The following is a 144179-nucleotide window of genomic DNA, read 5'->3' as shown; positions in this document are numbered from 1 at the left end:
CTAGGTGGAGCCATGTGCCTTGTTCTCAGCAATGGAAGTGGGTATCTCACCTCCTGGAAGAGGCAGTTAAGGGTGAGAGGGCTTTCTCTCCTCCTCTCCTCCCCAGAGGCTGTATGTGGGGCTCCAGATGGAAGGAACCAGAACTCCTGAGTCAGCACTGAGAGGAGAACCACCTGAATAGGAGTATCCACAGAGGGACTGAACATGAACAAGAAATCAACTTTTATTTTGTTAATTCCTGAGATCTGGGGGAGTTTTATTGCAAGAGAAATCTACGCAAGATAACTATATGGAGGTCCAAGGCCTCTCACCCAAGATGTCTCTGTGCATGAGCTAATGTTCTCCTGGACTCCTCTGCCTGTGGAGTTCCTGCTTCTTTGTGGGCACTCTGCTCCACCCGGGGAACAGACCAGGATGTGAGATTTTGCCCCTTCCTCAATTTGCTTGTGTGTGTAAAATCCCACTCAGAACCATGTTACTGAAGACTGGCAGGGATCAGACGGGTTCCCACTGCAACAAGGCGAAAGACCCCAGTGAAGCAGCAGGCCCTACCCCAAGGGAAACCCACTGACCCTTGTCCTCACCTGGTCCCAGCTTCCTTCCATTTTTCTGGCTCCTCTCTCTCCACTTCCATTCTGTCTCGACTCCTATTTAGTGGGAAAATCATAAACGCCCCCCTCATCTCATCTGGGATGGCCACTCCTCTCATCTGATATTTGCACCTGCCCACATTCAGATCCCCCTTATGCAGACCAGACCCTTGCACCTACTAAATAATGCATACCTGTGGGATGCAGAGGACACAGGAGATCTGTCTCAGAGACTGGTCAGGCAAAGCCTTTTGCCTCTCAACTGGCTGCCCATTAGAATCCCCGGGGGAGCTGCAAATGTCCCAGAGATTCTTACTTAATAGGTGAGGGGCAGTCCATCTCATCAGATGGTTGTAATGTGGAGCCCAGCATGAGAACCCCCACAGCACCTCCACTTCAGGATGTGGGGGCTCAACCTTGTGCTCTCAGTTCTGAAGTTCAGAGGCAAGAGGAATCATCCCCAACCTTCTGTTCTACAGACCTATCATAGCACTTTCCAAATAAGGAACCCCCTCCCTTTAGAGGAGCTCCCGTGTCAACTGCTAAAGCTTCTTTGCTCGCCTCATTGGATCTGATTCCATGCCATTTTCCCTCCTGGACTGTGCACTTCCAGAAGCCAGGAGCCAGGTCTTATCCTTCTGGATGAAGCAGGTGCTCAGTGGCTGTTTAAAGAGTCATAGAGTGGGTGGGAGCAGGGCAGTGGGAAAGGGTGGAACTGCAGGGGAGGGAGCCCACCCCTGAGGATGGAGCAACGGCATCACTAGGCCACTTAGAGAGACACATCCCTTATCTAACCTGGTTAGACCAGCATTCTGCACCGCAGCTACAATGGAAGTCATGATGTCCCTGATGTTACTACCAGTCTGCTTCTTCTAGAGCAGGGTTTCTCAACAGCAGCACTATTGACATTTTAGGTCAAATAATTCATTGTCAGGGTGGGAAAGGTGTCTTGTACATTGTAAGATGTTTAGCAACATCCCTGGTCCCTACCCACTAGATAACCCAACTGTGACAATTAAAAATTCCTCTAGACATTGCAAATGTCTCCTAGGCAGCAAAATCACCCCATTTGACAACCACTGTCCTAGAGGTCTGCACCTTGTCAATACAGCCCCTGCCCCAGCCAAGTCCAAGCTCCCATGAGCCCCTCACAGCAGTTGCGAGAATAAAATGCATTTGACTGAGTAATGTACTTAGCACAGCACTGGCACAGAGGACACTCTTAATACATGCAAGTTACTAGTAGTAATAACTCTGAGAGACAAACACCACCCTCACGCATGGGGGAGGAAACTTAGGCTCAGAGAAGTGAAGTGACATGCCTAGGGTCACACAGCTAGGATCCAAATTTGGACCTGCCTGATTCTAAAACCTCTAGTCCCATTTATCCAAGACACTATACTCATTATCAGGTGATGGAGAGAGGCCACCCAGTCTGAAGCCTATGGGCTAAGCCCATCCTGCAATCCTCAGGAAGGTCTGCAGGCAGATGGCCCAGCTAATGGCTAAATCCATAAGTCCAGCAAGACCAAGTCCTGAGGTCAGCGTGGGAGTGACAAGTAAGGACTGCCATAGCCAGGAGCAGGACCAGGGCTCTTGCCATCTCTGGACCTCTCTGTCTCTGCATTTACACACTTGGGGTGTACCTTTCCTTCAGTCATGAGTCCCAGAGGGAAAGGACTGTGTCTATACATTGGTTTCCCAGAGCCAGGACAGGCAGGGAGGGTCCTGCATAAAAAGCGCTGGGAAATGTAGAATAAACGAATGAATGAATGGATGAATGAGTAAATGAACAGGACTTGAGTATAAGGTAGACACACAGTCTGAAAGAGAAGACAGACCCCGTTGTTAAGACACAAAATCAGAGGACACTGGAACAAGGACACGATTTCAGTATTATAAACTCGTGCTGCATAAATCCCATTAATCCAGGGGAGAGTTTGGCCCAGAAGCCTAGAGTGGACGTGAACCTCCAGGTCAAGGAGCTGCAGCTGTGCTGAAGGCAGGGGTGGGCAGGGAGCCAGGCAGGTCATGGCCACTCAAGTCTCCCCTCTGCCAGAGGCCAGGCTCCCGGATCTCTGATGTCTCCAGGGCACAGACAGAGTTGGTGGCTTTGGCCACCACCCAGACACTCCTGGAATGCCCCTGAATACTGTGGCAAAAGGTGACTCCTTTTTCCTTCCTTTTGGGCTCATGAAGCTAATAATAAAATACTCTGCTTCCGAGTCTGTAGGAGAAAATGCCTTCTAAATCCATTAAGTTGCTAATGCGTGCATTCACAGACCAGAAAGAAAGGTGCGGTACTGATGGATGTACTTGTCATATTTACGGTTTGTAGCCATGTGATTAATGGGCTTTGTGGTTTATAATGCAATGCTCATTCCACTCTCCTCTTTAAGCTCCGGGTGATTTATAAGACCCTGCATAGCTGTTGCATTTCAATGGGACAACAGTGATAACATTTTATCACCCTGGATTATCAATTAGTCTCCTTTGAGAAAAGGATGTCCCAGACTTAGTATGGAAACAGGGTGGGGAGAGGAGAGGCTCCTTGGGAACGTGGGTGCCTGGCCATCTGGAGTTCATGGCCTTTCTCCCTATTCTTCTCTCGGATGAAGGGGCTGCAGGTGTTCAGAGACAGGACAGGAGCTGGGCCCTTCCCCCCCAGCACCTTCTCTCACCCCTCACCAGGCTGTGCAGTGGGTGTCCTTACTCCCTCCCGAACCACTCTGATCCAGCCTCTGGAGGATTCCCTTTTCACACCACACCCTTTCCTAAAACTCCACGCCCTTCACTGCTTCCTCACTGTGTGCCCTGGGCCACACAAGTTAGCCTCTCTGAGCCTCAGTCTCCTCATCTGTAGAATGGAAATAATAAGAACTTCATTGCAGAGTGGCTGAGAGCATTAAATTGTTTAGCACAGCACCTGAGACACACTCCCTGTGCTGCAGCCACCAAAAAACACTACTTGCCGTTCAGCTACCTAGCTGCTATTCCCTGGGGCCAGAATGCCCTTCTCACCACATCCTCACCTGGTGAAATCATATCCTTCCTTCAAAGCCCAGCCCAAATGCCTCTCCTCTCTGAAACCCTTCAATTCTCCCACATGACATCAGTTCCCTGCCCCTTCTCTGCCCACATCCCCCTGAGTTTGTGCCTGTTTCCCTTTGCTCCCCAAGCCTCATTCCCCCCGTGAGACTGAGATCCTCGAGGGTGAGGCTGGGTCCAAGCCTCCTGCATACCTTGTGCAGAGCCTGGCACATAGCTCATGCTCAATATGAGTTCCCAGAAGGACCAAGGTTGATCAGGAACCCGGGGCATAGGTATGAGCCCAGGTGTATGCCCAGCACAGCCAATCAGGAAACCCCAGCATGGGCCTGACCTACTCACATGCCTGCTCCTCCACTTTGTTCTCACCCTCTCTCTTTGTTCCCAGCCTCTGTTCTGGCTCTGCCTTTGGTTGTTCATCCAACAGACATGAATTGATGCCCACAATGTGCCAGGTGGTGGACCAGAGAGGGCCCCTGCCCTCATGGGTGTACAGTCTGGTGGGGACTGTAATAAACATGGAAGCTCACAAGAACATAATTACAAAGTTGACAAGAGCTATGAAGCCCCAAATGAAAGTAAGATCTGGAATAGCAGGAAGACCTGCTCCAGATAAGGTTCTGGGAGGCCTCTCCAAGGAACTGGCATTCAAGCCGAAGAGCGAAAAGAAGTAGGGTTCATAGTCAGGATACCAGCTAGTCCACGCAGCACCTCTGTGTGAATCAGAAAAAAAGGCGCCACTCTCCAGGTCAACACAGCCCTAAGCAAGCACTCATGGGAGGAAGAACACAGGCCAGATTTCAGTCCCCACTTTCCCTCCATGGTGGGAGCGTCCTTGTGCAGTGCACAACCCTCACAACTGCACACAGTGTATGAGTGTCCCATTTCTGGGCTCACCCATTTCTGTACTTGATGACCTAACTGGATTTCCTAATTTTGGCCTTCTGTGCTTCTGAGGACCTAACTTCACATTCACCATTTGTCCCCTCCCACACTTGGCTGCCCCGGATTACACCCCACCCCACAGATCCAGACCTTGACTCTGGAAAGCACATCTTGATTTAAGCACCTGGCTGGTGTTTCTAGGAGCTCATTTCAGTCCCCAAACAAGATGACACAGATGTCAAAGTGGGAAACCAGTAGGCAAGTTAGAAGTTAGCACACAGAGAAAGCAAAGAACACTAACTGGAAGCCCCTGAAGGGCAGGGACCCCAAAGCCATCACCTCTGGACACCAGCAGCCACCCAGTGCCTGGCACAGAAGAGGCATGCAGCAACACTTGTGGGGTGGAGGGGGGTGTGGGGAAGAGAAGGAAAGAGGAGAGAGGAAAGAAGGGGGAGGCAGAACCTCAGGAGCAAGAACCCAGACAGGCGGTCTGAGAGGCAGATTATGGCAAGGGTGGAGAGAGGCGGCAATTAGGGCTCCCGGTGTCATCCGGTTGAGGGATGATAGCACGGTGGGCACAGAGAGAGGATGTAATTGAGGTGCATTTGCTGATGGACTGTACCAATGGGAGTGGTGAAAGAGCAGGAGAAATTAAGGATGACTTCTGAGTCTCGGACGTGAAAAAGTGGGTGGGTAGTAAAACCATTTACTGAGATGGGAGCAACAGAAAAAAACAGGTTGGGGCAGGGGTAAGAGGAAGTAAAACAAGAGTTATGCTTCCAAGTTGTGAATTTCAAATATGTGTGAAATATACCTGGGCAGAAGATATAAGCTGGAGGGGAGTCGGTACACAGGAGAGATCCAGGTCCACCTTTGGAAATTGGAGAGAAGAGGAAGAGCCAGACCAGGAGAGCAAGTGGATGTGATCAGCTGATCAGCAGGAAGAAAACAGGGAAGTGTGGTTTTGTGAAGCCAAGAGAGGGGAGAGTTTCTAGAAAGAAGGCATGGCCAGCAGGATGGAAAGCCACTGGGAGTTCAGTCAAGACAAGAACACAAATATCCACCGATGTGGCCATCAGGGGTTCATGTTTGAGAGACAGGTAGGAGCAAATGCCTGACTGGGGTGGACTCAGCAAATGGGAGGAGAGGACCTGGGGGCCTTGAGCATAGTAAACCCTTGCAGAGAGTTTTGCTGTGAAGGGGAGGAAAGAAAAGTGGGGGGAGCAGGAAGGAAATTGGGGATCAGTAAAAGGGTTTTTTAAATGGGGAATATTACAGAATACTACAAAATGTTCTGATTCCCACGAAGGCGTCACGTGGACTTGTGTGCTGATGGGAATAACCCAGAGCTTAGAGGAAAAATTGATGATGCTGGAGCAATAGGAGAGAGTGGCTGCAGTGCTGTCCTCAAGAAGGTAAGAGAGGGGGTGGCCGTGGATAGGAGCAGGGACAGCTCATCCATGGCACCAGGAAGGGAACAGAATAAATGGACAGAGGTAAAGCCTCACACACGTGAGATGCTCTGTAGATGTGAAAATTACACCGTGCCACCCACCTGGTCCCAGAGTGGCTCACTGCTTCTAACCTGTCCTCTTGGCCCAGCCCCACCAGCCTGAGGTCACCTGGCCTGATTCCTCAGCCCCTTCCCAGGCCTGCCCTTCCCCACCATCCCTCTCCTGGGCTTTCAACAGCCAGCCTGCATTTTCAGCGCTGCCTTCTCTGAGACGTCCAACAAGGTGCCAACGAGCAGTGCCCTGGACAGGCACTGTTGGGCAGGAGAATGTGGCCATGCCCTTGGCAGCCACAGTGGAGCTTCGAGAAGCTGGCAGCCCAGGAGTCAGGCCATCCACACAGCTGCACAGAGTCAGGGACCTCTTGCCACATGTTAACAAAGTGTCTGACTAGGAAATTAAAATGTCGCCCAGTCTCTGTTTTCTGCTTCCTCCATTGCCCTGTCTCCCAGAAATTAGCAAAGTGAGGCTGAGCCGGGCATGTCTGCCAAAGCCAGGGGCAGCCATGATTGAAAAGGAAGATTGGGGAGTACTGGACATCACAGAAGGGTTCGGGGAACCCTCAGGAGACAAGCAAGGCCAGTGTTCTCTGTGCAGCCTCTGGGTTGGCCACCCAAGCACTGGATAGTCTCTGGGTTGGGGTGTCCAAGTGTCCAGCACTGTACAATGGCAGAATGGCTGCCACAGAGGTTAGGCACTTTAGCTCCAGTCAATTCCAAATGGTTGGGGATAATGTCCTGTCTCAGCAGGGATTACCATAAACAATGCACAGCCAGCTGGGGAGCCTAGACCCAGGGACAGCTGCATCTCCCAGTCGGCCTCAGGCTGCTCAATGCTGCTGCTGCCCAAGGACCATCTCCCAGGTGGGACGGAGGGCTCTGTAGGGAGCTGGAGATCAGTGGTTAGTTGATCTGAAAATATTTCGAAATAGCGGGAGGTAGAGCTAAAGTCCCCGTCTTTAATGAGTCAGAAAGAGCGTGGCTCCTGACTTCCCATCGAAACCAGATGCACCTGCCTCCTTGTCGCTTTCTCTCCTCTTCTGCTCTCTCCATAGGCATCTTTCTCTGCGTCTTTCTCTTTTCTGTCTCACCAATCCCTCTTCCTTCACTATTTCTCTTTCTTCACTGCCGTGTTTGTTCTCTTTCTAAAATAATCAGCATAGGAGAGTATATTCATTAATATTTGCTAACTAGCTGCTATTCTGCAGCTGTTAGTATCAAGTATGGAACCAAAATTATTAGATGATACTATATATGTACATATGAGGGCACTTCAAAAAGTTCATGGGAAAATAGAATTAAAAGATAATATGAGTCTTTCCATAAACTTTTTGAAGCACCTTCATATATAATCTGCACAACCAGCCCAAAGAGTAAAATAAAATAATGAAAATATGCTATATATTTACTGTGTGCCAGATGCTTTTCAAAGCACTTTCACAAGTATTAACACATTTAACCCTCTCAATAATCCCAGAGCCAGATACTATTACTATCCCTATTTCACAAATGAAAAAAAAAAATCGAGTCAAAGAAACTTACCCAAAGTCACACCATGTTGTACCTTTAAGAGTCAGAATTCAAGTCCAAGTCATCTGGATTCAAAGCTCATGCCATTGAATCAAAGAGACTGAGTGACTTGTCTAAAGGCACAGAGCAAAGAATTTGTAGAGCCAGGTACAAGCTCGGGAATCCCAAAGCCCAATGCTTCCTTCCCATCAGAACAACAGCTAGGCTTTTTCTATCCTGATCCTTCAAATTCTTCCAGCCTCTCCTCAACACCCAGTTGCAAAGCCACTTCCACGTTTTCAAATTTCTGTTGTAGGCAACACCCTACTTCTCTGGTACCAATTTTCTGTATTAGTCCATTTCTGTTGCTTATAACAAAATACCTGGAACTGGATAACTTATTAAAAACAAACAAACAGACAAAAAATTTATTACTTACAGTTTCAGAGGCTGGGAAGTCCAAAGTCCAGGGAACACATCTGGTGAAGGCCTTGTTAGTAGTGAGAGTGACCTAGGAGCAGAGAGAGAGCTAGCCTTCTCAGCTGGCTCCTTTTAAAGTCATCAGACATACCCATGACCACCATTATTAATCCATTTATTAGGGCATGGTCCTCAGAATCTAATCACCTCTTCAAGTACCTACCTTTCAGTTACCATATTAGGATTTCCCACCCTCTTAACACTGTCACAGCAGGGACAGGAAGCAAAAACTTTGCTAGTGGGCCCCTATGGGTAATGGTGAGTGGTGTCACTTCCATTTCCACCCCTTGAATCCTGGACCTGTGAATCCTGGCTATAGGAGAAACAGCACCATATGTTGGGTGCTGATTTAGAGCACATACAGCCTTCTGGAGAACCTTGCCCCAGCCCTGCAGGGCATTGTCTCCCAGCTGGTGCTGCAATTGTGACTTCAAAAGGCCATTCCATCATTCTGTCAGACCAGCTGCTTCAGGTTGATGGGGAGACATGGTAAGACCAGTGAATTCCATGAGCACAAGCCCACTGCCACACTTCTTCGACTATGAAGTGAGTTCCTTGGTCAGAAGCAATACCATGTGGATACCATGACAGTGAATAAGGCATTCCATGAGTCCACGGATGGCAGTTCTGGCAGAAGCATTTTGTGCCAGGAGGGAAAATCCATATCCAGAGTAAGTGTCTGTTCCAGGAAGGACAAAATGCTGCCCCTTCCTCCTAATTTGGAATGCAAAAGAGATGGGCATTCTACACTTTATTCTCTAACTCCTTGACAAATTTTCTATGTTTCTTTTATAGATGACCCTTGATGAATTATTTTCTCCCTGTGGATCTCAGACTGTCACTAGAATTAATAATTCCCTACCTCTTAGCCTACCCGAATTATCTCTCTTCAAAGGACACATGCAATTATTAGCACACTTACAACTAACATTGTCATGAACAGGTACTAATCTTTTCTTTTTTTCTCTGAGGATTCATAAGTCCCAGTGGTTCACATGTATTAGGTCACTTAGGCTGCACACTTTGAGTGTCCACTGCATGTCAGAGATAAAGTGTTTCCCAGCACTCAAAAAGTTCACAATCTGGAAGGACAGATAAGGCAGGGCCATTAGCTCTCAGTCAAGGTAAGAAAGTGCTATGAGCCTTAATATTGGGATAGATAAATAGTACGATGGAAGCTTGGAGGCTGGAAGGGTCCTAGAATCCTTCCCAGGGAAGGAGGCACTAGAACTGTGATTTTTAAGGATACACTGGATTTGGGTGTTAACATCCTTGCAGTGTCTCAGCCCTACCATCGAAAGCTCTGCAGGTAATATGAAGACACAGAAGTTTGAGAAGCCTGGGCATACCCTGTGTCATGCTCTGAGAGTTGGAGTTTTATTACTTTTAAACCCTCTATCTCACCTGACCCATATTACTTTATATAGGACAACTGCTCTCTTTTTCCTAAAAACAGAAGCAAAAACATCTAGATATTTGGGGGTTGATTTCTGTTTTTAACTTTTCAGTTGTCTCAAAATCAGAAAAACAAAACTAGTCTTCTTAAAACACCATCTTTATCAAGCCTCTCCTCGGCTTAAAATCCTCAATGCCTCCCCACCCCACATGATGCAGGATCCTGTCCAAAAACATCAGCCCGGCATTGAGGTCTTCTATGATCTGGTTCTAAATTACTGTTCTGGCCTCATGTCCTACAGTTCCCACATATGCATTCCCTCTACGTTTACCATGGGAGTGACCCACTAGCTGAAAGATAATACAGAATGCTCTGAGTTTTGATTGAAGAAGAGAGTTAAAAAGTGCTCCTGGTAGGAAGGAGTGGCAGGAGATGAAGACCTAGGATCTTCCCCACTGAGCTTCCCCTTCCCCATTGGGTTTTCCCAACTGGCTCCTGCATAAATTATAAGTAGTAGGCTGAAAACATTGACCAAGCACTGAAACAGAAAGTGGACTCTTCACCCCAAGACACAAACCAGTGCAACAGTTGTTGACCCCATAGGTCAAAGAATTCAACTGTGTGGTTCAATCATTATGAAACATCTACTAAGTAATGGGTACAAATTAACATTACACAATAGATGAAAAGACTTGTGAGACTTGCTTAAAAATTGCACAGGCAAGAAGTGCTGGGAAGGTATAAAGTGAAGGGATATCCCAATAAAATAGTCACCATTGCAGATGGAATCACAGTCCAAAAACTCAGAGAAACATAAGAAATATAACATAAATAAAAATGATATTATTATAATAATAATATAAATATATATATGAAATATAACACTTTGCCATCATTAAATTTAATTTTTCTGTTAAGCTTCATTTTGCTTAGTGGCAGAAACTAACCCTTATTCAGTTCCTGGTCCACTTTCCTATTGGGGAGTACACGTATTCTCAAGAATTTAAATAATTTCAAGGCACAGAGTATAGAGAGCAGAATCCGATCCACAGACATTATTGTCTATCCATTTGGCATCTTCAGAGAGTCTTCACTGTTGTGTGTTCTTGTCCCAAGAGCAAAGCCCCAAAGCTCTCTCACAGCTAACTTCCACCCAGGACCTTCATTAAAATCTCTGGGGATGATTAAGGTTTTTCGTGATTTCTGTGAAACAGTTGGTTTTCAGAAAAGTCATTCTTCTCACCAGGAACTTTATGAGTCTCACCCCAAAATCTCTGCCTGGGCACCTGAAATCAATTCTACTCAATTCCTCAGGCCATAAGAAGCACAGGAGAATTATAAAGTCTTGCCATTTTCCCAAGCCTTATGCAAGAAAGGGGGCACATATTCCCTCTGCTATCAGGTACCAAAAGAAAAGGGGAGACTCTGTCACAGACACCCCTTTATTCTTCCTTAAAAGGAAAGTAAGGGCAGAGCTCTTTCTAGGGACTAGACATCTAAACCCCAATCTTCACTGACTATTCTCTCTCTCTTTCTCAATTCCAGAAGATTTCTATCTATGCCATGGTGGGAAATATTTAAAATCACAACACATTTTGCCAATATGTTGAGTAAAGTAGAGACTTTATGGAACAAGGGATGAGTTAATCAAAGCTCAGATTTTTTAAATCTTTGCTTTAAACTTCATCTCTACATGAAATTCAAAAGATTAATTTAGACCCACAAATCGAAAAGAATAGTAAACTCCAGGCAGGATAAATACAAATAAATCTACACTTGAGCACATAGTGGCTGTACAATTTACATTCCCACCAACAATGTATAAGAGTTCCCCTTCTCCACATCTCTGCCAGCATTTGTTATTTTCTGTCTTTTTGATAATAGCCATTCTAACTGGGGTAAGATGATATCTCATTGTGTTTTTGATTTGTATTTTTCTGATGATTAGTGATGTTGAGCATTTTTTCATATACCTCTTTGCCATTTGCACATCTTCTTGCCAAAAACATCTATTTAGTTCCTTTGCCCATTTTTAATCAAATTATTTGTTGTTTTACTATTGAGTTGTTTGAATTCTTTGTATATTCTGGATATTAATCCCTTGCCAGATGCATAGTTTGCAAATAATTTTTCCCATTCTGCAGGTTGTCTTTTTGCTCTGTTGATTGTTTCTTTTGCTGTGCAGAGGCTTTTTGGTTTGATGTAATCCCATTTGTTAATTTTTGCTTTTGTTCCCTGTGCTTCTGAACATTATTCATAAAATCTTTGCCCAGACCTATGTCCTGAAGTGTTTCCCCTATGTTTTCTTCTAGAAGTTTTATTGTTTGGGGGTCTTATATTTAAGTCTTTAATCCATTTTGAGTTGATTTTTGTGTGTTGTGATACCAAAACCAGGCAAGGACACAACAGAAAAAGAAAACTACAGGCCTTCCCTAACTCTTGAGCTCTAGAGTCTGGGAAGTCCAATTTCAAGGTGCCAGCATCTGGTGAGGGCCTTCTTGTGTGGTCCAGTTTTCTTATCACTTACTCCTTTTTGCTTAGCCAAAATGAAAATGGATACCAAGGAGATGCCATTAGGCATAAAGAATTTCTTAACAGACTCCTATACCCTTGTGGAGGAGAAAACAAAAGGAAATTCCTGAGGGCTTCTCTAAAGTGTTTTTTCCTTCTCTAAGAAAACTATGCTGATTAGATCATTATACAATATATACATATATTGAAACAACAAACTATACCCCATAAACAAGTTCAATGAAAACAATAAATTAAAATAAACATGTTAAAAAACACTTTACAACCTATTTTATAAGGCCAACAGAAGCTCAATTACAAAACCTGGAAAAGATATTACAAGAAAAGCAAATTTGTAGACCAATACTCCACATGAAAATAGATACAAAATTTCTTAATAAAATATTGGCAAATGGAATTTGCAACATAGTAAAAAGATAATACAAAATAACTGTCTTCATTCATTTTATGGTGCTATATAACAGAATACCACAGACCAGGTAATTTATAATAAACAGAAATTTATTTGGCTCTCGGTTCTGGAGGCTGGGAAGTTCAAGAGCATGGTGCCAGCATCTGACAAGGGCCTTCATGCTGCATCATCCCATGGAAGAAGGTGGAAGGGCAAGAGAGTGCATATGAGAGAGAAAGAGTGCATGAGAGGGCTGAGCTCACTTTATATCAAATCCACTTTCCCAATAACAAAGCCACTTCCCTGATTCCTAACCATTCCTCCAATTACAGCAGTAATTCCTTCCTGAAGGCAGAGTCTTCATGACCTACCTCTTAAAGGTCCCACCTCTCAACACTGTTGCATCGGGAATTATGTTTCCAGCACATAAACTTTAGGAGACACAGTCAAACCTTAGCAATGACCACATGGTTTTCATTTCAGATATTTGAGATTGTTTAATATTTTTTTTAAAGGCAATGCAATTCACCACACTAAAAGAGTAAAGGATACAAATCACATGTTCATCTCAATAGATGCATAAAAGGCCCTTGACAAGCTCAATGCTTATTCAGTTTTTTTAATTCTCAAAAAATAGAAATAGAAAGGAACTTCTTCAATCTGATAAGGGACATGTGTGAAAAATCTACTGCTAACGTCCTACTTAACGGTGAAACATTTAATGCTGCTATGACTTGAATGTTGTTTCCCCTCCAAAATTCCTATTGAAACTTAGTCCCTAATGCAACAGTATTAAGAGGCAGAACCTTTGGGGAAGTGATTAAGTTGTGATTAACTCATGAACACATTAGTGCCCTTATAAAAGGGATCAAGGGAACTAGCTAGACCATACTGTCCTTCCATCTCTCCTGCCATGTGAGGACACAGCATTTGTCCCCTCCAGGGGACACACTAATAGGCAGAATCTTGGAAGGAGAGAACAAGCTCTCAGCAGACACCAAGCCTGCTGGCACCTTGATCTCAAACTTCTCAGCCTCCAAAACTGTAAGAAAATAAACTTTTGTTCTTTATAAATTACTGGTATCAGGTATTTTGTTATAGCAACAGAAAAAGATGAAGACAAATGCTTTCTCCCTAAGATCAGGAACAAGTCAAGGATGTCTTCTCTTACTACTTCTATTTAGCATTTTACTAGAAGTTCTACTCAGTGTAATAAAATAAGAAAATGAAATAAAAGGCACAAAAATTGGAAAGGAAGAAATAAAGATTTTTGATTCACAAATGACACAATTCTTTATACAGAAAACTCTATGGAATCTACCAAAAAAGCTAACAACCAATAGGTGAATTTAGCAAGTTCACAGGCTACAATGCCAGTATATAAAAATTAATTGTACTTCTGTGTACTAGAAAGTAACAATTGGACGACTGCATTTTAAAAAGCAGTACCATTAAAAATAGCATCAAAAATTAATTACCAAAGAATTTATCTAACAAAAGATATGCATGACCTCTCTATTAAAACTTAAAGAAGATCTAAATAAATGGGGAAATACCATGTCCTGTCTCTTCAAATTGATTTTTTTATTCAATACAATCTTAATTAAAATACTAGCAGGCTTTTTTTGAAGAATTTGATAAGCTGATTCTAAACTATATGGAAATGAACAAGATCTAAGATGGCCAGAAAAGTATTTTAAAGGAAAATCAAAATTAAAGGACTTTCATTACATGATGCCAAGACTTACCACAAAGTTACAGTAATAAAGACAATGTGGTATTGGTGTAAGGCAAGAATAGAGGGGACTTAAAGTATGACAGAGAAATAAGGGACAAACAGGTTACCAAGCATATTTTTAAAAGTATTATTATAGACATAAAACTATAATTAAAATTTAAAACTCAGTGTATCAATTAAATTAGAACCAGCTAAAGAGACAATCAGCAAAACAGAAAATAGATTTGAAGAAATTATCCAAAATGCCAATGAGATAGAAGTGGGGCTAGAAAATAAATAAATAAATAAAAAGAAGAGTAATAGAGAATAGAGTGAAAAGGATGAACATGCCACCTAATTAGAATTTAAAATGAAAGAATGAAAAGTGATGAACAGGTTATATTTGAAGAGATAATAAGAACATGGCTCAGATTTACCAGTAGTGATGAAAGACATAAAACTAAAGATTTGAGAACCCCAATAAAGCCCCGGGATAAATTTAAAAGAAATCCATATCTTCATAACATCAGAGGCACATTTCAAGATGCCTAGGACTCTAGAATGCATGGGAGGGGCACCTAGCACATAATAACCATCAGTAAATACTTGTGCAATGAATGAGTTCAATAGGAAATCTTAAAAGAAGTCAGAGAAAAGAGATATATGAGTATTACCTACAAAAGAACAATTAGATTTACAACTGACTTTGTAGCATCAATAAAAGCCAAAAGAAAGTGGCTTCAAAGTGCTGAAAATAACTGTCAAACTAGAATTCTGTATCAAGAAACAAACTATATTTTAATAAATAATGGTGAAATAAAGGCATTTGGGAAAAGAGACAGAGAAGAACTATGAGCCAACAAACCTTCAGAGGGAACTTTTAAACGATGTGCTTCACAAGGAAAGAAAACGGTCTCGGAAGGTTTCAGATGTAAGAAAGAATAGAACAAATAAATGGTAAATATGTGAGTAAATTTAAACAAACATTGATTCTATAAAACATTCACAGTAATGTCCAATATGTGAAGTTTTTAAATATTAAGAAAGAATTAAAATACTGAAAAATGGCAAATAAGTCTAGAGACAGGTAATAATAAAATATTCCCAGGTCTTTGCTTTGTTCAGGAAAAAGGTAAAGAATGTTGAAATATATATATATATATATATATATATATATATATAATTTGTATATATTATATTCTTATAATGTAATGCATAATATTACATAATATATAACATTACATATTGTATTATATTTTATACAATTATAATATGTTACATGATATTACATATTACTATAAGATAGAGAAACCACAGAAGAATAGAAACATCAGTTTAGTATAACATTTATTTATTTTTTTATTTTTTTAACTTTTATTTTGTCGATATACATTGTGGTTGATTATTGTTGCCCCTTACCAAAACCTCCCTCCCTCCTCCCTCTCCTCCCTCCCCCCCAACAATGTCCTTTCTGTTTGCTTGTCGTATCAACTTCAAGTAATTGTGGTTGTTATATCTTCTTCCCCCCCACGGTTTTCTTTTTTTTTGTGTGTGTGTGTGTGTGTGAATTTATATATTAATTTTTAGCTCCCGCCAATAAGTGAGAACATGTGGTATTTCTCTTTCTGTGCCTGACTTGTTTCACTTAATACAATTCTCTCAAGGTCCATCCATGTTGTTGCAAATGGCAGTATTTCATTCGTTTTGATAGCTGAGTAGTATTCCATTATGTAGATGTACCACATTTTCCATATCCACTCATCCTAGTATAACATTTAAACAAGCAAAGAGAAAAAATAAAATAGGGAGAAAAATATCTCAATCAAGGCAAAAGAAAATAGAAATGAAATGATAAATTCTAGAAAATGTGAGAAGCAGAAAAGTTAAAATTACATGGCAGAAATGAATCTAAATAAATTAAAATCACAATCAATATAAATGAGCTAAACTTTCCAATTAAAAAATAGAGACTATAACACTAGATTAAAAACTCAATTACATGCTATTTATAAGAGGTATGGAAAGATTGAAAATAAAATAATGGAAAAAGATTGAAAACTACAACAAAGAGAAGGCTGTCAGATTAAATGAATTTTCAGGGAAAAACCACTATCAGGAAGATATAAAAATTCTAAACTTGTGTACACCTAATAACCCATATTCAAATACATAAAGCAAAAATTTTCTATGAGGAGAAATGACATTTACCAAGACACATCAGTTAATATACCAAAAATGGCAGCATGAAGTGCCAATTACCAAGCACTTATTGGTGAGATAATATACTTTCCAAACATTATTTTGCTTAATTTTCATATCAAGCAGGTATAATAATTATTTTCACTTTTGATGGAGTTCAGATGTATTGTCCCCTCCAAAACTCATGGGGAAATTTGATCCCCAATGTGGAAGTGTTGGAAACTGATTGAGTCATGGGGGCAGATCCCTCATGAATGGATTAATTCTCTCCCTGGGGGAGGGGGAGTAGTGAGTAAGTGCTCGTTCTATTAGTTCCCATGAGAGCTGGTTGTTTAAAAGACCCTGGCACCTTCTCTCTCTCTGTCTTGCTTCCTCTCACTATGTGATCTGCTTGCACCCACCAGCTGCCTGCCACTTTTCTGCCATGAGTAGAAACAGCCTGAGGCCCATGCCAGATGCAACTGTCCCAGAATAGTGAGCCAAATAAACCTCTTTTCCTTATAAATTACCCCATCTCAAGTATTTCTGTTATAGCGACACAAAATGGACTAAAACAATTTTACACATAAGAAAATCAAGTATCAGAGAGTTTAAGGAACTTTCTCAATATCACATATCCAGTAATGGTAGAACTGGTATCCTAACATTAATCTATCTAACTTCATAACTCAGAACCCTTAAGTGTACAGGACACCAAAATATAGAGTCAGGACAACAATGCTGAATAAGACTTTCAGATGGTATCATGAAATTTGTTCTAAGTAGCAGGATTCCAGCCAACAAATGAGATTCTGGCAAGATGTCCCCTCCATGTACATGAGACTGTTCAGAACAAGAAAGAGACCAGGCAGAAACAGAGCCCCAGGCAGAAAAATGGTTACCATGTCAGGGTATAGAGTGGGTTCACAAGGACTCGTAACCAAGATAAGGACCCAGAGCTGGACATCTCAGTAGAGCCGCATCAGCAGCCAGGGAATGTTGGCGCTGGACTCAAGACTGTGGGGCTAGGGCAAGACTGTGGGGCTTGGGCTGGAGAAGTCCTCCTTCTCTGGCCCAAGATGGGCACAGTAACTGGGGGACAAGACTGAGCCTGAAATGGGATTAAGTGGTCTCAGCTATGAGAAGGAGACAGCAGGCAGGGTTTTGTACCCAGGCTGATGTCAACAAAGCATAGAATGAAACGTCATCAGAAGTGAGTTAAATGCAAGAGAGACCCTGTCATCCTGTCAATGTCAGAATCTTTATGAATTTCCTCCCCAGGATGTGTGAGCCTCTGTGTCCACCTTGCTAAAGTTAAGACTCAGACCATAAAGTAAATAATTTCTATCAGAGCAGCCTCTCTGAAATGGTGTCATGATGCTGTTCCATGGATGGGCTTTTAAACGAAAAGCTGTAATTGCACACTAGACCAGCATGGGTGATCTCCAGTCATGGCACATTTCAGCCTTAACAGGTTCGTCAAAACTCTCCAGAGTCAGTGAAATCAAGTATGCATTGAGATTGTTTAGCTCAGAAAGACACTTAAAGAAAGGGTTTGGATGATCATGGGCCTAATTCCCTGCTTGGGAATGATACTTACAAGGAGTGTCTGAAATCACTCTCTGAAATTCATTTATCATCTAATAAATATGTCTCATCAACAAACTTATATGACCTGGCCTCCTACAATTTCTCTCACCCCATCTGCACCACCCCTCCATCTTCTCACTCCCCTCCAACTCACCAGGTGCCTTTCAGTTCCTTGACCCTGCCAAGAACTTACACACCTCAGGGCCTTTGCACTTGCTGTTTCTTCTCCCTGGAATGTTCTCCCAGATGTCCTCATGGCTCAATCCCTCCATCCCTTAACATCTCTGCACAATGTGACCCCATCAGGGGGGGCCTTCCCTAAAGCCCTAAATAAACTAGCAGCCCTACCAACACGATCTTCATCCTGACGTTTCCCATCCCTTTTTTCTGATTTATGTTTCTTCACAGCACCTGCTACCATCTACAGGGCTGCTATTTAGGAGGTGTGCACATTGGGCCTGGGGTGAGAGAAGGGAGGTAGGATTAAGCTTTTACACTCACCAAGTGCTCACCAAGCTGTGAACACAGTTATGTCTGCCCTGAAGCAGCATCTGTTTTTCATTTATGCAAAGGCAATCAATGAACTGGCAGACACCCTGACCATCCATATTATACATATACTTGTTTAGTTTTTTTGGTCTGTCTCCCTGTACAGAAAAAAAAATAACTAGCATAGCAGGCCTGACCGCTATCCTTAGAAAGGCCTGCTTGCAAAATTGGCCCTTGGCTGACAGTAGGGAAACTGAATTTCTGAAAACTTCCCACCACTCCCTGTTAAAAGTGGCTCACTGTGCCCAACTGTTTGTATAATATGGTTTTTGCTGAACACCTGCTTTCTTACCGGGTGTCTAGAGTTTTAGTGCTAAGCAGAGTGTCCTTATGTGACCAGCCTCCCCCAAAGACCTGGACACTGAGTCTCTATTGAGCTTCCCTGGTATACAACATTTCACATATGAAATGAGTTGTCACAACTCATTACTGGAGGAATTAAGCATGTCCCACATGATGCCACTGGCAGAGAACCCTTGGAAGCTTGCACCTGGTTTCCTCTGGACTTCACCCTCAGGTCTTTTCACTGTAACCAACAATAGCAATGAGTATGACTATCATGCTGAGTCCTGCAAGTTCTCCTAGTGAATCGTTGAACCTGGGGTGGTCTTGGGAACTCCTAGTACATTCCTCCAACGAGGGGTCTGTTTCATGAGGTCAGAGACATGCTCTGTTTTGCTCACTGTTGTGTCCCCATGTATTAGATGTCACTCATGCAGGTGGCCATTTGTTCTGCTCCAGCTGCTGATGCAGCAACCAGCTCTGTGGCTTCACATCGGCACAGCCCAGCAGTGTTCCTCTCACAGCCACACCCATGTAATGGAAAACTCTGTGGGACCCACTTGCTGCCCACACAGCCCAGAAGTGCAGCGAAGTCAACACTTGGGCAAGGCTTGGACCAATGAGAGGTGGGAACCAGCCATACGTTCTTCCTCTATTCTCTCCCTGAGTGGACTGCTCTCAGCCCATCATTTGGATGACTTTTCCAGTGACAGCCCCGTGAGACCAAGCAATTAGGTGCACTTGATAGCAAGCAGTGGCCATCCAGTGACCCTAGGTGGCAGTCCCTAATAAAGTCATAGCACATGAGCTTTTGCCTCAGACTCTGTTTTCTAGGTAAACCATGATAACCCCCAAACAACACCTGCCCCATCAGTGGGTTTCAAGGTGTAGTTGTTGAAAGAGTGAATAAATAAGTAAAATAAATTCCTGGATTGGGGAATGGGTTTTTCCTGGTATCCTCTAGTTGTTTTCCATTCTGATATAGTCATTGGAGTCGGGGTGAGGTGGGACCAGGAGATCAATGAAGATTTGTTCACTGACATGCTACTTCATACCAAATAAAGGAACTAGGGTGGCTTATAGAGATGTATATGGCAAAACTAAATTTTTTAATGAGGAAATCAAAGCAAAAGGAAAATAGGGTGAAAATATAAGATGAATTCAGATTAGCACACAAAATGCGCCCATAAAGCTTTGCTGGAGGTAGGTTGGAGAGTTGATTCTGAAACTCCTAGTAGCAAAACCAAAGAAGAAAACATGAATATAACATATTGTTATAACACTCTCAATGTTCAAAGAAATAAATATAAACCAGCCAGGAGAATGACAGCTTCCCTTGGTGCAGAGACCTGAGAAAAATTACTCCCCAATAAAGGTAAAAGTATGTAGAATGTATCAGTCTCTTTTTGTGTTGCTATAACAGAACACCTGAGAATGGGTAATTTATAAGTAAAAGAGGTTTATTTGGCTCATGATTCTGGGACAGCTGCATCTGCCACAGGCCTCAGGCTGCTTCTGCTCATGGCAGAAAATGGCAGGCAGCCAACAGATGCAAGATTGGATGGCAAGAGGAAGCCAGAGAGAGGAGGTGCCAGGCTCCTTTTGAGCAACGAACTCTCACGGGTACTAATAGAGCAAGAACTTACTGACTCCTCCGCCCCCCCCACACACACACAGGGAGTGCATTAATCTGTTCACAAGGGATCCACCCAATGACCAAAAGAGCTCCCAACACTGCCACATTGGGGATCAGATTTCAACATGAGCTTTGGGGGAACAAACATATCCAAACTATGTCACAGAGTAATGGACAATACTTTCAGTACATTCCAACAACAAAAACAAAGACTTGTTTTTTGCCCTAGTTTCTTACAATGTCCTTCAGCAAAGGCCAATATGAAAGCAATCTATGAGGAGTTAGTAAAGTCTCGATACAGAGCTCCCTCATGTCTGGCTTGATCCGAGGACAAAATTGATAAGCATTGGGATGATGGTTCTTGATTGGTTGGGGGTTGTGAGCCACTCTGAGAATCCAGTTAGAGCATACAGGTGTCAGGAACATTTTCTGAAAGAGGTGACACATGTGCTGAGTCCCAAGTCCAGTTCCCATGAGGTCCTGCTACATTGGTATGTTATCCTTGGGTTCCATTAGAGCTGACTAATAACAACAATAATCATAATAAGCCATAACAGCAGCAGCAGCAGCAACAAACACATATAGCACTAGGTATCAGGTACTTTTTTAAGCACTTGGACAAGATTTGTAAATACCTCCCCCATGAGCATGCACACACACACACACACACACACACACACACACACACACACACACACACTTTTCTTGAGCGAGATTGTGTGGATTTTCTTTCCTTAGACAAGGAGTAGGCATTAAAAAGTCAAGGTAGTTTCTTTTAAGAAATGGAATAAGGCACAGAAATCCCGGTTCAAGAGAATCTGTTTCTATGTGAAGCTAAGCAACCTGAGATGGAAGAGCCCAGAAGCAAGAAGACCAGTGCAGAGGGGTTTGCAGCAATCTTGGTATGAAGTGATGGAGAAAGGATTTTTAAAATGCATATTAACAGAAGATTCGAGAATATCCAACCAATGTGATGAAAGGGGCCTGGGGAGGGAAGTTAAATATAGGTGCCTTTGCACAAATTGATTTTTTCTTCTGGGCCTCAGTCCCCCCTTTGTAATATAAAGGAATCAGGCAGTTTCTGATTCTCTGATATAGCAAGCTGGCACTTGGGAACAGAGACAGTGCAGTGGTGGGTGATGTTATTATGTGTGTCGATTGATTTAAATTGCTGGCCTTGAGGAAAGATTAAATTACAGTTACTGTGGCTTTGTTGTTGAGTGTCTTTTCTTCATGCATCAAGAAGTTTTAGAAAAGCTACTAGGTACCTTATACTGATCTGGGAACCCTGAGACAGACACAGCTCCTGCCTGGAAGAGTATCCAGTCCATAGGCCCCACCCCTGGGGAAAAACAATGTCCTCCAGATGCTCAAAGCCTAGTCTGAGGGACAGATACATAAAGAACCCATGGAGACCTGATGTGGACGAGCTACCTGAGCTCGTACATGGACTCTGGGGGCTCGGAAGAGGACTTGAGGGATTCTGATGCCACCACTTAGAAACAGGTTGTTGTTGACTGGGAAGCAGGAAAACCCATGAACATGATTTTGTTCTCTCAAAAACAAGTTAAGTCTTGATACCTTATTACACGAGGAGAAATGTCAGAGGGATTTGAACACCATTAAAAAATAATCAGGGCTCTTAAGCACATTTGTCCATTGCCTATTTTTCAGCAAACACAAACTTGTGAAAGAAATAGCAAAATGCCATGTCAACCTTGAGAGGTAGCCTGGTGGGGCAGGAAGGACAATGGACAGGGACTTTGTCTGGTCTGTCCCAGGCAAGTCTAGACAGCTCCTTGGATTTTAATTTCCTCATGCATAAAACAGCTTCTCTTGTGAACTCCACAGCTATCATTTATTGAACACCTACGACGAGCCAGACTCTATACTAGGAAGTTTACGTGCGCTATCATCTCAACTCATCTTCACAATGACAGCGCAAGGGTGGGTAGTTAGGGCTGAGTGGGGAAGAGCTATGTTCTGAACCCAGAGCTGTCTTGCTCCAAAATCTGTGCAGCTGAAGCCATCTTTGGGAACCTGGAACTCCAAGAAATACACTTGGTAGATCCAACCTGATTATGAAGCACCTTGAACGCTGGTCTGAGGAGCAACTCAACTCCATCCATTCTTCTGAAACATGCCCTCTGCTGACCTAGGCAACTCTGCAGCTGATATTAAGGATCCGGGTGCCTAAGGAAAGACATAGGTTCTTAGCACTCGCAACTCAGTTGGCAGTTGCCTATAAAGAAATAGTCACAAGCGGGTAGAGTTGGATAAAACTTACCTCCCATCTCCCTTGCCCTCCCTCCTGCCTCAGCCCCCTCCGATGGGGATAGGGGGTGCTTACCACCCCAATCCTCACCTCCATGGAGCCAAGCACACATGCAGACCCACACAGGAATCCAGAATTAGCTCAACCTGCCTCTGAGCTGCTGGAAGAGCCTAATTAGACCAAATTAATAATTTATTCAAGCAAAATGAGACATGCCAAGAATCTCCGGGGAGGCTGTAAAATGATAATGGCTTCTTATTAGAGAAATGTGTCAACACCCCATGCAGACGCTTTGGGTCTGGGATGAAAGCGGGAGGACTGCAGGTTTGACACAATTCACCTTCTGAGCCAGCTCCTGGGTCCTCCCACCTGCACCTCCCCTTGTGTGGCATCCCCTGTCCCACGCCACACCAGCCACACCACGTTCCTCCTGTTCCCCCTTCCCTGCTTTCTCCCCTCTCCTCCCCCTCCTGCCCCTCCTCCTGCTCTTCCCTCTCCTTCTCTCCCTTCACCCTGACACATCATTAACCTAAACTTTCAAGATCATTCTCCCCCACCTGAAAGGAAAGCTGGATGACAAGCTAATATTTCCATGTCACACACTGAGTGATTCTTACATAAAAATTAACAGGCACTTGACAAAGTCATAATTACTAACTAATGATGCATTATGCAATTTCCATAATTAGTCATGTTATTGATATTTCCTTCCGACCACAGAGCTGGTGGGGCCACCTTTATTTATAGCGAGAGAAATGGCTAGTCTGTGTGCAGTTTGTTAAGAGAGAACCTTTGGAAAACAGTTTCCTTCTAACACACCTGCAGACCCAGCTCCTGCCCTCCTGTGGGCCAGCCTCTTCTGGAGCTGGTTTCTCTCTTCAGAGCAACAGGAACAAACTAATCAATTGAGCACAGTGTTCAATCGAGGACATTGAGACTTAGCACTGGGGCAAATTTCTCAACTGTCCTAGCTATCCGAGGCATGCCACAAAAGCAGATATGGAAACTGAAAACTTCCATGGAACTTTGCAAACAGCCTCCCTCACCCTTCATCTGCCAGCATTTCTCCTGGAGGTTGGATCTATTATTCTGTTTTGCAGGTGAGAGGACTGAGGCTTGAAGAGGTGACATGCTGTGCCCAAGTGCTCAGGGAGCAGGTGCAAGGCTGGGATGTGAATGCGCATCTTCTGACTAACAGCCCAGGAGGCTGTGTGGTAGAGTGAGCTCAGGCAGCAAGTTCAAACGCTGGCTCTGCTGCGCAGTAGCTGTGCTATCTTAGGCAAGTTACAAACTTCTCTCTGCCCTGGTTTCCTCATCTTTAAAATGAAAAAAAAAAAAATACCCATATTACAGTGTGTTGTGAAGATTAAATAAATTCCTACCTATTATATTAGAAGTTATACTATTATGTGTTACATTATAGTACCTTACATTACATTATATTATACTATGTATCTTTTTCTTTCACAGTTTGTTGCCTGTCTTCCTCACTAGAGTGTAACCCATGTAAGCAAGTACTTTGGTTGCTGTTACATCCACCCTGTCTAGAACAGTGCCTGACACATGTTAGGTACCCCAAGAATGACTGAATGAATGAACGAAAGGCTTAGTACATTGCCTGGGCCATCATTGACATTTAGTAAAAACAAGTCCCCTTCTCTCCCTGTTGCCACAAAGTCTTCTCTCCCAAAGCCAGAGACTTCACCAGACTGTGGTCACCCTGGAGAGCGCTTTGATTTCCTACCATAAACCAGCCTAACTTGAGATTAGAAACCTCACAGGGACAAGACCAATCCTCCATCAGCCACCAGTTGTTTGACAACCATAAGCACAGTAATCACACAGGGGCATGACACAGGCTCCTTTTCTTCAGCGCTCACCCACCACCAGGAGAGAGAACGCAGGTGAAGGTCACAAAGAGCAATAGTTGCAATGGATGTGCAAAGGGCTACATGGATAGTAGAGACAGCAGGTGAGCCTGGGACACTGGGGAGGGAGAGACACTACAGTTTGGTTGATCTGGAAAGGTTTTATGCTGCCCAGGGACAGTGCGTTGGAATTCCCAGAATGCACCGTGTTTTCCCACCTCCACACTTTTGCACGTGCGGCCCCTTCTACCTGGAATGCCCTTGCCCTCTTGTCCATCTGCTGAATGGCTGCTCATCCTTCAAGACTCAGCTCCAACGTGGCCTGCCCCAGGAAGACTTCCTTGAGCCCTCGGAGCACAGATGAGCACTTCCTGCCAATTCAAGCCCTCATTGCTCTGTAGGAAGACAAATTATCCCAATGCACATGTGCAAGCACTTAGTGCATGCAGCACACTCCGTGGCTTTGAGGAGAATATAGGGACTGCCCTCAGAGAACTCACCAGAATATTCTAGTTATGGAAGAAAAAACCTACTTTGAGGTGGAAAAAACATTAGGCTGATTCAGTAGATCAAAATGGCTCATACTGGTAATTGTGTATGGTGCAACCTAACAACTAACAATGCAAGCTTATCTACAGCAATCTCATTTCTCAATATCCACATGGCATTTTCAGTTTGCAGAATGCTTTCACACCTGGAATCTCTTGTGATCCTCACATTCTCTCTGTGCTTTAGACACTTTTATTGTCTCCATTGTACAGATGAGGAAACTGAAGCACAGAGAGTCAGTGATTTCCCCAAGGTTCTCACAGTTAGTAAAAGGCCAAGACAGGACTTGTCACCTGAATCCAATATGATGCTCCTGCATATCGGTCAATGTTAACAGACTGTTCATGCTGAAGAAGTCAGAGAAGGTACGGATGGAGGGAATCAGAAAGACACAGGAACTATCATAAAATTCAGAACTATGCAGGGATGGGAATTCATCAATCATTCATTCAGGCCATATTTATTGAGCCATTGAGAGGTGGCAGGCACTGAGCTAGACACTGGGGAAACAGAAGGGAACAAGGGAATCGGGGCCCCTGCCCTCCCAGAGTCTACATTCTGGTGGGGAAGGCAACCATCAGCAAGTAAATAAATTAACAAGACGCTCTCAGAAAATGATTAAGAGCTAGGAAGAAAATAAAACCAATGCATGAGATGAAGAGTAGGGGGTGGGTGGGTGAATGACATGTTCCCCGAGTGTTGAAAAGTAAGCAGAGTTCTGGAGAAGAGCATTTCAGGCAGAGGAGCTGGGAAATGCAAAGACCTTGAGGTTGGAATGAGTTTGGTGGGTCCAAAGCCAGAGACAAGGTCAATGTGGCTGGAGCAGGGGACAAAGAGGATGTGGCATGAGATGAGGTCTCTGCTTGCATGAATCAAGTCAGAGAACACTTCCTGGAGAAAGCAAGCTGTACCCCAGACTGTGAAAGATGGGCAGGACTTGGAGAGGAAACAGGCAAAGGCAGAGAGGACTCTACCATGAACATCACCTCTCCTTCTCTGGTGGCCCAATGAATAGCCAAGGTGGTAATCATCACCATCCGTGGCTTATTGATGAAGAAAATTCACAAGGTGAAGTGTGCAGGTTTACACTGCAAAAGAGACATTTCCAGGGGATACAAGCCTTGTCATATTCAAACAATTAATTGGCTGTACCTAGAAGAGGAATAAGACTTCCGGTCAAGATGGTGGAATAGACAGTCCCCAGCATCACTCTCTACCACAAATCAACCAATTTACAACTATAAAAGTGTAACAACAGCCAAGCTGGGGCTGCTGGAGCTCAGGGAAGAGGAGGAGAGACCTACAGAGTACACGAAGGCAGGAGAAGCCATAATGAGAGAAAGAAAAAAACTGCTCGGAGCATTTCAGGCAGCAGCCACTTTAAAGCTGGAGCTGCAGAACTCATGGAGCAGGAACCGGCAGAAGCCACAGCTGTGCCCTTTGGGCGGAGTTGCTTGGAGGTGGCAGGGGAGAAGAGGGCCTTGGTGGCACCCAGGACAGCAAGACCACTAATAGGGGTCCCGTGGACACACGCAGGAACACGGAGCCAGAACAGCTGAAAAAGGGGAGCCATGTGGAAGCCAGTGAGTCATTGCAAGGGACTGATGCACAGCCCATCCCATGGGAAGTGTTTAGAGCACGGGTAGTGGGGGAGACGGGCCCACCAGGAAAACACTGGGACACAGCAAGGACAGTCGATCCACCCCCCAGTCAGTGCAGGATCACTCAGAGGAGACTGGTCAGGAATGCAGAATTGCATGAGGTGCAGTTTGATGAAAAGATTCAGGCCCGGATCAGAGTTTCTACACAACTCAGGTGCACCCAGTCTCTGGAGAGCCGGAAGTACCCATAAGGTCAACCATTACACCCTGAGCTGCACAAAAAGCCTTCCCTAGGGAAACAGCAGCAAAGCAGCAACTTAGCTCAACCACACAGCTCAAGTACTGGTACCCACAGGAAGTTCCCCCATTTTAGAAGCAAGCAAAGGACAAAAAATTAGATCTGGCCCAGGCACACCACCAGCACCTTGGGGCCCACCAGGGGACCTGAGGCTTGGAGCCAGGGACTGGAAACCCCACCCACAACCAGGCATTCCACCAACACCAAGGAGCATGCCAAAAACATCACCTCCATGTGGGTGACCCACCACAGCCACCACAGTAACCACGGCTGCTACAAAAGTGGCTAGACGCCATACCACCAAGCAGATGGTCCGCCAGCCACTGGAGTGCATTGACATAAGGAGAATCACCAGCTGAGACCGAAGAAAAGAGTAGAATGTCTCTGTCCACAAAGCCCATTCCAGAGTGACAGAAGAAGCATCTGCTCTATGATAATATTGGGGGACCTGATCACACCTTTCGGCATTGGACAGATCATCTAGACAACAAATCAACAGAGTAACCGTTACTCTTTCAGAGGGAAAAAAGAAATCTGGGTTATCTGTGCTGGGAGAGGGGAGTGTGAGGGGGATGGGGAGAGATTGGACAAGGGGCATAAAAAATAAGTACAATTTGTAACAATATTCATACTAGTAATACTGATTTGATCAACATATGTCAACATTGAATCCCAAAAATATGTATCATCAATTATGATTCAATTTTTTAAAAAAGAAAAAAAAGAAGAGGAATAAAATTCGTGGCACCCCAAAGGGTTGACTCTGGAGCCTGGACCAATGGCTGGAAGCTCTGGAGAGGCACATTTGGGTGCAGCAGATGGAGAAACAAGCAGAGCTGAACTCAAAGAAAACTGGCAGTGCTGAAAATAATGAGTCCCGGCCCCGGCAGCATGCAAGCCAAGGCCTGGGCAGCACTCAGCAGGGTCAGGAGGGAGCTGAGTTTTGGAGGAGGTTCACAAGGGTCACTTTAAGGAGGCTGGCCCTGCATTGCAGTGTGTGCTGTCATGGCTGTTGTCCCATGTAATTGTTGCCGGTGTTCCTTTCCTTCCAGGAAGTGTCCCAAAGGGAGAGATAAATTGTATGGACTCCTAACTGCAAGACCCCTCGCAACCCGACCCTCTGTGATTGTTTTCCCTACCCTGTCATCTCTCCCCATCTTCTTCAGCTGTCATCCTGCAGGATTTGCTTAAATGTCACTTCTACCAGGGGCCCTGTCCTCTGTCTCCAAACATGGTCTGGTCCCTGCAGTGGACACGTGTTTGTTCCATCTGCCCTGCAGCCTTTCTGCAGTTATGCCAGCCTGGGTGTCCTTTGGAAAACATACTCTGCATTCTCTGGTGTGGGCACCTACCTCAGCCTGGCCAGTCGGAGCATCCCAACCATCCTCCTGACCATGGTAATCAGTGTGGGGACTGAGGGCACCCCCAAGAGAGCCGGCTGAGAACAAAGCCCACACAAGGACAAACTGAGCTGAGAGATGGGGCAGAGACATCATCCTCAAGCCACTATTTAAACACCAGGATGCAGCCATGCCTGAAGCCAACCCCACCCCCAACTTGTCACTTACCTGAGCCAGTAACTCAGGTTGAGTGGGGTTTCTGTCATTTGCAAAGGAAAATCACCCAACCAGCCTGTCCCCCTGATCTTTGTCCTCAGGGTGCCCTGCATTTTTCCTGTGACAACGTATGTCCCCCTGGATTATAGATCCAGGCTTCACGTCTGACTGTCTCACAAAAGCGGAAGCTCCAGGAGACCAGGGATGTCTGCCTAAAACCTCCCAATCCAGAGAGGAACATGACCCACTTCCTGCCGTCATTGGGGTCTCCACTCAAAGGTGACCTCCTTGGAGAGGCCATTCCTGAGCACCTGTCTAAAATAACTCCTTCCATGACATTCTACTTCCCAGGCCACCAGCTTCTCTTCAGATCATCCATTCTGTTACTTTTTAACATTTCACTTTTGATTACATTTTTTTAACTTATTGTCTGTCTCTCCAGAAAAATGTAACACTTGCTTGGGGCGGGAACCTTCTTTCTTGGGTTCTCCACCGTATGCATCACAGCTGGCACAATAAGAGCTTCCAATAGCCATGCAGATGAAGGAAGGAGTGAGTGAGGAAGGAATGAACGGTGTTGGCAGGAAAATTACGTGAGGTCACGGGTGGACCAAGCTTAACAAAGTGCGTCGGTAAGAGCGAGGGCTCAGTAGCTGTCAGCTGCTCTTTCTACCACTGCTATGCTCTAACTATTCTTCCTGGCATTAACCATACCCTGGCCCTGTACCAGGCATGGTGAGAGATACAGCTGACACATGCAGAGCTAGAACTAGGAGACTTACACATATTGTTTTACTTAAGCTTCATAACAACCCCAGGAGCAGGTATTATTATTTATTATTATCAGTATTATCAGTTTACAGATAAGGAAACTAAAGCACAGAGAGGCAAATTAACTTGGCCGGGGTCACATAGCTAAAAGACAGAGCCAGGGATGGAACCCAGGAAGGCTGTCACTGAGATAGGAGGTGCTCAGTTTCTCTGGGCTTGGGTTTCAGGACACACCTCTGGGTTTCGAGCCACTCCCCAAAGTTCAAGCCCCTCCCCTAGGTCCTCAGAGGAGAGTTACTGTAGCTTTTTGGACCTATTTTCAGCACCAACATGGGGAGATTGAAAGGACAAGAGGCTGACGAGTTACTCAAGTCCAGTAGCTGAGCATCTCAATAAAAGGAATTTATACAGGCTCGTATGACCCCATTGACAGATCGTGCTCAGTGGAAGGGTTTATCCCTTGAATGACCTTCCACTAGGGATGCTAAAGAGCACAGAATATTCTTGAATATGTTCAGTGCATGTGATAGGATTTATTCAATGAAACATGCTGCAAAGAGACCAACGAGGCATGTGCAAGACTGTTATATAACAGGGAACCACCCCCTTAGTTGAGTATTCATTAGATAGCATGAATATGTATTAGATGACAAAACTAGAAAAGCTGAATCCTGGCAGAAGGCGGGGCTGCTGCTCACTACCTCAGGGGCCAGCCCACACTCTGCCTGTGGAGCGAGTGTTGGGAAAAATAGGAAAATGTCAGGGCCCCTCGGATGTTCAGAATCTTGCCGAGCATTGGCTGTAAATATCCTCAGGAGTTCCTTGTTACTACTTAATGTAAGTTGTGTATGGGCACCCAGGTGTCCAGGGTTGTGGAGTATAAAAGACTAACAGCCCTGCTCCACAGTGCTTCTCAGAACTCTCAGAGAAGCCGCTGGGATAGTTGCTCCTAGATCTGAATAAAACCCATTCATTTTTCTATACCTACGGCTCCCAGAACTTTTTTTTTTTTTTTTTTTTTTTTTTTACCTAGCTCACAGACCTGCGTGTGGAGGGTCTGTAACTCAATCTGTGCAACGGACTCAAGGGGTCTGTAAGCCCTAGCTTTACAGTGTGTCTTTCTTTTTGTATGAAACTTACTTTTGGCAGGTGGCTGCTCACCCTCTTGATCAGCCTGCACTCTAGGGTCAAGTGTGTATTTCTTACTTTTGTATTAAACTTAGTGTGGGCCCTGCTCAGCCTCTAGAGCTAAGCCACACTCTCTCTGTGAAATCTGTAACTCTTATTCATGGTATTAAACCTGTTCTCACTTTCCACTGTGCCACTGTTCTTGAATTCTTTCCTGTGGCCGAGTTAACCTGGAAAGAGGACGGGGTGGGTTGAGGCTGGCCACCGGGCCCCCCAGACCCTCTGCTCCAGGTCAGCACCAGCATCTATCACTTAATCAGTAACAAACAGCCTCTGCTTGTGGAGAAACGTAAAGCAGAGTTGCTGCACTCAGGAAGTGGACCAGGTGCATGAAATAGAGCAGGTGCCCCACACATAATGTGTAATTAATTCATTTATAATTCATTGAATTGGGGGAGAGTAAAAGAGCCACTCTGGGCCACGTAAGTCAAACCTACTCTGTCTGCTCTTTCACTCAGGATGGATTTACCCTCATTTAAGCTAGGATGTCATGTTAGCCATAATTTCAGCTTCCTGCAACTCCAGAGGAATCAATAGAAGGGCAGCTTTACCTAAGGTCTTTTCCTCTGAAGACTGGTAGGGGTAGAGGTGGGAGTGCAGGGAACAGGCAGAAGGGGACTGCTGATTAGATTCAAGATTACATTTGAAATAACTTATAAAGTGTCACGTGGAAAATGGGCCTTTAAATAGAGCCCGATGCTCCCTCCCACTACCATTTCTCTCCCCTCATCCGTGAGCAGTGTTCCCACTGCACTCTAGTCCACCCCACCCCACATCCCAGCAGTGTACAGTCACATTTCAGAGAAGCCAAAATTAAATCAAAATTACACTTCTCTTGCTGTCTCTCTGGGTGAAATCATTGGCTCCTGGAGGCTCATGGGGCTGGGGAGGATTAACAATAATAATACTATGTATTCATAGACCACTTTTCAGCAAGGAGCACCTGCAAACATTACCTTGCAGCAGCCAGTGTTATTAACTGGTAACTGAGCTTTCAGCCCTAAGTCATAGGCCCCCAACTCAAGTGAGAACTGAAAGCTGCTTCTAAAAATGGCTAGGTCAAAAGGTTAGTGCTCTGTATGAGCGGCTAGCATTTCTTCAGCCCGCACTCCCCTGCACAGGCCCTCTTTCCTGTCCATAGGTCTCACCTGTAAGGTGGAGCTCAACCAGAGGAAAGGCAGAGGGATTAGGGATGCTTTCTGCTGCCAGTAACAGGACCTCTGACTAACACAAATAAACAAAGGGCTGACAGTGACAATTCAGTAGCTCAGTGATGTAAGGGTAGTGTCCCTCCAATTCTCTTGGCTTTCCCTCATAACTATAAGATGGCTGCTATAGCTCCAGGAATTGCACCCACATTCCAGGTAGAACGAAAGGGAGAGGAAAGACAACGCTACTATCCCTTTTACCAGTAAAGCAAAAGCCTTCTCAGAAGCCCTATCCTCACCCCTCAGCAGATTTCCTCTTATATCTCATTGGCCAAAATGAGACCACATTAACATACCCAGCTAACTCTAGATTAGTTATCAAGAGAGAAAGAGTTGGGAGAGGGTGCTGGGTTAGCAGGGTAACAACGCAGGGCAGTGAAAAGAGCACTGACCCAGGAATCAGACAATCGAATCAGCCTCTTTGACCATCAAGTTCTGTGTTACTTGTCTGAGTCCCAGTTTCCCTACCTGTAAAATGAGAAGCATTGAACCAGATGATCTATTGCTCTGCTACTGAGTCAGTTTATGATTTCTACAAAAAGTCTTGACTCGGGGGTCAAGACCCCTGGGTTCCCTTTCCTTATTCATACTGCTGACTTAGTAAGAGTTTGGGTATGGCCCGGACAGATTCTTTCAATAGAAAGTCATGTAATATAAAATAATAGTAATAACAATAATAATAATGCAAATATTGAATGAAACCTTACTATGCACCAGACACCATGCAAAAGCTTCACTTGCATCATCTTATCAAATCCTAACAATTCGATAATGTAAATGTTATTAATATGCCCATTTGATAGATGAGTAAACGGAGACTTGGAGTCTTGCCATTGCCTGACTTCGTGCATTTAAGAAGTGAAGGAGCTGGGATTCAAACGCTGAAAGTCTTACCGAGAGCCTAGATTCTTACCACAATTTAACATTTTATCCTCTACCTATCCCAGGAACTCTACCATCATCCTGCTTATCCTTATTCCCATGGGCATCCTAGGAGGTTGTCTTGTCTGCTGGGACTGCTATAACAAAATACCTTAAACTAGGTAATTTATAAACAACAGAAATTTATTGCTCACTATCTGGAGGCTAAGTCCAAGATCAAGGCACCAGCAGATGTAGGGTCTGGTGAGGTCCTGCTCCTCTCGGGTGATGCCTTCATGCAAAAGAAGCAAACGAACCGCTAAGGCCTCTTCAGTGCTCTAATCCCATTCACAAGTGCTCTGCCCTCAGGACCTACTCACTCTCGGAGACCCCTGCTGCTAACACAAATGCATTGAGGATTCAATTTCAACATATGAATTTTCAGAGAACACAAATATCCAGGCCAGGGCTTTGTGTTGTTCTCATCTTTTACAGAAAAGCTCATCTCTAAGACATTACATGACTAACCTAAAATGACCAGCCGGTAAGTGCTGGAGGCCAAATTTGAATGGAGCACTTGCTCAGAGCCACACTCTTGCCATAGAACCATGCTGTGCAGGATCCTACCATGGAAAGGGCCTCTGGGAGGCTTCCCACCTTCAGAGTCACCTGGCAAAAGCCCTGCCAGCATGGAAGTTTCCAGAAAGCCAATTGATGCTGATCCTGCTTGGTCTTTCCTGCTAACTGGAATTTGTGTTGTCAGAACCTGGGGAGGGGCATCCTGAGTGGGCTTTGCTCCCACGGGGACTCACAGGGGTGTCTCTATGCTTTGTGGGGTCTGCATTAATGAATGCCTGCCTGGGGGCCCACATGCTCACGTGCCCAAACAAATGAACGCCTCCAAGATCCACACATTTTGCACCACATCACACTGCCCCCAAGGCAAATGCTTCTTTGAAAACTTCCCCAAGAACTCTTCCCTAAACTTCCTTTCACTTCACTGCCCCCCTCACTGAGATGGCTGAACTGACTAAAAGTGATCACCTGACAGGAATCCCAGAGACCATTCTTGACAGTGGCATGAGATGAGCCCTGGAGACCTACAATCAAGACTTGCCTGGGTCTCTCCTCTCCCCACAACCCTACCCCTACTCTGGATGGAGCCCCATTCAAAGCATACATAGGAGACTGAGCCTCAGCAGGAAGGACTTAAGCACTTGAAACTCAAAGTGTGGTCCCCACACTGGCAGCATCAGCCATCACCAGGGAGCTTGCTAGAAATGCAGAATCCCAGACCCGCCCCTGGACTACTGAATTAGAATTTGCATTTTAACAAGATGCCCAGGAAACAACAGCCTCAGATCTTCTAGGATGCAGCCTCCCACCACCCATGCCCCTGACCTCACCCTTCCCTCCTGCCTGACTCCTTTAACTAGGGTTTTGTCTTGTTTCCAAGAGGAGTTTCTACCTGCATTCCACTTAGGATAATTTATCCCTACATTGTTCCCTGTGCCTAAATGATTTCGGGGGACCCCTTGCCCACCAGCCCAGGCTTTCTGGGGCTGGGAGCCACAGTCTAAAACCCTGCAGTCTCATCAGAAGAGAAAGGATACTGCTGTGTGTCTACAGATCATCAATAGACTTTGCAATTAGAAAGACCTTGGTTTGAATCCTCCATCCACTGTTTTACTTGCAGTAAATTGCAAACTCTCCAAATCCTACCTGTGAAACAGAGACCGTAAACCTCTGTTGCAGGATTTTATGAGTATTACCTGGATCACAGAAGAAAAAGCCATTGGACCAAGGTATGTGTTCAATAAATGTCAGTTCTGCTTCCCTGCCCCACCCATAGGTGCTGTGGAAAACCTTCAGAAAAACGTCAGTGGTCCTGGTCTCATGATCAGTGATTGCTCCCCAAATCAGTTAGGATGCTCTGAGCTACCAGTAATAGAAGACCTGACTAAAAGTCTTAGATTATAAGAAATTTATTATCTCATATAACAAGCAGTCCAAAGAAGTCCAGGGTTGGTTAATTCAGTGGTTCCATGCCACCTTCATATCTAGCAAAAATGAAGGAGTTTCCTACATATGTCTCTCTCTTTTATTTTTTATTAGCTTTCCAGAACCCTGCAGCAGACTTGCTCTCAGTTCCCTGGGCCAAAATTGGTTCATACACTCTTACCAATCATGGTCCCCTCCCGGGGGCAGAGAAAGGGCCCAGCATCTGCTAAAGCACATGGTTTCTAAAAACAGGAAAACAAGGTAAAAGAAGCTCTTGCATCCCCAACCAACAGTGTCTGCCCCACACCTGCTACCAGGGTGGGCTTTCCTGACACTACCTGCTACATTAAAGCACCACCTGGGGCTGGGGGCCACACCTTCCATATACCCATTCTGCCTATACCACTGGTTCTCAAACTTGCCTGCACCTTGGGACCTTTAGAATTTTTCTTGCAAATACTGATGCCTGGGTTCCCATCCCAGAGTTTCTGATATTAATTGGCCCAAAGTAAAGCCTGAGCATGGGGATTATCTAAATCTCCTCAGATGAGCTAAAGTTTGAGAACCACTTGTCTAGATCAGTGATTCCAGACAACTGGTCTAGATCAGGTCTGGGGTGGAGCCTGAGGGTTTGCATTTCTCACACATTCCCAGGTGATACTGATGGTGTTGGCCCAGGAACCACACTTTGAGAACTGCTGCTCTGGATTAATGCTTTATGAACTTCAGTGTGCATGTGAACCACTTGGAGAATGTTGTGAAAATGTGGATGCTGGTCCAGTAGGTCCAAATGGGGCCCAAGACTCTGCATTTCAGGCAAGCTTGTAGGTGATGCTTGCAGTCCAAACTGTGTAGTGGGGTCTAGAAAAGACAGGAGTCAACAAACTAGGGCCTGTGGGCCAAATCCAGCCCATTGCCTATTTTTGTAAATAAAGTTTTATGAGAACACAGCCTCATTCATTTATTTACACATTGTCTGTGGCTGTTTTCACAGTAATAGCAGAGCTGAGTGGTTGAACAGAGATCATGTGGCTGACAAAGCTAAAAATTGTTTACTATATGGCCCCTTACCAAAAAAGATTTGCAAACCCCTGGTCTGGAATCGTCACGTTTGACTGTACATTGGAATTGCCTGTGGAGTTTTAACGTCTGGATCCTACTGCTAGAGATGTCTGGTGTCTGATATCTGATGTCTAGATTCTACTCCTAGAGACTCTAATGCAAGTGGCATGGGGTTCAGCCAGGGCACTGGAATTTTTATAGATTTCCCAAAAGATCCTAATGTGCATTGGAGAATCACTGGTCTACTGGACATCCTCCCAGCCCCCGCAGCTGCACCTATCCCCATATCCAGGGAATACTTCACTTTATCAGAACTCTGCTTCCAGACATCCGCTTTCATCAGCTGCTCTAGATAAACTAGACAAGCTTAGCTGTGTCCTGAGATGTGCCCCTCTCCGAGGCAGCATTTCGGAGGCGGGAGTTAGTTTATTCAGTATCTTAGTCTATTTGGCAAACTACCATACACTGGGTGGTTTATAAACAACAGAAATTTATTGCTCACAGTTCTGGAGTCTGGGAAGTTCTGGATCAAAGCACCAGCAGATTCAGTGTCTGGTGAGGACCTGCATCTCAGTTCACAGATGCCTGTCTTCTCACTGTGTCTTCACATGGGGGGGAAGGGGTGAAAGAGCTCTCCAGCATCTCTTTTATAGGGCACTAATTCCAATTTGGGGGGGGAAGAGACACAAACATTCACTCTATAGCAAGGAATTTCTGCTCACTTGAATTTGTAAGGTTTGACATGCTCATTTATAGTAACTAAATGGAAATCCCCATCGCTTTTCAGCTAAACCTCATCTGGACTAAATTTGCTAAAAAATTCATTCTGCTCTCAATCCCACTGAGAAGTCACCATTCTCCAGACTGAACCATGGCATGAAGCTAAGCACCAGATGTCCTCTAGAAAAAAAATGTGAATTGTCCTTTCTGGAAAAGAGAAAAAGAAAGGAAGAATTATTGGCAATAGGAAGTGGGTTTTCAGGCTTCTGTTTCCAAACACAGGGTAGAGGTCCTTGGCAGCAGGTTCCAATCAAAGCCCCCAGGAGTCCCCTGGTTTAAAAAATTGCATAACCCTTTAGAAAACTTCAAACCTTGGCTTTAGAAGAAGAAAAAAAATTTTTTAAAGTCAAATTGGTGCTGCTGGTCAGTCAAAGAATAAAAACAGATTGCCACTTCTTGACACACTCCTAAGCTTGGGGCCTCGAGAGGTAGTGGGGGGTGTATGAGTATATGATTCTGTCTTGAGAGCCCCTTTTCCCTTATTCTGGAATCATGGCCACCTCTGCAGGATGCTTCCACACTTCCCAACCACGTAGCTGCCACCCTCCTCAGCCTCTGCTCCTGGCCGCAGGTGGTAGCTGAGGAAGAAGCCCTGGCTCGATCTGGCCAGTCGCAGGATCCCTCCTCCCCGGTCACTGGACTGGCCTAGAGTTTGGCTTCTGACTCACTCTGGGCCACTCAGACCCTTCCCTGGGATATGGGGGCAGAGAAAATGAATCCCAGTCCCTTTCTGGTAGTGAAATTGAGCTCTGTGAGGGACAGGAGTGCCATCAACAATGGTCCCCCCGCAGGTCTGGAGCCAGCCTGAGAGAATGAAGGCAACACATAAAGACAGTAGAAATAAGGTGGGGAGAGAGTCCTTGCAGCATCCAAGACCCCATTCCCACTCTTCCTGAAGCACGGCCGGGCCCCTATGCTCCTCATGGTCATTTGAGCCAGAACATCTCCTTTGTGCTCAAACTAGTTTCTTTTTTTTTTTAAGTTATTTATTTATTAATATTATTATTTTTTACATTCTAAGATGGTGTTGCAGAGCAGTTGAGGGGGAGGGGAAAGGGAGAAGGGGGAAGGAAATAGGGTAGGAGAAGGAGGAAGGTGGTGTGTGGCTGAGGCCCGTGGCATCCCCCTCATTCCTGCAGGGGAGACCAGGGGGTTTCCAGCAGTGGCTTGGTCATTGCTGGGCTGGATGCAGAGGTCAGGGCTCAAACTAGTTTTAATTGTGTTTCTGTCTCATGCAACTGGCTACTCCCTGCACTGGACCCAAGGTGCAGCACTCTTGGGTGGGGCTTCAGTGGGAAAAAAGTGAGTAGTTCAAGGTTTTCTGCTTTGATACTACAGAAAGGAAAGAAGAACATGAATTAGTCATACTTCTACAGCAGTAAAGCTGCATAATTAAGTCTAAAACTCAGAGGCTTAAAACAAGCAGTTATTTTCTGCACACGAGGTGTAATAGTATCATTCTACCGAGATGGACTGGATTATCGTTCCCCGTTCTTCAGTCCCTCCCTGTGATTCTGCGGTGCCTCCCCATAGAGTGTATTTCTCCACCCCACTGATGTTGGATTTGATCACATGACTTTCCGTGGTCAGTGCAATGAGAGCAAACATGAAGTGAGCGGAAACTTTCTGGACTTGCGTGGTTTGGCATGGCTTCTCCTGCTCTGTCATCACCTGAGAAGAGAGTGCCCTTGGTAGTCCCAGAAGAGAGACATGTGGAGCAGCCCTGAACCTGGGCCAAGTCCAGCCATGCCCAGAAGAACCCAGCAGAACCTTAGCTGGACCATGCAAGAGAAGTAACCACTTGTGCTGCATGCCAGCATTATTTCAGACACCTGACTGATACAGGAAGTACTCACTACACGTTAGGCACTGTGCTACATGCTTAGCATGTGGCTTCTTACTTCATCCTCAAATAACTTTATGAGGTAGATAGTATTTTCCCATTTTACAGATAAGGCAATTGAAGCTCATGGAGGTTATCTTCCCAATTTAACAATGCAGACAGTGACAGAACCAGATTTTGACATCTTCTGATTAATTATATTGTGGTGCACCGTCCTCTTATAATGCATGTGCATTTTATTTCATTTGAGTTGGGGGCACTGAGGCAAACATGTTCAAAAGGGTCCCAGCCCTGAGAATGGGATGTCTGTTATCATCAGGTGCATTATAAAACAATGCAGCAGTGACTATGGCTGTCAGCCAGAGGGAGAGAAAGTTCCTCCCAGCTCCTGCCAGGATACAGGAAGAGGCTTGAAGTGCAGGTTTAATGTGTGAAAAAGGTCATGAATAACCCCCCGTTGACATGCAGCATTGACCTGGCAAATACTGATGGTGGCCTCTCAAGTTGCCCTCCCTCCCTTCTTCCTCGTTAATAAAACATCAGTTTTATTCAGGTGGCAAAGGACCCAGCCACAGGACAGGAATTGGGATTGGTCAAAACTGGAAATGCAATTTTATCCCCCTTTGCCAGGTACAAAGTCCACATATGGACATTTGACCCAGTCCTGGAAAAAGATGCTCAGGGTGGTCTACGGGGTGCTTCTGGAGAAGCTGTATCTCCCTTAAAAGAAAGAGACAGCCTCTTCCGTACCGCTTGGTCATTGTGGTGGAAGCTGGGGCAACCATATCATACTTCAGCCATAAGAGGAGACATCATCTGACACACTGAGAATGATGGAGCAGAAAGATAAAGACATGGGTCCAGGACAACATCACTGAGTTGTTAAAACAGCCCTGTAACTACCTGATTTCCTGTTACACTAACAATAAATCTCACTCTCTAAGCCACTGCTAGTTGGGTTTTCTGTTACCTGCAGCCAAACACATCAGCATTAGTTATCTATCGTTGCATAAAATGACTACAAACAAAATGGTTTAAATCAGCACACGTTTATTGTCTCACACTTTCTGTAGGTCAGGAATCTGAGCATACATTAACTGGGTCCCCTGCTGCAGGGTTTCACAAGAGGCTGCAGTCAAGGTATCTGCCAGGCCTGGAGTCTCATCTGAAGTACTCTGGTTGTTGGCAGATTTGGGTCCTTGCAGGCTCTTGAACAGAGGCCTCCATCCCTTGCTGGCTGTTGGCTGGAAGATGCCCTCAGCTCCCTGCCACATGGGCCTCTCCATAGGAAAGCTCACAACACAGCAAGTGGCTTCATCAAAGCCAGTACAGGAGTGCATCTGCTAACACGATGGAAGTCAGAATCTTACAGGATCTATCTACAGAACCGACGTCCCTTCACCTTTGCTACATTCAGTTAGTTAGAAGCATGTCACAGGTCCAGCCCATTCAAGTGGAGAGAATTAGACAAGGGCATGGCCACCAGGAGGCAGGGTCATTGGGAGCCTCCCCAGAGCCTGCCCACCTGACATCCTCATCAATACATCTACCAGTCTACTTCAGATTAAAATATTCCCACCCAGAGTGTCTGGATTCTGAGTCACACACCCTGACTCCTAAAAAAATATTTGAGGCACTTGGGAAATTTTGATTATAAACTACATGTTACATGATACAAAGAAAATAGATTAATTTTGTTAGGTGTGCTAATAGCATTGTTATTATATTTAAAAATGACCTTTTCATTTTAGAGATATATAATAAAGTATGTTAGGTTAAAATGTTTGAGGTTTTTTAAAAAATATTACAGTCAGAATTATCCTGATTTGACCATCACATATTATACACAAGTATTGACAGTCAACTCTGTACCCTGCAAATAATCAGCTGTTTCAATAAAAATAAATTTTTAATAAATAAAATAAAATAAAATATTTCATCCAGGAAAAAGAAAGAAAAAGAATAGAGCAAATGTGGCCAAAGCACTATAGTCATTGAATCTGAGTGATGGGTATAGGAGAATTTATTGTATTATCTCTCAACTTTTGAGTATGTTCAAATTTTTTATCATGACTTTTTTTAACCTGGCTACCCCTTTCTGATTTACTTAAAGCCAAGAACACTGCATGAAACATACGAAATTAAGTGAAAGTGTGTCGAGAACACAGAGTGGCTCTGAGCTAATGACAGGGTGGACCTCTAAGGCCTGTCCTGCTTCTCTCGCCATCTGGATACACCCTGTCATCCAAATACACACCTAGATCCACAAACAGACTGGGTTCCTTCATGCTCCCCTCCCAGGCTTTTGCATTTTACCTTTACTGGGAATTTCCTCGAACACCTTCCTTGATGCCACCCACCTGATCCACCTTCAACATTCAGCTCAAGTGTCAATTCTTCAGTAAGGATTTCCCTGACCCCCTCTGCTAAGTAGATTGGACCCTTCCTCTCAGAATACCCACTGTGCCTGATGAAGATGATTATGATAGTATGCATCACACCGTATTGCAATTATTTATTATTTATTTATCTTCATGTCTGTTTCCCCCACTTGGCTAAAAATGAGAAAAAGTGTTTCTCATTCATCTCAGTATCACAGTGTTAACATAGGGTTTGGCACATGGTAAGTGCTAAATAAATGTTTGTTGAATAAGTAAATAAATGGTTGAATGAATAAAAATATCTAGCACTTAGCAACAGTGTTTACACACCCAGTTTCAATCTATGGATCGGATAGTGGTAAGCCCTGGAAGGTATTCAGCTTATTGAGTGATTTCTGCAACCCCACCATGCCCTCCCCAGCCATCTGGGTGTCCCCTTGTCTAAATATGGGATCACTACAAATCCCAATACAGAAAAGACTCCAGGACACTGAAATTAAGACAAAACACCAAGCTCAATTCCCTGCTATGGCTCAATTCCTTGAGAGGCACCAAAAACAATTCCTAAAGAGGAGCTTTAGAAATCATCTCAGATTCATCTTGTCCTAGAGAGGACAGCTTTGCTGGCGGCTGCCATTCTATGCAATTAGCACTCAGAACAATGGGGCTATGTTATAGGAAGGTAGATTTGGGCTCAACATCAACAATTTCCTTTAAAAGTTAGAGTTGTACAGTAGTGGAACAGGCTGAATCCTAGAATCAGAAGCTCCTCATTCACCCAAAAGTCAACACTTACTAACTGAGCAGCCAGTGTGTCAGGTGTTGGGGTTACAACAGTGAATAATATAGGAAAGGTCACTACCCTCTGCACATGATGTGCTGGACAAACCGTGGCAAAGCCTGGGTGATTCCAAAAACACTGCAGAGGAGGTCTTCTCAGTCTAGCCCCGCCAACACACTGGATCACATGACCTCTAATGTTCTTTCCAAATACAAAATATATTTTTCTTGTTCTGATGCTCCTTTCCAAGTTATCCATTTCATGTAGGACTAATGGCTTCTAGGGATCTTCCAGGGGAGGGTAAAGAAGATACTAGACGCCCACACCAAAGAATAAACTTGAGGAAGCAAGAACCATGTGTCTCTGGTCTGCCATTATATTCACAGATCTTGTCACATAGGACAGACACAATAAAAACTTGAATTAAGGGCCGAGCCCGTGGCGCACTCAAGAGAGTGCGGTGCTGGGAGCGCAGCAACGCTCCTGCCGCAGGTTCGGATCCTACATAGGAATGGCCGGTGCACTCACTGGCTGAGTGCAGGTCACGAAAAAGACAAAAAAAAAAAAAAAAAAAACTTGAATGAATAAAGCAATTTAATTACATGAGGGGAAGCAAGAGAGTAATGCCAGCTGGGAAGATGGAGTGGGGAACACTATGTATGGGAAAGATAATAAGAGTAAAAAAAAAAAAAAGACAAAGAAGTTTTAAGTTTTTCTGTGCCTTTTTATGTAAATTTCCTGCATCATTCTTAAAAAGACTGCAATAAAAAATTAAATTGCCCTTTCGACTACTTTTGGATTCTGTACTGATGTTTCTTTGCATGAGATTCATGTTGAGCCTGGACACAAGGTGGCCTGCAATTTATATGGGTTATAAAGGGTTTTTTTTAACATTGTTAAGAGATCGTAACATTAGTTAATTGGCAATGATATCTTCGAGACACCAGTCTTATGCAAGATGACTTCTGTATACATGTCCACTACCTGCTGCAAACCTGAGCTACTAAAGGTCATTCCTGAGGTTTATGGATCTACAATCAGCTTGTTGCCTGGTCTTGTTGGCTTGTCCAGTTTTCCTTTTATGTTTTATTCACACTATTCCTAAGGAAGGAGGCAGGGTGCACTGACTTGAGAAAAGGCTGATGAAAAGATTCATTGTGTCTGGTTTTGACTGGCTGGTGGCATATGCAGCATCTTGTGATGCAAAAGACCCTGATAGCTCTTGCAGCATGGGTTGTCCAAAGCAGCAGGAATGGAATCTTGGACAGACTCCCTATAGAAGTTAGAATTTCTGCACATACCTGAGCACTGACTTCTCCAGAGGCTCCGTGGGTCACTGGTTGGGCAACGTCTCCACTCATGGGCATCAAATTTTTTTCCTCTTGCCACTGTGAGCCATATCTTGCTCCATTATTTCACTAAGTAACCACAGACTTCAACACAAAAATATGCAGCCCCTTTGATTGTAGATCGTCACTCCAAAACAACATATCACCTGAGTTAATCCTTATGAAAGTCCCAAGAGTTAGCCATTATTGACCTAATTTTATAGATCCCGACATCACACATAGTGAGTAGGAAACATAAACTTAGATCAGCTTTGTGTCCCCCTGAAATTTGTATGTTGAAGCCCTAACCCCCAGTGTGACTATATTTGAAGATGGGGCCATTACAGAGGTAATTAAGGTTAAATGAGATCCAAAGGTTAGATGGGGTCATAAGGGTGGTAAACCAATACAACTGGTGTCCTTACAAGAAGAGGAAAAGACAACATAGATCTCACTCTCTCTCTGCACGTGCAGAGAAGAAAGACCATGCAAGGGGGTGGCCTTCTACAAGCCAGGAAGAGAGCCCTCACCAGAAACTGAGTTGCCTGGAACCTTCATCTTGGACTTCTAGCCTCCAGAACTGTAAGAAAATAAATGCTGTTGTTGAAGGCACCCGGACTGTGGTATTTTGTTATGGCAATCCGAGCAAGCTAACACAAACTCCAAAGCCCTTCTCAGTCTACCCCACTGCCTTCCCCTCGCTCTGAACCACTGCTCATCCTGCTTCCTGTGCACGTTAGTCCCTTTTCTGACTTAAATGCACCAGCATCCTTCACATCTCTGAAGACACGACCTCCCCATCAAAACATTCCTGACCCTTCTTACACTGAGCCTGGTGTGTACAGATGTCGGTAATAATGATAGCAACAGCTGATGTTTACTGAACATTGACTATATTCAGGCAGTCTGCTACACATTCTATACTCATGTGTCATTTAACCCTCATGTCCACTCTTAGGTAGACACTATTCTATCCTCATTTTACACGTGAAGAAACTGAGATTAAGCATCTTGCCCGAGCAATGGTTAGAGCATGGTGCTGATAACACCAAGGTCACAGGTTCGAATCCCCATACAGCCAGCCACCAAAACAAACAAACAAAAAGCTTCTTTTCCAAATAAATGGAAGAGCCCAGATTTGAACATTGGCAATCTGAATCCAGAGACTGTGACCTTGCCCATTCTCAGAGCATGTTAACACTTCATTGCCTGACCTGTTTGTCACTCTGTCTTCACTACCAGACTGTGAGCTCCATGGGGCAGGGAACTTGTCTGATTTGTCTCAGCACCTCTGTGCCTCCAATGCCTAACACAATGCTTGGTGCATCTTGGGCCTCACAAAGGTTTGGGGAATGTGTGAATGAATGAAGACCTCAACTTGTCACTGGTAGCCACCTGTCACAATGATCAGAAAATATGCTGCCCCTTCAACTGCGGATATTAACAAAGAATCTCAGTGTGGGAGAATGAAAGTTACAGCATGTGCCGTCTGTCCACACAGCCTCGTGGTCTCCATGCATGCACGTCTGAGTGAACAGATAACTCATGCTGAGATTTACTTAAAAGGCATTTAACTCAGCTCATACATCTGCCGGCCAAGGCTATTACTTGCAGAAATCTATTCCATGCATTACCATTTTGATTTCCATCACTGAGAGACGGTGGTGGGTTGGTAGCCTCTTTTTCTTTTTTTCCCTCCTCTCACCAGTTGAGTTACTGTCTGCTTTTGTGAAATAAATTGCTATAAATTGAGTTACCAGCACTCTAAAATGGGAAAATATATTCTCGATGCTATATGGGCAGCTGACAACATTATGGAAATACACAAAGTGTGTGTGGAAGTTTATGCCAGTGGTGATGAGTTGTGACAGATGTTGAAAGAATGGGGGACAGGTGTGGAGACAGTGGTGGCCTCAGGCAGAGAGACACTCTCCATATGCCTTTCCTCCTGCAACTGGCCTTAGACTTTCACAAGGAAGTTTTAGAGGTGGAATGCTACGATCAAGATAAACAGGAGGGACCGATCGCTAGAAAAACCACTTTGGACAATAAAATAAACAGCCTCCAGAGCCCAGTAAGGATGGTATTAGGGACACCCTCGGTGTTCTGCCCATATTCCTTTAATGGCTCTTATGAGTCCTGTGTGCCCATCCCCCAGCTTCTAGGTGCTTTGCTTCTAAGGGCTGCACCTGCAAAGACTCTTTGGAAGCCTGCCCTTGAGGAACTGGAGCTGCTTTGCAGTTTCACAGCCCCCTGGGGACAGCCCTTAGCCAATGACTACCATGTTTGGGAATATGAAAGCCAGCAACCTTGCTGAGAGGTCTAATGTACACTCCGGAGCTTCCCACAATAACAGACTGATGCTAGGGTTTCACCTAAAGTCACAGCCTTGCTTGGCTTCTCCTCTTGCCCTGTACTCCATTCCCAATTTGCTTACAGCTTTCTCCTAAGAGCACCTTCTTAATAAACCATTTGTGCATGCATTTTCTTTTCTTTCTTTTTTTTTTTAAGATGTCTGGTAAGGGGATCTTAACCCTTGTCTTGGTGTTGTCAGCACCACGCTCAGCCAGTGAGCGAACCGGCCATCCCTATATAGGATCCGAACCCGTGGCCTTGGTGTTATCAGCACCACACTCTCCCGAGTGAGCCACAGGCCGGCCCATGTGCATGCATTTTCATCTCAGGGTCTGCCCTGAACAAGGACAAGGGGGTTGCAGTCAGGAGACCTCTACCAACTAAGAGGGGCTATGTGAGTGAACTGTGGGAAATCCAGGAGCTGATGGGGCAGCAGCCGCCCAGGAAATAGGATGGGAATTGAGGTCAGCAAGGGAATCTCCAGAAAAATCCATCAAGTGCCTGGCAGAGAAAGAGTCCGTTCCAATCTCATGCCAAGCCAGAGATCATGAAGCCATGTAATGACATCAATGGGCACGTAAGAACTTTCCTGACCCCTTTCCCTAATGCCTTCCACACCCCCTACCCAATATTCCACAACCTCTAAAAGAGTCAGAAATAGAAGATCTTAGTTAAAAGGAGAAAGGGCTATCCCCCTTTCCAAAGCCAGCATCCCTGTCTGCAGTTGGTCCAGCTAGATGGGGAGAAAGGAGTCTGACCTGGGAAGAAGCAGCAGTGCTGACTAGTCCATTGGACTGCACGTTCTAATTTCTGAACCAAGGTTCTGTTTTGCACCTTACAGTGACCACAGGGTTTTCTCTTGCCTCAGATGACCAGCCGAGTCATGGGAACCCACAGTTTTCACCAAGGAGCAGAGAGGGGACAACTCTCTCACCCCAGCATTAGAGGGACAGTGAAAGACAATCATAAAATGGATTTTATGATTAGACCTCACATTCCTGAATGTTCAACATACACATTACACTCCTGATAAATATTTGCCATTGGTATTATTGTTACCATCTGCATTTTCATTGATTTGCTAGATAAAATGTTTTCTTATTGCCCCTCCACAGACATGTTGTCAACAGAATGCTCTGGTGAGAAGGGAGGCAAAAAGATCAGTCAGGAGGCTGCTGCGGGAGGAGGTGATGTCACCAACCCCAGGAATTGGCTACTTAAAGACATTTACCTCTCCCTTCCTCCCTCTACTGTAGAGGCTGGAAAGTTACTCATATACCCAGCATCGAGGGAGAGCAATGTGACATGGCTCTGGCCAATGAGATGCAGGTGGAAGACCCTGGAGAGAGGTTCCTGTTCCAAATAAAAAGACAAAGGCTCTCAATGAGAAGGAGATATGGCCTGGAATGTGGAAGCGATGCTTGGAGAAGCAGCAGCTATCTTGTGACCATGAGAGCCAACACTGACACTGAGGACAGTGGAATAGAAAAAGTAGGAGGAGCCACGTGGCTTATGACTTTCTCCGGCTCCTGTTCAAATTCTGAACTGCTTGCCCCAGACTTCTTTTTGCACATCATAAATGGACCCTTTAGCTTTTTAAGCCACTGTAACAGAGTTTTCCATTACTCAGTCCTAGCCAATGTGAATGGTGAGGGCCTGACCTAGAGAAGTTGTGGTGGGAGGGGAGGATGTGGCGATACTTACGAGGTGGGATTGGCAAGACTTGAGACCTGATTTGGCATGAGGGGAGGAGGGAATCGGGGAAGAAAGAGCAAGCGTCTTTCCCAACTTAAGGAAGACAGGAGTAGAAATGGATTTTAATAGGGTAAAATCAGAGGTCAATAATCATCACTTTAATAAGTTGCTGTGGACTGAATCGTGCCCCCTGCAATTTATACATTGAAGCCCTAACCCCCAATGTGAAGGTATTTGGAGATGGGGCCTTTGGGAGACAACTAGGTTTAGATGAGGTCATAAGGGTGGGGCCTTCGTGATGGGATTAGTGTCCTCATAAGAAGAGGAAGAGACACCAGAGTTCTATCTGTGCCGTGTGGGGACAGAGCCAGCAGGTGGCTGTCTGCAAGCCAGGAGAGGGGCCCTTGGCAGACCCCACCATGCTGGCACCCTGATCTTGGACTTCCAGCCTCCAGAACTGTGAGGAATAAATTTCCATTGTTTAAACTCCCCAGTGGAATTTTGTTATGGCAGCCTGAGCTGACTAATACACAAGTGCTTTATATTGTGCTATTAAATGAGGTCCCCTCATTTCTCCTATTGTTCCCAAACTGTGCATAAATCCCACACTGGGCATGGTGTGCACTAAATACTCTTACATTCTAAAGAGAGCTGTGGCACAGCCATGCAGGATGAGCTAGGAAAGGACAGGTGCACCTCTGGTCCCCAGTCATCACTCCCCACCCCCCACGCACACATCTCCTCTATACTATATCGGCAGAAGACCTAGAGGAATTCCAGAGGATTCATTAGAGAAGGGAGTCTTTGAACTAGGGGAGAGGCTGTAGTTTTTCCTTTCCTGTTGCACAGCCCCCACCCCACCTAAGCCAACTTTAAGAAAACCAGTTACAAAGATTAGGGCTATGTCATAGTTTGGGTTCCCCCAGACAGAGACCTCGAGACAAGGATTCAAGGACAAATGACTACTTGAGAAATAATCCCAGGAAAGTCCAGGAGGGGAATGAGAAAGAGAGATGGAGAAGGAAAGGCAGTAAAAAGCATATGGTTATGGAGCAAGTGACCACTGTGGGTGACAGGGTTTGTCCTACTGGGAACACAGGGAGCCAATAAAGAACACGAGTCTCCAAGTCACCTAGTGCAGGGGCCGGGGCACTGAGGTATTTATACACCCACACTCACCAGTCGTCATCAAGGGCTGCTGCTGGGGTGTTCATTCTCTGGTGCATCCAGCCTGCTATTCCTGCTTAGGGGTCCTGGCCACCACAGAAAGCCCTTGGGCAATGAGATGCAGGGGCTGCCCCAGAAGGCAGCCAGTGAGCACTTCAGTAGAGCCAAGGAATGGGGGCAGGACCCCCAGCATCTGCTAAGGGCTGAGTGAAAGAAAAGGACACTGGCTCTGCATTTATGCAGCAGACTTTCCAATCTGCCCTGTAAGTCTAACAGAACAGAATTGGAGAGACATCCGGGGCAGGCTTGGTGGGGCCGCAGCAGGCAGTCCCACAGTAGCCTGGCAAGGATATGTGGGTTCCCCACAGATGGAGGGACACCACAGAAGGGACCAGGCTTGAGCAGTTTCCAGGTCCCCACCCTGAGGGCTGACCATTGCCTAGGGTAACCTGAGCATCAAAAAGCTGTGGTCTTCTGCAGCACTGATTGGGGCTAAGGGAAAGTCAGGGCTCCCACTGGAGCCAAGCTCCCACGTCAGAGAGCAGGACAGTGGGAGATCTCCATGGGCACCTCTGAGGCACCCACACAGGGGCCCCTTGAGAGTGCCAGCATTTTGTCTTTTTCTCCCAACTTTCCCTATCCCCTTCTGGTGCATGTCCCTGGGACTGTGGTCAAGTCTGAGCTGGAGAGAGGGAGGGAGAAGAAGATCATTAAATGGAATAGGGATTTGGGCCGACCCCGTGGCGCACTCAGGAGAGTGCGGTGCTGGGAGCACAGCAGCGCTCCAGCCGCGGGTTCGGATCCTATATAGAGATGGCCGGTGTGCTCACTGGCTGAGCGCGGTGTGGCCGGTCACAAAAAAGACAAAAAAAAATGGAATAGGGATTTGAAGTTCTTAGCTGCATATGACCAGAGGCTCTGGGACCTGCCTGCAATATTGTTAGAGAAATAGTAGAGCATACTGTGCCCCCACCTGGTTCAGACTGTTCAGTACATCCGTGATGACAAGTAGCTATTGGGTACCAGACACGGAGCCCGGTGTTTCTCACAGGTGAGCTCATTTAATCCTCTCAACAACCTTAGGGGAGGGTGTTACCGAACTCTTGTACAGCTGAGACACGTGAGGCCTGGGCAAGCTACACAGTTTGCTCGGGATCCTACAGGCAATACACAGTGCGTCCAAATTCACACCCAGGCAAGTTCAACTTTGGAGCCCTTGTTCATCGGCTGATAAACAAATTATGGTAAATCTATACAGTAGGATACAGATACTCCTCAACTTACAACGGGGTCACATCCCAATAAACCCAACTTAAGTTGAAAATATTGTAAGTCAAAAATGTGTTTGACATACCTAACCTACCAAGCATCATAGCTTAGCCTAGCCTAGCTTAAATGTGCTCAGAACACCTACATTTGTCCACAGTTGGGCAAAATCACCTGACACTACAGCACGCTGTAGAGTATTGGGTGTTTATCCTCATGATCCCATGGCTGGCTGGGAGCCGCTGCTCACAGCCACTGCCTGGCATCACGACAGAATGGGTACCGCATATGGCAAGCCCAGGAAGAGATCAAAATTCAAATTTCGAAGTACGGCTTCTGATTGTGTATCATTGTTGCGCCAAGTTGGAAAATCCTAAGTTGAACCATCCTGAACTGGGAACCCAGTAATAAGAAGAAATGAACGACAGATGCATGACAGAATGTGGGTGAGTTGCAAAAATATCGTGTAAAGCAAAAGGAGGCCAGCAAAGGGTCGACATTCGGTAGGATTCCGTTTCTATAAAATTCTAGAAAAGGCAAATGCAGTGCCAGAAAGCAGGTTAATAGTTGCGAGGGGCCAGAGATAGGGGAGACAAGGGGGCGTGAGGGTGATGGAAATGTTCTGTACCAGGATAGTGGTGGTGGTTACACTGCTGTTTACATTTGTCAAAACTTCGAATTTCCTACATAAAATGGTCAATTTTACATAAGTTATACTTTCATGAAGCTGATTTAAAAACGTTGGATGCCTTGAATTGGAGGTTCCAGGGGAATGTGATGGGAGAGACGGGTGTGGAGCATGCACACTTTAAAGTTGGGAGACTGAGACCCAAAGCAGTGGCACTGAGGGTTGTGGACCTCCTTCACTTCATTCACTCAACAAACATTTACAGACAGCTTACTGTGCTCTACATAGTGGAGAGTCGAAGCCAAACAGTGCAAAGTCCCAGCTGTCCAGGTCAGGGTTAGGGGACAGCCTGAGCCCGTGGAAATCTGCACTCTGTGCTGCTCAGGATCCAGGTGTCCCAGGCTCGCTACCATGTCTCTAACGTATGCATGTAAGTAGTGTCCCAGGCTCCCTACCATGTCACTAACGTATGCATGTAAGTAGGGGTGAATACAGATGTGGGGAGCCTGAAGCTTATTCGGGAAGCCCTCTTATGGAAAAATAATTCAAAATTATAAACACAAAATGCGGTACAAAAGTAGAAAGGGTCTGTGCAGGTGAGAGCCCCTGAAGCTTAGTCTTTATTTTATAGCTGTTCCTCCTCTAACCACACCTAAATTCAAGAGCAAAAAGTACTTTGAACTGGACCAGCAGTACCCTCTAGTGGGCACGTGGAGGAAGGACTCTGGCTCACACCAGACATCGTAAGGCCAGGCAGGTAAATTTTACCATCAGCTTGCTAGAAACTTTCTCATTAACCTATAGCCCTGCCCCTCCCAACCCCCGAGCTGTATAATCACTATTAAAGGCTCAGAGCTCAGCGTCCCGATGTACAGTTACTCATAGCTCAGGCAAGTAACTTTACACTTCCAAGCTTCAGTTTCCTTTCCTATAAATAAGTTGTATCTTTATAGGTGTAAATAAGTACCTACTTCAGAGGATGGTTGTAAGGAGTAAATAAGATGACTCACATGTAAGCGCTTATACAAAGGCACTTGGATATGGATACGTAAGTTATTTTTTAAGGGAAATTTATTGACAATTGATACCTTTTTCTGCTACTGAATCAACTCTTCTGAAGAAATCACACTTTCTATGCACTCGCAAAGGACCACCCAAGACCCAGTCACACTGTGCAGGGGCGGGGAGGGGGGTCTATCTCATGCTCTACCCTACAAACCCCCAGAGAGTAAGGTAGGAGTTTATCCATCTCCACATTCCCCTCAGCATCTCCCTGGCTCATGGCCCATCACAGGATTTAGAAAAAGTCACTGCATAAATGAATGACTGCGTGAATGAATGATTATGTGAATGAATGACTTGCAGGGGAGCCCAACACAGATGTAAGGTGGATGGAGCTACATGAGCATTTTCTTTCTTTCCTTTTTTTTTTTCTTCTAACTTTATATTTTGACATACTTTCAGATTTAGAGAAAAGTCACAAAGATAATGCAAACAATTCTCAGGCACCCTTCACCCAAATTCCCCAAATGTACCCATGGCCACATGAGCTGCATCCCTCCCTCTGTCCTCCCCTCTCCATGTATGTGCATGTACAGGCGTCCTCTTCTGACCCATCTTGAAGTAGTTGCAGACATGATCCTCTGTTGCCCCAAATCTTCAGTGCGTGTTTCCTAAAAACAAAGGCATTCTCTTACATAACCACAGCTCAACTGTGAAAATCAGGAAATTAACATGAATACAATATTACTGTCTGCTCTATTTTTTTTAATAAATGCTTTATTTTAAAGTTCAACACTATACAATGTAATCGTTTTTCATATCCCTTTACCAGTTTCTCCTTAACTCCCCCTGTCCCACATCTGGTAACCTCAGTTCTGTTTTCTCCTTTGAAAATTCAATGTATTATTGTGATTGTTGTTTCTTTCTTTTTTTCTTTCATTTATTTGTTTATTTTTCAGATCCCACTTACAGGTGAAGACATGTGGTATTTTCCTTTCTGTGCCTGGCTTATTTCACTTAACATGATTTTCTCTAAGTTCATCCATGCTGCTGCAAATGGCAGGATTTCATATTTTTTATGGCTGAGTGGTATTCCGTTGTGTATATATGCCACATTTTCATTACCCAGCCATTCGACAATGGACATTTAGGTTGGTTCCAACTCTTGGCTATTGTAAATAGTTGCGATAAATACGGGGGTGCAGGTATCCCTTCAACGTGATGATTTCCATTCCTTTGGGTATATACCCAAGGGTGGAACTGACGGATCATAAGGCAGTTCTATCTGTAGTTGTTTGAGGAACATCCATACCGTTTTCCATAATGTCTACACCAATTTAGTCCCACCAACAGTGTAGGAGAGTTCCCCTTTTTTCCGCATCCTCACCAGCATTTATTATCCTCTGTCTTTTTGATAATGGCTAGCCTAACTGAGGTGAGATCATATCTCCTTGTGGTTTCGATTTGCATTTCCCTGATGCTGAGTGACGTTGAGCACTGTTCATGTACCTGTTGGCCATTTGTATATCTTTCTTTAGGAAAAGCCTATCCAGCCCCTTTGTCCATTTTTTAATCAGGTAATTTTTTTTTTTACTAAGTTGTTTGAGTTCCTTGTATATTCTGGATATTAATCCTTTGTCAGATGCACAGTTTGCAAGTATTTTCTTCCACTCTGTATGTTGTCTCTTTGCTCTGTTGTTTCTTTTGCTGTGCAGAAGCTTTTTAGTTTGATGTAATCCCATTTATTTTTCCTTTTGTTGCCTGTGCTTTTGGCGTTATGTTCATAAAGTCTTTGCCCAATTTTACTTCCTGAAGTGTTTCCCCTATGTTTTCCTTTAGGAATTTTATAGTTTCAGGTTTCATATTTAAGGCTTTAATCCATTTTGAGTAGATTTTGGTATATGGTGAGAGGTATTCTTCTATATACGGATGTCCAGTTTTACCAGCACCATTTATTGAAGAGGCAGTCTTTTCCCCAATGTATGTTCTTCATGCCTTTGTTGAAGATCAGCTGGTTGTAAGTTTGTAGGTTGATTTCTGGGTTCTCTATTCTATTCCACTAGTCTGAACATCTGTTTTGATGCCAGTACCGTGCTGTTTTGGTTAGGATAGCTTGTAGTATATTTCGAAGTCAGGTAGCATTATGCCTCAGCTTTATTTATTTATTTTTTATTTCTTTTCCTCAGGATTGCTTTGGCTATTCAGGGTCTTTTGTTTTTCCATATGAATGTTAGGATTGTTTTTTCTATTTCTGTGAAGAATGTCATTGGTATATTGATGGGGATTGCATTGAATCTGTAGATCACTTTTGGGTAGTATGGACATTTTCACAATGTTAATTCTTCCAATACAAAAGCATGGAATGCCTCTCCATCTTTTTGTGTCCTCTTTAATTTCTTTCAATGGTAATTTGTAGTTCTCGTTGTACAGATGTTTCATCTCCATGGTTAAATTTATTCCTAGGTATTTTATTTGGGGGTGACTATTGTAAATGGGCTAGCTTTCTTGATTTCTTTTTCTGCTGGTTCATTACTGGAATATAAAAATGCTACTAATTTTTGCATGTTGATTTTGTATCCTGTAGCTTTACTGAAATCATTTATCAACTCTAAGAGTTAAACCTAAGAGTTGATAAACTCTTTTGATAGACTCTTTTTGTAGAGTCTTTAGGCTTTTCTATATATGGAATCATGTCATGTGCAAACAAGGATAATTTGACTCCATCTTTTCCAATCTGGATGCCCTCTTGCCTAATTGCTCTGGCTAGTACTTCCAATACTATGTTAAACAGGAATAGTAAGAGTGGACATTCTTGTCTTGTTCCTGTTCTTGAGGGAGAAGCTGAAAAGATGATATTAGGCATAATATTGGTGGTAGGCTTGTCATACATGGCTTTTATTGTGTTGAGATACTTACTTTCTATACCTAATTTGCTGAGAATTTTTATCATGAAGGGATGTTGAATTTTGTCAAATGCTTTTTCTGCACCTATGGAGATAATCACATGGTTTTGTCCTTGATTTTGCTGATGCAATTTTTTGTATCTCATTTACTGACTTCCATCTGTTAAAGCATCCTTGCATCCCTGAGATGAATTCCACTTGATCGGGGTGTACAATTTGTTTGATGTGTTGCTGTATTCCATTTGCTAAAATTTTATTGAGGATTTTTGCATCTATGTTCATCAAAGATATTGGCCTATAGTTTTTTTTGTTGTATCTTTGTCTGATTTGTGTATCAAAGTGATGCTGGCCTCACAGAATGAATTTGGGAGAATTTTTTGGAATAGCATGAAGAGAATTGGTATTAATTCCTCTTTAAAGTTTTGGTAGAATTCAGCAGTAAAGCCATCCGGTCCTGGGCTTTTCTTTATTGGGATACTGCTGATTACAGCCTCAGTTTCATTGCTTGTTATCGGTCTGTTCAGGTTTTCTATTTCTTCTTGGTTCAAGCTTTGTATTTGTCCAGAGATTTTTCCATTTCCTCCAGGTTTTCAAATTTATAGGCATATAGTTGTTTATAATAGTATCTAATGATTCTTTTTATTTCTGTGGTATCAGTTGTAATGTCTCCTTTTTCATTTCTAATTTTTGTTATTTGGGTCTTCTCTCTTCTTTTTTTAGTTAGCCTAGCTAATGGTTTGTCTATTTTGTTTATCTTCTTGAAAAACCAACTTTTTGTGTCATTTGGGGGGTTTCTATTTCATTTAGTTCTTCTCTGATCTTAATCGTTTCTTTCCATCTACTAATCTTGGGATTGGATTGTTCTTGTTTTTCTAGTTCTTTGAGGTTTAGTGTTAGATTGTGTATTTGAAATCTTTCTGTTCTTTTGATGTGAGCATTTATTACAACAAACTTCCGTCTTAGTACTGCTTTTGCAGCATCCCACAGGTTTTGGTATGATGTGTCTTTATTTGCCTTAGTTTCACAAAATTTTTGATTTCCTGTTTAATTTCATCTTGGACCCATATGTCATTAAGGGGCATGTTGTTTAATTTCCATGTTTTTGTATAGTTTCACTTGTTATTGATTTCTAGCTTCAATCCGTTGTAGCCTGAGAAGACATTTGAAATGACTTCAATTTTTAAAAATTTGTTGAGGCTTGATTTGTGACCTAACATGTGGTCTATCCTGGAGAATGTTCCATGTGCTAATCAGAATGATGTATATTTTGTAGTTGTTGCATGAAATGTTCTGTAGACATCTGCCAAGTCCAATTGGTCTAAAATGTGGTTTACATCTTGTGTTTCTAGGTTGATTTGTTGCCTAGATGATCTGTCCAATGTTGAGAAAGGGGACGTTCAAGTCCCCAACTGTTATCATATGTAGGTCTATCTCCTTCCTTTAGTCCAGTTGTGTTTGCTTTATATATCTGGGTGCTGTGGTGTCGGGTGCATATATATTTATGACTGTTGTGTTTTCTTGCTGGATAGATCCCTTTATCATTACATAATAGCCTTGTCTCTTTTTATAGTTTTTGGTTTAAAGTCTATTTTATCCAATATAAAAATAGCTACTCCTGCTTGTTTTTAATTTCCATTTGCATGGTATATCTTTCCCCATCTATTCACTCTTAGTCTGTGTGTGTCTTTACAGGAAAGGGGAGTCTCTTGTAGACAGCATACAGTTGGGTCTAGCTTTTTAATCCAATCAGCCAGTTTGTGTCCTTTGATTGGGGAATTGAATCCATGTACATGTAGAGTTGTTACTGAAAGGTGTTGCCTTGCTCATGGCATTTTATCAATTTTCTTTTGGATGTTTTAAATATCTTTCATCTCTTTCCCTTTTATTGTTTGTTTTCAGTGTTTGGTGGGTTTTGGAGGTGTTAAGATACAGTTTTTTTCTCTTTCTTATTTGCATTTTTGTTCTACCAGTGGGTTTTGTTCTTTCTTTTGTATTCATGGCAGTGATTATTGTTTCTCAGATCCCAGATGCGGGACTCCCTTGAGGATTTCTTGCAGGGCTGGTCATGTGGTGGTGGATTCTCTGTAGTTTTTGTTTGCTTGGGAAATACACTATTTCTTCTTTCTGAAAGACAGTCTTGCTGGGTATAGAATTCTTGACTGGCTGTTTTTTTCCTGTAGTATTTTGAATATATCAAATATATTTGAATATATCAATATAAGGCACTCCCTTATGGGTGACTTGATGCTTTTCTCTTGCTGTTTTTAGGATTCTCTCTTTGTCTTTGAGTTTTGCCAGTTTGACTATAATGTGCCTCAGAGAAGAACTTTTTGGATTGAATTTGTTTGAGGATCTTTGAGCCTCCTGAATCTGAAGGTCTGTGTCTGTCTCTATACCTGAGAAGTTTTCCACTATTATTTCACTGAATATGTTCTCAATGCCTTTTCCTTTCTCCTCCCTTTCAGGAATACCCATGTTTTGAATGTTTGTGTGCTTAAGGTTGTCTACTATCTCTCTTAGATTTTCTTCATTTTTTTTAATTCTTTTTTCTTTTTCTTTTTGTCTGCCTGAGTTATTTCAAAGAGACTGTCTTCAAAGGGTTTCTTGCTATATGTGGTCTAGTACTTGAGAGTTATTGTATTCCATTGCTGGACTCATATTTTCTTCTTTTTTCATATTTCTAATATCTCTACATTCATGTCTGGTCATCTGGTAGAACAGTTGCTTCTTCTATTATTCTCCTTCCCTGGACTCCACTGGTGACCAGCCTAGTGTCAATCCACTCAAATGGTCAGTGGTCTGCCTGAACAGTGACAGTGGCTGCTGCAGCTGCTGCTGTGGTAGCAGGCCACTCTTACAGTGGCAATGGTTGTAGAGGTGGCTTTGGTGGGCTGCCTGCCTGGGTAGTGGTGGCTCCAGTGGCAGGGGACTGCTTGCACAACTTTGGTGGCTGCCTGACAGCCCCAGTGGTGGCAGTGACTGCAGCATCTGTGGATGCAGCAGCCACCCACTTAGCTGTGGTGTCCACAGTGTTGGCCTGCACAGCTGCAATGTCAGCTGCAGTAGCAGGGTTACCTTGCACTGGCAGCAGCAGTGTTGGCAGCTGTAACTGCCTCCCTGGCATCCCTGTATGCTTGGCAGCAGCGGGGTTACCTCCTGGCAGTGGCGGCAGTTGCCAGGGGCTGCAAGCACTTCATACGCATCTGCAGTATCCACAGTGGCAGTGGAATTACCTCATGGGGACAGCAGTGACACCAGCAGCTGCAACTGCCTCCCTCATGTCTGCAGTGTATGCAATGGCAATGGGGTTACCTAGTGGGAGTGGCAGCAGGGCTGGTGGCTGCAACTACCTCTCTCATATCTACGGTGTCCTTGGCAACAGTGGCATTAGCTCGCAGTGGTGGCAATGGCAGCAGTGGTTGTACCCACTTCCCTTGCATCTGCGGAGTTCACAGCTGCAGTGAGGCAACTCACTAAGTGACGCACAGTTGCAGGGCAACTCACAGGACTGCTGCTCTGCAAGGAGCTGTTCTGCTTTGGGCTACAGCTCTGGGACCGGACAATGGCTCTGGCAATGGCAGCGGTGGTGGCAGTGCGCCCCTTTCGATCTTCTTCTGTGGGAGAAACACACCCTGGTCAACTCTAGTCTGCCATCTTCCCAGAAGTCCCTACTAAACGCTCTATGAACCTTATTTAGATTTCACCAGTTGTCCCAATGTTATCTATACAAAAGAAAATCCAGGATCATGCACTGCATGCGATTGTGAGATCTGTTCAATCTTCATTGATCTGCAATAATTCCTCAGTTTTTTGTGTGTGTGTGCACGCGCATGCTCATGCATGCACACTTCATGACATGGACATTTTTTTAAGCATGCAGGCCCGTTACATTTTAGGACATCCTTAATTGTGGGTTTACCTGATGTTTCCTAATAATTAGATTCAGGTTATGCACTCTGGGCAAGAATACCACGGGAGTGATGTTGTTTTCTTCTCAGTGCATGATATTGGGAAGCACATGATGTCAATGTGTCTCATTACTAGTGATGTTAACTTTGATCACTTGGATAAAGTGACATCTTCCAGGTTACTCCATTGTTACATTACCATTTTCACATTACAATTTTTCCCTTTGTAATTAATAAGTATATTGTGGAGAGCTCATTTGAGACTGTAACTATCCTGTTACTCCTTATTAAACTTCCACACACTGGTGGTAACATCCTTGGGCCACTCCCACCTGAATCTGTTACTATAATCATGATTGCCAAACAGTGATTGTCTAATTCCATCATTTTTTCTCTATTTATCAGTTGGCTCTCCTCTGTAAGGAAGGGCTTTCCCTTCTAGCCCATTATTTGTTTACTTTCTTTCATCGGTGGACTCAAAGACTCCTACATTATTCAGTAGTTACAGTTTGTTACTAACCATCATTTGTCTTCAAGCTCAAATTGTCCCAGATGTGGCCAGTAAGAAAGACTGGGAGAAGAGTAGGCTTGAGGTGGGTGGAAACTAAGTAGTTTCTTTAATATCACAGTAAGTTCTAAGCAAGCACCTATAATTTAGAGACCTATGGAAAAGTACTGAGGTGTCAACCCTCCCTCATCAAACCGTTTGCTTTTATTTATTTACCTGTAGCCACAGTTTACATATGAGAAGTGCCTCCAGGGAGAAGAGGAAAGGAAACTCTGATCCTTTCCCTCTAAAATTTAAAGCCATTAAAATATGCCTCAGCTAGAGCCTGATTACTGGAAAGGACAGACCCTGGGAGGAAGTTTGCCCTGGGATGGGAAACTGGGAATTAAGGGGCATGATGATGGGGGCCTGGACTAGTTACCTGGACTCAGCTCTCAGAATTCTGTCCTCAGAGAACAGTGATGGTCCAGTCACTTGGCACTATGGTTGTGCCTTGGGGACAAGACATGGCTATCTATCCTCCTCAAGGAGCTCAACACTGAACAGCTCTTGGGACAGTGGGGACCAGGCTTTTTTGCCATATGACTTTCCTAACTAAGAATAAAATAGAGGTGGGGGAAGGTGATGCTGGGGTCACAGAGAATGGCAGCTCTGTTGGAGCCATATCACTGCACATTTTCTGAAGACCACAAGGTCATTAGAGAGGGGTGCCAGGGTTAAGGAGAGGCAGAATGAAAATTGAATCATTGGTATGCACAAGAACTTCTGGGCACCTGGGAAATTTTGGGAAACCCTAGGGAAAGCTGGACCCCCTTTGAATAAATTAAGTGAGGTCTCAGAGCTGTTGCCATTTGAATAGGTTTATATATGAAACTGTGCTTGGATCCATGAAATGGTGAACTTTGGAGTTACATTTCCTGAATCCCTAGTCATTGAACCAGAACTATCAGCCTTCAAACAGAAGGAAAGCGGGAAACTAAATTTGTCTTCCAAAATTCAATTTCCCAGACACCAGCCCAGGGCCAAACTTGCAAGTGGGCTTTTCTAAGGATAGAAGACTCCAGTCTATAATGTTAAGTCTTTTCTGCACATCACTGGTTTTAAGCAATTAGATTATCATGTTTCTTGGTGTAATTTTCTCTGTTTGTGGGTTTGGAAAATTTTGTACCATTATTTCTGTTAGTACTTTTTTTGAATCCACTCTCTCTTCTCTTTCAGGTACTCAAATTACACTTATATTAAACTTAAAGTTGTCCCACAGCTCACTGAAACTCTTCATCTCTGTGTGTTTCATTTTTGATAGTTTCTATTGCTATGTCTAAATAAATCTTTTATTCTTCAGTGTCTAATTGGCTAGTAATCCCATCTAGTGAATTTTTCATCTCAGGCATTGTGGTTTTCATCTCTAGAAATTTGATTTGTGTCTCTTTTTTTGACATTTTGACACCTTTATTGAAGTACAAATAACATATATTAAACTGCATATACTCAAAGTGTGATACTTGATGGAGTTTTTACATATGTAAACACCAATAAAACAATAACCACAATGAAAATAATGAACACATTTATCACCCCAAAAGTTTTTTCTTATCATTTTTGCATATTTATTTGCTTTGCTGTTCTCTCCTTTTTCTATACATATATATTCATTTTTTCTGAACAATTCAAGAGTAATATATATACATATATATATATCATGTCTCTTTACCCTAAAATACCTCAGTACTACTTTTCTGAAAAAAAGGACATTCTCTTATATAATCACAATAAGTTATCAAACTCAGGAAATATAATACAGATACTGCTACCTAATCTGTAGTTCATATGCCAATTTTGTCAGTTACACCATAATATCTCTTATAACAACAAATAGACTTTTTTATTAAACTTTTTATCCTGAGTGTATTTGTCCATTTTGTGTTGCAATAATAGAATACCTGAAACTGGGTGATTTATAAGAAAATGAAATTTATTGCTCACAGTCTCTGAGTCTCTGGGAAGTCCAAAGTTCATCTGGTGGTGGCGACAGTGACCCAGGAGTTTCACATTGTAAGATGGTGGAAGCAGAGAGAGAGCAAGAGAGACTCTTCTTTTAAAGCCCTGAGAACCACGCCCCTGGCCACCATTTTTATTCCATTCCCTACTGCACGGGCCTACAATCCAATCACCTCTTCAAGGCCCCACCCTTCAATTACCATAATAGGATTTCCCACCCTCTTAACAGTCACAGTGGGGGCTATGTTTCTAATACATAAAACTTGGGGGATACAATTCAAGCTTCAGGGAGTTTTGGGGGACATAATTCAATCCATTACACTGAGATCATTGCAGATTCACTTGTGGTTGTAAAAAATAATATAGACAGATCCATGTACTCTTTACCCAGTTTCCCCCACTGGTAACATCCTGCAAAATGAAAGTACAATAGCCTGGAGATTGACATTGATCCAGTCAAGATATACAGAATATTTTCATCTCCACAAAGACCCCTCAGGTTGTCCTTTTAAAGCCACACCCATTTCTCTCTGACCCAACTCCCTCTTTAATCCCTGGCAATCTCTCATCTGTTTTCTATTTCTATAATTTTGTCATTTCAAGAATGTTATCTAAATAGAATCATACAGTATGTCATCTTTGAGGTTTGGCTTTTCTCACTCAGCCTAACTCTTTAAAGAATCATCCTGGTTGTTGTATTAATAGTTTGTTCCTTTTCATTGCTGAGTAGTATTCCATGATGTATACACACAACACTTGTTTAAGCACTCCCAACTGAAGGATATCTAAGTAGTTTACAGTTTGGGCTATTACAAATAGAGCTTCTATAAATATTCATGTACAGGTTTTTGTGTAAATCTTCATTTTCATGGAATAAATGCCCAGGAGTGCAATTACTGTGTCATACAGTAGTTGTGTGTTTGCTTGGTTTTAAGAAGCTGCCAAACTTGTCCAGAGTGCCTGTATCATTTACATTCCCACCAGCAATGCATGAATGATCAAGTTTCTCCACATCTTCACCAGCACTTAGTGTTGTGACTATTTTTTATTATTATTATTATTTTAGCCATTCTGAGAGATGTGTAGTGATATCTTGTTACAGCTTTAATTTGTATTTCCCTAATGGCTAATGACGTTGAACATCTTTTCCTGTGCTTATTTTTCATCTGTATACCCTCTTCCCCAATATGCCCCTTCATGTGTTTTGCCCATTTGCTATTTGGACTATTTAGGAGGAGGGAGTTGGCTTATTTTTTAACATGGAAGTATTTATTTACTTATTTATTTATTATTGTATGTATTTAAGGTGTATAGCTTTATGTTTTGATACGCATAGTGAAATGCTATTAACATATCCATTCAAATTAATGTATCCGTCACCTCACCTAGGTAACTTTTTTTGTGGTAAGAGTACCCAAAATCTACTCTCCTAGCAAACTTTCAGTATATGATACAATATTATTAACTATAGTCCTGATGCTGTATATTAGATCTATAGATTTATTCATCCTACATAACTACAAGTGACCTACATCTCCCCATTTTCTCTCCCTCCCCACCCTGGTAACCACCATTCTACTCTGTTTCTGTGTATTTGACTTTTTTTTTAGATTCCACATATAAGAGAGATCATGTGGTATTTGTCTTTCCGGGCCTGGCTTATTTCACTTTGCATAATGTCCTCCAGATTCATCATGTTGTTGCAAATGGAAGTATTCCCTTTTTTTAAAAAGGCTAAATAACACATACATATGTATGTATATATAGATGTATATATGGACGTATATTTATATGTGGATGTATGTGTGTGTATATATGGATATATGTGTATATGTATATATATGTGTGCATATATATGTGTGTGTATATATGGATGTATATACATGGGTATATATATGGGTGTATATAAATGTATATATCCATTCATTTGCTAATGGACACATAAGTTGTTTCCATATCTTGGCTATTGTGAATAATGCAATAATAAACATGGGAGCACAGATATCTCTATGAGGTGCTGATTTCATTTCCTTTGAATATATATCTAGAAGAGAGATTGCTAGGTCATATGGTAGTTCTACTTTCATTTTTTTTAATTTTTTTTTTTTTTTTAAAAGATGACTGGTAAGGGGATCTTAACCCTTGACTTGGTGTTGTCAGCACCATGCTCACCCAGTGAGCTAACTGGCCATCCCTATATGGGATCCAAACCCGTGGCCTTGGTGTTATCAGCACCACACTCTCCCAAGTGAGGCCCAGTAGTTCTACTTTTAATTTTTTGAGAAACCTCCATATTGTTTTCCATTATAGCTGTACCAATTTACATTCACCAACAGTGTACAAGGGTTCCCTTTCCTCCACACCCTTACCAACACTTGTTGTTGCTTGTCTTTGTTTAATAGCCAGTCTAATAGGTGTGAGATGATAGCTCCTTGCGGTTTTAATTTGCATTTCCCCTGATGATTAGTGATGTTGTGAATCTTTTTCTATATCTGTTGGCCATTTTTATAACTTCTTTGGAGAAACATCTGTTCAGGTCCTTTGCCCATTTTTTAATTGGATTTTTGGGGGGTTGTTGTGTGTGTATATGTATTTTGCTATTGAGTTGTGTGAGTTCCTTATATATTTTGGATATTAACCCTTTATGTAATCTTAAGAAAAAGTTAAAGGCATCGGATTTCCTGATTTCAAATTATATTACAAACCTATAGTAATCAAAACAGTATGGTATGGACATAAAAACAAACACATAGAGCAATGGAAGAGAATAGAATGCACAGAAATAAACTCAAGAATACACAGTCAACTAATTTTTTTTCATTTTCTTTGCATCTGGCTGGTACAAGGATCGAACCCTGGATCTTGGTGTTATCAGCACCACAGTCTAACCAACTGAGCTAACTGGCCAGCCCTACAGTCAACTGACTTTTGACAAAGCCACTGAGAAGACATAATAGGGAAAGGATAGTGTCTTCAATAAATGATACTGGGAAAACTGAACAGTCACATACAAAAGAATGAAATTGGACCCTTGTATTACATCATACACACATAAAAATCAACTCAGAATAGATTAAAGACCTAAACATAAGACATGAAACTGTAAAACTTCTAAAATAAACATAGGGTGAAAGCTCCTTGATATTAGCCTTGGCAATGATTTTTTGGATATCACACAAAAAGCTCAGGCAACAAAAGCAAAAATGAACAATTGGGACTACATCATGCTAAAGAGCTTCTGCATGGCAAAGGAAACAACAAAATGAAAAGTCAGCCTACAGATTGAGAGAAAATATTTGCAAGCCATATATCGTTGAGTTTTAAAAGTTCTTTATATATTCTAAACACTAGTCATTTTTCAGATATGTGTTTTGCTAATATTTTCTCCCACTGTGTACATTCTTTCCAGCCTCCTAACAGAGTCTTTCACAAAGCCATGATTATTCATTTTGATTAAGTCCGATTAATCACTTTTTTCCTTTTATGGATCATGGTTTTTGTGTCAAGTCTGAGAACTCTTTGCCTAGCCCTAGGTCCTAAACATTTTCCCCTACATTTTTCCTAAAGTTTTGCAAAGTTGCATTTTACAATTAAGTCTGTGGTCCATTTTGAGTTCATTGTCGTACAAGTTGTGAGACTTAGTTCAGGGTTTTGTTGTAGTTGTTTTGTGTATTTACCCAATTTTTGCCTGTTTACTCCTATTTTGGCCAATTACTCATGCACAATTTGCTAAAAACGCTGTCTTTCCTTGATTGAATTCTTTTTTCCCCTTTGTCAAAAATCAGTAGGGCATATAGTATAAAATAATTTCTACATGCTGTTATCTGTTCAATGATCTATGTGTCTCTCCCTCTGCCAATACCACAGAGTCTTGATTATTGTCTATAATAAGTCTTGAAATAAGATAGACTAATTCCTTGCACCATATTCTTCTTTTTCAAAATTGTTTTACTATTCTAACTTATTGCCTTTCCATATAAATTTTAGAATAATATAGTCTATAACTACAAAAAAAGTTTGCTGAGATTTTGATAGGAATTGCATTTAAACCTACATAAGCAATTACCTTGGCTGGAATTATGTGCCCACTCCTGTAGCCTAGGCAGTGACATCACCTGCTACAGAAAATGAGAGATGGACTGGGCAGACCAATCCCTTTGTCAATACACCCTCTATGACTTTCCCAAACATTTCTCATTTCCTACTCCTCTGAGTCTCAAGAAAAATTTTGTCCCACTCTTCATTCAACAACATCCAATCAAAAGCATTCACTGAGTACCTACCATGCACGCAGAGGGACAGAGATGACGTAGATATAGACCCTGTCCTTGAGGATTAGGGGAACAAGGTATGAAAAAGGATTATCGCGACACAATGCAGGAAGTGCAGAAATACAAGCATGTTACCAGGTGTGGAGGAACATGAGAAGATGACTTGGAGAAGGGGACATTCAAGTTAGATTTTTGTTTTGTTTTGTCTAATCTTTTCTTAACAGCTTTGCTGAGGTGTAATAGATATACAAAAAAACCCCACACATATTCAATGTGCACAGTTTGGGAGCTTGTACATATGCAAACACCCTTGATACCATCATCACAATTAAGGTAATAGACATATCCAACACCTCCCAAAGTTTCCTTGTGTCCCTTTGTTTTTGTTTTTGGTGTTTTGTTTGGTTGTTTTCAGTGGTAACAAAACATAAGATTTACCGTCTTAACAAATTTTGAAGTACACAACATCATATTGCTAACTGTGGGCACTATGTTGTAGGCAGATCTCTAGAACTTATTCATCTTGCATAACTGAAACTTTATACCCATGGAACAACTTTCCATTTCCCCCACCCTCGAGCTGCTGCGACCACTATTGCATTCTCTGTTTCTATGAGCTTGACTATTCTAGATACCTCATGTAAGTGGAATCCTGCAGTATTTGTCCTTCTGTAATTGGCTTATTTCACTTAGCATGATGTCCTCCAGGTTCATCCATGTTGTCACAAATGGCAGGATTTCCTTTCTGTTAAGACTGAATAATGTAATATCCCATTGTATATATGAGGGGGTCTTCAAAAAGCTCATGGAAAGATCATGTTATCTTTTTTCTTTTTTGGCAGCTGGCCGGTATGGGGATCCCAACCCTTGACTTGGTGCTTCAACACCATGCTCTAACCAACTGAGCCAACCAGCCAGACTGTATTCTCTTTAAATTCTACTCTTCCGTGAACTTATTTGAAGTACCCCCATATATAGCACATTTTCTTTATCCATTTGTCTATCAATGTCAAGAGCTGGCAAAAGCGGTGCAGTGTGGGGCCCACACCAGACAAAGAAATGTGTGCACGATGGCATGTATGCATAACAGGGCACTGCATGCTGAGGGAACCGTGAGAAGATCAGGGTGGGTGGAGCCCGGAGTTAAGGGATGTGAAGGAGGGAGGCTGACAAGGAATTTGAGGCAGACTAAGAGAGTTCTTGACAGTAAAGGGTTTGCCCTTTGTCATGTGGGCGAAATGGAACTGATAAAATTTTATTAGCTATAGCATAACTTCATCTTAGCTGTGCTTTATCCTGAAGGCTATGACAGGATGGACTTGGAAGGGGAAGGGTGTCTGGGAGACAAGAATCAGTTAGGAAGCTGTTGTAAGAGCCCAATGGGGGAAGACACATCTATTGTGGCACATCTTTCTTTTTAATTTGTATCATGGTTATTATGAACTTGTTTTACATTTCCCACAAAACACACATGTGCACACATGCACTCACAGAGAAGATAATAAGTTTCTCAAAAGCAGGAGCAGAGTATCATTGCTTCACAATAGGGCATTCTTATTATTTGTTTCCCCACAATAGATCCCCATTTCTTTTCTGGAACTGTTCCTGCCCTATTCCAGCTTTGTGGTTCTGCCAAGAACAGTTCATCACAATACAGACTGATCACATGACCCCATGACAACCAATTGGAGTTCTTCCCTGTTTTTTTTTTTTTTCCCCCCGCATGGAGCTGGTGTGGGAAAGCTCTCTTTCCTCTCAGGTCAGGAGACTAAGGATGTAAGCCCAGGCTATCTGTGGCCATGACTTTAAACATATAGGAACTGCCAGCCTGAGAAAACAGAGCTAAGAGGGAAGGATTTGAATCTCTGGACCCCTTGTCCAGAGAGCCAACTTCTCTCTCAATGTGGGTTTTTTGTGTTGTTTTTTTTGTCTTGTTTTCACATGTGTCTATTTTTATTTCCTGTTCCCAAACCCAACTAGAATGTAAGCTCCAGGGGGTCAAGGACTCTGACTTTGTTCATTGTTCTATTCCCAACACCTAGGACAATGTCTGACACATGCTGTGTTTTCAATAAATATTTGTTAAAAGAACGAATGCATGTAGAGTGATCCAAGACTGGGAGCAAGTTAATAGCATTTTGTGGTCAAGAGAGTAGGCTGAGGAGCGATCCAACTTTAGGTCTATGGGAATTTAAGATAAGCAAGAACCTGATATGCCCCATCCTCAGATCTGATAAAAGAAATGGGACAAATGGGACTCATGAGGCATTCAGGTCCAAGCTAGTGGTACATTGTGTGGACAGCTACTGTTTTTGCCTACCTGACATCTATTCGCTTTCTGACAATAACCCCTGACTTTTCCTAGGTCTACCCCACCCTACTTTCGGGGGTGAGAACATGACCTAATTTAGCCAATCAGCCTATCCCACACCTTTGCTCACAGTGATTACTTTCCATTTGGACACATGACCCAATTCAGGCAATGAGTCGATCTCATGACTTGCCAAAGCAAAAGGGAAAAAGAAACTTTCTCCCCAGATGTACTGCCAGCAGTGAAGATAATAAAGCCTGGAGCTGTTGGAGTCACCACCTGAGTGTGAGAATAAAGCCAACTCAGAGGAAAGCACCACAGAGAGATGTCAGGGACTGGCTTGAGTTCCTCCCTGGATCCAGCCATGCCTGAAAGTACTGGACATTTCAATAACGTGAGCCAATAAATTCCCTTTTTCTTGTGAGCTATTTTGAATTGGGCTTCTGTCACTTACAGCTGAAAACATCTTGACCAATACACCCAGGGTACTGAAGAACAAAAAAGAAATACATTCTTCAGGCTCTTAAACACCACAGAGGGAAAGCTAACGTCAGGCAACGTGTCCCAGAAATGCAATCTAATAAATACCTTCTGGTGAAATTCATTGCCCATGTTTTTGGTGAGCAGGCTGGGGGCTTCTGAAAAGAAGGCCATGATGCTAGTTTTATTTATTACTTGCATTTACATTTTGGGAATAAATTCAGCAACTTTGTCTCAGGAGTTTTAACATCTCAGCATCTCACAGTTGTAAGGGCAGTGATTAAAGAGAATTCAATCTTCAACTCAGTACACAAGGGGAGAGAGCACGATATGGCAAAAATTGCACCAAACCAAGAGTCAACCATCTGGCTTTAACCCTTTCTGATCACTAATTAGCAGTGTGGTCTGAGACAAATCACCTCGATTCTCTTGGTCTCATGACTACATCGTCTTCAAGCACACTTCCAATCCGGGAAGGGATAGCCCACTAGGGCAGAGGTTCTTAATCTTTGGAAAATCACACAAATACATTATTTTGCACAGAGTTTCATGGGCTTCACAACTCTAGAAGCCAATCTGTATCTCTAACCCCACCGCTTTACACCAACTAAAACACCAGCTTCTGCTTGGACTCCTCTGGTGAGGGGGAACTCACCATTCACAAAGTAACCCATTATACTATTGAATGGTGCTGGAAAAATAAGTTCTTCGTATTAAGCCAGATTCTGTAACTTCTACCCTTGGGTCCACGTTCTTCACAACAAATCAGAAAAATCGGGCTCTCTTCTGTATATGACATCTCTTCATCTTTCTAAAGACTGTTTTTAACTTTTAAATGAAAGTAATTTATGAGGGAGAAATTAGACGATTCGCCATGCAAATTATTTTACAGTGCACTGTTACAAAAATATGTTCTTCCACCTCACCCCGGATATGCCAACATGCAAATATAGATACTAAATTGCAAATAAGCACCACTGCCAATAATCCACACGAATCTAGGCTTTGCAAAGACGAGGATTACTCTATAAAAACATCTTGAAAGAAAGAGCATAGTCTTTTGGGAAAGGCACTGCATTAAGAATCAGAAGACTTGTAGTATCCTGCCTCCCGTTCCAACCACCTGTGCATTGTAGGGCGAGTTACATACCCTCTCTGAGCCTGTTTCTCTTCTGAAAAAATGCTACAAAACCTCCCTCACAGGGATACAGTGAGTGATTAAATGATAATTAAATGATAAGTGTTCGTAAAGCTGCTAGCCCAAGCCTGGCACAGAGCAAATTCTCAATAAATACCAGCTCCCGAGCTCAGCCAGCTCAGAACTTCATTCGATGCGCTCGGCGTTCCCTCTCGGTGGGGATTCCCCCTCCGGCGCCGGAGTCTGCGCTCTGGGCTCGACTGAGGCTCCCTGGCCGCTCGCGCTTTTCTCTCCTTCTCCAAGATGGCGGCGGTCGGCGGCGCTGGGGCGGGATCCGGGCGAGCCGAGTGAAGGTAGCGGCGAGCGGAGCCCCCACGAGACCGGGCTAGGACCCCACTCCGAGGCGGCACTGGCCCCGCCCTGCCTCTACCCGCCGCGCTGGACCCGCGACACGGCCCCGGGGGCGCCCCAGGCCCGTTGCGGCCTAGTCCAGGGGCCGAGCCGGGGACTGGAGTAGCGGCCACAGCCGTCCCCGGGAAGGGGCTGGAGCGGGCCGAAGGAGGCGGGCGGGCGGGAGCTGTTCAAATGGGGAAGGCGGGAAAGCTGCGGGGCCGGGAGGGGGCGTGCGGCCGCCCCGGGGGCCTGCGGGCTGGGGCGCCCCTCCCTCTGTCCGGGCCGTCTCCGCCCTCGGGGGAGCCTTGAGGCCGCCGGCGACGCGGGAACCCGGGTCGGGGCCGAGCTCCGCCTCGGGACCCGGGATGCAGGGGTCCCTGGGGCTGTCAGGTGGAAAGGGCCGGGGCGACGGGGGGCTGGGTCCTCGGCTGGCAGGAGAGCATGCGAGGAGCTCTCTTCTTTTCCTCTTCACAGAGCTTTGTTGAACTAGCTGTTGCTGCAAAACTGCCGGGAGAATCCCGCTGGTTTGCCGTGGGAAGCACAGAAGTGGTGGGCCTAGGGGCTGTTTGTAGAAAGAACCTGGTATTGTGTGTGTTCTTTGCGTGCGACCCAGTTTGAACGTGCCTTCGTAGTGGGAGTCATATCCACAGAGGCCCATTTTCCCTCCCCAACTACTTGTAGCTTCACTTTATTTTATATTATGCAAAAGAACAGAAACATCTACCTCCCTTGTTTTCTGATGGCTAAACTGGTGGCTGATTATATTCCCTCCTAGCAGAATAAATACAAAACTGATCCAAAATAAAGCCTGTCGATTGGACAAGGCTTGTCAAAATTTGTGATGCTGGTCTTACGGAAATGTGTGTTGTCAGCCAATCTGTACGGTGGTCGTGCTTCCGCTTAATTGCACTGCAATGAGAGGATTCAATCCCCATCCCAGGCTGTTGGGATCTCTGCAGCTTCCAGAGCTGGCAGGGGCTGTGAGTGCTGCATAGGTAGGTCCTCAGAGAAGGGAGTGGCAAGAAATCGGAGTCGCTGTGTTCAGAGATTGGAGGAAACCTAGACGAAAATAAGAGGACGTCACCTGCTCATATCCTAGAAGCAACAAAATTTCAGGAACTGGCAACAGCTGGATGTGCATCTTCCTTTACCTGCACTGACTGGCAATTCGAGTTTCTAAATGGAATGTTGGAAGAAGACAACGTGGAATCTTGGACACGGCTCTCAACGTGGACTAGACCTGGATTTCAGGGGTTTCTCTCAATGCCCACCTTAAGGGGCTTACTTTGTTCCCTTTTTTCCAACACTCATTCACATCATGAAGAAACTTGTTAGTGATTGCTGGGACTCAGATTACCTGAAAAAATCACCTACTGAAAAACTTTTTTTTCCAGTATAATTTCAGTTTTCAAAGTAACTGTATCTGGTGATTTTAATTTTTTCCCTCACCACTTTGGTCCTGAAGACCTATGCCTGAACATAACTCAACATATTCATCTACAAGTGGAAGAACAATCCTGCCTCCCCCTTTTCATATCCTGAAGAAAAGTCCCAGGAGAGCCATTTAACAATTTGCACATTTCATAAATATACATTTTTATGATGGCATGTTTCTTATTTCCATAAACAGTATTAAATAATGAACTTTTACTTATGTTGTCATCTCTTAGCACACCGAGACAAACATAACTGTAAAATTATCCCTGCCTCTTGAAGTTGACAACATTGAATTTTATAAACTCCAAAATTATGGAATTCGGAGAATGGATTTTAACACCTGTTTTACATTTGCCAACATTTAATAATTATGACCTCTGTTTTCTAATGTGAAACTCAAACCTAAGATTTTTCATTTTTATTAATGCAATCTGCTCCCTACCCCTGAACTCTGAATTTATCATGGATGATATTCAAGATCTGGAAGGAATATCAGGGGTTCATCTGATCTTATGTAAATGTTGCCTAAACTCTGCCTTTCACACTGTTGCTTGAGACTTCTTTATCTGGTATCATCTTTCTTCCGTGAGTCAGTAACCAAAACTAACCCCTGAGCTGCAATGATATCCTGATTTTAAGGAACCTAGAAACTCAGGGCCCATCAGTTTGCCCAAGCTGTGAATGATATAGTCCATTGTATCTAATCTTAGTTTTTCAAACTCTTGGCTGTCCCAGTTCTTTAGTGAATTGGGCTTATTTTGAGACCCTATTCTTTTTTTTTTCTACAGGTTATTTAATCCTGTAATTTATAAAATGTTCTAAAGTGTTTTTAAGAAAATTTAAACAGTAGCAGTCCTGATTCTAATACATAGTCCTAACACCAGCACATGTTTTTTGTGTTGGCTGTAGCTCTGAGGAGCAGTTCCTAATTTTCTGTTCATTTTCACAGTTTTTTAAAATCCACAGCTTTAGTTTTGCAAAGCAGTTATGAGACCATGAGTGCTTTTTCACAGTCACAATTTTATTTCTGATACTGTCTTCAGAAGTACTTATTCCTGTTCTTACTGTTAGATTGCTCAACTGTCTTAACATTAGTTTTGATGTTATCAAAGGGAAGGCCTGCTTAATAAGTCTCAGGACCTGCCTTTGCTTACATTTAGAGTGCATTTTGTTGTTGATGATGACAGATTGATGACTGTATTTATGACATTGAATATTTAGGACGTTTTTTGCCATTACTTCTCAAACTTTCTTTGCCAAAATTAATTTGGCATGAAAAGCATTTAACTTGAGGTTTCAAGTTGTGGTAGTTCTTGGCATTGTCAGAATATGAAAACTAATGTGATCTGTATATTTTTCTAATAAACTCATTTTTGTGCCAATGAGAGGATAATTTCAAATGAATGGAGATAATTCCCTATGACATGCTCCCTCCTCCTTTCCCTTTTGGAGCCAGAACCACATGGGTGGAAAGGGGAGAACCATAGTTTCTATTTAAGAGAGTTTAATACTTAAGTGATGGCACATGAAAAACTGGCTGCATTATGTATTTTGCCTCCTGACATTTTTAGAGGAGGCCTGACTATATCCCCTTCATTTCCTATGAAAAAGCCCTTTGAGAAGGCAGTTCTCCAGGTTATCTTTAAAATAATCCAGTTAATTTAGTTTCTTTATTCTAGCTTCTCTTACCTTGAGCAAGTCCATTCTTCATTTCACTTCTCAGGGAAGTGGAGAAATGTTTTTTATATGTTTGTTTGTTTGTTTTCTTAATCTTACTTGTAAATCATTCTTGGTAATACTTCATTTTCTCTTTCCATTTTCAATTTAGGCCTACCTGTGCATTGTATTTTATCTGACTTGTGCAAATAAGTAATTTTTCCTTTTGTTTTCTTTTTAAGGGTAACTCTTATGAAAAAGTTTCCCTGATAAGTCACATTTATCTTTCTTTCACAAAAGTTACATACTTCAGTATTATCCATACCTACCTCAAGGGATTAGTAATGTGTCATTGAGGTGTCCATTATTTCTAAATCCCATTAAAATAAGGTAAAATAAAATTGAGATAAATGACAAATCAGATTAACTGTTAAGCATTTGACTAACTGGATGAGAGCATTTAAAAATATTTAATATATAATTTTTAAATTTTCTGCAGACTTCTTCTGCAGGACTTGTGACATTGCTTGTCCTTCAAGTATTTGAAGACTATTGTGCAGTTTATAGCATTGTCATCTCAAAGTCAAAATAGACATGTAAACTTGAATGCCAAAAAAAGTTTTTAAAATGTAATACAATATTTAAAACATTTAAATTATAATAATTCTTCTTAGTGAAGATCTTAATGATCATAAAAATTTCATCACCAGTGGACATGATAATTCTCACCATTTTCATTTAGCCTTTAAGAAAGGTTTGTTAGTGTTAAAACAAGCCTTATGACTGATGAATGTAAGCAGTATACCTACTTTTATGCTTCTATGAATTTGAGCATATTCATAAAGCTCAACAAAATGCATTTAAAAATATTACACAACAAAGATCTATAATATCCCTATACTGTTAATATTTCTGTTTTAGTTGCAATACAATAGATGTCACTGTTTGACCAATCCAGTTGGTAGGGTTTTATGGTCTTCCAAGTGTTTGGTGTAATCTGTCTTTCTCTGCATCTTGCTTTATCTGTGCATTTTTTAAACATGATTGAACCTATCCCTCTGACTTAATGTCAGGTATTATCAATCCTGTTGGCATTTCAGAAATTCTCATTAATTTTGGAAGTATTTTTCATATAGGAGTTTTTATAAGCTTCCCCAAAAGCAAACTTTAACTCGTGAATCCAATCTAATTAAGCCTAGTATACTTCCTGCAGTTTCAACCCCGTTATATTTGCAAACAGAATGAGGAGGTGAGAAGACACTCCTTTATTTCTTGCTGCCCTTCCAGTCGGCCCTTGGATCACTACGCATTTTCTTCTGGAAGGTTGCTTCTCCACAGTGATCTCGCGTTACAGGAGGGTTTTCCTTCTTTGTTTCTCAGACCTGGTCCTGTAGACGGGAAGGAGCCTGGACACAGTGGCATATTCCCAAAGGCCCTGCAGGACCGCCATGGCTTATGATGACTCCGTGAAGAAAGAAGGTATGGCCCCTTAATCTGAGAAGCATTCCAAAGGGGGTATCCTCTTCAATCCTTGCAGCCCATGGATGTAGAGTCCAGGACTGGGCACCACAGCCTGGACTCCCAAGTGATGGTCCAGAACACTGTTATGACACTCAGCCTCCACATCATCCCCAGACTGGGCCCATGGAAACGAAAACCAGATCAGGGGTTCTAATATGAGAGTCTGAAATATGAGTCTCTTAGTTTATTGGGGTGATCCACTGCAGCACTCTTGGTCCTTGCCAGCTCCAGTGTGCAGGAGTCGGGATAGGAATCACATATTGGACTCCAACAGAGCAGCGCAGCACATGAATCCTTATTCTTTTCAGCAAGTCTGTGTCCACCTGCCAAATCGCAACTAAGAAACCATGTCTGAGGATACACATTGGGCCTTTGTATAGCATGGAAGCGTTGTTTCTTCAGGTTTCATTCCTATATTTGCAGCCAGGTCATCAACAGATATTCTTGTCCCCCTGGGTCTAGCCCTGTACTTCGGTGGACTTATGGAAACATTTTAATTTGGAAATAGAGGGACTGTTGCATTACATGTGTGGTGATTTGGTCGTTACTTATTTGACTTTCTCATTTCCTTTCCCAAATGAACCTTTGCTTCTCAGATTGCTTTGATGGTGATCACCCCTTTGAGGACATAGGACTTGCAGCTGGCCGAAGTCAACGAGAAAAGAAACGTTCTTACAAAGATTTTTTAAGAGAAGAGGAAGAAATTGCTGCTCAGGTCAGGAATTCTTCCAAGAAGAAGTTAAAGGTAAATTCTAAACATTTGAATTAGGAAAGTTTTAATCTACTTATCATACTTCCTAATATTTGAAGAAGAAAGTATCTTTTAAAAACTTTAGAAAAGTAAAACATTGTTCTTATCTATTTTTATTACTTCATGTACTTTACTTTGTTTTCCAAAGTCAAAAATCATCAAAGGACAAGAGTAGTTCCAGACTGCTTTTGTTTCATCATCTTATTATTGGTCGATTTTTCTTACTCTTTAATTGCAGGATAGCGAACTTTATTTCTTGGGCACGGACACACACAAGAAGAAGAGGAAGCACTCTCCTGATGATTACTACTATGGAGGTAAGGATGGGAAAGGGCTACAGGTGGGATAAACACATCACTGGTTCTTGGAGTCGGGGTAGGGGAAAAGGATCCAGATGTTGCTGACTCAGTGGCCTATTTAACAGGACAGTGGTTCTTGTTCTGAGTGCCGATAAACCAGTGTGAAGGAGCAGAAAGGTGGAGGGCTGGTATTTTGGAGGATTCAGCATAGAAGAACAGTCTTCATTTGTGATACACCAGGTACCAGGTTCCTTCTCCCCCCCCCCCGATCATCCACTTATCTTGTACCCATTGTTACCTAGCATCCCTTTTGCCATATTTAGTGCTTGGGCCATCTGGCCTGTACCTGTGGGTCACTTCTCAACCAGTCTATATCACTTCACAAAACCTGTTTTCTTAGCTATGTTATGCACATAGCTGACGAGACTAACCTTTTTCCAGAATGGGTTTGTTTTGAACACAGAAACAAATGATTCTCTGTCTGCAGTCTAATCTAAAATCATAACTCCTAATAATCCCACGGCTATCGTCCATTCTTCTGGGTGTGCTCTCTTTAGTTGCTTGTGAAGACTCAGTGAAGAGAAACAACTCTGGTAGCAAGAACTGTCTCCAGGGTGAGGGGCAGAATCTGCCAAGCCAAGAAGCACATGGGCATCACCTCTGAATGTTAGGAATCAGTTAAAGGGTCTCCCTGCCAATTATTCCTGTTAGCCTCTTCCTCGTGTTAGTTGGGTGTTTTTGGTAAGAGGGAGGAAACTTGTTAGAAGTTGCTTCCTGTCATATTGACAGTACTTCTTTTGATTATTTCTAGACATTTCGTCTTTGGAATCGTCACAGAAGAAAAAGAAAAAGTCCAGCCCGCAATCTACCGATACAGCTATGGACCTATTGAAAGCTATCACTTCCCCACTGGCATCAGCCTCCAAGCCCTCCAGAAAGACAGGGGAGAAATCCTCTAGCTCTTCAAGCCATTCGGAGAGTAAAAAGGAACACCACAGGAAGAAAGTAAGTGGGAGCGGTGGGGAACTAGCCCTGGAGGATGGTGGCTCCCACAAATCCAAGAAAATGAAACCACTCTACGTGAACACAGAGACACTGACCCTTCGTGAGCCTGATGGTTTAAAGATGAAACTTATTCTCTCACCAAAGGAGAAAGGAAGCAGCTCAGTTGATGAGGAGTCCTTCCAGTACCCCTCTCAACAAGCGACTGTGAAAAAATCCTCTAAGAAATCAGCTCGGGATGAGCAAGGTGCTTTACTCCTAGGACACGAGTTACAGAGCTTTCTTAAGACAGCCCGGAAGAAGCACAAGTCATCCTCAGACCCACATTCATCTCCTGGCCCTGAGTGCTGTGGGTCTGATGCCTCTCAGTTCCCAGAATCCCACAATGCTAACCTTGATCTTTCAGGGCTTGAGCCTATTCTAGTAGAATCAGACTCATCTTCTGGTGGGGAGCTGGAGGCTGGGGAGCTAGTGATAGATGATTCTTACCGGGAAATCAAGAAGAAAAAGAAATCAAAGAAGAGCAAAAAGAAGAAGGACAAGGAGAAGCATAAAGAGAAGCGACACTCCAAGTCCAAGAGAAGTTCAGGACTTTCTGCTACAGCAGTGGGAGAGGTTGTGGTGGCCCCTGGCCCTCCTCCCAGCATCCCATACACTGGAGCAGCTGCCCCTCCCCCACCACTTCATGGCCTCCATACAGATGGGCATAGTGAGAAAAAAAAGAAAAAAGAAGAAAAGGACAGAGAGAGAGAGAGAGGAGAAAAGGTAAAACGTTTTTTAAAGTGTGGTGGGGGACAGGAGATGAAGCAGGTTCTTCTTGAGTAATAAGTGGACTTGGAGTTAAGCAGCTGAGGTGAACCACTGGGATTTTAGGAGAGTCAGGGGAATCTGTTGGAATGATGTAAAGTATGAAATATTACCAATGGCCTAGTCTGGTACAAAAATGGGAGCAATCTTAATTATTCATGGATTTTCTTAATCGAGTTATTCTCCCATTGTGCCAAGTATAAGTTCAGGAATACTATGGCTTATTCTGGCTGATACTTAGAATTCATAGAAGAAGGTAAACCCACTTTCTTTCACTTAGTGCACTCTGCTTGGGGCAGTTGAGAGATGTGAAAAGGTGTTCTTTGAGTTCATTTTGAAAAATAGATGTTCAAAATTAGTAGAATAATGACCAATCAAGTTAACAGAATAAGCTAACAGCTTTCCACTAATTGATGTTGGCTACTTTCTGGTATTTTAGCATTAGACGCATGTTCTTTCGCCACTTGAGTGCTTTCTGCATGCCAGACCCAATGCTATGGGTAGTGCCAGAAGGTACAGAGATGAACAGGACAAAGTTCTTCACCTTAGGGAGCTCACTGTTATCAGGAAGTTAGGAATGAGAAATCAGTCATCTTGGTATGATTGCTTTCCTCACAACTGGAAAAAGTTGTTAGCGGTTGTACTTTGGGGTCTGATGACTGTGACATTGAAGGTTTCCTTTAAAAACAATAGAGTTTTTGTCCCTGTTATCAAAGTAATATATTATTTTTGTAGAACTTTAGATACTCAGAATGGTAAAAAGAAAAAAAAAATCATAGTTTTGCCACCTGAGGACAACCATTCTCTTCCTTTGTTTATTGTTCTGCAAAATGAAATGTCAGATAAAATCTTGAAGAAAAGCTACTAAGAAAGTGAAAAACAAATCCATTAAGAATTTGGGAATGGGAAAATTTATTTCAGTCTAATGAGGTACAAGTTATTTTCTCTACTGCAAAAGGTGTGTATGAGGGTACTTCAAAAAGTTTGTGGAAAAATAGAATTAAAAGATAAGACAAATCTTCCATGGACTTTTTGAAGTACCCTCATATATACCTATCTCAGAAAGAAAAAAAAAATCTGAGCCAAGAATCAATGTGAACATAAAGATCTGGATATTCAAATATTATCAGGCTATATTCGTTTATTTAAAAATTGCTTCATGAAATTGAGGGTATATATATATATTCTATATAAGATTCTGTTTGTCTTAAGAATTTCCATTCTGCTGATGAATGATAATGCCATAAACTGATTGTACAGTGCTGAATGTGAGAAGGCAGGGGGGTCAGAGAAAGCTTGAAGAAGAGAAAGGTTTTCAGTGGAAGGGAACACACAGAGGCAAAGGGATATTTCGGAAGTAGCATAGTGAAATAACTGAAAATATTATTTTCCAGCTGCCTGGTAAATATTTCTTCTTGTATGCCTTGGGTACCTCAAACCCTTGTACTGCTAGTTGAGCTTGTCATCCAGGACCCCAAATCTACATCTCCTCCATCTTCATCTGTATTCCCAGTGTCCTGCCAGTCAACCCAAACTCGAAACTGTATGCTTGTTGTTTTTCTCAACATTTTATTATGAAATTTTTCAAACAAAAGGAATTGAAAGAATTACACAGTGAACACAATATACCCTCCCCCAAGAGTCTATCATTAATATTTTGCTCTTTGCTTTATCATATATCTATTCATCTGTCCATCCATCAGTTCATCTTATCTTTTCTTAATATATTTCAAAGTAAGTTGCAGGTATCATGCACTTCACCCCTAAAAACTTTAACGTGTGTACTATTAACTTGAGTTCAATATTTGTTTTCAGGCCTTTTTTTTTTTTTAGATAATTAACATCTGTGTATTTCACCATATGTAAATTTTAAGTATACAATTTGATGAGTTTTGATAAATGTACACATCTGTGTGACCAAGCATCTATCCAGATATACATATTACCATCATCCCAAAGAGCTCTCTGATACCCCTTCCTACTTAGTCCCCAACCCCAGAGCCAACCACTGTTCTGACTTTTTTCCAACCTTATGGTTCACTTTTACATTTCCCTCTTCCCTGCTCCCTTCTGACTACTTCCACACAAGTGTTAAGCCTGATAGTTTATCTCTTTAATAATTTTCAAGACTTTATCTCCTCTGTTACCACTGCCACTATCTTAGGCCTCATCCCTCCTGATACTTAAATGTAATAAATGGCCTCCTTTCCATTTCTTCCCCATGCAATTAATCTTACACATTGTGCCAGAATGATCTTAACTACCACTTTGATGATGACAGTCCTCTGCTCAGCATCTTTAGTGGTTTTACTTCCTTTATGTTAGACTTTAAACTCCAAGAGGACCAGGATCATGTCTGTCTTGCTCTCCACTCTATGCTTAACCTGCATCTGACTTATTGCAGATAGTTAGTAAAACTTGTTGAATGAATAAATAGCAAAGTCCAAACCTTGACCAAGCATTCATAATTGTCTCAGTTTAGCCCTAAACCTCCCTTTTCAGCTTTACCTTTTATTATTCTGCTTTACCCACACTGTGGAAATCAGACTTGTTTCCCATACATTCTTACCTCCATTCCTTTGCTCATTTTTTGCAGTGAGCATCCCTTTCTCACATATTGAAGCCTTCCTTTTAAGACTTAATCAAATGCCACCTCTTCCAAGACATCCTGTCCACCCTCCCCCCACCTCATCAGTGTTAACTTCTAAACTTCCATAATGCCTTGCACTTATTTTCTTCTTTATATTGGAGTTATTTTTGTACATATTCCATTTCCCCTATTGAAGACTATAAGCTCTTAATGGTAGGGACTGTTTTGGTCACCTTAATATTACCTTCAATTCCACAATGTCCTTGGCAAGCATTCTGTAAGTATATGTCAAGTGAATAAACATATGGATGACACATAGTATTGAAAAGGTAGGTTGGGAGCAAATTGTAGAGAATCTTAAATGCCAGAATAAGGGATTTGGCAGTGGGCACTTTGGGCTTATGAGCAAAGTTCAGATATAATCTAAATGATGTGATCTAAACGATAATGCCAATATATGAGAATAAAATGATAGAACAGTAAAAGGTGGATTAGATTGAGGAGAGACTTTTGACAAACTACCCAGGAGGCTATTATAGTGCAGAAAGTCAGTAACAAAAGCCTGAGAGAAGTAAAGTTGAAGAGACAGATTCAGGAGAGACTCTGAATCAAGGAAAAATTGACAAGATCTGGCAACTGGGCTTGCATCTCGAAAGCCAGAAACATAAATGGGATATCTTTTAAATATTTTAAATAAGAGATATCTCTTAAAGTTTTGAACCTGTGTTCAAAGTAATAATCTTCTTGAGGTTAGGGATTTACTCATCTGTAATTCCCCCATGCAGCTAGCAACTGCTAGTAAAAAATGAATTTTGGTTTATAGCAAAAACCTTATTATGAATTAGTTATCTGAAGTAGTCATATTCTGAATTTAATCATTTATTTATCCAACAAATATTTACAGTACCTATACCATGTTTTTAAAACCTGACCTGAGCATAAACATTTTCTGTGAAGCTATAAAAAAATATCCTTTCCTGAGTTTTGTTTGTTAAGGTCAGTAGGGGTTAGGGCGTCCCTTAACAACAGAGTAACATGGCCAACGCCATTTTATGTTTCAGCATAAAGAACTACTATCTAAAAATCAGGGACAAAGTCCACTCAAAAATAGAAAGGAATCCTCCAGGAACAGTGCTCCTTCAGCCTACAGTGAGCAGAGACTGGACAGCCAACTGGGAGAAATGCCGAAGGCCTCTATGGGCCCCTTCAACCTTAGATTCCATGACCAGGTTTTATGACCTTCTCTAAAAATAGAAAATGTGAGAAGAGTGGCTGGTTTGGGAAAAGATAGATTTTTGAGATACAAGCATCAGGAGATTCAGCATTGCTAAGTGATTAAGCGTGGACTGTGGAGCCAGGCCTCTGCGTCCAAATCCTGGCTCTGCTCCACCACTTAGAAGCTATGTGTGATAGCTGTGATAGAAAGCAAGTACCACGTGAAAACCCACATAGGCACCATGAACCAAGAAAGTTTGGGACTTGGTCTTTGCACAATGCTGAGCACATTAGCGAGCATTCAGTAAATGTTAATTGTCGTAATCATCATCTCGGTGGGAATTTCCGGATAGCAATGGAAATGCAAGACCTGGAATTCGGTAGAACAGCTGGAAACAGCCCTTTCACTGTCACTCAAAATAATGTCCTCTGATGTTGCCCCTTCAGAGGCATGCCTTCAGTTTTCTGAGTGTTTCCAGAATGTGCACTTTTCCTCTAAGCATCCTGAGGCTGGGCCACATAGCCTAGTACCTTCTTCACTCAGGCAAGGTTTGTTATCTACTAATAAGCTAGATTCTGAGCAATAACGAGACTTGTGATGGTATTATGTAAGTTCTCCCTCCAGCAAAGTTAAGGCTGAATAACAACAATTAATGGTCAAAGTTAGCAGCTACCACCTGTGGAGTGCCTGTTATGTGCCAGGTTCTCCTAAGCTTTTCATTTACATTATCAGTCATGGTTCATAAGTGTGATTAGCCCCATTTGACAGAGGGAGAAGCTGAGAAGACAAGACGTGAAGCCAGAATTGTAATACCTAGTTCTTTAACCCCAAACCTGTAATCTTTCCACTATACCACATGCCTTTCTAAAACTTTAAGACATGGTTACTTAGTGCCATAATACATCTTTGACAAAGCTAAAAGTAGATAGTAGGTCAAAGAAAATTGATACACTGTCCTGGTGTCTGAGATTTGTCCTATAGAGAAGTATAAAGGCTGTTTTTTAAATTTAAGAGGCAGAGTGTGATGAAGAGGTTAAAAGCTTAGACTTGAACTCAGCAGACTCAGATTCTTATTCTAATCTACTTACTTGCTTTGTTCTCTTAAGATTGCTCCTTCACTTCTCTCTTTGCTCATTTGTAAAATGGGGTTGTTTAGATTAAATTGGGTGGTGCATGTAACATGCATATTAGCACAGGGCATGGCTCAGTAAATGCCAGCTGTTGTTATAATTGCTGTTGCTTACATCTTAAGTTCTTCAAAAGCATAAAATATACTTGAAAGCATCTTTTTAAAGCTTTTTTTTTCAGCCACTCACTTCACATAGTTAGTCTAAGCAAAGAGACTATGCTTTTATGCATGTAATACCCCTCCTTAATATAATATTACACCTTTAGGAAATCAAATTCTGTAGTTATCTCATGTATTTGGAAACTAGTTAAGACCCAGAAAGAAAATGGGATCTCTAAGGAGCAAAAGCAGATGTTATAAAATGAGTTTCCTACAGCTCATTGGAGGACTTCATGGTGACTGGGGGAAGGAATATTGAGACGAGTCATGTGACCTCTCTGACGCTGTTTCTTTGTTCTTAAAATGGGAAACTAGCACCCAACCTACTTTACTTAAAAGAGTGGTGTGAAAATCAGATGAGGTAATACAAATGAGTGTACACTCTGACCTCTTTACACATAGTTCTGGGACCCTGTAATTCATTCAGTACATGTTTATTCTGCACTTATGTTGTGCCAGGCACTTGCGAGGTGCTAGGGACACAAAGATGAATGAGCTACAGTGACTACTTTTAAAGAGCTTTGGATCCAGCACGGGAGGTGCGAAGTATTCAGTGTGTTGAACCTCGACAGAGGCACGTGCAGACAAGGAAAGCCTGGAAATGACAGGTTGCCTGGGAGAGGTGTCATATGAACCAAATCTTAAGGCCAAGTAGGAGTTATCAGGTGGAAGAGAAGAAGAGTAGGCATTTTAGTCAGGGAATGAAAAATATACGTGAAGGCCCTGAGACACAAGCGGGCATAGGATGTTCAGAGAACCCCAAGAAGTCAGTATGACTGAAGTAAAGCCAGCAGAAGGTTAAAAGTAACATGTGGAAGGCAGGAAGAAGAATTGCTGCAAGGCCTGCCTTCTGAGAAGGGGGCGGGACAGCCAAGTAGGAATTAGTAAATCCCAATCATAATAGCTACATGTATAGAATTCTTAATATGTCCTAGGCACTGCACTTTTTATCTACAGTTTATCGTGGAATTTTCACAAGAACGCAATGAGATGTAGGGACTATCATCCCCCATTTCACAGAAATAAGCCCAAAGAAATGAAATAACCTGCCCCAGGACACCTACCAGTTAATGACAGAACAGGTATTTGAACCAGGTTTTTCTGACTGCAGGGTCCATGCTCTTTCCACTATACCAAATAGCATTTAAATTATACTCAATGATGTGTTATGAGAAATAGTGGAAGTATACAAATAGTGGAAGTATAGTATTATGCTCTTTCTAAATCTTTTAGAAAGATTTCCATTCAAAATGGTTAAAGTAAAAGCTTTGGTGTAAAAATCTTACTTATCTGGGAAGCCTTTCCTTTAGCCAAATCAGATTTGGGGAGCTCAGTCAAGTTAGTTCAGAAAAGGTGGTATAATGGTTACAAGTAGTATAATTAGTTCAGAAAAGTTAGTTCAGAAAAGGTGGTATAATGGCTCCAAAGCCAGACTACCTGTGTTCACATGCTGGCCCTGCCCCTCCCTAGATGTGTGACTCTGATCTCAGTCTCCTCATCTTTATACTAGCAGTAATAATGGAACTTATCCCATAGGGTTGTTACAAAGTATAAATGAGGTTCTGTGGGTAAAGCTCTTATAACAGTGTCTTCTGCATAGTATTAACATCACTTTATATTAGGGAAATTGAAGGGATTGGGTTCCTGTCATTAGCAGAGGAAAACCAAATTTTATTTTTAAGATTTATAATCGGTATTGTGCCTTAACCCCCAGATGTTTATTCTTTAAAACAGTATCTTTAACTAGAGGGTAAAGAGAGATCTCATCACATTCTCAGAGTTCTGTACCCAAAAAAATTAAGCAGGACTGCTTTATAAAGAGCAATAAGAAGTTGCTTTTTTGAAAGGCCTTGATATTGATATACCTCATCAGATATTTAAGAGGAGATTCTGGCTGTAAAATTACATCATGAGTCACATTTAGTAAGTGGACTTGTTACAAGTACTTTTCTTTTAATAACAAAGTATACAAGTTTTCAAAATAATAACATTTTATTAAGTTAAAGCAGAGTCCATGCTGTGATTCACTTGCCATTCTGTATGTTTTCTTGTGTAAGGAAGTCTAGAGTGGAATTACTGGCCTTGAATTTGTAATCTCATAGAAATGTTTTGTGTGTGTAGAGATTATTCACTATTTGTATATTTCGAACTACTAATTTAGAAAAATGTCCGTGCCTTGGAAAACTTTTAACCCTTAAGTTTGAAATCTGGACTTTAGGTCCACAGATTGAAGTTGCATCTCACACAATGGTTAGGTTCTAAGGTTAACACATAAAGTGAAAATTGTAAGAAGTCAAAGTTTCCCTTGAAAATCTCTTAGGAAAGCTCCATGTTGAGGGCTGTCAGGTTCTCATTTTAATGGAATGTCAGTCTGTATAGCTAGATTTTTCTCTCTCTTCAGCACCAGATAAAGTCACTGGCATATGTTCAAGAACCATAATTTTACTTTTTAAAAACATTCTGTTAGCTACAAACATTAGAATCACAATTGGGTAGTGAATTGCACACACTGAGAGAAAACTTACTACCCAAACTCACTACAGAAACTATCTGAGGAAAGCAAATTTCTATCACCCTGTCACACTCGCTCCAAGGTATAGGTTCTTAGAGTAGAATGAATGACCAGAGGAATCACCCAGAGTAATGAATCAATCTCAATCTCTCTCTCTCTCTCATCTCTCCCCTCTCTCTCTCCCTCTCTCTCTCTCTCTCTCTCTCTCTCTCTCTCTCTCTCTCTCTCATGCACAACACGGCCAAATATAAAACTTTTTTTTTTTTTTTTTTTTTTTTAAAGATGACCGGTAAGGGGATCTTAACCCTTGACTTGGTGTTGTGAGCACCACGCTCAGCCAGTGAGCGAACCGGCCATCCGTATATGGGATCCGAACCCGGGGCCTTGGTGTTATCAGCACCGTACTCTCCCGAGTGAGCCACAGGCCGGCCCCCAAATATAAAACTTAAATGAACTCTTGTATGTATCTTGGGCCCAATAATGAGGGATTTGAAATGAAGGATTCTTAGTTAGAACACTTAAAACATTTTGGGATATAAAGCTGCTACTATATTAGTAAAAGGTGCAGCACCCAGAACTCACTTCTGTAACATCTCTAAACAGGGAGAATACTAAAATAGGACCTTTACTATTTAAACGAAAAAATTTTAAATAAAGAGCTTGCTGCTATTTTATTTGTCTGATATAAGTCAAATGATTTCACCCTATCCTTCTCTACCACAATTTCTACTTTTTGAAAAAGCTTATATTGGCTTTTTGGGTGCTATGTCTTCTATTTTTAAAAATACAGGGGTAATAGAAAAGAACTCTTATTAGTTTTCTATTGTGGCATAACAAATCATCACAAACTTAACAGTTTAAAACAACATTCATTTATTATCTCACAACTCTGTAAATTGGAAGTTCTGCTCAGGGGCTCAAATTAAGTTGTCAGCCAGAGCAAAGTTCTCATCTGAGGCTCAAGGTCCTCTTTCAAGCTCATTCAGGTTGTTGTTAGCATTCAGTTCCTTGCCATTGTAGAGCTCATGGCAACTTGTTTTCTTCAGGTTCAAGGCCAGCAGGAAAGTGCTGTTCCTTCTTGTCTCTTTTTTTCTTCCCCCTAAATTCTAATTTAATGTGGTTTCTATTACATTGAAATTTTAAAACTTTATCTTTTTAGAGCAGTTTTAGGTTCACAGCAAGACAGAGGAAAGTACAGAGATATCCCATATACCCTCTGCCCCACACATGCATAGCCTCCTCCATTATCAACATTCCCCCACCAGAGTGGTGCATTTATTACAACTGATGAACCTACATTAACACATTATTATCCCCCAAAGTCCATAGTTTACATTAGGGGTCACTCTTGGTGGTGTACATTCTATAAGTCTGGACACATGACTTGTATCCACCATTACAACATCACACGGAATATTTTCCCTGCCCTAAAAATCCTCTAGGTTCCACCTGTTCATCTCTCCTTTGTCAGCCACTGATCTTTTTACTGTCTCCACAGTTTTGTGTTTTCCAGAATGTCACATAGTTAGAATCGTATAGTATGTAGCCTTTTCAAATTGGCTTCTTTCTGTTAGTGATATGTACTTAAGATTCCTTTACATCTTTTCATGGCTTGATAGCTCTTTTTCCTCTTAGCATTGAGTAATATTCCATTGTCTGGATGTACCAGTTTGTTCGGTCACCTACAGAAAGACATCTTGGATGCTTTCAAGTTTTGGCAATTATGAATAAAGGTTCTATAAACATCCATGAGCAGGTTTTTGTGTTGACATTAGTTTTCAACTTCTTTGGGTAAATACAAAGGAGCATGACTGATGGATTATATAAGAATATATTAGTTTTGTAAGTAATCACCAAACTGTCTTCCAAAGTTGCTGGACCTTATCGCATTGCCACCAGCAATGAAAGTTCCTGTTGCTCCACATTCTCACCAGCATTTGGTGTTGTCAGGGTTCTGGATTTTGGCCATTCTAATGGGTGTAGTGGTATCTCAGTGTTGTTTTGATTTGCGTTTCTCTGATAACGCATGATGTGGAGCATCTTTTCCTGTGCTTATTTACCATCTGTGTGTCTTCTTTGGTGAGGTGTCTGTTAAGGTCTTTGGCCCAGTTTTTAATCAGGTTGTTTGTTTTCTTATTGTTGATTTTTAAGAGTTCTTTGTATATTTTGGATAACAGTCCTTTGTCATATTAGTCTTTTTTTTCTCTTGATGGTATCTTTCGCAGAGCAGAAGTTTTTAATTTTAGCGAAGTCCTGCTTATCTTTCTTTCATGGATTATGTTTTTGGTGTCATATCTAAAAAGTAATTTCCAGACTCAAGGTCATCTAGATTTTCTCCTATGTTAACTTCTAGGAGTTTTATAGTTTTGCACTTTACAGTTAGGGCTGTGTTGCATTTTGAGTTAACTTTTGTGAAAGGCGTAAGGTCTGTGTCTAGATTTTTTTTTTTTTTTTTTTTTTTTTTGGGCACGTGGATGTCCATTTGTTCAAGCACTGTTTGTTCAAAAAACTATCTTTTCTCCATTGTATTGCCTTTGCTCCTTTGTCAAAGATCAGTTGACCATATTTATGTGGGTCTGTTTCTGGGCTGTCTATTCTGTTCCATTGATCTATTTGTCTATTCTTTTGCCACTACCAGCTATCTTGATTACTGTAGCTTTATGCAAAGTGTTGAAGTCAGGTAATGTCAGTCCTCCAACTTTTTTCTTTTTCAATACTTTGTTGTCTGTTCTGAGTCTTTTGCCTCACCATATAAACTTTAGAACAAGTCTGCTGATGTCTACAAAATAACTTGTTAGGCTTCTTGTCTCTTTTAAAGGCTCTTCCAATAAGGTCAGGCTCAGTAAGGATAATCTCCCTTTTGATTAACTCAGATTCAGCTTATTAGAGACCTTAATGACATCTGCAAAATTCCCTTTGCCATGTAACACAACATAATCATGGGACTGATCATCCATCATGTTCACCAGTCTTGCCCACTTAAGGGGAGGACATGTATACCAGGGAGCAGGAATCTTGGGGGCCATCCTGGAATTCTGCCTACCACAAAAATAGGTGGCTTTTTTCTTTTTTACCTTTGAAAGTTACATCATTGAATACTTTTTCAAGTGCCAAACACTGTTTAATTGATTCCCAACTTTGCGTTAAATGGTGTTATCAAAGTTTTACTAATAAGGAAACTAAAGCTCAGGGAAGTGAAGCCATTTGTGTACCTAGTAAAGAGTATGGTCAGGATTCTAATTCAGATCAGTTGGCCTCCAAAGCCCAAGCTCTTTCCATTTGCCATCTATTTCTGGTAAATCCTGTCACTTCTCCCTTCTTTCCAATTATTTGATTATCTCCAGCCCCACTGTCTTGGCTGTGGGCCATCATCATCCCTCCCATACTGCTGCAGCAGCTTCCCAATCAGGCATCCTGCCTTTACTCTTGCTCTTCTGCAGTCCCTTCTCCATAGTGCAACTGTGGCTGTGTAACTTTCCACTTAAGATACCTGAATTGATAGAGTCCATACTCTTTAATATGGGTTCCAAGGCCTCAATTTATGGGCTCTGCCTGCTTCTCCAATGTCATCTCTTACCTCTCTCTCTTCTCTGTTCAGTTAACCACGTTGTTCCCTCTGCCTAGAATGCTCTCTTCATCTGCCTAGCTCAACCCAGCTCTCAGCTCTAGATTAAATATCACTTCCTCCAGAAGGCCTATTTTGACTCTCTCATTTGGTGAGGTACTCCTATTACATGTTCCCTTAACACCCTGTACTTTCTCTATAATAGCATTGCATTTTATTAAAATGATATGTTTATCTGTCTTATCTGTTGGATTATGTATCTAATTTTTGGCTGTGTTCGCAATGTCTGGCACTTAGTGGATACTCAAATAAATATTTATTAATAAATGAAGGGCAGAGTACTTTAATAGATTACTTTTTTCTTTTACATTTGAAATCTTTCCTTTTCAGTCTCTGCTTTTCCTTCTTTGCCATTGAAATACTTCTAATATCACATGTTAGAAAAGCTATCCACTTCTGTTGTGTTTTATTCAGGATCAAATAATTAGTATATGGTGAAGGTGAGACAAGATGGTGGGCCTATAAACTACAGGTACTCAATTAATGCTGCTGTATTTTCTATGTAATTGAATAAAGTCCTTTATAAAGATTTATGAGAGGAACCCTCTTCTTCAGTATGTGGATTGGGATCTAGTATATTGGCCAAGAATTGTAATTAATTTTGTAAAGGTACTTTTAATTTTATGTTACAGCTACAGATAGCCTTGTGGAGTAGGGGGCATTAACCTTTTACAGATTATATCATGTTTGAGAAAACATTGTTCAAATGCCTTCCTTGAAAGTCATATAATATGGACAAATGGTCTGTGAAATCTTTCAAGCACATATTCTTTCTATTGTTCTCAATATTTAGTAGTGAGATTGATTCTACAATTGCGAAAGATTTGGCGATGTGTAGACTTCCACAATTTATTCTTTAACTATGTACTCTAGTAAATGTCAGGCATATAGATGAGCCATTTAAAAAAATTAGTATAAAATTTTTGAAGCCAAATTTTTAACAAACATGCCACAATTTTTATATCCAAATAAATGCTATCTCATTCAAAGCAGTTACCTTGGAAGGTGTTCTGGGAATGTTTCCATTCCTCAGAATGATTTCAGAATTCCTTTTGGAATTAGAGTCAGAGCCATCACACAGGCGTTTTATTGTCCTTCGTCTCAGCCAGTCTTTGTCTTTTGAGGGTAGTTATTTTATGGAAACAACATTAAGAACTCAGACAGGTAAACAAAGTTCATGATTAAGCTTTGTTTAAAACAAGGTGCAACTCTGAAGTTAAGAGGCAGGACTGTGTTGATTGTTGGTTTAGTTTTGGTCATAAAATCTGTCTCTTAGGGCACCCAAAAGTTCCCAGTGTGGCTTTTAAAACACAAATATTTGGGTCATTATAACTACTACAGGACCAGAAAGGACTAGTAGGAGATGGAGCCCTCTTCAGGAGGAGATAGAGGATTGATCATATTTTGCTGTTTACAGATAAGTTTTTCAGGAAGGCCACACTGAAAACATCTCAGTTTATTAGATTAACCCTTTATTTTAAATAGCAACTTTTTCTGTGAGGAAGCAACGTATCTTCTTTCTTTCACACATAATGCATGGCCCTGGAAGTCGGAGTAACTGGGTTATAGTTCTGACGTTGTAACTTGTTTAGTTGTAGAACCCTCGGCAAGTCACTATTGCTCTGAGTTTACTTTTTCCCATCTTCATAATGAGAGATTTGGAGATGATATCTCATTTAATTCCTCTTTCCAGGCAGGAAACAATTATTTTTCTCTTAGTCTATGGATAGTTGTAAAATGGAATGCGTAGTAATATAATCTTTTATTTTATGTATCTCTTGTTGAATTGGCTTTAAAAGTGATTTGATTTTGTTCCTCAAAGATCATACGTTGCTTTTGGCATTGTCATAATATGGTGAACAGGTGTGCTTCAAGTAGTACAAAGCAGTGTGTGGAAGTGAAAGAGGTTTGTCTGACATTGACTAGAAGAGAACCGTCTTCACTTATTTATTACTTCTCACATTGAACCACAAGAATGTGAATAATAAAATAACAATAAGCTACAAATTGATAATAAAAGTAGGTCCAGGGAAATTATAAGATTAGAAATCAAAACCAGAGAAAAAGAACATAGATTTGGCTCTTGAATTTCTGGCCCCCAAGTTTTTTTTTTGTTTGTTTGTTTTTTTAAAGATGACGGGTAAGGGGATCTTAACCCTTGACTTGGTGTTGTCAGCACCACGCTCACCCAGTGAGCAACTGGCCATCCCTATATGGGATCCGAACCCGTGGCCTTGGTGCTATCAGCACCACACTCTCCCGAGTGAGCCACGGGCCGGCCCTGGCCCCAAAGTTTAAAAGGAAATTCTAGTTCTGATTTTCAAAGATGAGAAAAATAGACACCCCAGGAGAGGCAAAGATACTCTCAGCTCTTAGTTCTAAAAGAAATATGTAACTTGTATAATATAAAGAATGAAGAGCTTTAGAGATAATTGGCATGTAGCTACAATAACCTGAAAAATCTAAAAGTTTAATGTGTGGTTTTTACCTGCTAAAGGTAAAACTGATGTTCATCTCTGAGTGATAAATAACATGGATTAATTATTAAGCCACCATCAATTATCACGGTGCTAATAACACCGAGGTCAGTATTCGATCCCTGTACCAGCCAAAAAAAAAAAAAGGAAAAAATTAATTATCCTGTTTAGGAAAGCTGGTTAGTAGTTTGGAACTCCTACCATGTTGAAAAAGTTTAGTTATCCTTTCTATTGTATTACCATAGATTCAGGTTACTAAACTTGGGTTCTAATCAAGTTTTACCCTCTTCTATTTTCTTTGTGGCTCTAGCCAAAAAAGAAGAACATGTCAGCCTACCAGGTGTTCTGTAAAGAGTATCGTGTAACCATTGTGGCTGACCATCCAGGTATAGGTAAGAACATTTCTGATCTTTAGTTTTTTTTACTTTCCATTGTATTTCTGAAGCAGTGCAGTTCATTCATTTAGTCAACAGGTGACTTCTTTCCTTAGCATTAGAACACAAATCTCATTTCTTTCCTCGGTTCTGCAAATCACTTTACATTTTACTTTAGTTCACCCCATTCATAAAAGAGTCATATGAGCTTTCTATACATATCTCTTAAGCAGATAAGATGTGAAACTGTGTAAAATTAAGTGTTCTAAAGCACAGTACATATATAAATGCACATAAATATATAGTTGCTTATTTCCAAGACTCTATAGTTGACCTTTTCCTTAAACTGCCCTTAGGTGTGGAGTTATAATGAGATGATTTGTATTATATTGTTCATATTTGTATCTATATTAAAAGTTAATAAGCTGAGAAAAAAACATACCACAGACCTTGGTCAAGTTCCTTAATCTCTACAAATTCCATTTACATAATGTGTAAAATAGCTGCCTACCTACTCTACAAGGTTGCCGGGAGGCACGTACTTGTAAAGCATAAGATTGTTATACAAATGGAAGGATAATATTACACATCTTCTTAGCTGCTATAAGGAAATTCTTCTTTGGTTCTGATCTCTCAGAAATTTGGTAAAAACCTAACATCTTTTATCAAATTCTATGCAACATATTTTCTTTAACCTAAGTTGACAGGCCGTGTATTGTGGGATCAAATCAGAAGACACCCGAAAGATGCTTAAGGAATAAATCCCTAGAGAGTAGATGTGTAAGGATAAGAGCCTACCTCAAGATCACCAAAACACCCCTTCCCTATAGAAAAAAATTTTAAAAACAGTGATGGGGTTTGGTTTGGTTTTCTAAAAGAATCTTGCAATATTTAAATCTGATCTTCAAAACTCCTTTTTCAGTTTTTGCTTTAATCAATCTTTTATTTTGTTAATAGTTAACTCTTTACTGTATTGGGTTTTTTATTCTCTCATGTCAGATTTTGGGGAACTTAGTAAAAAATTGGCTGAGGTGTGGAAGCAATTGCCAGAAAAGGACAAACTGGTAAGTACACTTTTTTACAAACATATTTTTTATAGCTTTTTGCCTTCCAAAGTGTGTAATTCTCCTATAAGACATTCAGCCAGACAACACTGAAAATAGTGAAAAAAATTATAAGTCAATAGAAAATGGTTTAGCAGAGGGCATTAACTCTGTTAGTGTTAATTCACTGTGTGTGAGGATTTAGCTATAGAGAGGCTGTCTTTTCTTACCTTGTCTAATTTTTTTCCACCAACGTTACATTTAAAGCAAAAGATGACCTAACATGGGCAGCGATTAAAGTGTGAAAAGAGAATCTAATGTCAGAACCCTCTATTACAAACATCTGAGGGTTGCTATGGTCTGAAAACTGAGGAAAGTCATCCATTTAGTAGCCACTGCAAACAGTAAAAACATGGGTATGTGCCTAACCCTATACCCAGGTCCTAGGTCATCATCTTCATCAACCATTACCAAATAATGTACCCTACTATCAAGAAGCTAATAAGGCAGTGATAAATAGTTATATCTGAATCATTCACAGTCACACTCTAATTGGGTGACATGAAGGTGGTATTGCAACAAGAATTGCCATCTTACTTTAGGATACACTTCATCTGGATGAAACAACTATTTTTCACCCAGAGATATTATCCCTCATTTCTCCATGTCATTGTTATCCTGCTATTGGTACTGCCAACCACCAGGTTAGAGGAAATATTTAAACCACAGGGACATTATACTGAGCTAAATGTTTACTCTGTGATTTTACATTTCAACCTTGGAGTGATCTAAACATTAACACTGAGATTTGACTATTAGTATTGAGGAATGTTTATAGTCCTCTTACTCAGATATTAATGAAGCCAGTTCAGTGACCCTCAGCTTAAAAGTTAGCATTACCCCTCCATCTGCCCCCTCCACTGTTCCCTTTCTTTTCTTCATTTTGTTCTTCCATGACTGCTTTCCGTTTTACTTTTTTGTCCTTTTTAATTTATTTTAATTATTGTGCACCGATCTTGTTGCAGATTTGGAAGCAAAAAGCTCAGTATCTGCAGCACAAACAGAACAAAGCTGAAGCTACAACTGTGAAAAGAAAAGCATCCAGCTCAGAAGGTTCCGTGAAAGTGAAAGGTATTGACCACATCCCCCTCTTGCTTGTAATTCTTTTCTTTAAAGCACCGTGAATTTTACTTCCTTAACTAGGGAATTGGGAGGGCAGCTTATATTAGAAGCAGACCTTGATACTCAGGTATTATTACTAAATCTTATAGGCTGCAAAAAAAAGATGTCCAAATTTAAAAAATGTAAATCTGAGGTCAGCAGATTTTTTTCTGTAAAGGTCCAGAGAGTAAATATTATAGGCTATGTGCGCCATATGCATTCTCTTTGACAAATTCTTTGTTTTCTACGACGCTTTGTAAATGTTAAACCATTATTAGCTTGCAGACCATACAAAAAGAGATCATGGGCTGGATTTAGCCCACAGACCATAGTTTTGCTAGTTCCTGGTATAATTCATAAAAAGAATCAGGAAGAACATTTTTGTGGTGTTCAAACCTGTAGGCCAGTTTTATCTCTTAACTTCATCCCTCTGTTCTCAGCTTCTTCTGCAGGAGTACTCTCACCTCAAAAGAAGTCCCCATCCACTACCATGCTGTTACCAGCCTCGCCAGCCAAAGCCCCTGAGACAGAGCCCATTGATGTTGCTGCTCATCTTCAGCTGCTGGGAGAGTCCCTAAGCCTCATTGGACACCGCCTGCAGGAAACTGAGGTGAGTACAACCATCAGCATCATGACTTCAGTTTCTTAGATAATTTAAATTCATTTGCTCATTTCAAATACATTCATTAAGCAATTCCTTTATGCTAAATTATGCCAAATACTCAGGATACAGTAATAAAGAAGACATAATAGTAATAGAAACATCTAGAGATTTGGAATCTACCTATTGGCTATCAAAGTTTACACTGATACTGTCCTATTGAAACAATGACACAAAAGAAAATTAGAATACCCTGTGACTTATTTTTGTCTTTTAAAAATGCAGTGGAAAAGATGAGTACAAATCCCAGGGCTATTTTGATCACTTGTACTTCTGAAAGAATTTGGATTTCTCTGTGTGTTTCCAGCAATGTTTTGAATAGACAAATTAGATTGCATAGGAAATTAAGAGTTCCTCTACTTCTTTGAAAATAGGTAGCAAATGGGCAAGTTCTCAAGCTCTTCATTACTCTGCACTTGAATGTGTTATGTGCCCTAGGGAGATCATTGCCCTTTTAAGCTTTAATTTTAAAAATCACTTAACCTGCAAAGTTGTCATGTTCCATTTCTATTACCATATTCAGTTTCTAACTATATTGCCCTCTTAGCTAGCAGTAGTAGAGTAGTTCAGCTTTCCACTGAGTTCTAATAGAACATTTCAGCAAAGAAATTATCCAAGATAAAGATCTTGGTTTATTAGTCAGAGTTCTCCAGAGAGGCAGAACCAATAGGATATAGATATAGACATAGACATAAACGTGGATATAGATATAGACATAGGAGAAGGGATTTATTAGGGGAATTGGCTCACATGATTATGGAGGCTGAGAAGTCCCACAGCAGGCTATCTACAAGCTGGAGACCCTGCAATGCCGGTAGCATGGCTTAGGCAAGTCCGAAAGCCTCAGAACCAGGGAAGCTGATGGTAACTCTGTCCATGTTGAAGGCCTGAGAATCTGGGAGGCTAGTGGTTTAACTCCTGGAGTCCAAAGGCTAGAGAGCCTGGAATTCTGATGTCTGAGGGCAGAAGAGTGTCTCAGCTCCAGGAGAGAGAGAGGAAATTGCCTTTTCTCTGCCTTTTTGTTCTGTCCAGGCCCCCAGCTGATTGGATATGGGCAGATCTTCCCCATCCTGTCCACCAATTCACACACCAGTCTTCTCTGGAAACACCCTCACAGACACACCTAGAAATAATGCTTCACCAGCCATGTAGGCATCCCTCAATCCAGTCAAGTTGACACCTGAAATTAGGCATCACAGTTGATAATAATAGTAATAATTACTGATACTCTTTGAGCATTTACCATGTGCCAGGCACCATCCCAGTACAGTAATTTATATCTGTTATCTCAATCCCATTTGTGCTTCTGATGCTATTAGTACTCCATTTTACAGGCACAGAATAGTAAGCAACTCACCCAGGTACAAAAATGGTAAGTGATGAAACCAGGATATGTACCCAGGCAATCCAAATCCAGAGCTTGTTCTCTTAAAGAGTCTACTATGCTGCCTTCCAAGATAGTATATCCTCACAGTGCTTCTAGTTAAAGCAGATTATACAAGAGCTGGGCACCTGCATTTGCAGCAGGCAATCTTATTTAACTCTTTGAATTGCAAATATATAGACCACATGAATTATACAAGATGTTAAAATGTGAAATGAAGCTAATTCACTTCTTTTTGAGAGTGAACAGTTCAACCCAGAAAATATTATCAGCTATCAAAAGGCACACGTGGAGAACATATATGTTATATTAAATGTTAATGTATACGGTTGTAGAATTCTTAGTATTCCCACTTGAGCTGTATTTGTGGAGTTTATTAAAAGTACACTTTTGTGTACATGAACTCAAATCTTTCCAAAGTAGGCAAGGCATTTTTCACTATTCCTGTTAAGGAGAGGAATTAAGTAGCTTCCCCAAGGTCACATACAAGGTAAAATGGGTTAGGAATATAGAAAGGAAACCTGGGAATGTATTGTAAAAGTTTTCTTATTAAACAAGTAACAGAATTATCAAAGTAGATACCTTCCATTTCTGCTACAAGTTTCATAATGCATGATTAGAACTGCCTGGGATTTAAAGAACCATGTGAGGAAATCCACAAGAACATGGAGAGCGCATTAGGAAAGTGGTTCAAGTTATAATCTCCTCTCCTGTAAATCTCCTTTTCAGGGTATGGTGGCTGTGTCTGGCAGTTTGTCAGTGCTTTTGGATTCCATTATCTGTGCACTTGGCCCCTTGGCGTGTCTGACCACCCAACTACCTGAATTGAATGGCTGTCCTAAACAGGTCTTGGTGAGTTTTCCTTATTTTCTTTGGATTTTTAGGGCCAGTCGCCATGGGAGTCAGAAAGGCCCTGCCTTAATGAGCTCTGTTAGGCACAGACTCATAAGACTTTGTGGCACATGGCACCCCCCTTCATATACTGGCCCATGGAACATGACACTGTATTATTAAATGCTTGCCGTGCTTTCAGTGAAACTGGAAAATTTCGCATTTCCCGAACTAGTGATTTGGAGAGAAGCATTCTAGCCCTTGACATACTACACCTCCTGTACTTTCTATTTGCTCTTCCACACATAAACACAGCACAGGAGTTTTCTTTCTCTTTTTTACTTGGATTAATGGGAGAAGTCAGCAGAGAAGTTCCTAGCATAACAGACAAGAGGATGACATCTTCATTCTCACCCTGTTTTCTCCAGCTCCACTTTTTCTCTCTCATCTCTCTTCCCGGAACAAAAACATGTCTCAGTGAACCAAGGTAAAGTACTCTTCAATTGAACCTTTTTTCCTTGTTTTGCAGTCAAACACACTAGACAACATTGCTTACATCATGCCTGGACTGTGACAGCAAAGAATCCTGGGACAGAAACCTTATCTTACCCCATTGCTGGTTTGTGTATATATAACTGTTCCAGATCCCTTCACTGGCCTCTGGGTGTAGGTTTTAAATTTTTATATCCACACACACACATATATATATATATATATTGTACAAAATATACATAAGACTGTAACTACTTTGCTTATAATAATTTTATGAAATGTCAAAGGTTTAGCCAAGAGGAAACTTTGGGATGAATATGGGTTTGGGATCCTTTTTTTTTACTGTGGTGGGTAAATCTGCCTTAAAAATCAATGTAACTTGGGGGCTGGGGGCTTGTTCTGGGTGCCAAGAACTCTTTATGGACAGCTAAAATGTGATTTTTTTCCAAACTCAGTTGTACCTCCAGACCCATCACTGACCATTTGCCTTACCTGTCTTACAGTCTGATATGTAATAGGAAAGATTATGCAAGGACGCCAGTTGGCTGGAAGTACAAAGCCTTTCAATTTGAAGTGACCTAGGTGGGAGATAATAAAATCATTCCAATTGTAGTTATTGAGATGGCTTTGGTGAACTGAGTAAGGGGTTTGTTCATTCCAATTACTACTATACATGTGTCCATGTCTCAAAATTTATTGTAATCATTGGTACCACTGGCAGCCTCCGTAGAGGCCAAGGAGTTAGGTGAGCCATGGCAGCAAAAAATATCTTGGAGAGGGTAAAGCTGTCAGTACCACCAGTTGAACCTGCATATGTTCTGAGCTGACCCAGAATATATGGTCTGCAAAACTAAGAGCTGGTATCTTTCATTGGCTACATTAGGTTAGCCACCAAGTCCTCACAAGTTCTGCTTAGTTGCTTGGTGGTTGCAGAAGATAAACTGCCCAGCATGATTCTTGGGTTCATCTTATCAGTTCCCCTGGTGGGCAGATTCAGTGTTCTGCATTCCACATATAAGTGAATTGCAAAAAAAAAGTACTCGATTCTCATATAGGTTTATTTATGTGCGCATATGAATGTGTATTTTAATTATGTGTATTTAACTCTTTAAAATCTCTTAGATTTTAATTTATCCTGTAAATTTCTGTATATATAATTTAATAACAAAAGCCTCCACCAGCAACAGCATGTGGAAGATACAGATTTGTCATTTTTCCCTTCTTTCCTCTCGTCTGTTCCCAAAACTCCAGATCATCTGCATTTTAAGGTATTGTACCTAAAAAAAGGAATCATTATTTTGCAATTATAATTCTTTTAGAGAACTTCATAGTCTTCAATAATGTCAAGAAAGTAAAATAAAAAGGAATGTTACCATTCCCAGCTGCCCTTATTTCTAAAGAACCAGACTTTTGCTTCCCAATTGGAAAGAAGACAGTTGAGCACTTCAGGGTTGTTTTTAAATTTGGTTTTAGATTTCCTGCCAAAACCAATCTCTGAGGTAACGTTCTATCTTCTGGCCTAGACAGAGCACCACAGCACCAAAGTAAATCCTTGAGGACAGTGCAGCCAGTCTGCACCCTGTTTAATTCCTTCCCTTCTTCCCACCAGTGTTGTCACAAGGCTATGCTTCTTAAAGGTATTCTGGCTGCTGAATCCCTTCCTTAGCTCAGAGCAGTTTCGAGATTTAATCAGGGAAACAGGAATGTTTGGGAACCAAAATCAAGAAGAACAGAAACCTTAGCTTGATTTCATGTGTTAAAACCTTGTACCGTGCCTCATCTGTACCCATGGAAGTTCCCTGTGTGACATAGGGTATCAAGGAGGAGCCTGGAGGACATGGATAACACAGGAGGAAGTCAGTCCTACCACTGTCATTTGTATACATTAATGAAATCCTGATGAGGACCTGCTTTTTGTTCGTTTTCCTTTAAAACCCAGCCCTATTGTATTTGTATTTAAAATTTGTACACATTTGTATAATAATCTGTACCTTGTGGTACTTGGTACTCTTAGAGGAAAAACTTTGGATTCAGACCTTCTTGCAATTTTTATATCATTGTTTTATTTTGTTTTTTAAATAAATTCTAGTGGTTTGATCCAAATCCCATTACAGTTGTATAAAGAAATAAAATTTTGTACTTATATTATTAAAAATCACATTTTTAATATTTGTAGTCCAGTCTCAGGTGTCTTCCCTAATCGTGCTAATCATAGTTGCTACAAAAATTATAAAACCCGTCTGTTTTTCACAGTGTATCCTACCATAATTTTCTTTAAAAAAAAAAAAAAAAAAAAACCTGGAGTAAAGGTCAAGTTTCTAATCTTAGCCATTTCCTAACACACATATTACTGTTTCTATTAATTTTTATGTTGCAGAGGCTCTCATTTTCTCTTTTACAAATCGCAATTCCACCAAATCTGATAACTATGGCTCTATTTACTAGCAAGTGAAACTATGTACATTATGGTATTGGCCTAAGTCAAGAAAATATTCACCAGTCTTGTATATGGGTTGCATCTGAATCATGTGCTAAATATGATATATTTCATGCTGTTTCAGTACTGACCTGGCTTGGTCAGTGATGTTGGATAAGTCAATCTTTATAGGCTTCCAAAATCCCATCTGTAAAATGGTGTTAATGTCACCTCCCTGTCTCCAACCCAGTAGCCAGCCTGACATGAATATTTAATATTATGAACACTGAATATATGGAGATTTGACCTTTCAAGGTAAAAATTTCAATGCAAACGCAAGGTGTTAAAAGTTATAAATAGTGAAATAATATGATTAAAAGGCTAAATGTCTTATGGAGAGGCAGCAAGAGACAACCATATCACTGAATCACTATTAGAGAGAGTGATTTGCATACTTTATCTCACTTATTCCTCCAAAAGCCTTTACAGATGAGAAGACAGATGCAGAAAAGTACTGTTCCTAATAAATTTATATAGCTAGTAAATGGCAAAGCCAGAATAAGAACGCTGGTACCACTGACCCAAAAGCCTAGGCTCTTTCTACCCCACACCACTTTCAAATATCATGGGCTGGCCGTTCAGCTCAGTTGGTTAGAGCATGGTATTCTAACACCAAGGTCAAGGGTTCGGATCACCGCACCGGCCAGCCGCTAAAAAAAAAAAAAGCCTTTGAGATTCTTAACTTGGGTTCACGGTTGTACTTCAGGGACCCCAGAAATTCCCTGAGGGTATAAGGAAAATTGTATCACTGGCTTTTTTCTTCAGAGAGTTTCATGGCTTTCTTAAATTCTCAAAGGAGCCTGGAACCTAAAAAAAAAAAAGAAAGAAAGAAAATGGCTAAGAGTCCTTGATCTAATTCCAGTATCCAGAGAAAATGGGAGCTCGCTCTTTGGATCACAGTAGATTGATGGCAGAAACGGGAGCCACCGGCCCCACTAGGGACTACAACATCTGTGTTTTTCCCACCGTCCTGGGCACTAGCCGGTGCCTAGCTGCAATTAAGTTAACTCTCAGTTTCAAAGCATCACACACCCCTGGCCCTTGCCTCCTGTCTGAAGTAAGCGGATCTGGGCTGCAAGCAGGGAGCATGTGGAGCAGGGAGACCTCGACATCAGCTAGGAAGTCATATCAGGGCAAGAAGACAACAGGCCCAGAGCTGTCAACCGCAGGCAGGTGTGTTAGTCCCAAGGACTAAAGGCTAAAACGCTGAGAGTCTGAGCTGCTGTGTAACCTTACCCAAGTCATTTCCCTGGTGTGAGACCCAGTTTTCCAGATGTGTAGAGACCCCCAGACCCTGCTACTAGACCCCTAAAAAAATGCCGAGGGCGTGGTTTAGAGAGGCCTGCGCTTCGAGGCCCCGCCTCCGGCCCTACGTCGTGCGTGATGTCCCCCGGCGCCTAGGAAGCCGCCGTAACGTCATCGCTCCCGCCTTGGGGGCCCCGCCCCTGCTGGCGCCTCCTCGCGGGCGGTGCGTCATGTGACGGGTCGGCGGCCCTGGCGGTTGCTGTCAGCTGGTTCCCTGGGTTGGCAGCGGCAGCCGCGGCGATGGACTTTCTCCTGGGGAACCCGTTCAGCTCTCCAGTGGGACAGCGCATCGGTGAGTCCCAGGAGCCAGCCCCGCACAGCGCCGCCCCAGTGCTCCGCACCCGGCCCCCTGGGGAACCGTCAGGTCCCCGGTCACAGAGGGAGGGCAACCAGGTTGGCGTGTGGCTCCCCGACCTTCCCCGCCCAGTTCCCCGCCTAGTTCTCCGCCCATGCTTGATTGATAGAGCGTGGGCCATTAAGAAGCCTCGGCTGATGATGGATGCTTAGGGCAGCCAATAGGGAGCGAGAGAGGGCGGGCCCAGTGGCTGCGGATCTGCCAATGTGCGTCTGTCGGGGTCCCAAGTCGAGGGAGAAAGTTTTCGGGGTTAAAGGGACTGCGTGGTTGTGCAGTCGTTGGGCCGCTCGACCTCTCCCCGAGTCTTCCCCTGCCCAGGTCCCGCCGCCCGGCTCCTGCTGGCTCCTGGCTTGCTCGCCGCGCTCTCCGGACACGGATACCCGAAAAGGGCTGAGATCCCTTCTCCCAGGAGCGGAGAGATAGGGCTGGGCGTCTGGGGGACGACTTGCGGGAGGGGACGTCGCGCGACGAGGAGGCCAGGCCTTACAGACCCGCAGAGCCTCGGAGCCGACGGTGCTCTTGGAGACCAGCTGGGCAGCCTCCTTCATTTCTAAGGAGATGGGCAGCCGAGCGCCCTGGCCCAGCTCTCCTGACTCTCCTGGCTGCTTGTCCGCACTCCTTTGCACCCTGTTGACAGGAGACAAGAGTTCCATGACGCAGCTTCTCTGTGCCGAGGGCGCCTCACCTGTAACTAGGGCATGATAATGTCCTTCCCTCTGGGAGTTTGTTGTGAAGATTAAATTCCTTGGTAACTGTGAAGTACTTAGAACATTGCCTGGCTCAGGACCAGTGCTATATAAAAGAAAGCTGTGTTACCGTTGTTACTGAGAGACCACCAAGGGAGGGTCGGGAACCCTGGAAGTCGCTGGTCTAGGTGCTCACTCCTGTGCACCAACAACAGGAGGACCTGCAGGCCACGGCTCAAACAGCCCACATTTCTCCAGGGACAGTCTGGGTGTGCCCCCTTCCTGCATGAAGAAACCGCAGCAGTACCATGAAATTATCTCTTCATCTTTATGATGACCTGTAGCCTTAAGTCCATACTGGGAATACTGGATCTGTTAGACAAGACATTCTTACTGTCTTGGAAGCCAAACCCCACTGAAGTCGGCCGACCCAGCTCTGTGTTGTAATCGCCACCGTGGCTGCTTGTGGCTCTTCTGATATTTTGTAATCAATCTTCTACAAGGCAGAGGAGGCAGTCCAGGATTGACACACAGGAAAGGAACTGCCCTCTCAGAGGACCACCCCACCCCCGGCCACCACACATGGTGCGGGCACACACATACCCCACAGTGAGTCATTGTTTTGGAGCTGAAAAGAAAAGTCATCTCTCCTTTAATCTTTATTTCTCCAACTACAGTTACCACTGCTTTTATCACAAGCCAAGTTTAAGACTTCCTACTTAAAAATAAATAATCAACCTGGCTTTCAAAGTCAGCCACATATTCATGAACCTTCTGGAAAAGCTCACCTGGGTTTTGAGTTTTAGCCAATCAAAGAAAACTTAGCTTTTCTTCTAACCCTAAAGGGTTGCCTTTCTTGGGCAAGAAATACTTCTGTCCAAAGAGAATGCTACTAAATCGTAATATCTTAGAGCACAAACCAGACTTAACTGCTGAAAGGTCCTTACCTTGGGGAACTTCTAACCCAGTAGCTCACATCAGAATCCCAGGAGGGCTTGTTAAAAGCACAGATGGTTGGTCTCCATCCCCAGAGTTTCTGACCTGTAGGTCTGGGATGGAACCCTTAGAATTTGCATTTCTAACAAGTTCCCAGGTGATGCTAATGCAGCTGGATTAGCAACCACATATTGAAAACCTCTGTTCTAGCCCATCCCCTTCATTTCACACAGGACCAAACTGAGGCCCCTAGAAACTATGACTCACCCAAGACCCTTGTGAATTGATAGCAAAGCTGAGACGAATGACCCAGAGCCATTAAAATTTGTATCAAAGCTGAAGAGGCTCTAAAAATAGAATTAAATGAAGAATATCTGCCATTTGAGTTAATGCCTTCAGTATTCCATATCCTACTTTTAAATAAAGAGGCGGAAGTACTGCTGATTGGCTTGATTATGGATGACCTAGAATTAGGTGCTTATATTTCTGTAAACCAGGCCTCTTTTTGTTGCAGTAGTAAAATAATCTCTTCTCAAGCCTGCCGGCTCCCACGCGGTTATTGAGAGTAAGGCCTTGTAGAACTGGCATCCCTGAGGACAGCAGGTTCAGTGGTGCTAATCAGGGGTGTCACTCGACTCACAAAGTTCTCATACACACCTCCACACACACCTTTAAGTTGCTGGCCCTCTGCCTCGAATGCCTACTCCTGTGTCCCCCTCAGTGGGGCTCCAGCTCACCCTTCAAAGTGCAAGACATCGCCACCTTCTCCCTGAGGCCTTCTCTGGCCCCTTCAGGTCCAACCATGACTTTTTCAGCTCTCCCATCACCCCAGCTTCTCCGGTTCCCTCACCGTATGACTTTGGGCTCTGAGCCTCAGCTTCCTTGGTAGAATGTTGGTGATAACAGCATCCGCCTCACAGGGTAGTTGTTAGGATAAAGCGAGATAGTCCTGGGAGGCGCCTGCCACAGTGCCAGTGTACAGGGAACATTAGTTCTTGCTGTGGTCATCATTGTTGCCATCATTTTGATTATTTCCATCATTATCACACTTAATATACCACAGTCCCATTCTGTTATTTGTCTGTGTATGTCCCAACTAGACTGGACTTTTTTTTTTTTTTTAGGGCTTTTACTTTTTATTGTCAAAATAAAACTGATAAATAATAATTGGGAAATACCAGATTCCTGATGTTATACATTCATAAAAACAGAAATGTGTGGGTTTAAAAGTATCTAGTCTTTTTGTTTTGTGGTGGAATGTTAACCTGCCCACTTAATCTGAAGTCAGTTTTCCAGATTTTTCTTTTTTTTAAAAAATTTTTATTGAATCATGGTTGATTATACATATTTTGGGGGTTCAATGTTGAGATATGTTGATCAAATCAATATTACTAGCATATATTGCTACAAATCGTACTTATTCTTTATGCCCCTTGTGTAATCTCTCCCCATCCCCCTCTATCTCCCCCTGTGCCCTCTAATTACCCTAGATTTCTTCTCTCCTTCTGAAAGAGTAATGGTTACTCTGTTGATTTGTTGCCTAAATGATCTGTCCAATGCTGAGAGGTATGTTCAGGTCCCCCAATATTATCGTAGAGCAGATGCTTCTGTCACTCTGGAATGGGCTTTGTGGAGAGAGACATCCTCTTCTTTTCTTTGATCACTGCTGGTGACTCTCCTTGTGTCGATGCACTCGAGTGGCTGGCGGACCATCTGTGTAGTGGTTGTGGCATCTAGCCACTTTTGCGGCAGCCGTGGTTATTGTGGTGGCTGTGGTGGTCCACTCACATGAAGATGATGTTTTTGGCATTCTCCTCGGCACTGGCAGTGTGCCTGGTTGTGGGGGGGGGGGGTCCAGTCCCCAGATCCATGCCTCAGGTCCCTGGGCAGGCCCTGAGGCACTGGTGGTATGCCTGGTTGTGGGAGGGGAGGTCAGGTCCCCTTCTACATGCCTCAGAACTCCAGGCAGCCCCCGAGGCACTGGCTGCGTGTCTGGTTGTGGGAGGGGGTTCCAGTTCCTGGCTTCATGCCTCAGGTCCCCAGCAGGCCTCAAGGTGCTGGCGGTATGCCTGGACTGGAACTAATTTTTTGTCCTTTGCTTACTTCTAAAATGGGGGAACTTCCTATGGAGACCAGTACCTGAGCTGTGTGATTGAGTTAAATTGCTGCTTTGCTTCTGCTTCCCTAGGGAAGCCCTTTTGTGCAGCTCAGGTTTTAATGGTTGACTTTACAGGTACTTCCAGTTCTCCAGAGACCTGGTGCACCTGGGTTGTGTAGAAACTCTGATCTGGGCCTGAGTCTTTTCATCAAACTGCACCCCGTACAATTCTATATTCCTGACCAGTTTCCTCTGAGTGGTCCTATGCTAATATGGGGGGCAGATCAGCTGTCCTTGCTGTGCACCAGTGTTCCCCCAGTGGGCCCATCTCCCCCACTGCCTGTGCTGCAAACACTTCCCATGGGACAGGCCGTGTGCCAGTCCCTTGTGATGACTCACCGGCCTCTGAGTGGCTCCTTGCTCCTATGTTGGTCCACGGGAATTCTATTAGTGGTCTTGCTGTCCTGGGAGCCACCAAGGAGAGCCCTCTTCTCCCCTGCTGCCTCCAAGCAACTCCATGCAAAGGGCACAGCTGCAGCTTTTGCTGGCTCCTGCTCCATGTCTCAGCAGCTCCAGCCTTAAAGTGGCCACAGCACAAAATGGTCGGAGCAGTTTTTTCTTTCTCTCCTCATGGCTTCTCCCACCTTCATACACTCCATAGATCTCTCCTCCTCTTCCCCTGAGCTCTGGCAGCCCCAGCTTGGCTGTTGTTGCATTTTTATAGTTATAAATTAGTTGATTTGTGGGAGAGAGTGATGCTGGGTCTGCCTATTCTGCCATCTTGACCAGAAGCTAGACTGGACTTCTTGAGAGCAGGTGCTGTACCTTATTTATCTGGACCCTCAGTACCTATCATGGTGCCTGGCACACAGTAGGAGGGAAGGCAGGAGAAAAGGAAAGTGATATTTTGTGAGCAAATGCCATGTGGCAGTTATTATGTTAGTATCCTAGGTATTAATCTTCATGGTGACCTTATGAGGTTTTACAATTTTTTCCCATTTCACCAAAAGTAAGTCTGAGGGAAGGTAGTATCACTTCACAGGACTTCACAGCTACTCAGCATCAGAACGCAGACCCAGCTCTTTTCTTGCACCCTCACCACACTGCCTTTGGCTCCCCAGTGCGTATTTTGAATTTATATTAGTTCGGCCCTCCAAGATCCAAAGTTATTGTCCTACCCACAAGTTAGGACATACATGTGGATCTGCACACACTCCAGTTCACTCTTATTGATTAGTAGGACAGCTTCCCAAGGGCAGCATCTCATAGCTGAGAAGATTCTAGATCATTAGTGCTAGATGATATTGACACAACCCTCTACTTTCAAGGATTTCAAAACTCTTTCCAGCTGTTCTGTGAGGGCAACAGATCTTACTGGTCATGTTTTATAGACACACATGGGAAGTCAACCCGAGAAACCTATTTTCCATTTCTGGCTGTCAGCTCACCCCTGGCACTTTGAGTCTAAATCAAAGCTGAATCATGAAAGCCAGCTGCAAACAACAGAGGTTATAAATATGGGCAGTCCCTGGGGACCAGCCCTCAGTAGTTGGGGTGATGATGGCTAGATGAGAGAGGAAAAGAGCTCAGATCCTAGGACTGAGCCCTAGAGTGAAGGGGAAAGGTGGAAAAGTCAAAAAGAACTGTTCTTGCATCCGCAAAGTCCAAGCCCCAGAGCACAGAAAGGAATTATAGAAGTGAGAGACCATGTTGGGCCCTGGGGGCCATCTGAGGAGTGATGGGCTGGAAACCAAAGTGGACACTCAAGTGGTGTTGAGGGGACTCCAGGCTGGGAGGCAGGAGACCTAGTTCCAGCTCTCATTCTACTCCTAACTATGTCATATTCCCTCTCTATTGCCCATCCCCTGTCTGTAACCCAGAGGTGCTACCATTCTCACTCTGCTTCCCAGAGGACTGGTGAGGAACAACAGAGGCGATAGATGGGGACAGGGAAGGACTGATAAGCGAGGAAAGAAAGAAAACTGATGCCTGTTGTAGAGGAGTGATGAAACTAATTGCACAGGGCTCAAAGGGCAGTGTGTGGTGTTACAGGGAGGAGTTCAGTGCCAGTATCAATAGCTATCCCTAGAGCCTTTCAAAGATGAAACAGGCTGCCTTGTTTGGTAGTGAGCTGCATACCACTGGAGGTGTGAAGACAGAGGCCAAAGTGGAGGGAGCTGTAAAGAGGATCCCTGTACTGGCTAGCAGGGTAGACTAGATCAGGGTCAGTAAACTTTTTCTATAAAGGGCCAGATAGTGGCTTTGGGAGCTGTATCGTCGCTGTTGTAACCACTCAACTCTACTATTATAGTACAGAAGCAGCCGTAGACAATAGGTAAATGAATGGGTGTGGCCATGTTTCAATAAAACTTTATTTATGTGCACTGAAATACCAATTTCATGTAATTTTCATATGTCATGAAATATTATTCTTTGGCTTTTTTCTGAAACATTTAAAAATGTAAAGATCATCCATAATCCGAGAACAATACGAAATTGAATTTGGCAAGTGTGTTCATAGTTTGCTGACCTCTGGATCACAGCAGTTGGCCAGAGTCAGAATGATGGAGGACAAGTGTTCCTCAAAGTGGGGTCTCAGGGATGCTTGAGAATGCTCCAGCCCTGGGCCCCCTGAGTCAGAATCTCTACTTTCACCCACAGTGTGCCCACGCAGCTCTCACATCTTGAAGCATTGGTTTCCTAATTCATAAGTGCAGGAGCCAGACTAGATTCCAAGTCTCTGTCAGTGTGTAGAACGGGCTTCGCATCAGCTGTACATGCAGTAGTAAAGCCCTGAGTGAGATTGAGTCAGACTGAATAGTCTGAGTCCTGATTCAGTCTTCCTCAGCTTTGTTACTTGAACAAGTTACTGAACCTCTCTGTTCTTCATTTTCCTTCTCTGTAAAATAAGGATGATAATAATAGAAAGTATCAGATGGGGTTGTTGAGTTGTGAAGTATATGGCCTGGTGCCTGCCAGACAGGAAGTGTCCATAATTGTTAGCCTTGTGACTTTTCATGGGTGTTGTCATCATTCCTGGGGCACATTCCTGGGGCACAGTCTAAGCTAATGGCAGAGCTAAGGTCCCAAGCTGGGGCTCTGACTCCAGTGCAGCTTTTGTGTCACTGGAGAATGAGCAGTCACTGGCTGGGTGGCAGCCACATTCACAGACAGGTCAGGTTTCAGGCTGTGGGGTGGGGCCGATTCTCACTTGGCTTTGCCTGACCCTGTGGATGGAACTGGTGAATAGGTTTTGTTCTCTTACTGAGCTCAAAGAAATAAGAGTAAAGTCCAGATTTCCGCTCTTCTGGTTTTAGGAAAAAAACAAAAAAATTAAAAAATAAAACCTTCAGTGTCTTCTAATTAACTTGGGACCATCACCCCATGAGACTCAGGGGGATTCAGGACACATTAACTCTTTACCTCCTTACTTAAGGTGGTCTAGATCTAGGCCAGTACTATCCAAACATCTGTCCTTCATGCACCAGCCACCCTTTATGATTTGTGTTTACCCCTATTCCACCTTCATTATTATTTTCATCGTGTTTTCATTTAATTGGCTCACCTTTTTAAATTTGACCTCATCCTATGTAATTATACCCATGAAATTATGGCTTTGATGAGCTAGTTCATGGTTTTTTCTCTACTCTAAAGTAAATATGTAACTCCTAAAAATGTCTTTAATTTTGCCCATGACACATTTTGATCATGTGGATGTAGGCAGCCTGAAATAGGGTCAGAGCTTGGGACTCTGCGTCAGAAGAGCTGGGCTCAGGTGCCAGCTCTGCCCCTTCCTGGCTGTGAACCCAAGCAAGTGATGAAATCTCTGAGGGTCTCACGCCTCAATTGACATGGAAAACTTGGTCATTGATAGAGCAGCACTAAGAAGTGCCATGAATTGCTGTGTAAGACCTGGGGAGAGGAATTGGGTTTTGCTCCTGACAGTGGAGAATGGAAGGAAGGAGCCAGGGGAGGAGAGAGGAACCAGCCAGACCACACGGGCTGAGACAAACAGAGACTCTAAGGACAAACAGAGGTGTCTACTGTGAACTTGTTTGTGTTGGTTCAGTATAAACCCTGTGGTGGTTAACTTTATGTATCAATTTGTCTAGGCCATGATACCCAAATATTTGGTCAACATTATTCTAGATGTTTCTGTGCAGGTATTTTTTAGATGAGATTGACATTTGATGTAGTTTGGATATGTTGCTTCCCTACCTCCCCCCACCTCATCCCCAAAGCTCATGCTTTTGTCTGATCCCCAATGTGGTACTGTTGGGAGGTGTTTGTGTGATAGGATCAGATCCTTATAGTCCCTCTCCCCCACCCATCCCCCTCTTGCCATGTGATCTCCTTGCACCTGCAGATTGCCTGCCACTTTCCACAGTGAGTAGAAGCAGCCTGAGGCCTGCACCAGATGCAGCTGCCCCAGAATCATGAGCCAAATAAACCCTTTTTCTTTGTAAATTACTCAGTTTCAGGTATTCTGTTATAGCAACACAAAAACTGACCAATAACAACATTTAAATCTGCTTTACTCAAAATAAAGCAGATTACCCTCCATAATGTGGGTGGGCCTTATGCAATCAGTTGAAGGCCTTAATAGAAAAAGACTCAACTCTGCAGAAGAAAAGGGAATCCTGCCAGCCAACTGCCCTTGCACTTGAACTGCATCTGTTCCCTGAGTCTCCAGCCTGCCTGCCTGCCCTGCAAATTTTGGACTTGCCAAACCCCCACAATTGCATGAGCCAGGTCCTTAAACTCTCTCTCTCTCTTTCTCTCTTCCATTTTTCTGGAGGACCCTTACTAATACAAATCCGTTCTCCACCCCCATCCCTCATCTTTTACATTCACAAGGCAGAGAGAGAAAAAATGTCATCTACACCTTGGCCAGCGATTCCAAGCTCTGCCTTCAAAGCCCCACTCCCTCTTACCTGGATAATTTTAGAAAAGCTCCCTTCATCTAACTGAAATTTTCTTCAGTTAGGTACTATAGTTATTTACATCAACTTTAAAATTGTGGACTGCAGAAGTAATACCCTCTGTAAGGTATTTTAGCGTTTCTATTGTAGCCTGTGGTTAAAAAATGACAGGGGAGAGACAGCCAGAGTTTTGAGGAAGGGCGGCTCAGCAACTTAGGAAACCAATGGAACTTTCCATGCTAGGTCTGGAAAGAGTTATTCATTTGGAAAACAGGGTTCAAGACAAGTTGCTGGCTGAAAAAAAAATGGTTTCTGCATGCGTGTGATTTAAAAATCTCTTCTGTGGGAGTACTTGAAATTTTTGTTGTTTTTTATTTATTTTGTTTTGCTGTTTTCCTGTGCTTGACATTTTTGAACAATCATTTTGTGGTTGATGTTTTTGTAGTGGATAACATTCGTCTTAGTGCTTACCGTGTGCTAAGTAAGATACAATATGCTTGAAATGCATACTCTCGGGCCGGCCCGTGGCTCACTCGGGAGAGTGCGGTGCTGACAACACCAAGCCAAGGGTTAAGATCCCCTTACCGGTCATCTTTTAAAAAAAAAAAAGAAAAGAAATGCATACTCTCATCTCCTCCTCATAGATCCCTGGCCAGTGAGTGCTTCAGTTCTCCCCATACTGTAGAGTAGAAACTGAGGCACAGAGAGGCTGAGGAGTTCACCCAGGACCACACAGCTAGTGGGTGCTCAAGTCAGGACTTGAACTGGGATTTGTCTGTCTCCATGTCCCCTACTCCTGACTTTTTTCACCTCACTCCTTCCCTTTAGAATCGAAAGGGGCCTGCTGGGTGTCCCTGCGAGCACAAATGTCTGTGTCCATCTGGAATGAATTTGTTTAATAATGGCTCTTTCTATATTTATGCCACCCCCTCCCCTCTTAACATATTGGCTTCATCTTCGTGTTTGTCCCCTCCTGGCAGGAAGTACAGGTGAAGGCACCAGCTCTCTGTGTCTCTGTTATCAGGAGAGCAAAACCCTCTCTAGGTGCCATCCAAAAGACTCCCACTTATGCCTCAGTGGCTGGAAATAGGTCACAGGGCCACCTCCAGCTGCAAGGGAGACTAGAAAAGCTAACTACTGTGAGCCAGAAGAGAGTGTCTTTCAAATCGATAGACTGTTGGAGTCAGCTCCAGGCAGTGGAGTTAATAAAAGTCTGAGATAGTCATGCAGTGCATTAATAAAAATACAGTATGCAGTGTGGGCTGGTGAGTGTGGTGTATGAGTTCTCACAATGCGTTTCCGGGTGACAGCACAGCTGGCCTGTGTCCAGAGAGGCCAGTCAGAAGAATGGTGAAGGCTCTGGAGATCGTGTCCAGTGTGGGTGGTCACAGGTACTAAGGATGTTAGGTTGAAGAACCAATTAAGGAGGGACATGGTATTTTTTTTTTAAATATTCAAAGGACTGTCAATTGGAAGAAAGATTAGGATTTCCACACAACAGCTATTAAGAGATCAGTGAGTGCCAAAGGGTGGAAATGTTTCATTTAAATTAAAGTGTTATAAAGATTTGTTGAGCTGGTGAATATGGCCTTATCCTTCATTCAGTCATTCAGCAAACAAGTACTGTAGGTTTATCACCAGCCAGGTCCAATCTGGTGTAGAGAACTGGGCAATTCATGAGCTCTAATCTCCACCCTTGAGGAGCTCACAGCCTAAGGGGAGAGACAGATATAGAAACAAAGAAATCAATATTGCAGAGTTACTTTAACAAGTCCACTAATTTTTTGTGTGTTGATTTTGTATCCTGCTACTGTGCTGAAATCATTTATCAATTCCAGCAGTTTTTTTTGTAGAGGTTTTAGGCTGTTCGATATATAGGATCATGTCATCTGCAAACAGGGACAGTTTGACTTCATCTTTTCCAATCTGGATGCCCTTTATTTCCTTCTCTTCTCTGATTGCTCTGGCCAGTACTTCCAACACTATGTTGAATAGGAGTGGTGAGAGTGGGCATCCTTGTCTAGTTCCTGTTCTTAAAGGAAAAGCTTTCAGCTTTTCCCCATTCAGGATGATATTGGCAGTGGGTTTGGCATATATGGCTTTAATTATGTTGAGATACTTTCCCTCTATACCTAACTTATAGAGGGTCTTTGTCATGAATGAGTGCTGAACTTTATCAAATGCTTTTTCAGCATCTATAGAGATGATCATATGGTCCTTGTGTTTGAGTTTATTAATATGGTGTATCACATTTACTGATTTGCGTATGTTGAACCAACCTTGCATCCCTGGGATGAATCCCACTTGATCGTGATGAATAATTTTTCGTATGTGTTGCTGTATTCTGTTTGCTAGTATTTTAGTGAGGATTTTTGCATCTATATTCATCAAGGATATCGGCCTGTAGTTTTCTTTTTTGGTTATATCTTTACCTGGTTTTGGTATCAGGATGATGTTTGCTTCATAGAATGAGTTTGGGAGATTTGCATCCGTTTCAATCTTTTGGAATAGTTTGTAAAGAATCGGTGTCAATTCCTCTTTGAATGTTTGGTAAAATTCTGCTGTGAATACATCTGGTCCTGGGCTTTTCTTTGTTGGGAGCCTTCTGATAACAGCTTCAATCTCCTTTATTGTTATTGGTCTGTTCAAATTTTCTACGTCTTCATGGTTCAGTTTTGGGAGCTTGTGTGTGTCCAGAAATTTATCCATTTCCTCCAGATTTTCAAATTTGTTGGCGTATAGTTGTTTATAGTAGTCTCGAATGATTCCTTGTATTTCAGATGAATCAGTTGTAATATCGCCTTTTTCATTTCTAATTTTTGTTATTTGAGTCTTCTCTCTTCTTTTTTTTGTTAGCCATGCTAATGGTTTGTCAATTTTATTTATCTTTTCAAAAAACCAACCTTTTGATTCGTTGATCTTTTGAATTGTTTTTTGGTTTTCAATTTCATTTAGTTCTGCTCTGATCTTAATGATTTCTTTCCGTCTGCTAACTTTAGGTTTGGATTGTCCTTGTTTTTCTAGTTCTTTAAGGTGAAGTGTTAGGTTGTTCACTTGCCATCTTTCCATTCTTCTGAAGTGAGCGTTTAATGCAATAAATTTCCCCCTCAATACTGCTTTTGCAGTATCCCACAGGTTTTGGTATGATGTATCATTGTTTTCATTAGTTTCAATAAATTTTTTGATTTCCTGCTTGATTTCTTCTTGGACCCATATATCATTAAGTAGAATGCTGTTTAATTTCCATGTCAGTAGCATTTCTTTTCTCCAATAGTGAACATGCAGAATGAGAAATCAAGAAAGCCTGCCCATTTACAATAGCCACCAAAAAAATAAAATACTTAGGAATTGAGTTAACCAAGGAGGTGAAAAATCTCTATAAGGAGAACTACAAACCACTGCTGAGAGAAATTAGAGAGGATACAAGAAGATGGAAAGATATTCCATGCTCTTGGATTGGAAGAATCAACATAGTGAAAATGTCCATACTACCCAAAGTGATATACAAATTCAATGCAATCCCCATCAAAATTCCAAAGACATTTTTCTCAGAAATGGAAAAAGCTGTCCAGTCATTTATATGGAACAATAAAAGACCACGCATAGCCAAAGCAATGCTGAGCAAAAAAAATAAAGCTGGAGGCATAACACTACCTGACTTTAAGCTATACTACAAAGCTATAATAACCAAAACAGTATGGTACTGGCATAAAAACAGACACACTGACCAATGGAATAGAATAGAGAATCCAGAAATCAACCCACACACTTACTGCCATCTGATCTTTGACAAAGGCACCAAGCCTATTCACTGGGGAAGGGACTGCCTCTTCAGCAAATGGTGCTGGGATAACTGGATATCCATATGCAGGAGAATGAAACTAGATCCATACCTCTCACCATATACTAAAATCAACTCAAAATGGATTAAGGATTTAAATATACACCCTGAAACAATAAAACTTCTTAAAGAAAACATAGGAGAAACACTTCAGGAAATAGGACTGGACACAGACTTCATGAACACAACCCCAAAAGCACGGGCAACCAAAGGAAAAATAAACAAATGGGATTATATCAAACTAAAAAGCTTCTGCACAGCAAAAGAAACAATTAACAGAGTTAAAAGACAACCAACAGAGTGGGAGAAAATATTTGCAAAATATACATCTGACAAAGGATTAATATCCAGAATATACAAGGAACTCAAACAACTTTACAAGAAGAAAACAAGCAACCCAATTAAAAAATGGGCAAAAGAGCTAAGCAGGCGTTTCTCTAAGGAAGATATCCAAATGGCCAACAGACATATGAAAAAATGCTCAACATCACTCAGCATCCAGGAAATGCAAATCAAAACCACACTGAGATACCACCTAACCCCAGTTAGGATGGCTAAAATCCAAAAGACTCTGAACGATAAATGCTGGCGAGGTTGCGGAAAAAAAGGAACTCTCATACATTGTTGGTGGGACTGCAAAATGGTGCAGCCTCTATGGAAAATGGTATGGAGGTTCCTCAAACAACTGCAGATAGATCTACCATACGACCCAGCTATCCCACTGTTGGGAATATACCCAGAGGAATGGAAATCATCAAGTCGAAGGTATACCTGTTCCCCAATGTTCATCGCAGCACTCTTTACAATAGCCAAGAGTTGGAACCAGCCCAAATGTCCATCATCAGATGAGTGGATACGGAAAATGTGGTACATCTACACAATGGAATACTACTCAGCTATAAAAACGAATGAAATACTGCCATTTGCAACAACATGGATGGACCTCGAGAGAATTATATTAAGTGAAACAAGTCAGACACAGAAAGAGAAATACCACATGTTCTCACTTATTGGTGGGAGCTAAAAATTAATATATAAATTCACACACACACACACACACACACACACACACACACACACACACACAAAACCGGGGGGGGGGGAAGAAGATATAACAACCACAATTACTTGAAGTTGATACGACAAGCAAACAGAAAGGACATTGTTGGGGGGGAGGGGGAGAGGGAGAAGGGAGGGAGGTTTTGGTGATGGGGAGCAATAATCAGCCACAATGTATATCGACAAAATAAAATTTAAATAAATAAATAAATAAATAAATTCAAATTAATTAATGTAAAATAAAATTTTAAAAATTTAAAAAATAAAAAAATAAAAAAAGTAAAGCCCTACTTAGTAAAAATAAAAAAAATAAATAATAAATAATAATAACAAGTCCACTAAACAGAACTTTAGTTGTGGTCTGTGCAAAATGCTGTCGGCCCACTGAGTGGAAGGAGCAGGGTGGGGAGTGTCAGATGGGCTCGACAAAGGAACCTGACCTTTGAGCTTAGCTTAGGAGCAGGAGTTGAAGCGGGGAGGAGGGGAGGTGCAATTCCTGGAAGAGGGACTGACAGCGTGTTCAAAAGCACAGAAGCCTGAGGGAGGATGACTGGACCCGGTGTGGCAGTAGACTGAGCTGGTGTGAAGAGGGACTAGGCCAAATCTGGACACTGCATCCTAACAACCGGGCTTCAGTGAAGCCCAGTGTTATTCAGGCTCCATGCCGTGGGAAAGCCAGGGCAGACGGAGCTCTGTGCACAAAGAAGAGTATTCATCAGGGTGCTTTCAGCTGCAAGTAACACAGGCTGTGCCCACCACCACAGCACAGTTTGTTCATTTAGCAAAAGTCCAGAGGCTGGCAGTTTCAGGGTTGACAGCTCAGAGATGTCTTTAAACAGCCAGGCTGTTTCTTGCTCTGTCCTTAGCATGGTGACAAATCACTGAGATGCAATGAATATTATTTGGGGGAGGTGAGGTGGTACGGGCACTCAGCATGACATTGAGTACCCAGGCAATCTGGAGGCTCAGCCCGTTGTTCCACAAACATTTAATGACCTTCTGCTCTCTGTCCCACCAGAGGGTAGGCCCCAGCTATAATCTACCCTAGGCAGGTAGAGATGTCCTTCAAGGGACAGAACAGAGAGGGAGACCACCCACCTGGTTTCGGGCCGTACAGGCCTGGCTTTGCATCCAACACCTCCACTTCTGGCCTTGGGCAGGTCACTAACGTCTGCACATCGGCTGCCCCACACCACAGTCAGGGGTGTGGGGTAGTGACATGAGAGGAGGTCCACTGAGCATCCTACACAGGTTGACACCTGCTCAGTGAATGCTGGTCATCTTGTCATCGTGCTCCATGATGTCACAGGGCAGGATGAGGCGGCAACACTTAGGAGCTGACACTGGGCCAGGGCCTTAAAGGATGAGCGAGGATGAACCGACTCACTTCCTCTTCTAGTCAGCACGCCCAAAGCTCACGCCCTGTGCTGTCTCAGCACCTGGTCTTTTCGGTCAGGGTGCTCTTACTTTGTGTAATGTCAGTCGTGGCCTTCCACTGGACCATAAATTTCCAGGGAGCAGGAACTGGTCAGTTTTGCCCACTGATGTGTCCCTAGGGCCTGGATGACAACAGTGTTGAGTATGTTTGAGAGGCACATGGCATAGTGACTGATAGTATGGATTTGAGAATCAGACCTTTTTTGTTTATGATTGTTGGTTTTTTCCTCTTTCTTTCTTTCTTATTTATTTTTTTTAATTTATATTTAAGGGGTGGCTGGCTGGTACAGGGATTGGACCCTGGACCTTGGTGTTTTCAGCACCATGCTCTAACCAACTGTGAGCTAACCAGCCAGCCCCAAGAACCAGACCTTTTTGGGTTCAAATCTGCTCTGTGACTTACAAACTGTGTGACCATGGGTGAGTTACTGACTTCTCTGTGCCTCTTGGTTTATTTATCTTCTATCTCATGGGTTGTGGTGAGGATAACTGAGGGTGTGAAGTCCCATGCTCAGCACACCCTGAGTGCCAGGTGTTTGCTGTGGTGGTGTGGGAACTGGGTTCCTGGCAGAGGCCCAGAGCCGGGAGAGAGAGAGCCCCTTAAAGGGAAGGGAGCATGGCTGACCATGGCCAAGGTCAGTCCCCAGTGTCCCTCCAGGCCCTGAAGAGGTCAGGTTTTGGCCCTTGGGCAGTGGGTGGCCACAGACAGCTCTGAGACAGAGAAGAGTCCTGGTTTGATTGGTGTCTGAGGAGAAGAGCATGGAGGTGGTGGTCAGGTCTGGGGAGGGAGATGGGTCCTGACCCAGAGCCACCGCATTAGGACGAGAGACTTGGCAGTTGTGGGAAGGTGCAGGTGGGAGCAGCAGGAGCAGGCCTTCCCTTGTGGCTGTGAGGTGGCTGCTTGTTCAGGCTTCTGAGTCACCCCTGAGGATGAGCAGGCTGGGACCACAGGCCTGGAACATGGTGAGGTGCAACATGATTTTGGTGACCACTCGTTCCTTCTCTTGTCCCAGGTCACAGTCATTGTGCCTCACAGTTACTCATCACTGCCCATCACCTGATGTTGTGCGGACATTGTCTGGTTGAAAAGTCCCAGCGTGCTGTGAAGCAGGCAGGCAGTCTTATCCTGATTTTATAGAAACAGACTCAGAGGGGTGGATCTTTGTCTGGGTTCTCTGAGTTAGGAGGGGAGACTAGGCTCATCCAACCCCAAAGCCTGTGCGAGTGCCCATCCAGATTCTTCGTGAGGGGCAGAGAGATCTGCCATCGCGCCAGGCAAGTAATCTGCAGCCCTCTGGGGAGGTGGTGTCTGCACCAGGCCCAACACAGAGAGGACAAACTGCTAAGCAGGCAGGCAGGTGTCCTGTGATCCAAAACCATAGGACTGCCAACCCTAGACAACAGCAAGCTGTCCGATGACAAGTGGAGGTTTGCAGGGTCTGGCCCTCAGGAGCCAGGAGACAAGTACAACTACTGCCCAGGAGCCCTCAAAGGCCACCGCCAGCAGTTCCCAGGCCGAGGGAGTCAGTTCTCACTCTCTTGGGAACTGGCAACCACTGTCAGTGTTTTAAAATAGCAAACTGAGTTACGTTTGTGGTTAAACACAAAACAAATACCCCCAGATTCCTGTGGGTTTAAAATTCTGCCCTTGACAGAGCAGGCCTTCCCTGTGGAAATCTGGAGGAAGTTCCATACCTCTCCCCATCCTGCGGTCCACGCCAAGCTCTGGGGGAACCTGCAGAGAGTGGCAGGTGATAGTCTGGCCTGCCACGTCCTCGCCACTGCTGCCTCCTACTTGAACTGCTCAAAGGGGTCTTGTCCCGCGTCTGCCTCTTCCTCTTCTTCCTCTCCCCCTTCCTTCTTAGGCCACATGTCCCCCACTACCCCCAAGAAGTCTCCATCTTCTGAATGGCTGTGCCCACTGCTGGCACTCAGGGCTGAAGAACGTGCCAGCGCTGCTCCGATTAGCATCAGACTCGTGTAGTTAGGGTCCTCCTGTACCCCCCTGATTCCCTGGGATGGGATTTATCTTCTTTATAAATGTCCCAACTTTCCCTTACCAGCTTCTTGCCTTTCCAAAAAGGACCATAATCCCTTCTAAAACCTTGGCTCACTCTCCCCCAGGAGAAGAAAGCAGTGCCCGTCATTTTGGGGACACTGAGGATCATAAGGGGATCCACTGAGAGGCCTGCCACTGGAGCTAGGGGTCAGGAGGAAAAGGCAGATCTCCTGAGTGGTCAGGAAGGACACTTCTGAGAGGGCCAAGTTCCCTGATCCCTGCTGAGAGACGGGAGCAGCATCAACACCATTAGGAATCTGCGCCATGGCATCAGAGGCCACTCCACTCTCACCACGGTGGGGCCTTTTCAAGTTACTGACCTTTCTGTGCCTCACTTTCCTCCTTAGTTGGATGAGGGCACACCTTATAGGGTGTGAGGATTAAATCTCATTCTGTATGTAAACAGTTAGTGATGCTTGATGTTATGTAGCACATAACTTGGGGAGTTAAAATATTACTGTTGAGAAGGGTGTGTCGGCCAGGCTGAGGGCTGGGGAGCCTTGGAAGGATTGGGGCACAGGCGGGACGCAGTCATGTTCAAGTTTCAGAAAGTTGCCTCTGGTACAGCCTGGAAAAAGTGTGGGGAGGGGCAAGGAGGAGGCGAGGAGGAAGCTGACACAGTGGTCTAGGGCAGAGGGTGGTGGCTGGGCTGGGCAGTGAGTGGCAGAGGGGATGGCGAGAAGGGAATGGGTGCAGTGGAGAGACTCCGGAGCTGGAATCAGCAGGACTTTGTGGCCATTAGATGTAAGCTGGGAGTTGGGGGTGACTCTAATCCTACTGGCCTATGTGACAGGATCGCTGAGTGTAGCCTCTGAAGGAGAAGCAGTTTCTGCATGTTTGATCAGCTACTTCCCCCCAACCAGGGCACGGCCCTCTGCTCAGAGGGACACTCATCAGCTCGCTCTGGCTCTTCCCACGTGGCTCTAAGTGTGTGAGACCTCAAGGGTGGGGAGCGTGGCACAAAGAAGCCACACTCAGTAAACGTCTGTGGGGTGACACAATGTTCGTCTGTCTTCCCACCCTTTAAGGGGACCCCTTCCTCATCTCCTCCCCCAGGCCATAATCTAGGGGTAAAGCAACTGCCCTCCTGACTCAGTCATCAGCATGTGTCCCGGGCTACCCTGGTATCCGTCTGGCTGCAGGAGCCAAGTGTGGAACTGAAGTCAGGCCAGTTTCAAAACCAAGATCTCAGAAGCCACAGTTTTAGAGAGCTGGCTATGCCAGCTTGGCCTGGTTTGGCGTGGCCCAGGCATCGCCCTGTAGTATGGTCCCGCCTACCCGGCTGAGAGTGGGCCCTGCCCAGGTGCGTGAAGACTGCCCTCCTCTGTCTTCTGGCAGACTTTCATTTAAAACATGCTTTGGCCTCTTTTGGCCATCACAGGACAGGTACCATTCCCATCTTGTCCACCATTGTACCCCAGTACCTGGAGCAGGTCTGGCATATAAGCAGCTGTGCAATGTGTGAGGAATCCCCCAGCCTCCCTGAGCCTAAGCTGTCTCCTACGTGCAGCGGTGATGAGAGCCTGCCTTGCAGGACGGAGTGACATCAGGTAGAATAACAAGCCCTGAGTGCCTAGGCTATCGCATGCTCTTGGTAGATGATAGAGCAGTGGCTGGCAGCACTGTGCCTGAGTGCCACACAGGCCAGGCAGCAGGTGCACTGAGGCTGGCAGGATGGCCACAGAGGCTGATGGTGCATGAGCACTTTGTGTGTGTAGCCCGGGCCTAGAAGCCAGAGGAGACCAGAGGGAACATGATGGCCACTGGGAAGGGGGTTTTGGGTAGTGACCTGTGTCAGGACACAAAGGGTCTCACCCTCTGAACCTTACAATGTTGAGTAAGTCCTGTCTTGTCGCACAGTCTTCCATGTGGTAAAAATATCTGCATGCGCCTTACATGCCAGCCAGGGTCATGTGCGCGATAGAATGTTGCCTGCAAGAAACAGGCTGCAAAATTGCCTCTGTGCACTGTGATGTGCGTGCAGAGGACTATGAAGATGAGCGATGTGTTTGAGAGGAGGGAGGGTGCTTTCCTTTCTTAAAGAACATTTATGAAGGGTTTAGCATTGTCTGTCCTGCATTCATTATTCCCCTGACACCAGTCAGTGCCTCTCATGCTGGAATTTACAAAAGACAACCAGCCTGATACTTGCCCCTGTGTAGATCCTCAGCAAATGGTCGCTGACCTTGGCTCTGACAGGCCCCGACAACCTCGTAGCTGACTACTGGCCTGAAATCTTACCCTAAGAATCACCATAACCTGAAAATGTTGTGGAGCTAGAGAGAGGCGGTGGTTGCACTCACTGCACTGTGACTGCACTAAACGCCACTGAACTGTGCGCTTTAAAATGGTGCACTTAATGTAACTTGACTTTCACCTCAATTAAAAAAAAGAATCACCCCCACTCACTGAGCACCTACTCTGTGCCAGTGCTCTGCTGCCACCCCGAGTGAATTATCGCACTCACAGTAGGAAGGTGGGGGCAGGGTGGGGCAGACTTACTCTCCCTTGTATACCACTTTGGGACCTTTTACAGTTTGAACCATGAGAATGGTCACCGATTCAAAAGACAATATAAAGTCAGGAGGGAACATCTTATTTACAGAAATAAAGCAAAATACTGTCTGTGTTGTCGTATCAAGAGCAAGCACTGTAAGGCCAGGCCTGCCTGGGTTCCTGTCTCCACTCATCCATTTGGATGAGCTGCAGTTTCTTCATCTGTCAAGGGACAGGAGTACTCCCAGCCTCACATGGCTACTATAAGAATCGAGTGACAAATGGGATAATGTGCATAAAACAGTGCCACATGTTGCCTGGCCCACCTTGAGTGCCCAGAAAGCATCTGTTGTCTTCCCACCCGACACCCCTCCCTACCCTATTTGACTTTGTCTGTCCAGGATCCCCACACCTTTGTGACTATGGCTTCTTCTCCTCAGAAAAAGCAACAGATGGCTCCCTGCAGAGTGAGGACTGGGCCCTCAACATGGAGATCTGTGACATCATCAACGAGACCGAGGAAGGGTAAGGCCCTCAGAGGAGACAGGCGGGGTCAGCCATCCACAACCCAGCACACGCCAGCATTGACTCACGCCCTGCATCCTGCCGAGAGCCCCTGCCTCAGCCCCACCACTGCTGTAGCACAGCGTCCAGCCTGCTTGCGGGGCCGGCAGGGGCTGCAGAGTTTGGCCTGAAACCACACTCAAGGCAGGACAGGCATTTTAAACACTTTAGAACCATGAGTCAAGCCCTGTCATCAAATGGATGAGAGGCCCAGAGACATAAAGTTCAAGGTCATGGCTGGGGTACAGCTGGTGCTGGCCCTTGGATGCTGCCACCACACACTGCCTCTCTGAGCAGCAGCCCAGATTCCACACAGATCTGGAACCCCAGGCTTGTGTACAACATCTCCCTCAGACAGGGCGAGCTGGAAACTCCTACAGTTAGGAGTTGGCCCCAAGAGCTGTTGTGCATTCTATGGGCTGGATTATGCATTAGACACTTCCAGCTTTGCTGTGTGAGCAAGAACAGACTTTTAGTTCCTTAAGATTTGAAACCAGCAGGGAGGGTAGGGGATCACGAAGAGGGCAGTGAAAGTGAAGTGGAACTGAGAGGTTGACAGAGCCGGTCACCACTGATAGAGCTGGTGTTTACCGGGCATCTCCAGTGTGTATATGTGTTATAGCTGAACACAGCTGGTGTTTCTGGGCATCTGCAGGGTATGTGTGTGTTATGGCTGATCACACCTGATGTTTGCCAGGCACTTCTGGTGTGTATGTGTTATCTGATCACAGCTGGTGTTTGCTGGGCACTTCCGGTGTACAGGTCTTGGTGTTCTCCTACTCAGTACCAAGGAGCCCTGCCAAGGCTCATGTTGTGGGGAGGCATTTGGTTCTTGGCTTCTGATCTCTGACTAGTTGTTGCTGACCAGCTGTGAGACATTGGGCAGGTCTCTTTACCTCTCTAGATCTTTGTCCTCCGAGGCAAAGCTCTATCAGATCCTTCCAGCAATAAGCCCAAGTCCCTGGGGGGAGCAGAAAGGGGATGTGAGGGTCACTGTCATCTCAGGAAAACCCAGTGAAGGGTAGGGAGCATGTGGTGACCATGGCCAGCAGGAAGTATGGCCAGACAAGGCCTCTGATCTGATAAACCAGGATCAGCAGCTGGAGCATTTTCAGCTCCATTTTTCCTTGGGATAATCCAGTTATCCTTCAGCCAGTGCAGAGTGTGCCTCTCAGCCAGGTAGTGCTCTGTGTGGGAGGGGTGAGCTGGAAGCAGGCAGGGGGCAGGGAACACCCAACTCAGTGCTGGAGGGAGGCTGTGGCATCTGAGTCCCACTGAGTCCAGGCCCAGTCAGGAGAGGGCAGTGATTGCTGGCACCTTCCAGTGTCTTCCTCAGCATGTTCCTGTGCTTGCCAAGGAGCGGGGAGGGGCCACTCACACCTGCTTCTGGACTCATCAGAGTGAGCGTGGAAGGATGGGCAGATGGTAGGGCCATCAACAAAGGAGACAGGAGGCACTAAACCTCATTGATCCTCTACGCAGGCCTGGAAGCTTCATGAGTGACATGACTGAAAGTCACTACAGTTTCCTTGGAGACAGCAAGTACCCATCTCCCTTGTAAATGTGGAAAAGCTAGGGCTCAGAATCATTCAGAAGGGGTGCTGTTTATTTGAGCACCTCATGCATTCCAGGCCATGCACGAGGTGCTGGGGACCCAGCAGTGAGCAAAGACAGGTGTGACCCTTGTCCCCACCAAGCTTGTCATCTAAACTTTAGTCTCTACTGAAGAGTCTCCTTTGTGGAGTTGTGGCCTCATTGTCACACACTTTGTACTCCTAGCAGAGTACTGGACACATAGTAGGCCCACAGCAAGGGCACAGAGGCCAGAACTTCTGGTGCCTAATGCCATCCCTTTTCTCTAGGCCACCCTATAAGTAGAAACAAATCCATATAGAGCACTCAAGTGGCCTACAGATCAGCGGCCAGGCCAAGAACAAAAGCCAGCTTACCCCTAGAAGGAGACAGTGAAGGGCAAGGAGCTGCCCCAGGATTGCTTGGGTTGAACACTGCTGTCATGTTTCTGGGCCAGGATCCCCCTCTGTGGGCCATGGCCCCTCACCCCACCCTGTCCTCTCCACTATAATCCTGACCAACCTCCACAGCCCTGCTTCCCAACACAGCTTCATTCCCTCACTCTCCCCACAGGACCTGCTTATTCCCTTCAGTGATTTGGGTCTACCAGAATGTGGGACCCTTAGAAACAGGGCCTTGTTCATTACAGTGTCCCTAGCATGGTGCCCCGCACACAGTGGGTGCTTAATAAGCCTCAAAGGGAAGGATGGATGGATGGATAGAGGAGCAGGCATGGATGGAGCCTTAGAACACTGTGCCCACGGGGTATTTGTTCTTAGACTTCAGCATGAATAAGAAGCCCCTGGGGCATGGGAAGCATGTACATTCTGGAGCCCCCAAGGTTTAGGTGCCTAGGGTGTGGGCCTGGGGTTTTGCACTTTTAGCAAACACCACACCTCCCCGCAAAGTGACAAAGTGATTCTGCTGCAGGCAGTCCAGGGACCACATGTTGAGAATCCCTGCTAAGCAGTCAGGATCTGCTGAGAGGATCTTGGTGGGGCGGGAAGATTCTGATGTGATAGAACCTGGACACGCAAAACAGGTGGGGCATGGGAGGCTGGGCAAGTAAGAACCATCTGGCTTTCCAGTACCTCTGATCTCAGGCACGTGACCTCTGGTGGTGGGTAAGGAGGTTGCATTCCTAAGCCCATCTTTTGTCCTTCCTCCCAGTCCCAAAGATGCCTTTCGAGCAGTGAAGAAGAGGATTGTGGGGAATAAGAACTTCCATGAGGTGATGTTGGCTCTCACGGTGAGTGCCTTGTCTGTCCATGAGTCTGTCTGTCCTGTGGCAGGACTGCCGTCCACTGAAAACCCTCCCCCTTCAGGCCCTCCAGGACTCCCAACCACCTTGAGCTGGGAAGGAAGTGTCTATGGGCAAAATGGTGTCCTGTCTCCACTGCTGGTAGACACAGAATGGCAAGAGAGGCCATCTGGAAAGGTCCTCCCAAGGCCCTGGCATGGGGAGTGGGCACACTGAGGCCACGTCCCTCCAGAGCCACTGGCACAAAGAGCATGGGCCAAAGGACCTGCCAGGTGACACAGAAGCTCAGTAAACTCAGGCTTCAGGGGTGACAGAAAGCCTGGCAGACCAAGTTGGGTGCTGCCTGACACTTTCTAGCCCTGAAAAATGGATGTAAAACAAATGCCAGTGGCTGAGAACAGTCTTGCCCACAACACTGAGCCAGTCCAGACTCCAGGATGGGCAGGCATAGTGGGCATCCCAGCTGTGCATGGGTTTGCCAGGGAGTGGGGAGGAGAGCGCTCTGTCCCAGCTTCCTGCAGAGCAGCGTTTGTATGCAGGTGAATTGACTAAATAAACCAGAAAGCAAAGGCCACTCCTGCTAGGAAGAGGGAAGCAGAGAGTGGGGAGAGAAGATCAGCAGCTCTTTCTTGGGCTACAGTGTCACCAGTTGATTGAAAGCTCAGATTCTCTTTGATTTCTTCTCAGAGAGCCACCTCTCTTCTAGACCATGTTCAGCTTGGAAATCACGTCAGGATTCCAGCCGGCACACCAGCCCTCTGCCCATACCAAGCCATACCCTCCAGTAAACAAGCCCCAGCTGTCCACGTTGCAGGGTCTCAGGAAGTCCTGTTTCCTCAGCACAGCCTCCCCTCTGTGATGCAGGAGGAGCCATGCGGGTGGAGGTCCTGAGCACATCTCTCCTCTGACTGAGGTACTCACAGCTACCTCTCATCCCTTCAGGTCTTGGAAACCTGTGTCAAGAACTGTGGCCACCGCTTCCATGTGCTGGTGGCCAGCCAGGACTTTGTGGAGGGCGTGCTGGTGAGGACCATCCTGCCCAAGAACAACCCACCTACCATTGTGCACGACAAGGTGCTCAACCTCATCCAGGTGTGCACCGCTGGGGCTGGGGAAGAGCCATCTGTGCAGAAGATTCCTTCCCAGGGGAGGGCTCTAGGCTAGCCAGGGAGAAAGGTGCCCTGTGCCTCTGTGCCCACACAGGCTCTGGTTCTCTCTGTGGGCATCTTGGTTGTCTGCTGACTAGATGTTCTGTGTGGGGGAGGCTTGTCTGTCGACTGTGTGCTTTGCTGTGGAGTGGGCTGGGCAAGTGTAGTAAAGGGACCAGTGAGTCAGGGAATGACTTTCCTGTTGCCCATCTGGGTGCCAGGGTAGGTGGGCTCGCAGGGGAGAAGGTGAGCAGTGGTTATCCTCCATGTCCCCTTGTCCCCTCTCAGTCCTGGGCTGACGCGTTCCGCAGCTCGCCCGATTTGACGGGTGTCGTTGCCGTCTACGAGGACCTGCGGAGGAAAGGCCTGGAGTTCCCCATGACCGACCTGGACATGCTGTCGCCCATCCACACGCCCCAGAGGGTGAGGAGATCCACCAGGTTGGGCAACTGTGAGTGGAGGCAGGAGTTATCTCCAGAGGGAGCCTGCAGCCCCTTCCTGCTGGCCCCAACTCCCTGGGGCCCTTGCCTTTCCCAGGAGGCCTTACTGACCCTGTTTTTTGCCCTCTAGACTGTGTTCAACTCGGAGACTCCATCAGGACAGAATTCTGTGGGCACAGATGCTGGTCAGCGAGGGGACTCCAGCCAGCACACCACCCCTCTGCCCACCCTGACTATGCTCCCCAGTGACACTCCCATAGCGCCAACCCCTGAGCAGGTAAACAAACAAGCAGGGGTCAGAACCACTCGTCAGGGAGGGGCCCCTATCAGTACAGAAATTACTATCCCTGGAGCCTCCACTCACCCTCACAGCAGCCCACAGGGTATGCATTTTTCTTCCTGTCTTAGAGATAAGGCTCAGAGAGGTAAATTCACTTGCCCAGAGTCACACAGCTCATCAGAGACAGCTAGGATTTAAGCTCAGGTCTGTCTGACTCCAGGCAGGTGCTGCCCTGTACATCAGCTGTTTTCCAAACTACGTTCTCCATGGAGCCCTCTGGGCAGCCCCGTGGAGATGAAATGCCCAGTGGGCAGCTCTCTTCAGCAGGGCGGCTCCACCTGGTTTGTGTAGTTTGCTTATGTGCTCACAGAAGTCCATTCGAAATGAGGTTCTGGCTGCAAACAGTTTTAAAACATCTGTGCAAAAAGTAAAAAACATGCAGTCATGCGTCACTTAACAACGGTTACATTCGGAGAAATCAGTCCTCGGGTGATCTCATCATTGTGCGAACATCATAAAGTGCACTTACACAACACTTACACAAACCTAGGTGGTACAGCCCATGGCTCCTAGGCTGCAGACCTGTACAGCATGTTACTGTACTGAATATGGTAGGCAGTTGTGACAACGGTGAGTTCTGTGTATCTAAGCATGTCTAACATAGAAAAAGTGGAGTAAAAGTACAGAATTATAATCTCTTGGAACCACCATCAAGTGTTTGGTCTGTTGTGGACCAAGATGTGGTGTGGGACTGTATTTGCACTGCACTGTGCTGCTTCCGACAAAGCCTGAAGAAGGAGGTTTGAGGCTTAGTATGAGATTCTGGGAGCAGGTTTTCCCAGAGCCCTATGACTAGCTTTGAAGGCTTAGCACCTCAATCTAGGGAGCACATGGATTTAGGCAGTCTGTGTGCCTCAGTTTCTTCCTCCTGGAGCTGGAGGTGAGGCGACTTGCTATTGGCCCTGCGCTGTTTGCGGAGTGCCAAAGCTACTCCTTATGCTGAGGGACTAATGAAGCCATGACCAGTGTTAGCTGGGTGCTTGGTCACTGTAGACTTGGATGTGGGTGGAAGCCTGCACACCGTGGGGGCGCCCGCTTCTGAGATGTTTTACAAACTTCAGACCCATCACATCAGCTTAATGGAAAGGCTTTGCTGCTGAGTGTGCTGGTGGGAAAGACACAGATGCATGATGGGAAGAAAAGCGAGGCTAAACTTTCCAGAGCACCCTGCTGACTGCTCATACGTGTTGTTTGGACTTATACTCTAGCCTATTTGAAAAGAAACTTCTGTAATTTGTTATCTCATAGCAAGTTATGAAATCACCCCCAGAGTTACAAATGTTACTAGAAAAGTTTTGCTAACTAGACAAAATAATTAAGGATACATTAAAAATTGTAAAACTACTCTGTGATCCAAAAATTATCTAATCTGGTTATGATTTTAACCAATTTCCCTAAAGTCTAGTATCTGCATGGATTAAGACTGATTACTTCTAGTGCTAGAAGATTCTTTGTAAGCAAAACTGAGTAGTCTTTGTTTAATTAAGTCCCCTTGTCTCCTGGGACATGTTAAGATGTTCAGACACACCGTGATGTAACTCCCAGACTCCTTTGTAATTAAATCCCATCTGACTTGGATATGTTGAATTTGTGATCAATGGTTTTTCCACTCACTTATACCAACAGTGTTCATTAAATAGGTTGAATATACCAAATGTTTGCAGGTTTTAGAAGGTGTCAGTGAACCATAGTGGATATGCTACTCCTCTCTGTGCTCCCATTTCTTCATCTGTAAAAGCTGGAATAATGATATCTATCTCATAACACTGTGGTAAAGGTTAAATTAGCAATATATGTTAAGTGTTTGGCACTTAGTAGGTGGTCCATAAATAGTAGCTGCTATAACAATCATCATAAATTTATATAGTGACATGATATTATGAAACCAACTACAACTCAGTCACACAATTTAGAATGTACCAGCATTTCTAAAAATGTAGTCCACTGATGCCTGACCTGTGAGTTATTGTATGATAAAAGGGTTCTTCAGCTAAATATGTTTTGGAAACTCATCTTGATCTTCTTCTTGGACATTTACAGTGTACCCAGAGTTCAGGAGAATATTAAGCACCCCACAAAGTCCCAAAGCATAAGTCGTCTATACCAATGGCCTTTCATAACCTTGTTTGAGGAGACTGTGCAGCTTTATTGACAATGCTTCCCCGAGTCCAAGGATTTGGAACTCTTTCATCATTGAAAACCTGCTAGGAGGAAGAAAGAGGGCAAAATCCCAGCCATCCCAGACGGAGAGGGAGCAAAATCCCAGTCATCCCAGGAGGAAGAGAGAGGGCCTACAGCCTCCCTCCTCCCCTCGGGGGAGCCTCCCTCAAGGGCCTTGTTAGCTGCCACTTTGGACCCAGGAGATGTTGGAGTCCTCCAGCCACTCTCGGTGGTTCCTTCTCCCTCAGCTTGTTTCCTTTAGACTCTCCCTGCACCAGGCGCTGAGTTTGGAGATGGTAACAGTTGGTGATGCATCTGGGAGGGCTCTGTGGAGAGGGTGGGACATGCCCACTGCAGGCCTCTCGGTGAAGGCTGTGGCTCAGGAGCCAGGAGTGAGGCTGCCTATGGAGGGTGCTGGCATTGGCTGCTCAGTGCACACCTAGGGCTGATAGTGCCAGGCTCTGTCCCTGTGAGCAGTGACACATCCAGAACCCTGGCTTCTCTCATCACAGCCGATGGTATGTTTCAGATGGGGAAGCTGCACAGCGAACTGGAGATGGTGAATGGGAACGTGAGGGTGATGTCGGAGATGCTGGCAGAGCTGGTGCCCACCCAGGCGGAGCCTGCAGACCTGGAGCTTTTGCAGGTGAGCACATAGCCCCCCACCAGAGCCCACACATTCCTTCCCAGCCCACACCACAGTCTTCACAGCTTACTCTGAACTCCTTGGTCAAAGTGGGAGATGTTATAGCTGGGATTTCAGATTCCTTGGAATTGGAATTCAGATCTCGGCTCTACCACTTTTGGTTTGAACAAAGTAGCCTCTCTTGCCTCAGTTTCCTCATCTGTGAGATTGCTATAACAATAGCCTTTATGGTACAAATTTGATGGGAGAATTAAATAATGTATTGCATGTTAAACACTGAGCCCTGTGCCTGGTATAAAGCTCCCCATGAATGGTTCTGAGAAAAAGCTGAAAGGTGAGATGTCCACTTTTCAGAACACAAGGCTTAGCCGGCAGGCATGAGAGAGCAGTGCTGGCTCTGAGACCAGCCCGTAACTGGTCATGGGGAGCCCAGGCAGGTGGCAGCTGGTGGTTCACAATCCTGTGTGTCACGTGATATTCCCACAGCCCCATCCCCAGCTGGGAGGCCACTGGAGCAGAAGGGGATATGTTTGAGGAGGGACACCCTCCCATAGAGGTTGGTTCATAGAGGCACCCAAAAAGCTGGGAACCCCAAGGCCTAGGAGTCTCCGGGATCCACAAGGGAACAGGGTACTTACTGTGATGGTCTGATTTCATGGTGGCCTGCCACCAGCCTTCAAGTTCCTGAGGGAAGGGCTGAGTCTCACTCATGCCCATGTCCCTGTGCCTAACCAAGCTGACTTGCTTAGGGGTCACATTATGGTGGGGGGGTGGGGAGGAAAGTATGAGCACAGCGTTGGATGAACACATGAATGTGAAGACAGAATGAGGGCTTAGCAAGAGAGAAGATTGAGTGAGCATTGCTGTAGTGCAGTTAGTTTTGTATGTCCCCAGCCAAGGCCATGTAGGTGCGAGTGATGTTGGGGACTGAGAAGGCTGGAGCTGGTGAGCGAGATTGACACAGTAACAACTCCCATGCATTGGGCACTTCACATGTGTCAGGCTCCATATGGACACTTGATCTACATTTATTCACCTGATCCTCACCAGCCCCCATTTTCCAGGTTAGGAAACTGAGGCAAAGGGAGGTCATGTAAATTGCCTAGGGTCAAGTGGCTGCTAAGTAAGTAGCAGGGCTGGGATTTGAACCCAGCTCTTTCTTAAGAGCAGCTGGCAAGGAAGCAGAAATGAAGCCACAAGTGTTCTTGGTCCTGGGTGGAAGACAGGGAGGCCCACAGGAGGAGAAAGTCACTCTGACCTGCCTTTCCCCAGGCTAAAGGCAGGTGAAGAAACCCCAGATAGCCTGGCCCAAGAGGGGTTGGGTAACAAGGTCCACAGGAGAGCCAAAATAAAACTTGGGGCAGCTCCTGGTCTTAATGACACCTCCAGGAGTAAACTGTGCTGGCCTGTGGCCACAGTCACAGCACCAGATGGCCATCTGCACCACTGTGACCAGCACCTGCTCACCTGGTGGCAAGGATGTGAAGAGAGAAACAGCCAGTCTTACAAATCAAATCCATAAGGCTGTGGTTTTTAATTTTTTTATCTTTTTCCCAAACAAGCTTAAGTATAGCACTTAACTGATTAAAAGTCAGTCAGTGACATGGTGACTAAATGCGATGAGGAATCTTGGAACAGAGGAATAACATTAGTGGAAAAACTGGTGAAACCTGAATAAAATCTGTAGCTTTGTTAATAGTATTATGCCAATGTTAATGTCTTAGTTTTGACAGATGTCAAACTAAGGAGAAGCTGGGACAAGGGTATATTGAAACTCTCCATACTATCTTTGCAACTTTTCTGTAAATCTAAAGTTATTACAAAATAAAAAGAAACATTTTTAAATTATTTAGAAAGAAAAAAATCAGTCAATAAGAATAATGAGGCAAAAAGTTGAAATCATGGTTTGTAGATAATAATTGGAGTCTAGTGTATTTTTTTAATGGTTTGGTTGCAAAAATTCCCACGACACCCAGAGAAAAAGTTGCAGTTTGTTCAGCCAGTCCGCCTTACAGTCCCAGTTCTTTCAGCTAACCGAGATGGTGACAGAGACTTTATTCTGAAGTCTGCAGCACAGGTAAGTGTGGTGGTGGTTTCCTGTGTATTAAGTTACACTTGAAAGAGAAGTTCATGTTCATGTTTATAGAACCCAAAAAGCTGTTCCGTGGAACCTTAAAGTCCAGTTTGGAGCCCTCTCCTTCTTCTGAGGCATGCCAGGGGCTGGCAACTGCCCATTTTAGAAGGCCTTGCTCTGGGTTGAGTGGCTGTGTGTGTCTCACTTCCTTTCCTGGCAGGAGCTCAACCGGACGTGCCGAGCCATGCAGCAACGGGTCCTAGAGCTCATCCCTCGAATCGCCAATGAGCAGCTGACAGAGGAGCTGCTCATCGTCAATGACAATCTCAACAACGTGTTCCTGCGTCATGAACGGTAGCCCTGACACCTCCCCCAGCCTCTGGCCACCTGCCCCAGCCTTCTCTCTTCCCTTCCTCCCTCTTCTCCTGGTCTCCTCTCACCGCTTGAGCCTTCTCTCATCTTCCTCTCAAACACAAGGCAGCTACCAAGGGCATGTTGTCTTGGCCGTCTTCTTGTAGCCCTGTCCTGCCAACCCTGCATGTCCTTTCCAGAGTTAGCCCTGCCACTGGTGCCCCTGAGTCTACCCCTGGTCGTGGCTGAGAGCTCAGACCCTGCAGCCAGCCAGGCCTAGTCTGTCCTTGCTGGCTCCACCGCTTCCTGGCACTGGGACCTGGGACAAGCTACTTGACTCAGTGAGGGCTATTTGTTTTTTTTTTTTTTTTTTTTTTTTTTTTTTTTTTTTTTTTTTTTAAAGATGACCGGTAAGGGGATCTTAACCCTTGACTTGGTGTTGTGAACACCACGCTCAGCCAGTGAGCGAACCGGCCATCCGTATATGGGATCCGAACCCGGGGCCTTGGCGTTCCCAGCACCACACTCTCCCGAGTGAGCCACGGGCCGGCCCAGTGAGGGCTATTTGACTGCAAGTTACACAAAGCATTTCTGGCTAACTAAAGCAGAAAAAGAATTTATTAGGATAAATATTATTAAATGGGTAGCTTTCAGAATCCAAAGAATGAAACAGTGAAGCCTCCTAACAAGCAAAAAAATCAGATCCCAGGGCAACTCAGAGGTCTCAAGGGCAGAAACTCCTGGACCATATCCCAGGGTGCCACCATCAGTAAATGGATCAGCTCCAATCACTCATCCACATTGTGTCATTCTGTTCAAAAGTCAGATCCCCAAGAAAGACTCTGATTGGCTTCATTTAATTGTGCCATCAGTAGGAGGAGGGGAGAGGGCCCCTTGATTGCAGTCCAACCAGGATCACAGGAAATGGGAGGAGAGCAGTTCCCCAAAAGAGTACTAGGGTGCTATTGCAAAAGAAGGAGAAACACCATGCCCACCACACTTGCTCTGTATCTGTAAGATGAGGCTTGTAGTTTAAATGAGAGTCCGTGAAATAATGCCTGTGAAGCGCTTGGTGATCGGGTCTGGTAAATGACACTGGTTACTCCAGCCTCCTCCAGCCCTGCTTACTTCTTATATCTTTGTCCATCAGCAGATACTCATAGAGTGATCCAGGGTCAGTTGAGAGTGTGGTAGGGCCCCTGCAGGTTACATCTGCCCAGCTCTCCTGCTTGTTGGCCTAGTGGAACAAAAGGGTCCCCACCTCCCATCTCAGGATGTGGGCTGTAAGGTAGCCGAAGGCTCCAATCTGAGAGTGACTGGTACCCCTCACACCCACAGTCACCAAACCTAGTATTTGATGGTACTTTCTAGCTCACAGTTATTTATACTCAGTGTCTTCACATGATCCTCACCAATTCTGGGAGGCAGGTGCCCACAGATACTAGATGAGGTAACTAAAGTTCAGAAATGATCTACTTTATGCAAGGTCACACAGTAAGTTACGGGCAGTGACTCCAGCAAATCCCAGGCTAGGGTCTTCTTTATTCCCCCTTCCAGCCCCTTGGCACTTAAGTGGCGCCACAGAGCAGGGTCAGAGACTTGTGTCTTTCTTACACCACTTTAGAGTGCCACTATCAAACGTGTGTGCACACATGCACACGCACACACACACACACAAGTATATAGCTGAAACAAGCTTCATGAAACAGCACTGACCTTTACTGTGTGCCATGCATTCCTACTTTGTTTTCTGTACTAGTCTATTCCTCTGCGTGCGTGCGTGTGTGCGTGCGTGCGTGCGTGCGTGCGTGTGTGTGTGTGTGTGTGTGTGTGTGTGTGTGTGTGTGTCCCAAATTGGGACACTTTGGTAAATGATAAAGGGGCACTGTTAATAATTTCTTGGGGACATCAGGCATGCACTCTATCTGTCCAGGGCAAATCAGGATGTATTGTCACCCCGATCATGACCCACTATGTTAATTTAAAAAGCTCTGCCTGTGTTGAGGAGCCCAGTCTCAGTTGCCTCCTTGACGCAGATCTTTTCTGTCTTGTAGGTTCGAACGGTTCCGAACAGGCCAGACCACCAAGGTAAAGGCTTCTTTTTTGTGACTACATCATGACCAGTTGATGGGAAGAAGAAGGGCTATCTCACCTCCCTCCCCCGATATCCTAGACAGGATGGTGCTTGCTTATCCACACTCATATAGAGAAGTCCCCTTCTAATTTTTTATGCCACTGCCCCTTTAAAGGTAAATAAGGCTGCACCGCCAGCTGATGCCCAGCCCAGGGGTCTTCCCAACCTTCCAGGGGGTCCAGTTGAGCTGGAGCCAAAGGAGAGGAAGAAAAGCTCCCTGACCCCAAATCATAGCTGCTGGGGCCCTGGATCCTTGGGAAAAGAATGTAGGCCCCAGTGCTGCAGACAGAAGAGAATGAAGTTGCAGGCAGCAAGGGTGATGGGGCATCTCCCTTCCCCCCACCCAGGCCCCAAGTGAGGCCGAGCAGGCAGCAGACCTGATCGACATGGGCCCTGATGCGACAGCCACCAGCAACCTCTCATCCCAGCTGGCAGGAATGAGTAAGTGCGGTTTGGGGGGCTCCAGCTGAGGACACATTATGGTGCTGTGGGCACCCCTGCAGTTCTGGGGGTGCCTCCTATTACACCTCACAGGGGTCCCAAGCCAAATCTAGCTGCAAGGTTCGGTACTCAGGACAAAAACAACTGGGCTGCCAGGAGAAGTCCCCTTCTAATTTTTTTATGCCACTGCCCCTTTAAGGTAAATAAGAGCAATTCAATGAGCCCCCATGGGTCTCAAAAATCCCACCATTCTGTGACTGTCCCTCTACACTGAATTCTCCATGGTGTGAATCATCTGGGTGAGCTTGGGCATGTTACTTAAACTTCCCGTGCCTCTCTGTCCTCCTCTGTGTAGGAGAAGGAATGGGCCTTCCTCACAGTTGTTATGAGGTGCTTAGACCAGTGCCAGGCCCAGAGGGTACTCTTGATAAACGTTAGTAATTGGCATCATTGTCATTGGTTTTAATATTATTGACTGCCTGCTTCATGCCAAGCCCTAGAAATCATCAGGATCCTATTTGGAATCACTAATACTACACTTTTTGAAAAATCAACCACACATCTGATCGCTATCCTGCTGCTCAGCCACTTCCTCTAGCAGATCCAGTAGGCAGCATTTCACCCGTTTTCTAATCCTCACACCAGCCCCAGGAAGGGTGCCCATACCCACCTTAGAGATGAGTAAACTAAAGCTAGCAAGAGGAAGGGGCCTGCCACCCACACCATGCTGCTTCTCCAGCAAGCTCAGTGCACAGGGACAGTGGCAATCCTTCACATGGCCTTTGTGTCCCTGCAGACCTGGGCTCCAGCAGCGTGAGGGCTGGCCTGCAGTCTCTGGAGGCCTCTGGCCAACTGGAAGATGAGTTTGACATGTTTGCACTGACCCGGGGCAACTCTCTGGCTGACCAACGGAAAGAGTGAGTGGCCTGAACCCACCCTGGTCCCCTGCAGTTTGGGTGGCTCTCTTTTGGATGAGAGCTGCCCTCAGGGTCCTTGCAACTGGCTTGGCGGTGAGCCCACCATGAGAAAAAACACACAGCCCCCTGCCTGCACCCCCTTAGGATCCCTTGAGCTGGCACAGGGTGGCCCAGAGAGCCCTGTGGTCAAATCACAGACTGCATGACCCACAGGCAGGGGTGGGTGGGGAAGGGATGCCTATGAGTTAATGACCAACTGTGCCAGAATCTTACATAATCTGATCAGAGGAAACTGAGTCACTGAGAGACTGGGTCATTGCCCCAGGTCAGGCAGCTAGTATTTGGCAGGCCTAAGTTGGGAACCCAGGGCTGTCTGCTTCCAATACAGTATCTCTAGCCCCGCCCACATCCCCACTGCACTGCCTACCACATACCAAGCCCTCCAGGGACAGGGAAGGGTCCTGATAAACCCCCAGGGACTTTCAAGTCAAGTCTTTTTTTTTTTTTTTTTTTTTTTAAAGATGACTGGTAAAGGTATCTTAACCCTTAACTTGGTGTTGTCAGCACCACGCTCTCCCAAGTGAGCTAACCGGCCATCCTATATAGGGATCCAAGCCCGTGGCCTTGGTGTTATCAGCACCACTCTCTCCCGAGTGAGCGACTAGCCAGCCTTCAAGTCAAATCATTTTTGTTGTTCCATAGCCACCCTTGATTTCTAGAGAAGTCACTGTTGCCCCACTTGCATCTGCCACTTTGCACCAGAACTGGGGCTCTGTCCTCTGTGGACTGTCCACTTTCAGGGAAGTGCCTTCAGCAGCCGAGGCACATGACTGCGTCACGGCCCAGCCCCTTGCCTCAACTTCTCAGGGACTGGCTCTATATAGCTTGTCAGGGAAATCATTTGCTTGGCGTTTTTTCCAGCCCTTTACTTATGACCCCTAGGGCTGAGCTTCAGCAGCCAAGATTTTTACAGCCAAGGAAAGTCCTGGATTAAGGTATCCTCCCAGCTGATCCCACTTAGCTCCTTAGTGGTCATTCTGGCGTCTTTGAGAACTCTGTCAGTGGACCTCCAGAGAGCCCAGGCATACCCTTTCGACAACTGCAAATCCAGGTCAGATCTAACAGGCTGCAGCCAATATGGGTTCATGGGGTTGGACCCGTTCCTGCCCACTGACCACAGCCAGCCCTGGGCTGTGAGCCATATCTGTCTTTTGTCTGGGTGGAAGCTGTGCTCCCAAGCCCAGGTCCCAGGTACTCTGGGCCCAACAGCTCACAGTTGCCATGGAGTTAGGGACACTGCTGAGGCTGATATGCAGATAGAAGCTAATGAGTCTGGTGGGACTTGCAGCCAAGAGGGTGGCCATCTGCATAGGCCCCAGCAGGCAGCACTCCTGGCTGCACTGGGGAGCCCCTGGCACCTGGCCGGGCTCACCAGCCTGGCAGAGGCTTGCTGCTGGGGCCTTGCTGTTGCACCATCACTCCTCTGGGCAGCAGGCATTGGGGGCAGCCGTCCAGGGCCTGCAGTCTCATAGAGAGAGTGACATGCACTCAACCATCGCCATGCAGTGCTAAGTGCTGTCCTGGAGGAGGGCACAGAGGAGGGAGCACGCAACCCTGCAGAGGACACTCAGGGCTGGACCGGGTGATGGATGGTTAAGAAGACCATAGCAGGCACAGCATGTATAAAGTCTCAGAGGCTGGTGGGAGAGAGGTGCTCTGGCTCCTCGCAGGGTGCGTGTAGGGAAAGGAGCAGGATGCTGAGAGGGTGGCCCAGTGGGTCACACAAAGGCAGTTGATTTTATGCTAACTATAGCAGTAGAGAGCATGGGAAGGATTTTTCTTTTATCAGATTTGCGTCTTTGAAACTCTCTTCGACTGGGCACAGCTGAAATGACATCATGTACCTTCTCAGGGCCATTGGTTCTGCTGCAGGCCCTCCCTAGGAGTTGGTTGCCTTCTTAGCAGGAAACATCCAGCAGGGACAGGAGTGTGCCTTCGCATCAAGTTCCCCTTCCCTTTGTTCTGACTGGCCAGCTGGCCAGCCCAGCTTCTGGTGGGTCTTCTAGCTCTGGTCACCAGACTGGCCTTGTCTGCCTGCCTGGTGTCTGCCCACACCTCCCTCCTCTGGCCTGCAGCTTGCTCTGTCTGGGCTCTCAGGGAAGCCAATTCCTCATCAGCCCTGTCCCTGCTGCAGCTCCAACCACAGCCAGCACCCCCACAGCCTCTGCTACTCACCAGGCCCTGACACTCAGGTGCCAGCAAGAGCAGCAGGGCACCTGGGTGAGCCACATCAGGGACTCTTCAGCTGGGCCCTCCCGGAGATGGGGATGGTCCTCCCCGACATTATGGTCCTGGGAAGCATGCTCTGCTTCCTCCTCAGTGCCACGGTACACAGCGACCTCTCCCCTAAGAGACACTAAGACAAGTGTCACCCCAAGTGACCCCAGGCCCAGACCCTGCTCACCAGCCTCACTGGGCCATCTGAGGAGTGGCCCTCCTCCCCCTGCTCTGGGCAGGGGACAGCAGATCTCAGGCCCAAGGTGTGCAGCCAATGCAGGTTGTACGGATTCCTCCAGGCACATGTGCTGGGCCGTCCACTGCTGTAGGCAGGACCCTCGGGGACAGCTGAGCTTCGGGCTTTAGGGCTGTGTAGGGCAGGAGAGAGAAGACCAGAGGCAGCAGGAGTAATTAGGAAAGAACATAGGTTCTTCTGAGTGGAGAGAAAGCATCAGTTTCTTCGTGTTCCCAGGGCTGGGCACACCTTACTCCACCTTCTCCACGAAGCACCAAGCATGTCTGGTGACACAGAGACAGCAACATGTCCACTTCTATACCCTGCATGAACAGGCCTTCTGGGTCAGGATGCTTTGCTAAATCTTTGGCATCACTTCCTCCTCGCCAGCTCTCACTGCCCAAGTTTAGCCAGGGATGCTAAGCTGCTCTGCAGAAGGGTGTGAGCACCCACCTTGGCTTTAAGGTTGGCTCCAGCATGGCCCTGGAAACAGTCCCCCTCCCAGTTGTCATGGATGGGGAGCAATGTAGCCAGGAGAATGTAACTAGCCGGTGAACTTCCAGCTGACTCTGCCTCCTGTGGGAAGGAGCAGACAGCAGTGCTCTTCACAAGGCCTCCTGGGAATGTGGGGCTCTTATTCAAGAAGCCTCTTTCAGTGCCAACCTACTCCATTCCTGGGAAGGCACACTGGCATTGCAAGAGTTAACATGGTACGGCCTCTGTTCCTAAAGCCCAGAGCTAAACCAGCCCCAGTTTCAGTAGAGTGTCAGATGTACCCTACCTGGAGGAGACCCTTACCCTTAACTGCAAGACTGTCCCTTTGTGCTGGGAATTCTATGTCTAACTTCTTGCCTCAAAGCGGGGCTGACCCAGTGCTGAAGTCTGACTCCTCTCTGCTGGCAGTGCAGAGTGAGAATAACTGGGCTCTCTCCCAGCATCAGTTCTGGGTCCCTAGTACCTCCCCTGGGCACCCCTGCTGCAGCAGCTGGGAGTGACACCCAGCCCCTTGTTAGCCCAGCTTCTCCTCCCACTCTTGGGTCATTCTCTTGCTCCTACTGAAACTTCCCTTCAGACACAAGCACGTACCTCCCTCCTTGCCTTTCCTCATCTGCCTGCAGCTGCAGTGTTGGCCCTGCCCCTGCCTGGCTGGCCAGCATCCCCCAGGGGACATTTAGAAGAGCCATCGTCCTCTGCATGCTGTTGAGACCAGGAGGGGCAGGTGGCCATTCGTGCTGGGGAGGCCATGCAACATGGCCCCTCACCCAGGAGTTTGCACATTTGTTTTCAGCAGCAGAATGGGATTCCCCATTCAAATGCAAACTTGTACAGAACCACAGTTTATAAAACCATGACAAAGGAACTGCTCAAGAAAGGTTCTGCAGATAATCCTCCATGAACATACTGTTTTTGGAACTGTTTCGCAGTCCCCTAGTTTGGCCAAATCTGGTCACAACCATTGGAGATCTTGTTCTTGGTCTTTGGCCAGTAACACCCTCCTGACTTCTCCAGCCTTTGCTGATGCCTGTCATGTGGGTCACACGTCTGAGCCTAATTCCCAGAGGCCAAAATGAGACCCTTTTACCATCCCCAGGAAGGCCTAGAGAGTAGGAGTCCTCAACCCATGCCCACATGGATGTGAGTCCAGCACATCCCTGCCTACACCCACCCTCCATCAGTTGGCAGGCCTGGTGTGTCAACAACAGCATCTGATGGCCATGGCTGCCTCTGTGTTTCAGGGTAAAATACGAAGCCCCTCATGCAACCGATGGCCTGGCTGGAGCCCTGGATGCCCGGCAGCAGAGCACTGCGGCGGTAAGCAGAGACGCCCCTTTGCCACCCACGTGAGGTGGAAGCCACTGGAGAATTGTGAGCACAGGAGGGACATTTGTCTGGCTTCCATTTTAAAAGAATCCAGGATAGAAGGTGGGAGACCAATTAGGAGGCTGTGGGGGCCATCACATCTACCATGGGGTTAAGTCCCTGGGGACTCCCAGGAACTCTCCATCTCCACTCCTGGGTCTCCCAGCTTCTCAGGAGTCATTGCCAAGTCAGAGCAGGGCAGGACAGAGCACCATGGAGGCAGGACCAGTGAGGGAACCCAGTGCCCCCACGTGTGGGCTGCGACCTGCCTCCAAGCAGAGCACCTCTCTCCACACATGTCTCAGAGCCGCCGGCCGTTCTCCTTTGTAAGTGACTGTTTACTGAGTCTGTGCTCTGTGCCAGGTCCTGTGCCAAGCACTTGACACCCCCCTCTCTCTTACTGAGTCAACACATGAACCCTTCGGGTATGTCATTATCCCCTTTTACAGATGAGAAAACAGTTCCAGAGAGAGGGGCTGGGCGCCTTCACTTGGGTAAAGTGTGGTTCTGATATCACCAAGGTCAAGGGCTCAGATCCCCCTACTGACCAGCCACCAAAAAAAACAGGTTAAGTGAGACAGTAGAGGTAATATCCTCAGCACAATGCCCGGCACATAGTGAAGTATCACAGCATTTAGTCTTGATAGTTCTGCTGTGTGGTTATCCCCATTTACAGATGAGAAAACTGAGGCTTAGAATTGGGAAGTGCCTAGCCCAGGGTCTCAGAACTGTTGTTGGTCTATCTGGCTCTGATAACAAGTACACTAGATCTGAAAAGCCGTAAGGAGCAAAGGAGACTGAGTGGAGGTGATTGGGCCCTCCTCAGCATTCTATTCCCAGTGGCCATCCTTCCAGCCACAGGAATCCAGGTGAATCAGACACTGGGAGTGCTGTAGCATCCCCCTCTTGGGGCCTTGTGGGCCTCTCGTGGGCAGAGGCTGTCTCCACAGCCTAGCTGGCAGCAATCCCAGCCAACCTGCTCTTGCTGCAGCCCAGAGATGAGGGTCACCCCCAGGGGCACACAGCAACTCAGGGCATGACTGGAACCAGAGCCCAGACCTGCTGGCTCCCTCACCACCTTGCAGCCAGCCCACAGGGAGGAACGCACACACAACTCCACTTTCAGAAAAGTGGAAACTGCAAAACATGTTATCACTCATTCATCCCCTATAACTTGAGAGATTTAAGCACTTTCCAGCAGATCAAGGTATGACTCTTTAAACTGTGTGAGCAAATGCCTGCCCCTGAGGTGCTTATGTCTGGCTGGTGGAAGGCCTTCACCCCGGCACCATCAGAACTTGATTCCAAACAGCAAAGTTCAAAGTGCAATCAAGTGCCAACTCCGTGGGCAGCCTGTGTTTGCCCCCAAGATACAGAGCAGAATGCACTAGTCCCATGACTTGGTGACGCTGCACATCACAGACCCATTTTTAGAGTGTCCGCAGTGTGCCAGCCCCACACTGGCTCTGGCTGGGGTGGGTAAGGCAGTCCCAGGGCAGTGGGCCAGGAGCTGGGACTCTAGTGTCCCTGTACCCCTGATCCACTCTGGGCCCTAGGAGACCTCCTGTTTGCTGTCAGTAAACATGAGGGGATTGGATAAATGGATGTTTCCAAAACCTGGTGCCCAGCAGAAGCCCTGGGAGCCTCCGACTGCCAGATGACTACCTGCACTGCCATCCTGGGATTGCTTCAGCCCACAGTCTAGGACCTTCGTGGAAGGGTTGAGAAGCTTTGTTTCATTTGCTCTCAGCCCTGTCCCAACCCCTTTAGGGCTCTGGAATCCCAGAGCTGTCATGGTTCACCCACAGTGAAGTGCCCTCTGCTGCTTCCCTAAGCCCCTTGCAGCTGCTTTCACACTGTACACACCTGCATGTATGCACAAGCACACACACACACACACACACACCACACGTACACACACACAGGCCTCCTGACCCAGGAGGAGGGTCCCAGGTGGAGAAGGCCACCAGCCCGCAGTGGCCCTCCCTGCCCATCCCACACCATCAACGTGACTCTCTCTCACCCAGATGGGAGGTGGCAGCGAGAAGAGCCTCAGAGACTGGATGGTGAGACAAGGCATGGTGAGCAGGGGCCAGGCCCGCCACCGGACAGCTGGGCTGCTTCTTGCAAGGCTCCTGCCAAGGCGCAGACTCGGGGCCACGGTGGTTCTGACTGAGGGAGAGGGACTTGTCAGAAGACCCAGAGGAGAGAGGAAGGGTGGTCCAGGGCCCTGCTGTCCCAAGGTTGCCCCAGCCACTGCTCAGCAAGGTCCAACTCCCTCCGCTCTGGCTTCCATGGCTCCTCCGTGCCCAGTCCCTGCTCCTGACTCTCAGGCAAGGCTGAGGCAGCCCCTCTGGCCACTGAGCAGTGACAGGGCCAGAGCTGAGAGGGCATGGGTACAGGCTGCCTGGGGCTCGCGGCTGCTGCTGCTGCTGCTGCTGCTGCTGCTGCTGCTGCTGCTGCTGCTGCTGCTGCGAAGGTGGCTCCTGCTGCCCACTGGGTCCTTGGGTGCTGGTGACGGAGCTGGGAGACCACATCGGTTTGGGTCGGAGAAAGACTCGCCCTCCCTCTCTTTGTCAAAGGATCTGAAGAGCGGCTATAAGTAGTGTTGTCAGCGCTGTTTCTAATGCGCAAGAAGTTGTAACTAGCACTGCTTGAGCATCTGCTCTGCGCCAGGCCCTGTGCTGAGCTCGCGACATCCATTACCTTATCTCATCCTCGCAGCAGAATGGACGGCAGGGACTGTTGCTCTCTCTCCCTGAAGATGCAGGGAATGAGAACGCAAAGAAGCCAAGTAGCCTGCCTAGAGCCACTGTACTAAGGGGCTGCGCCAGAGTCACATCCTTCTGACCCCAAAGTCTGCCACTGCAGAAGTGGTTAGAGAAGCCCCCAGTCCCAGCCCATGCAGGAGCCATCATGGCAGAGCCGTGTCTTTCTGGCCCAAAGGGAAAAGTTCAGTCCCTAGCCACTGCCCCTCTGAGCCCACCAGCCTAGCCTGCTCTGGCCACCTCAGCACCTCCCTCCTACCAGCCCCTTGTTTGCCCCCTTCTGTCATGAACTTTCAGTCTGCAGAGGTGCCAGGAGACAGAACCTGGAGACCCCTGGCTCACTTACCATGCCCTCACCCCAACTTGATGGCTCCTAGAAAACGTCTCTGGTCCCTCCCTGGGCTCTGCACATTCTTTTGTCAGATGCTCCTGAGCCCTTGTGGTGTAGTCCCTGCTCTGGGCCTGTACACAAAGCCCCTCTCCTTCAGGTTGGAACCCCACCCACACCCTTGCCATGTCAGAGCTGGGGGTCCTCTCCCTCTTCTCGTGGACGAGAAAGCTCCCCTTGACCCCTGGTCCTGTTCCAGCTGTTAGGAGCCCGGTCCCCGTCTCCTGCCTACTCAGCTGGCCCTGCACCTCCCTTGCCCACAGCATGGCACAGTGGGCAGAACCATGGGGCACAGGCAGCTGGGCACAGCCATCTTGGAGGAGGGTATGCCAGGGTCTGTACCCCCCAAAGAGGACAGGACAGGTCTAAATGAGGAGGCGGCAGCTCAGGGCAGGGGTGGGAGACTGCCCAAGGCCACCAAGCTGGTGGACATTGAGTTGACAAGGCCTCCCGCCATGTCACCCTGGACACCACCCCTGCCTGCCTTAACCTCTGCCCCTCCTTCCAGATCCCTGTCACCCAGGCCTGCCTCATGGAGGACATCGAGCAGTGGCTGTCCACTGATGTGGTAAGTTGTGTACACCCAGCCCAGAAGCAAAGGCTCAGGCCCACCCCTGGCAGGGGATCCCGTTTTTCTCATGAAGAAATGAATGGCCACAGGGCCAGGGCAGAGTTGTGCAATGCCCAGAAGGGGGCAGGGTGAGCAGATGGTAAGAAGGGCAAGTGCTACTGTCCCCGTCTCTTACCACCACCTGCCTCCTCCAGGGCACTGCCTCCTAGAGAAGGGCCTGGGCACTGCTAGCAGCCCTCTGAGCTGCTTCCCAGAGCATGCTCCCAGGGCAAGGTCCCAGTGGGTGCCAGTCCCCTGTGGGGAAGACAGAAAGGGCTAGGAAGTGTAACTGGGGAACCATAACAGCACCAAGCTCTGTATCCACAAGAGCTCATGGAGACCTCCGGCCACTCAGAGGGAAGCACCATCACCCCATTTTACAGAAGACATAGGCAGCTGCAGGGAATGCCAGACCAAGGACAATCAGCTGCCCTTCTCTAAAGGGAAGTGCCCAGAAAGAGGCAGGTGGGTGCCAGGAAATGGAGGCCCCTAGTCATGCTGCCCCCTAGGGATTAAAGGGGCAGGAGTCAGACTGGCCCCTCCATACAGGGCACTTCCAGGCCCCGAGGCTGCCTCCTGCAGTCTGCAAGGTCAAGCCAGGGGCAAGAACTTGGACCCTTCTGTCTGGTGCAGAATCCCCAGCCCCTCCCAGTCCCCAGCTTTAGCATGAATGACCCTCAGACCTATGGTGTCAGCATTTCCACATGGGACACTCCAGACACTGGGAAGAAAGAAGTGAGTGTTCATCCAGGACCCGCTGGGCACACAGCTTGGTGTGCTGTGTGTATTATCCCATCCCAGCTTCCCAGCAACTCTCCCATTTAGCATCAACATCCCCATGTTACCAAAGAAAACACCAAGGCTCAGGGAAGCGGGTAACGCCCAAGGCCCTGCGGCTCAGGAAGGGGTAGAGCCAGGGTCCTGGTCTCAGGCAGCTGGGGGCAGAGCTAGAGCTTGGAACCAACACTCTGGTTCAGCAGGGCCCAAGCCATTATGCTACCCCACCCCACCATGGAGTATAGAGAGCAGAGATGGACTGTGCATTGCTCCCAGGTGCCTGGCTAACCTCGCCCTCCTTTCCTTCTGCTTTCTCAGGGCAAAGATGCGGAAGAGCCTAAGGGTGTCACCAGCGAAGGTAGTAGTCCCCAGCCCGTGCCCACCCACCCCTTCCCTGGGCTCTGGGCCTCAGAGCCCACCCCCACCCTCTCTCTCCTTCCTCTAGAATTTGATAAGTTCCTGGAAGAACGGGCCAAAGCAGCCGATCGACTGCCCAACCTCTCCAGCCCCTCAGCTGAAAGACCCCCAGGGCCCCTCGCTGGCACAGCCCCTCGGAAGAAGACGCAGGAGAAAGATGAGGACATGCTGTTTGCCTTGTGAGGGCAGGATCCGTCTGCCAGCAGCCCAGGCCTCCGCTGCTCCACCCCTGGCCTGGGGCCTCTCTCCCTCCTTTGGTGTTAAAGCTGCTTTGGGGGTGGCGTGTTACCCTCTTCTCTCCTCTCAGGATGGAGCTGACCCGTGCTGCGGCTGGGCTGGGATGCCTGGGGGGATGGGGCAGCAGCGGGATGCATTGGAAGAATAGATCAGCTCTATAGTGGGATCCTGGCTGCTCCTGCCTCCTTCCCCACCCCCACCGGCCACTGCAACTTTGTTGAGAAGTGGGAGGCCCCAGGACAGACAGGCTGGCTGCTTGGTTGACTGATGTGCCGCTCTCCTTGCCCTGGCTGATCGCCACCCTGGACCTGTCCCTAGAGGAGCCCTTCAGATCCCACACTGCCAGTTGAGGCCTGGCGGGAGGCTGGTGACTGTGGAAGCTCCATCACTGCCTCTCGTCCATCCCCCAGCCCCTGCCTCCTGGGGCCTGAAGGCTTTGGTTAGCTGTTGAGGGCAGGGTAGGCTCTGCTGAGCTGCACACTGTCCAGGTACGAAGCCGCACAGGGTGCAGGGTGAGGCCTCAGGACGCCTGGGCCCAGCTTTCCCTCCACTGCCTTTTCCTTCATTCTGCCCCTCCCGGCAGGGCTCTGCCAGCTCTGGGGCCCCTGTTATTGATCCTCTTGTACTGGGAGAGGTGCCTTTTGTATCCCCAATTAAAGGTAGAAAACCCCCGCTAGCAATGCTCTTCAGTCTCCTGGTGGGAAGTGACTTGTCGGCCTCACAGAGCCAGGGACTACTTTGGGCTGGGGGGCTGGTGGCCGTCCGAGAGGTGGGCATCTGCAGATGATGCAGACAAAGATCAGACGCCCAGCCACCCCTGTGCACCTCAGCTCCACCAAGTGCCGCCTGCACCTTCCCACTGCTGTCCCCCTTGGGCCAGCTCCTGCCCTGCAGCATGGCACATTGATCACAAGGTCGGGACCATGTGGAGGGTGTTGGCGTGTTGCATAAACAGGCCACAGGTGCCAGGTAGGCTGGTTTATGGAATTGTACCACATCCTCATTCTGCGAATTCTGAGACTGTGACTCAGTGGAACATGTGAGCTGCTCCTGTTCAGAGAACGGGAGACAGATGCGGTCATTTGTCAGGTGCTGGGC

The 144179-nt window shown here is 44.7% G+C and overlaps 2 protein-coding genes across 7 annotated transcripts; both read left to right on the top strand.

Annotated features, from left to right (window-relative positions):
• Positions 1-68574: 68574 nt before the first annotated feature.
• On the top strand, positions 68575-97903 carry HMGXB4 (HMG-box containing 4). Of its 3 annotated transcripts, XM_063075812.1 has the most exons (11): positions 68575-68627; positions 73141-73239; positions 73878-74026; positions 74271-74349; positions 75143-76098; positions 90159-90240; positions 91222-91286; positions 92291-92396; positions 92867-93036; positions 95201-95323; positions 95832-97903. In XM_063075812.1, exons 2-11 carry the CDS (start codon positions 73209-73211, stop codon positions 95874-95876), a joined length of 1806 nt encoding a protein of 601 aa, XP_062931882.1. In that variant the 5' UTR covers positions 68575-68627; positions 73141-73208; the 3' UTR covers positions 95877-97903. The 3 variants fall into 3 exon arrangements, with proteins under 3 accessions (XP_062931882.1, XP_062931884.1, XP_062931883.1); XM_063075814.1 differs by lacking the exon at positions 73141-73239 and having other exon boundaries at positions 68585-68627; XM_063075813.1 differs by lacking the exons at positions 68575-68627; positions 73141-73239; positions 73878-74026 and adding an exon at positions 74457-74571 and having other exon boundaries at positions 74269-74349.
• Positions 97904-99717: 1814 nt separating this feature from the next.
• Positions 99718-143757, top strand: TOM1 (target of myb1 membrane trafficking protein). 4 transcript variants are annotated; one of them, XM_063075816.1, is made up of 16 exons: positions 99718-99867; positions 119905-119989; positions 122771-122849; positions 123804-123953; positions 124298-124432; positions 124580-124726; positions 127479-127595; positions 129890-130023; positions 132075-132108; positions 132502-132595; positions 133392-133512; positions 137761-137836; positions 139912-139965; positions 141549-141608; positions 142746-142785; positions 142873-143757. In XM_063075816.1, the coding sequence occupies exons 1-16, from the start codon at positions 99816-99818 to the stop codon at positions 143025-143027; spliced, it is 1533 nt and encodes a 510-aa protein (XP_062931886.1). In that variant the 5' UTR covers positions 99718-99815; the 3' UTR covers positions 143028-143757. The 4 variants fall into 4 exon arrangements, with proteins under 4 accessions (XP_062931886.1, XP_062931885.1, XP_062931888.1 ...); XM_063075815.1 differs by having other exon boundaries at positions 142746-142788; XM_063075818.1 differs by lacking the exon at positions 139912-139965 and having other exon boundaries at positions 99719-99867.
• The last annotated feature ends 422 nt before the right edge of the window (positions 143758-144179 follow it).

This window comes from Cynocephalus volans, chromosome 12, assembly GCF_027409185.1.
Source record: "Cynocephalus volans isolate mCynVol1 chromosome 12, mCynVol1.pri, whole genome shotgun sequence".
NCBI classification, from domain to species: Eukaryota; Metazoa; Chordata; class Mammalia; order Dermoptera; family Cynocephalidae; genus Cynocephalus; species Cynocephalus volans.
The sequence above is the reverse complement of the archived record's forward strand: the minus strand, read 5'-3'. Positions and strand labels throughout refer to the sequence as shown.

Bases quoted from the DNA above. Each gene is read 5' to 3' on its own strand.
- HMGXB4 (XM_063075812.1), top strand. From the start codon at position 73,209: ATGGCTTATGATGACTCCGTGAAGAAAGAAG. The intron at 90,241-91,221 runs GTAAGAACATTT...CTCTCATGTCAG, and splicing joins GGCTGACCATCCAGGTATAG to ATTTTGGGGAACTTAGTAAA. The intron at 93,037-95,200 runs GTGAGTACAACC...TCTCCTTTTCAG, and splicing joins ACCGCCTGCAGGAAACTGAG to GGTATGGTGGCTGTGTCTGG.
- TOM1 (XM_063075815.1), top strand. From the start codon at position 99,816: ATGGACTTTCTCCTGGGGAACCCGTTCAGCTCTCCAGTGGGACAGCGC. The intron at 124,727-127,478 runs GTAAACAAACAA...GGTATGTTTCAG, and splicing joins TAGCGCCAACCCCTGAGCAG to ATGGGGAAGCTGCACAGCGA. The intron at 127,596-129,889 runs GTGAGCACATAG...CTTTCCTGGCAG, and splicing joins CAGACCTGGAGCTTTTGCAG to GAGCTCAACCGGACGTGCCG.